The 144,179-nt window shown below is 39.1% G+C and overlaps 1 protein-coding gene across 1 annotated transcript; it reads left to right on the top strand.

Moving 5' to 3' along the window:
• The first annotated feature begins 53,367 nt into the window (after nucleotides 1–53,367).
• Nucleotides 53,368–139,794, top strand: SCML2 (Scm polycomb group protein like 2). Its single transcript, XM_039247404.1, has 13 exons — nucleotides 53,368–53,428; nucleotides 60,191–60,261; nucleotides 61,173–61,407; nucleotides 65,721–65,809; nucleotides 72,703–72,946; nucleotides 112,545–112,753; nucleotides 124,139–124,259; nucleotides 126,490–126,693; nucleotides 127,415–127,597; nucleotides 133,803–133,913; nucleotides 134,768–135,019; nucleotides 138,417–138,568; nucleotides 139,647–139,794. The coding sequence occupies exons 1-13, from the start codon at nucleotides 53,395–53,397 to the stop codon at nucleotides 139,773–139,775; spliced, it is 2,034 nt and encodes a 677-aa protein (XP_039103335.1). The 5' UTR covers nucleotides 53,368–53,394; the 3' UTR covers nucleotides 139,776–139,794.
• The last annotated feature ends 4,385 nt before the right edge of the window (nucleotides 139,795–144,179 follow it).

Genomic DNA, 144,179 nt, shown 5'->3' with positions numbered 1-144,179 from the left:
CCCCGCGTCGAGCTCTGTGCTGACTGCCAGCTCAGAGCCTGGAGCCTATTTCAGAGTCTGTATCTCCCTCTCTCCCTGACCCTCCCCTGCTCACACTGTCTCTCTCTCTCTCTCTCCTAGAAAAAAAAAAGAATCACTTAAAAAGCAAAGTCTAGTCTTAAATTTCCAACTTTGAATTTTAAAAAAATTCCTGCTCTGAATAATAGTATTTGTTTTAACTTGAAAAAAAAAACACCTTAGTTTATTTTTTTTACTCATACTCTAAAAATATATACAAAAATTACACTGGCATGCTTCATACATTTTTGGATGATCCATGTCCTTTTGTAACATCTACATGAAAAAGTTTACTAAACTACAAAAAGAGAAAAAGAAGTACCAAAATATGACCTTGATTATTAGCCATTTCTTGAACTGGAGCAGGCAAATGCATGAATGTTCCAAAATTATTCATTTCTTGATTTGGAACTTGGCATATATTGTTCCACATAATTGGTATTCCCAGAAATTCTTCCCTTATTCTTCTTTTCTTCTTCAACTATGTGTTCTTCTTGGATAATCTCAGCCCCTCCTCTGGTATCACTTTCCAGGTGCCAGTTTAGAATTGCCAACATTTTAACTCTAGCTGTGATCAAAGCTCTTCCCTAAAAATTCTCCAGGCTACTTGGTACCTTTCTCTTGATGTCTCAGTAAAACTGAACATGGACTCATTATTTCCTCCAGTACTGACATTCTATCTCCTCCCTCCTATGCCCTCCACAAACCCTGTAGGACCTTCTTCTCTATTCCTGGACCATTATCTTGTCCAGATCTTCATCTCTGGCCTAGTTTGTCTCATAGCATCTTATCTGATCTTTTGGTCACCTGTCTTTCCTCCTTTTAAAAAAAATTTTAAAATATTTATTTACTTATTTTGAGAGAGAGAGAGAGAGAGAGAGCACAAGTGGGGAAGGGACAGAGGGGGGAGAGAGAGAGAGAGAGAGAGAGAGAGAGAGAGAATCACAAGCAGGCTCCACGCTGCCAGTGCAGAGCCTAATCCCATGAACCATGAGGTTACGGCTGAAATCAAGAGTAGAACATTTAACTGACTGAGCCACCCAGGTGCCCCTTCTTCTTCTTCTTTTTTTTTAATACTTATTTATTTGTTTTGAGAGAAATAGTGAGAGTGAGAGAGGGGCAAAGAGAGGAGAGAGAGAATCCCCAGCAGGTTCCACATTGTCAGCACAGAGAGGGTTTTTGTCCCACAAACTGTGAGATAATGACCTAAGCCGAAATCAAGAGTCAGATGCTTAACCGAGTCACCCAGGTGTCCCATGTCTTTCCCTTCTGTAGCCCATTCTTCACACTGATGTTGGTGTTTCCCCACTCCAAACCAAATCTAGCAGTCCAATTTCCTTGATTAAAAAACTTCCCTAGAAAAAAGACAAATTTCCCATGCAGAAGAATTCCAAATAATTTGTGTAGATACTCCACCCTTAGGGAGGTGAAGCTTAATACACACACACACACACACACACACACACACACACACACACTTCTTGAAGGTGGGCTGCACTGACTTCTTTCCAAAGAGAAGAGTATGGAAATTGTGGGAATCAGGGGTGAGGGGAGTAACTTTACAGTGGAGAAACCTGGCAAACAGTATTTCAGCCAGGTGATCAAGTTTAACATCACCAGTGATAAGTCATGTTGATAGCATGTTCCATTAATATAATGTGGTAATAATGGTATTTTACCTCTGTGGTCTTCTTCACAGAAATGCGTAACATCTATCTATTCATGAGAAAAACATAAGACAATGGAGCACCTGGGTGGCTCAGCCAGTTAAGTGTCCAACTTTGGCTCAGATCATGATCTCATGGTTCATGGGTTCGAGCCCCACATGGCGCTCTGTGCTGACAGCTTGGATCCTGAAGCCTGATTCAGGTTCTGTGTCTGCCTCTCTCTCTGACCCTCCCCTGCTTGCATTTTATCTCTCTCTGTCTCTCTCAAAAATAAATAAAAATTAAAAATTTTTTAATTAAAAAATTAGTAAAAAAAGAAAAACACAAGGCAAATTCCAATGGGGGGGACACTCTACAAAGTACCTGACCAGTCTTCCTCAAAACTGTCAGGGTTCTCAAAAACATGGAAAGACTGAAAAACTGTTCCAGACAATTGGGCCTGAAGGAGATATGATGATTAAATGTAATATGGTATTCTGGATGGGTTCTTGGGACAAGAAAAAGACATTGGGTAAAAACTAAGGTAATCCCAACAAACTAAGGTATTGCTCTTGGTTTCTTAGTTGTGATAAATGTACTAAACCAATGTGAGATGTTAGCAGTAGGGAAAATTAGGTATGGGGTATATGAGAACTCTACTATCTTCACAATTTTTTTTAAGTAGACTCCATGCTCAACGTGGGGCTCAAACCCACAACCTCAAGATCAAGAGTCACATGCTGTATTGACTGAGCCCGGTGTCCCTATCTTCACAACTTTTATGTAGATCTGAAGCTATTCTAAAATAAAAATTTTATTTTAAAATTTTTAAAAAGAAGAAAGCACAACCTCTTCTGACTACATCTTACTTTTAGGATAAATCCAAATCCAATATTATTGGCACTGGAAAACCCTTTGCAATCTGGCCCCATCTACTACTTCATACTAATTGTCTGCTACTTCCTACATGTCTAATGCTCCACTCTCAATGAACTTTTCACTGTTCTACAAATGTACCAGGTTTCAGCATATTTTGTTGGGTCAAGAATGAGATGTGCCCACAAAGTCCTATTTAACCCTAATACATGTTATGTGTTAGTCATACTTATTCTCAAAGATATTAGGTATTCTAAGCCTCTTGAAAGAGCAAAGTAAACTGCCTTCTCCAAAACTTTGCCAATCACCCAGACAACCTCCGATGCAGTGTCTTCTGGCTCTACCTCTACGGAACATTGGCCTCTCAAAGAATTCCAGTAAGATCAGGGTAAAATATTAATAAGGAAGAAAAGAACCAATTTTGATCTCAGTTTTATAAGTTTCATTGTATAATCTCAATTTTGTAAAAACACACAAAACAGAAGGGGTGTTTATGTCCAGGAAAAGAGAAAAAGAACAGGAAGGAAATCTCTTAAAATGCAAAACTATGTATATTCCCAAGTGGTGGATTATACACAAGATTTCTCTCTTTTTTGAACTTTCCTGTATTTACCCTAATAAAATGATTAAATATAACCTACATAAAAATGTATCTCATACATATGTGCTTTCTATTTTAAAGCCAAAAAAAGACAAACACATACAGTATGACTATCATCCACATCAATAAAATAGAACCCCATGGAAGTTTTTCACATGCAGCCTCTTTGACCACAACCGTCAATCTGCTCCCCAGAAGTAACTCCTAATTCCTGATAATCAAGTCTTTGTTTGTCACGTTTCTTTGTTTTTGTTTTACCCCTAGGTATGCATCCTGGATTTGAGTATTGGCTGAATGGAATCATTCTGCTTGGGTTCTCTCTTTCTCTCTCTCTCTCTCACACATACACTCTTGCTCTTTCTTGTCTGGTATTTAACATTGTTTTTGAGATTTCATCTATGTCACAGTGTGTAGCTGTGTATTTTGTTGCTATAGCATATTCAGTCCATTGAATAAATATTCCACAATACGTATTTCCATTTTACCATAGATGCACTTGGGGTTTTCACTTGGGGGCTATTACAAATCATGTTGCCATGAGCATTCTTAAACATTTATCTTGTTTACAATGCTTGTGTGCCAGTTTTTGCAGACTGTATACCCAGAAGAACTGCCGGCCTCAGGCTGTGTTTGTCTTCAACTGTATGAGAGAATGCCAAACTGTTTTCTAAAGCATTGCTACCAATTTATACTTTCACCAGCGGGGTGTGAGGCTTCCTACGCTCCACATTATTATCAAAACCTGATATTGTCACTTTTTTTGATGTGTAATTGGCTTTCTTTGAAAAGACTGCACATTAAAATTTTTGCCAGTTTGGAGGGTTTGTAGTGGTATCCCACTGTGACTTTAATTTGTATTTGCCTGGTTGCTAATGAGGTTAATGACTGTTTAGTATGTTTATATTTAAAAACAAAAACAGAAAGTGAAATTTAAGTAAATATACCATTTTACAACACCAACAAAAATATATCATACTTTCCCCTCTTCCTGGAAGTTTACAGCACTTAGAATACTTTAATTCTACTTACCTACTTCTCGATTTATATTCAAGGTGCTTAAATACTCTGGTTTGCCCAGCAAAGCCCTCCTTTATGCCTGTTGTCCCTGTGTAATTATTAATATCTCCATCTTTCACTGTTAACCTGCCCTGGGTTGTATATAGAATAATATGGTCATCCTACTTGTATTTCTTTGCTTTGCATATTTTTATTTTCCTGTTTCTGTCTCTCTGCCTTTGTCGTTTTAAAAAAGTTTATCTATCTATCTATCTATCTATCTATCTATCTATCTATTTATTTTTGATAGAGAGAGAGGCGGGGGGGGGGCCAAAAAGAGAGGGAATCCTAAACAGGCTTCATACTGTCAGCCCACAGCCCGACATGGGGCTTGAACTCACAAACTGTGAGATCATGACCTGAGCCAAAACCAAGAGTCAGACCCTTAACCGTTGGAGCCACCCAGACGCCCCTGTCTCTCTTTTTATATATATATATGTGTGTGTGTGTGTGTGTGTATACACACATACCAGATATTTTGTGTCCTCACCAAATTCACATATAAAAGACTTAACCAGCCAGTATAATGGTATTAGAAGATGGCACCTTTGGGAAGTAACTAGGTTTAAATGAAGTCATAAGGATGGAGCCCCCATGATGCGATTATTACCCTTTTAAGAAGAAGAGACCCCAGAGCTTCTTTTTTTTTTTTTAACAAATAGTTTATTGTCAAGTTGGTTTCCATATAACACCCAGTGCTCATCCCCACAAGTGCCCTCCTCCATGCCCATCTCCCCCCTTCCCTCCTACACCCATCAGTGCACAGTTTGTTCTCANTTTGTTCTCAACATTCAAGACTCTCTCATGGTTTGACTCCCTCCCTCTCCCCCCGTTTCCCACCTTCTTCTCCCCCATGGTCCTCCATTAAGTTCCTCGTAATTCTCCTATATGTGCAATCATAAGGTAGCTGTCCTTCTCTGCCTGACTTATTTCACTCAGCATAACATCCTCAAGGTCCATCCATGTTGCTACACATGGCCAGATTTCATTCTTTCTCATTGCCATGTAGTATTCCATTGTATAGATAAACCACATCTTCTTGATCCATTCATCAACTGATGGACACTTAGGCTCTTTCCGTGTTTTGGCTATTGTGGAGAGTGCTGCTATGAACATTGGGTTCCATGTACCCCTATGCATCAGCACTCCTGTATCCCTTGGGTAAATTCCTAGCAGTGCTATTGCTGGGTCATAGGGGAGTTCTATTGTTAATTTTTTGAGAAACCTCCACACTGTTTTCCAGAGGGGCTGCACCAGCTTACATTCCCACCATCAGTGTAGGAGGGTGCCTCTTTCCCACATCTTCGACAGCTCACTTTTGATTTGCTAGAGTTTTCTGATTTGCTCATTTTTGCCACATTGACCACCGTGAGATGGTATATCAGTGTGGTTTTGATTTGTATTTCCCTGATGAGGAGGGATGCTGAGCATTGTTCCATGTGTCTGTTGGCCATCTGGATGTCCTCTTTGGAGAAGTGTCTGCTCATATCTTCTGCCCATTTCTATATTAGTTTGCTTGTTTTTCGTGTGTGGAGTTTGGCGACTTCCTTATAGATTTTGGATACTAGCCCTTTATCTGATATGTCATTTACAAATGTCTTTTCCCATTCTGTCGGTTGCCTAGTAGTTTTATGGATTGTTTCCTTTGCCGTACAGAAGCTTTTATTCTTGATGAGGTCCCAATAGTTCATTAATGCTCTTGATTTTCTTGTTTTTGGAGATGTGTTAAGTAAGAAGTTGCTGCGGTGGAGGTCAAGGAGGTTGTTTCCTGCTTTCTTCTCTAGGCTTTTGATGCTTTCCTGTCTCACGTTCAGGTCCTTTATCCATTTTGAGTTTATTTTTGTGTATGGTGTGAGAAAATGATCTGGTTTCATTCTTCTGCATGTTGCTGTCCAGTTCTCCCAGCACCGTCTGTTAAAGAGGCTGTCTTTTTTCCATTGGATGTTCTTTCCTGCTTTGTCAAAGATTAGTTGACTGTATACTTTTGGGTCCAATTCTGAGTTCTTAATTCTATTCCATTGAGACCCCAGAGCTTCTTCTCTGCCATGTGAGCACATAGCAAGGAGGCCATCCTCAGCCAGGAAAAGGGCCCGGACTTCACCAGAACCCAACTATGCTGGCATCCTGATCTCAGACTTCCAGCCTCCAAAACTGTGAGAAATAAATTTTTGCAGTTTAAGTCCCCCTACCCCCAGTCACTGATATTTTATTATGCAGCCCAAGCTAAGTAGCATAGATATATATGTCCCATAACACATTATAATACTGTTACATGCAGCCAATATTCATTTAGATTTACCCATGTATTTACCCTTTTATTAGCCTTCAATCTTTTTTGTATCTCTGGTCTTCCTTCTGGAATCTTTTTTTTTTTTTTTTTTTTTAAGTATTCTCTCTGCCCAATGTGGGGCTTGACTCATGACTCCGAGATCAAGAGTGGCATGCTCTACCAACTGAGCCAGCCAGGTGTCCCTGGGGTCATTTTTCTTCTGTCTGGAGAACTCACTTTAGTATTTCTTTTAGTGCAGGTCTTCCAGAAACTCTTTGTCTCAGTTTTTGTTTGTCTTCAATCTTGAAGAATATTTTTAATGGGCATAGAATTTTAGGTTGACTGTTATTTTATTTCAGCACACCAAAAAGATCTGCCTTCCAGGTTTTCATTAGTTTGTTTGTTGAAAATTCACCTATCCACCCAGCAATTACTCCAAAGGTCTATCTCCTTTTCTTTGCTGCTTTTCAGATGTCCTTTGTCTTAGGTTTTCTGGAGTTTTGCTATGATGTGACTCCTTTGAATTTCTTTTATCTCACTTAGGATTCACTGAGATTTTAGAACCTGTGGGTTGCTATCTTTCAACAAGTCTGAAAGATTTTAAGCCAATCTCTCTCTCTGTGTGTGCAAGTGAGGGAGAAGCAGAGAGACAGAGGAGGAGAGAGAGAGAAGGAGAGAGAGCAAGAAGTGGGGTTCACCGGAAGCAGAGCTAGTGTTTTGCCGGAGCTGGGCACGAACTCACCTGATGCGGACTCAATTTCATGAACTATGAGATCATGATCTGAGCTGAAATCAGACGCTTAACTGCCTGAGCCACCCAAGTGCCCCAGCTAACATCTCTTTAAATAATAACTTCACCCCATTCCTTTTTCTCTCCCTCTAGAGCTAAATTAAATGTATGTTGGATCTTCTTACTCTGTCCTACACCTCTGTTAAACTTTCTTCCGTATTTTCCATCTTTTTGTCTCTCTGTGCTAAATTCTGGATAAATTCTTCTGATATTTACTCTAGCCCAGGAGCTGGCAAACTTTTTCTGTTAAGGGTCAAAGAGTAAATATTTTAACCTTAATAGGCCATGCAGGGTCAGTCACGACTTCTCAAGTCTGTCATCTTTGCACAAACGCAGCCATAGACTACAAGTAAAGGAATGGGTATAGCTCTGTTACAATAAAACTTTATTTATAAAAATAAGCAAGCCAGATTTTGTCCACAGACCATAGTTTGCCAACTCCTGTTCTATCCAATAAGTCTTTCTTTTACTATGTCCAATTACTGTCCAATTTGAGCTTTTAATTTCATTTAGTATATTTTCCATTTCCAGAGGCCCTTTTTATTATATGCAATTCATTTTTCAATGATTTCCTTTTTTTCTGGAGATAATTTAAAATTTATCTGTTATTTCTTTAAAGAAAGTAGGGACTTTTTAAAAAATATGCCATATGACCAAAACATCTGAAGTTGGTTTCTGCTGTTTCTTGTTCATAATGCCTTATTTCCTTGCGCGCTTGATTATTTTTGACTGGGCATTGGTTGGTGCTCCTGAACATTTACTTGTAGGGATTCCCTGATGGTCTAAGAGGACAGAAACTCCCTCCAGTGAGAATTTGCTTTTCTTTTGCCTGGGGCTTGAGGGCACTAGGAGTCTGGTATCTGATGGCTGTAAACTATATTCATGACTTGAGGTTTTTGTGGACAGCCCAATGATGAGAATTTGGGCCGAAATTCCCTGCATGGGTCAACCTGTGGATGAAATTTCTTCTTCTTCTTTTTTTTTTTTTTTTTAATGTTTTTATTTATTTCTAGGAGAGAGAGAGAGACAGCATGAGCAGGGGAGGGTCAGAGAGAGAGGGAGTCACAGACTGAAACAGGCTCCAGGCTCTGAGCGGGCAGTCAGCACAGAGCCCGACGCGGGGCCCAAACCCACGAACCGCGAGATCATGACCTAAGCGAAAGTCGGACGCTTAACCGACTAAGCCACCCAGGCGCCCCAAAAACGCGACTGAAATTTCTTTATCAAGTTTTCTACTTTTTTTTTTTTACTCCTTTTAATTTTTTAAAAATGCTTATATATTTTTAAGAGACAGAGAGAGACAGAGCACAAACAGGGGAGGAGCAGAGAGAGTGGGAGACACAGAATCTGAAGCAGGCTCCAGGCTCTGAGCTGTCAGCCCAGTGCAAGCAGGGGAGGGGCAAAGAGAGAGTGAGAGAGAAAGAATCCCAAGCAGGCTCCGGACTGTCAGTGATGAACCCGATGGGAGGCTAGATGCCAGACTAGATGCAGGGTTTGAACTCACAAACCATGAGATCACGACCCGAGCTGAAACCAAAAGTCAGAAGCTCAATGGACTGAGCCACACAGGCACCCTTGTCTTTTTCCTTCTATTCCTTCTGACTCAAGGCAAGCATTCCTGCAGGGTCCTGGAGGTAAAAGCAGTGACAGGTTGACCTCTGGTTCACTTTTGTCCCAGATTAATGTGGTCAGGGTCTCCTACTGGACTCGCCTTTGGCTTTCAAAACCAAAGCCTGATTCTACAACTTAGTGTTTTGAAGAATGCTTTTTTGCTTAAGGCAAAAGCAGCAAAAAGTGCCCTGTTTACCTCCCTGGCTACTTGATTTCTGTTAACTTTTCACCTGATTCTTTTTTTTTAACTTTTTTTTTTTTACATTTATTTATTTTTGAGAGAGAGAGAGACAGAGCACAAGTGGGGGAGGGACAGAGAGAGAAGGAGACACAGAATCCGAAGCAGACTCCAGGCTCCAAGCTGTCAGCACAGAACCCAACATGGGGCTCGAACTCACAAACTGGGAGATCATGACCTGAGCCGAAGTTGGACACTCGAAGGACTGAGCCACCCAGGCGCCCCAATTTTCACCTGATTCTTAAAATCCTGTCAGCTTTTTGATGTTTTTATGAATTTTGTTTGTTAGTTTTCATTAAGTTGTAAAAATAATATTTTATTTAAGATTCGTTGTTGTTTTCATAAGGAGAACTATTCTAAATACTATGGCTCACCACTGCAGTAATGAGAAGTCCTCTTTTCTTTATTTTCCAAATTTACTCAGGGAAGGGAAAAAATTATCTTCTAAATTTAGAAACAAATGTTGTTTTTTAAAATTATTTTACTTCAAGTCCAGTATAGTTAATGTACAGGATTATATTGGTTTCAGTTTCAAGTGTACTTTTCATTTTTTAAAATTTATTTTGATTTAATTCCAGGATAGTTAACATGCAGTATTGAAACAAATGTTATTTAAGAATTTTTAAAAGATATAATATACATAAAGTGCACAAATCTTAAGTGTACAGCTTGATTAATTTTTACTTATGTCTACACTTGTGTTACCACTACCCAGATCAATACATAGGATGTTTCCAGAACCTGAGAAGTCCCTCTTGTGTTCTCAGTCAGTATCCCATCTCCCAAAGTTAACTACTATTCTGACTGCTGGAACTATAGATTAGTTTTGCCAAAAAAAAAAAAAATTAGAAAGAAAAAACCCCAGATATCTCTGATAACCTCCTACTCACCTAAATATGGTGGAGTTTTCTAGGACTTTGATTGGTGGATGCCTCCTACTTGCAACTTTGAGTTTATCTTGCTTCTTGTCCAGCTTCTCTTTTTCCCATCCTCTAAGTTTAGATGAATACCAATGTCCTGGTTATTTTTTTAATGTTTATTAATTTTATTTTGAGAGAGAGAGAACACACGAGCAAAGGAGGGGCATAGAGAGAAGTAGAGAGAGAGAATCCCAAGCCGCCTTCAACGCTGCTAGCACAGAGCCCAACGCTCGGCTGGAATGCACCAACGGTGAGATCATGACCTGAGCTGAAATCAAGAGTCAGATGCTTAACTGACTGGGCCACCCAGGCGCTCCACCAATGTTCCAGTTATTAATTTATTGACTCCGGGCTTCAAACCCACCCTTCTTTTCCCCACTTTGTAAAATTGGAGCGGGTCTCTACAAACCACATTTTCTCTTTTGGCAGCGGGCTTGAGGCTAGGCTCTGCCAATAGGGGGCGCTGGAGGACTTTTCTGCTTCCTGTTTGCTTATCTGTTTCAGCTTCCCATTGCTGTGATTAGCTTGAGTGGCTCACTGTGCAACTGGTCCCTTCGGGGTTCTTTGTGGGGTCGGCTACTCTGCGGAGCTGCCTCCAGCGGGTTTCCTTCTCAGTCTTGCAGTGGATGATGTGTTCCCGCAGCAGTGGCGCCATCTATCCAGAGGTCTGAATCTCCGATTTGCCTGTGCGGGAGTTGGGAGACTTCTCGAATTTTCCAAGGTACTTCTTTTTCCCTTAGCCCTGCAAGTGGCAGCCCCTTTCCCCAGTAGTTATTTCTGTTACATCTTTGAGGTCTCTACATTTCGGTAGTTAACCACTCTTTGCTTGGTTAACAATTCTTTGTATTCAGTTTTCACTGTTAGGATCACTGGTGTGGTTCTTGTTTCCTGCCTGGACCCAGATTCTGCTTTTGATCTAAACCCCTTTTTCTCTATACCTCTCCCTTATAAATCTTCTCCCAAATCCATGGCTTTGAAATTTATATCTCCATTTGTACCTTTCTCTAAGATTCCAGCTTAGCATGATCAGTTCTAAGCTGGCTCTGATTTTCCTCCACTACCTCCTCCAGCTGTAATATTGTGATTTATAATAAGAAATATATATTTGGTCTTCCACCGGTTCCTAGCACAGAGCTCCTAAAGCCCTTGGAATTTCCTGTGATAAGAGCCATAAAGGTGTCTTTAGTTATGTTAATGAGTGGCTTTTGGAAAGCCCTTAGGTAACTGAAAAGGGGGTTGGTTGCTAGGGGAACCAACCTGTGATTAGAGAGTTGGAACTTGTAATATCCACCCCCTACAAACCTCTGGGGAGGGGAGAGGCGCTGGAAGTTGCCTCCACGGCCAATGGCCAAAGACTTAACCAATCATGCCTATATAATGAATCCTCCATAAAAACCCAAAGGGACTGGATTCAGAGAGCTTCCAGTTTGGCGAGGCAGTGTGGGAATAGTGGCCCCCTGGAGAGGGCATAGAAGCCCTGTGTCCTTTCCCTGGGCCTTGTCTTGTGCATCTATGCCATCGGGCTGTTCCCGAGTTACATCCTGTTGTAATACACCGGCAACCTAGAAGTAAAATGTTTCCTGAGTTCAGTGAGCTGCTCTAGCAAATTAATCGAACCAAGGAAGGGGTCCTGGGAACCTTTGATTTATAGCCAGTCGGTCAGAAATACAGGTGACCACCTGGACTTGCATTTAGCATCCCGAATGGGAGGTGGTCTTTGGACCTCCAATTTGTGGCCGGTCAGTCAGAAGCACTGATGATAATCTGGATTTGTGTGTGGCATCTGAAGTGTGGGGAATGGGCAGTCTTGTAGGACTGAACCCTTAAGCTGTGGAATCAATGCTATCTCAGGTCGTCTCAGAATTGAGTTAAACTGTAGGATACCCCGCTGGTGTCAGTACATAGTTTGTTGGTGTGGGGGAGTCTACCCACACACACTGAAATTGGTTACCAGAACCCTAATTACCCAAATTCCTTATTTCTGTCAAACACAGTACCGTCGTCCTGGTCTGCAAGTCTCAAACTCATCTATGAATAGTGAAACCAAAAAAGAGGGAAGTATTGGTTATGACGTCCTATCTTAATTTTGTTTCCTCTACAACTCTTGTAATTGTCCCTCCCTGTCCCTTCCCATTATGACTGCCTTAAGTTGGCTACTCATTACAGGTCTCCAGCATATAAACTCTACACATATTCCAAATACTGGAGAAGAGCGGCTCTGATCATGTCATTCTCGAAAACCCGATAGTGTCTCCCCACCCCATTTTCCAGTGAGTAACATCAGACTCCATTGATTGTCGTTCAAGGTCCTCTAGAAAATGGAATCAGCCTGTTTTACCAACTCATTCTGCTCTCTGCTCTTTGCTCCAGCCAAATGGAATGATTTGCTCTTTCTTATGCATCTCACCAATTTCTTCACTTTTGTGCTTCTGCCTAAAAAAGCCCTTTGCAGCTTCTCCATGAAGTCTTCCCCGGTGCATCCTTTTGTCTAGAAAGAAATTCCTCTCTTCCTTTGCCTAACCCTCTGTGCACTCTTGACCCACACCTGTTCCAGCATCTACCGTCATATCCTAGTATTCAGTGGGGCCAGGGGCAGTTATACCTGGTTGGTCCGGACGTGGGGCCTGGAGCTGACCCCTCGCTAGCTGTGGAACGACAGCTTGGGGAAACTGGAACAACAGGGAGGGTGGACATATAAAGGGGCTTGAGGTCTAAGAACAGTTATGGGTGAGTCTAATGGAAACAGGGAATAAGGGACCGGGGATGACGTAGTCGGCATCCTCAATAAATCACAGTAATTTGGAAGTGCACGTATGTAGCATCAGTGAGCATCATCAGGAGGAACTAACAAGACTCAATCTATTTTAGCCGCAGTTCGGGGGCAATTAGGGGGCAGTTCCCCTGTTCGAGGACCCCAAGCCAAAGAAGAGACATTATACCGTAAAAGTTACTAGAACCAGAAGCGAAGGGCAGGGTCCAAGGGAGAATCCGTTGATAAGACCTGGAGCGGGGCTCCATCTCACGAACCATGAAATCATGACCTGGGCCAAAGTCAAGAGTCAGATGCCTCAGTTTTTAACTTTCAAAAAAGGTATCAAGGGGCGCCTGGGTGGCTCAATCAATTAAGCGTCCGACCTCGGCTCAGGTCATGATCTCATGGTTTGTGGGATCGAGTCCTGCGCTGCTGTCTGTGCTGTCAGCTCAGAGCCTGGAGCCTGCTTCAAGTTCTGTGTCTCCCTCTCTCTCTGCCCCTCCCCCACGCACACTTTGTCTCTCTGTCTCTCAAAAATCTCAAAAACTATAAATCAATCAATAAATAAGTAAATAAAAAGGGTATCAAGTTGTATGGAATATTTGCAGACTTGATCTACTTAGTGTTATATTGCTAAGCTTCGTCCTTGTTGGTATGTGTTGTTGTAGTTATTTATTTTGATGGGGTATAATAATTCATTGTATGAATATACTACACTTGATCAAATCTCTTCTGTCAATGAATATTTAGGTTGTTTTCAGATTTTTGCTATTGTGAACAATGCTGCTATAACTGTATATATACATGTATCCCAAGAAACTTGTATAAGAGTTTCTCTGTGATAGATTTAGGAGTAGAATTACTGGATCATAGGTCATGTGACTGTTCAACTTCATGATATGAGGTCAAACTATTTTCTAAGATGATTATATCCATATACTCACCTACAGCAATATATAAAGGATTCTCTTGATGTATATCCTTTTCCACACTTGGTATTGCCAGACTTTAAAATTTTTGCCAACTAAGAGGTATAAAATAGCGTCTTGTTGTGGTCTTGTGATTTGAATCTCCCCAATCATTAATGGTGTTTAACATTTATTAACATGTCTATTGACCACATGTGTTTTCTGCTAAGTGTCCATTTATGCCTGTCTTAGTCCCTCCAGGCTGCTGTAACAGAATATCGTAGACTGGATGGCTTATAAACAACAGAAATTTATTTCTCATGGTTCTGGGGTCTGAGAAGTCCAAGATTGAGGTGCTGGCAGATTTAGTGATTAAGTGCCTGGTGAGAGCCTGCTTCTTGTTTCCTTTTTTTTTTTTAAATATTTATTTATTTATTTATTGAGAGAGAGAGAGAGGGTGCTCGTATGTGTTAGTGAGCCAGGGAGGGGCAAAGAAAGAGAAGGAGGGAGAGAATCCTAAGCAGACTCCACACTGTCTGTGCAGAGCCTGAATCAAAAATAAGAATTTTGGTGGGGCGCCTGGGTGGCTTAGTCGGTTGAGCGTCCGACTTTCGCTTAGGTCATGATCTTGCGGTTCGTGGGTTTGAGCCCCGCGTCGGGCTGTGTGCTGACTGCCAGCTCAGAGCCTGGAGCCTGTTTCAGTCTGTGACTCCCTCTCTCTCTGACCCTCCCCTGCTCACGCTGTCTCTCTCTCTCTCCTAGAAATAAATAAAAATATTAAAAAAAAAAAAAAAGAATTTTGGGAGGATACATTCAGTCCATAACAATCTTTTATCCATTTTCCTGTTTGGTTGCTTGTGCTTTTATTCATTTGGGTTTTTTTTCTTTTTCAAAATTTTATTTAAATTCTGGTTAGTTAACATGTTCTTATTCATTTGTAGGAGTTCTTTATATATTCTAGTTGTCTCAATTGCAAATATCTTCTTTTTAGTTTGTAATTCAGGAGGACTATATTTGGGCTCACAGGTCTATTCTAGTACCATATCATTGTCCTAATTACTATAACTTCATAATTAGTCCTGAGATCTGGGAGACCAATCTGTTCTACTTCAGAAGTATTCTGGCTATTTTTGGTTCCTTCCTTTTAAAGTTACAAAGCTGTTGTTCTCATCTGGGAGTAATATTATCACCTTCTCCCCCAGGGACAGTGGCGGTGTCTATAGTCATTTTTGATTGTCACAACTTGGGGTGGGGGAATAGGTTTCTACTGGCATATAGCAAGTAGAGGCCAGGGATGCTGTAAGACACTCTCCAATGCAATATAGTACAACTCCCAGGACAAAAAATTATTTGGCCCCAAGTGTCAGCATTAACACACAAGGGTAAGAAACCCTGATACAAAGTTTAGAGTCAGCTTATCTGGAAAGGAATCTTATTGGAATTTTGATTGGAATTGTACCGAATCTACAGATTAATCTGAGGAATGTTGATTGACTATGCGAATCATTTCTAAGTGCGTTTCCTTGTTTTCAAGAACAACTTTCTTTTGCTAGTCTATTCTTCGTTTTTTATTTCATTGCTATTCTCACTTGCTTTTATTTTTTCTTTCCTTCTGCTTTCATTGGATTTATTCTTTCTTTTTAAAACTTTTTAAAAAGTTTGTTTATTTATTTTGAGAGAGAGAGAAAGCCTGAGCGGAGGAGGAGCAGAGAGAGAGAGAGGGAGAATCCTAAGCAGGCTCTCTGCTGCCTAATGCGGATTCAAACCCCATGAACCATGAGATCGTGACCTGAGCTGAAATCAAGAGTTGGATGTTTAACCGACTGAGCTACTCAGGTGCTCCCTTTTTTAAAACGTTTTAGGTTGGATAATTAATTTATTTTATTTTATTTAAAAAATTTTTTTTAATGTTTTATTTATTTCTGACAGAGAGACAGAGAGAGAGAGAGACAGTATGAGCAGGGGAGGGTCAGAGAGAGAAGGAGACACAGAATCCGAAGCAGGCTCCAGACTCCGAGCTAGCTGTCAGCACAGAGTCCAACGCGGGGCTCGAACCCGTGAACCATGAGATCATGACCTGAGTTGAAGTCAGACACTTAACCGACTGAGCCACCCATGTGCCCCTAATTAATTAATTTTAAATCTTTCCTGTTTTCTACCCTAGGCATCTATAAAAGTTAAGTTATAAAGCATAATAAGAAAATTAATATCTGGGAACCAACCACTTATCTTTTGTTTTCTGATTCGGAACAGTTCATTATTAATAGCATAGTTTGCCACTTCTCTTTTTGTTACCCATTCCTTTAGGACTATTATTTCTTCATGGGTAGGTGGTCTTTTGTCTGGGAGTTTCTTATCTGCTGCTATTGCTGTTAAAATACTGTGACTGTGCTTTATCTGGGTCTTATTATTGATTAGAGTCAATAAGTGTGCTTTTAATGGTAGGAGTTATAAAGTTCAAAAAATTAGAAAACCTCATTTTTATCCTCAAGGAGGTAATCATTTTATTCAGAAAGCCACGACTTAAAAAAAGATAAAACATAACAAAATCAGGGGCGCCTGGGTGGCTTAGTCGGTTAGGCGTCCGACTTTCGCTTGGGTCATGATCTCGCGGTTTGTGGGTTCGAGCCCCGCGTCGGGCTCTGTGCTGGCTGCCAGCCCAGAGCCTGGAGCCTGTTTCAGAGTCTGTGACTCCCTCTCTCTCTGGCCCTCCCCTGCTCACGCTGTCTCTCTCTCTCTCTCCTAGAAATAAATAAAACATTAAAAAAAAAAAAAAAAAACAAAATCAGAAAAATACTACATAGAATTCTGTCTGGTTGTGTAAGCTAGAAATTGGCACAATACTCAGCCAAAACCTTATATCAATACTTGTTGTTTTAGCTCAGGGACTACAGAATAAGGAGATCTTTTGCTGAGTTTCTAACATGCATAGACTGTTAGATTTACTTATAATATCATTTCATTTTACCTCTGTTTAAAACTCTAATACTCAGGTTTAAGACCAGAAGCAGTTTTTTTTTTTAATATTTTATTTTATTTTTGAGAGAGAGAGAGAGACAGCACGAGCAGGGGAGGGTCAGAGAGAGAGGGAGACACAGGATCCGAAGCAGCTCCAGGCTCTGAGCCGTCAGCACAGAGCCCGACGCGGGGCTCGAACCCACGAACCATGAGATCATGACCTGAGCCGAAGTCGGATGCTGAGCTGACTGAGCCACCCAGGCGGCCCCAGAAGCAGTTTTGAGATCAAATCATTTATAGCAGTGGTTCTTAACCTCGGCTGCCCATCAGAATCATGGGGAGTTTTAAAAACAGATCAATGTCCAATTCCAGAGTACTAAGAATCACCTAGAAGGCTTGTTTAACACACAGATTCCTATACACCCACTCTTAAGAGTCAAATTTAGTAGGTCAAGGGCAAAGCCCTGGACTCTGAATGGTTAATGAATGCACTAGGTGATTCTTATGATCAAGCCAGTCTGGAAAACAGTGATTTAGACCAGTGCTTCTCAAACTTTAATATGCACACAAGTTGCCTGGACCTCTTGTTAAAATGAAGATTCTGATGAAGTGGGTTTGAGGCAGGGTATGAGGTTCTGTGTTCTTAACAAGCTCTTGGATGCTGCTAAGCTGCTAAAGCTGCTAGCCCACCCTTTGAGTAGTAAGGATTTAGAACAATTTTGTTCAGTATGATTTTTTCGAGATAGAAATGTTCTGCATTGTCCAATATGACAGCCACTAGCCACATGCAGTTGTATAGCGCTTGAAATGAGGCTAGTATAACTAAGGGATTGAATTTTAAATTTTATTTCATTTTAATTAATTGAGATTGAAATTGAAATAGCTACATGGGGCTAGTGGCTACCATCTTGGAAGTCAGATTTAGAACAAACATCCTTCAGGATAACTTGGCTGAAAGAACTCTAGAATCATTTCAGGTTAGTAAGTTCTGCTGGTTACTCAAAACTTTGATTTAAAAATCAGTATTCTCATATAGTAAAAACTGTGGGTGTGTATTATTCCTGGAAGCCTCAATAGCCATGTTGTCTTTATAGTATGCTTTCTAGGAAATGTTTATTTGTCTCAACCTTTGCAATTTGGCTACTAAAGTTTGTTTCACGTTTACAAAGTTTTCCAAAGTCATCAACATGTAAGAAAGGGAATTAGGATAACACACTTATTGAAATATTTGTTGAAAAAAAAAAACTCCCCCTAAAAGAATCCTGAATGTCCAATTCAGAAATAGTAAAATATTTGGGACTGTTGGCAACTCTATTTACCAAGGATTTAAAATACTTAAGGCTGTTCACACCAAAAAACATTTGCAGTCATTTCCTTAGAGAGATCGCCAGAAAACTGGCCCATCCTGTGCTGCCAAAATGTTTTATGAAAATTTAGAGCTTGCCTGTTATTTGTGGAAACTGTGCTAGCAAATGGGTAGACGACAAGGACCTGATTGTTCATGACACTAAACCTTTAATGTGTTGTGTCGTGCTTTGGAAGCTTGCAGACTTAGGTTTGGTATATTTTTTTTTCCTCTTTCCTAGCTGGCACTATATAATAAAAAAACGTTTGCATATTGGGGGTTTACACAAAGCATCCTAACAAAACCACAACTTTCCATCTTCTTTTCTCAGGCACCTGGGTTGAGGTCCCTGGCACTAGATGGGAGAGGAGAGGCCATTGAGAGCACTATGCTATTCAAGACCTGCTGGACCCCAGGCTTTAGACCATGTGGTTGACTGACTTCCTCCCTCTAGATGCCTAGAGGGAAGGTTTGGAAAGACAACTTGCTGAGAATGTATGAAGAGTTTGGTGGAAATTTCCAGAAGCCAGGAGCTAAAGAACTTCTTTAAGAAAAGGAGGAAAATGTTCTCTGAGTGAATTTCATGTTACCTTGTCTACTTTCACTGTGTCCTGTATTCAAAGTTTGCAGGGTTTTGCTTGAAGGGTTATTTTTAGTCATTTATATAAACATGTAAGGGTCCATTTGCTCAACAAATGAATACCTATTGGTGCCTATAATCAATGTGTTAACTTCACTGATGGCCCTTACCCTTGAGATTGCTTTTTTATTTGTCTGCAGACTGTATGTATCTAGCACAGGACCTGGCATATAGTGGGCTTAGTAAATACTTCTTGCCTGAATGAGAAACAAACGTGCAAGGTGTCATGTAGATGCATTACAATGCCAGATGCTGGCTTTAGACAGGTTGTCTGGACCAGCCTGAGAGGGGGTTATGGCTGGCTGGTGGGGGTGTTTTCCACTCACTTTACAGTCCAGTGCACTTTAAATTAGTCACAGTCCCAGAAAGGGGCAGAGCCAAATTTAATCCAGATCCCCCAACTCCCCATGCTTTCTCTATTATTCTCTATTCAGAAACCATGTACATTGGATTTGAATTGTGGTTATATCTTTCTGAATTCAAGCATTTGAATGCCAAAGTGTCCACAGCATTGCCTTTTATTCTTTCCATCAACTTGTTCATTAACTCAACATTACTGTGTTCTCCATTTAAAAAAATCTTGATGAGGGGCGCCTGGGTGGCTTAGTCGGTTAAGCGTCCGACTTTCGCTTAGGTCATGATCTCGCGGTTCGTGGGTTCGAGCCCCGCGTCGGGCTCTGTGCTGACTGCCAGTTCAGAGCCTGGAGCCTGTTTCAGTCTGTGACTCCCTCTCTCTCTGACCCTCCCCTGCTCACGCTCTCTCTCTCTCTCCTAGAAATAAATAAAACTTTAAAAAAAATAAAATAAAAAAAATAAAAAAATCTTGATGAGACTGTGTAGATTCTAAAGCATTTTTTTAAAAAAATTATTTATTTCTAGGAGAGAGAGAGAGCGTGAGCAGGGGAGGGTCAGAGAGAGAGGGAGTCACAGACTGAAACAGGCTCCAGGCTCTGAACTGGCAGTCAGCACAGAGCCCGACGCGGGGCTCGAACCCACGAACCGCGAGATCATGACCTAAGCGAAAGTCGGACGCTTAACCGACTAAGCCACCCAGGCGCCCCGATTCTAAAGCATTCTTAATTGAACCTATTATTTCAAAGAAGTAACTTAAAATATTTTAAGAGAGTAGGCTTTATTTTTGAGTTTCTTTAATGTGTATTTGTTTTGTTTTGTTTTTTAATGGGTTTAGATCAGTGTTTCTCAATCTTTTGTTTCTTTTTTTTTATTATGGTATAAGTGACATATAACATTAGTTTCAGGTGTACAACGTAATGATTCAATATTTGTGTATATTGCAAAATGATCATCATAGTAAGTCTAGTTAACATCCATCACCACACATAGATAAAAATTTTTTTCCTGTGATGTGAACTTTTAAGATCTGCTCTCTTAGCGACTTTCAAATACACAATATAGTATTAGTAACCATAGTCAGTATGCTGTACATTACATCTCCAAGGACTTGTTTATCTTATAACTGGAAGTCTGTGCCTTTTGACCACCTTCACCCATTTCACCCTCCCCCTCCCCACCCCGCAACCACCAATTTGTTCTATTTGTGAATTTGGTTTTTCTTTCCTTTTTTTAAATTTCTGAGAGAGAGAGAGAGAGAGTGAGAGAGCCACTGCGAGTCGGAGAGGGACAGACAGAGAGAGGAAGAGAGAGAATCCCAAGCAGGCTCTGCACTGTCAGCACAGAGCCCAATGTGGGGCTCAAACCATGAACTGTGAGATCATGAACTGAGCCAAAGTTGGATGCTTAACCAACTGAGCCACCCAGGCGCCCCAAGTTTGGTTTTTCTAATGTGTGTTTTTCAATGAAGCAATGTTGATTCCATATTTACACCTTTTGAATTACTCACTTAAAAATATGTTTGCTCTTTTGCTGCCTTTTTTTAAAGTTTATTTATTTATTTGGGGGGGGCAGAGAGGGAGAGAGAGAGAATCCCAAGCAGAGCCCCATGTGGGGCTCGAACCCATGAATGGTGAGATCATTACCTGAGCTAAAACCAAGGGTTGGATGCTTAACTGACTGAGCCACCCAGGCACCCCTAGTTAATGTCAGTCTTAAATATCAGCATTGGGCAACCTCTGAACTAACAGCAAGGCTTCCCAAACTTTAACCTCCATCAGAGCCTCCTAAAGCACTTGTTAAAACTCAGATTGCTAGCCACCACCTCAGTATTTCTGGTTCAGTGAGTCTGGGGTGAGGCCGGAGGCTCTGCATTTCTGACAAGTTTACAAGTAAAGCAGACACTCCTGGTCTGAGGACCACACTTTGAGAACTGCTGATCTAACAGATCTAGGCACTGCCATCAATATCTGCTGACATCATAAAATGAGAGACAACCAGGCATTATGTGCCTCCTGATGGAAGAACACATTATGTACTACCTAGGAAGTAGTCTTACAGAAAAAAAAAATAGAACTTGGTTCTTACCAATTATAGATAATTTGTCCCTTATAGAAAGTATAAGGGACAAAGTAACACATTAGACCACGGGGAAGACATTAGCAAAGTCCAGACCATAGGAAAACAGAATCCTTCAACTAATAAATTTCAAGGAAAAATGAGGAAAGGAGGAAGAATCTATAGAGGGGAATTTATAGAAAGGAATATCTATAAAAGAGACCTCAAAGGCATATCCTCCAATTGCCGTTTGTGGACCTTATTTGCATCCTTTTTACCTAAGTTGTAGAAAGATGTTTGGTATTTTATGGGACAATTGGAAATTTGAATAGTGAGTGTATATTTGATAATATAAGACATTATTTCTATTTATTTATTGAAATCTAATTATTTTTAATTATGTTATTGTGGTAGACAGGATAATTCCTTTCCCCAAAAGGGATCTACATCCTGATCCCTGGAACCTGTGAATATGTGGCAAAACAGACTTCGCAGATGTGATTAAGTTAAGGACCTTGTATGGGGAAATTATTTTGGATTACCAAGGTGTGCCCAGTGTCCTCAGAAGGTCCTTATAAAGGAAAAAAGGGTTAGGAGAGTCAGAGTCAGAGGAGATGTGATGATTGAAGCAAAGGTTAGAGTGAGAAAGAGGGAGATTGGAAGATGTTATGCTGCTGGCTTTGCAGATGAAGGAAGCAGCCACAAGCCAAAGAATGCAGGTGGTGTCCAGAAGCTGGAAAAGTAAGGAAACAAATTCTCTAGAACCTCCAAAAAGAGCATAGGCTTACTTACCCATTTTGGACTTCTGGAACTATAATATGATAAACTTCCATTCTTTTATTCTTTCATAGTTTATTGTTAAGCTGGTTTCCATATAACAAAACTTCTGTTGTTTTAAACTGATAAATTTGTGGTAATTTGTTATAGCAGCAATAGAACAGTAATACAGTTATGTTTTTTTTTAAAGCTTATTTAATTATTTTTGAGAGAGACAGAGACCGTGCAAATGGGGGAGGGGCAGAGAGAGAGAGAGGGAGAGAGAGAGAATGCTGGCAGCCTAGAGCCCGATGTGGGGCTTGAACCCATGAAGCCAAAGCCAGGAGACCATGACCTGAGCCAACACCGAGAGTCAGACGTTTAACCAACTGAGTCACCCAGGAGCCCCAATACAGTTATTTTATAAAGAGCCATCTTTTAGAGACACATAATTAAATATTTACAAAATAAATGATATGATGTCTAGAATCTGTTTCAGTATAATAGGAGTCAGGGCAGATTACAGAGGGGTTTGGATGAGGCAGTATTGGCCATAATTGTGGGTGCTGAGTGATGGGTGCATAGGGTCCATTATAGTATTCTACTTTTATGTATTTTAATTTACTTTGTTTATTTTAAAGTAATCTCTACACCCAAAGTGGGGCTCCAACTCACAACCCCAAGATTAAGAGTTTCATGCACCACTGACTGAGCCAGTCAGGTGCCCCTACTTTTGTGTATTAAAACATTAAACACACATACACACATAAGGAAAAAATAGTTAAGTTTAGGTATTATGACTTAACAGACTCCAAAGACCTGGGTTGGTGAAATCCAAGCTGTATTAGGAGTGGTAACACAGCCAGAGTGAAAGTATTATCAGGGCCAGAAGTGAGCGAGGCGATTCATCAAGGTGGCACTGGGGACTCCAGAAGACCTAAGGACGCCAGCTCAGCAAAGACAGGGCCTGGAGGGGAAATGATGTGTGAGGCCCCAGGGAGGTGGAAGAGGTAAACCAGCAAAGATACCAATATGCACAAAAGAACAGAAAAAGAATTCCAAAGAATTGAACCCATCAAGGAGCAAAGGACATTGCATGCTTCACAGGGCACAAAATGCTATGTGCTATCTCTTTGGCTCCCAGTCACCTTTGCCCTCAAGGGTAGGCGGGTGACCACTTCTATCCACCAGTTTTTCCTAATTCTCTTGAACTCACATTCCCCTGATTACACTCTTCCTTTTGTCAGATACCATTTCCTGCTATTTCCTTTATTACCTATATTAGTTTGCCTTTCTACCTTTCCAATCAACTTCTCTTGGTGGTTTGCTTTTTTCTTTACTTTTTTTTTCACTTTTTTTTTTTTTTTACTTGTTTTTGGCAAGGCAGAGGCAAACAACAAACAAGATCCAAATGCCCAAATCTACGGAATATCTGGAATGCAAAGAGTCTCTAAATTTTGTCTTCCCAACCTCCATGTTGGTTTACAAATCTGTATTTAGATAGTGGGCCCAAAAGAGAAGGGTCAGTAACTTACCCACACAGTACAGGTATGTAAGTGAAACCTGCCCTTGATTTTGAATAAAGCTTTCATTATCAAGATTATAAGATTTAATATAATTGGAGGCCAAACCACTGCCTTAAAGAGAATTCATTCTAAGGGAGGGAAGGAGAGGGACACCTGGCTGGCTCAGTTGGAGGAATGTGCGATTCTTGATATTGGGGTCGTGAGTTCTAGTCCTGAGTTGGATGTAGTGGTTACTTTAAAAAAAAAAAAAACACCTCTTAAAAAAAATAAAAGAATATAAAAAAATAAATAAAAGAAAATAATTGGAAGACAAATTACAGTAGCTTTAATTAAAAAAAAAAAGAACAGCTCATGGGAAAGAAGGGACAGTGAAACCATCTGCAAGACTTGCTAAGCATGAGGATGATGCTTCAACAACAGGAGTATATCTTGGAGACATAATGAATGAGAAGTGAAAGACGCCAGATGGAAAAGAGAACGTACCGAGTAAGTCCATCTATAAGATGTCCAAGAACAGGCAAAAATAATCTGTAATGATAGAAGCCAGACTAATGGTTACTTGGTTGGGCAGGGGTTGTTCTTGGCTGGGAGTAGCCATAAGATTTTCTGGGGTGCTGAAAATTATACCCTGATGTTGGTGTGATTGCGTAGGTGCATGCCTGTGTAAAACTTAATTGGGTTGTACGCTTATGATTCGTGCACTTTATTGCATGTGGGTTAAAGTTCAGCCGGGGAAAAAGAAAAGCCTAGGATGAGACCACATTTGTTGAAGTGGCCTTGTGAGGTTGTCCATACAGTTGGTTCAATGCCTGCTCTGGGCCTCATCTCTCCCCCCACCCCCCCCATCAAGGCATAACTGCTCTTACTGTTCCCAGCGTCTCACCGCGTAGGCCCACACTCTCCAGGTCAGCTGCCTGAGGACCAGTGGCCCACCAGCTCTTGCCCCATCTCAGGCTGCTCTCAGGCTCTGGAGGTCCAGCTTCCAGTGGGAGAGGTGAGCAGAGCCCTGCAAGCTGAAGCAGCAGCTAGAAGATCCCTGCAGCCCTCTACAACTTCCCTTCTTAAAGGCTGCCCATCATTCACTGAATAAGGTTCAGACACCTTAGTCTGGCACTCAAAGTCCTCTTTAAATGGATCTTTTCTTAATTGGTACAATGAACATTTCAGTGTTCAGAGTTTTCATTACCTTGCATCCATGCTGTTCCCTATGAGCTTCCATGTCTATTTGACAAACTTTTCATTCTCCCCTTTCAGTTCAAATGTCACCTTCTACTCTTAAGAAATAGGCACATGGAGGGGCGCCTGGGTGGCTTAGTTGGTTAAGCGTCCGACTTTCCGACTTTCGCTTAGGTCATGATCTCGCGGTTTGTGGGTTCGAGCCCCGCGTCGGGCTCTGTGCTGACTGCCAGCTCGGAGCCTGGAGCCTATTTCAGTCTGTGACTCCATCTCTCTCCGACCCTCCCCTGCTCACGCTGTCTCTCTCTCCTAGAAATAAATAAAAACATTAAAAAAAAAAAAAAGAAATAGACACATGGGGAACTAATTGTGGAGTGTTCGTTATCAACAAATAGATAGCATTTAGGTGCTTTTCACACGTTATCTTCCTTAACCTTCACTCTAAGACAGTATCTCTGGTTGATTTCATCTACTCTTAGTTCACAGTATTATAGTGACTTGTTACACATAATAGGCTGTGAACTCTGTAGATGCTATACACTGCCTCGAATATAAGTTCTCAAAGGGCTTACAGAAATGTTTGAAGACCCTACCCTATCTTCTCAATTAGTTGGCTCGAAATAGGAAAAGAAAACCATTTCACTAATGGTCCCGGCAGGAACAGAAAGTACAGTCACATGTGATTTTGAAGAGAATTGAAGGAATTATTTACAGAGATGTGGGTAGATTTAAAGGAACTAACAAGGGATATTGAGGTTGCCCGGGGATTAGGAAAAACTGGAAGTTGTAAGCTGTACCTGTTCTTCCTACTTCCTGAAGACCCAGCGAAGCTCAGTCCCTGGAAGGAGAGCCCTTTCCTGGAGGTGTCACGGAAACACCACTACTGCCAGACTGAGATCCTAGGCAGGAAGGGAGTGGTGAAGAGGTCTCCTCAGACACGTGACTACAATCACTCCTGAGAGTACCTGCCATTGGCCAAACCAGCTGTTAAGAGTGATGCGCTACTGAAGGTTAAGTCCCCTGGGGCATAGAATAAGGCAAAGAAGGGGGAAAATTCATGGGGTGGGGGATGGCTCAAATGCAGAATAACCAGCACAAAAAGTGTAAACTCACAATTGGGGTGCCTTGGGTGACTCAGTTGGTTAAGCATCCAACTTCGGGTCAGGTCATGATCTCATGGTTTATGAGTTCGAGCCCTGCATCGCGCTTTATGCTGTCAGCACAGGGCCTGTTTCAGATCCTCTTTCTCCGCGCTCCCCCCCACCCCCGCCCCTTGTCTGCTTGAGTTCTCTGTCTCAAAAATAAATGAGTAAACATTTTAAAAAGTGTAAAATCAAAACAAATAAATGTTTTAATTAAATGTGCAAAGGATATTCCATCAGCTGGTCAGCAAGTTATACAATATTTTATGGGCACCTGTAAAAAATTTGATTACGTTGAAGGGTTATGAAAAGAAACCCTACTTCTTTTGAAGATCTTAAAATCTCCATGAGCTCTCTCTTTCTCTCTCTCTCTCTCTCTTTCTCCCTCTCTCCTCTTTGGACTGGGTGTAAGATCCTGGAGTGCTCAATTTGTCTTATGTGTCTTGGCATCCCCACCTCTAGCAGAGCCACATATAACAGCATTCAATAAGTGTTTGGTGTTTGAATGAAGAACTGAGTAAATGTAATAAATGGCCAAGTATAGTGTATAATGTTCATTGAGTTTAGGTCAGTTTTCACAGCATATAAAATGCTTGACTTGGCCCAAGTCTGCTTCAATTTCATACATTTTGTTGGTGAAAGCTAATTTATGTTTTGTTTTAATGTGGGATCCATTAAAGGAAGACCAGGATTTGGTTTTCTGATAGATTTGAGTAGCACTTTCTCATCTGTGAAGTAAGTGTCGCAGATTTTATTACCCTTATTTTTCAAATGAGAAAGCAGAGGCACGGTATGATCCTAAAGAAATCTAGTTAGAAAATGATAGACTCGGGATTCAAGACATAAGTTCAAACCTCCTGATACAGCTGTGTCCTTTGACAGGACAGTCTTCATGTTAGACTAGCATCTCTTTTCATATCACAGACTTCAGCTCTTGATATTTTTCCAAAAAACTTACTATTTTGAAGTTAGGAAAAGGGGTTTATTGCAACCATCAGCAGCAATACTAAACACAATTTATATCTCACTGATACGTGTTCTTGGTTTAATGGGGAAAAACGGGCAATTTGTTAAAGATAAGGATCTGAAGAGGTTTGTAAACTCAGTTACTATGTTAATTAGTAATTTAATACCTACTCTATGGATTTTTTCCACTAAGGTGGAAATATGACTGGTGAGTTTATCAGGGATGCCTTGGATCCCTAGCCTCTACCAGGCTTAATTAGGCTTCTGTGGTTTAGGGAGAAAGGAATGGGAAAATTAGAGGGAGACTTCACCAATTGTCCTAAAATGTTAAGTTTACCTATGCAGGTGTATCATTTCAGGGGCGCCTGGGTGGCTTAGTCGGTTAAGCGTCCGACTTTCGCTTAGGTCATGATCTCGCGGTTCGTGGGTTCGAGCCCCGCGTCGGGCTCTGTGCTAACAGCCAGCTCAGAGCCTGGAGCCTGCTTCGGATTCTGTGTCTCCCTCTCTCTCTGACCCTCCTTTGCTCACGCTGTCTCTCTCTCTCTCTCTCCTAGAAATAAATAAAAATATATTAAAAAAAAAAGAAAAAAAAGAAAAAAGTTTACCTATGCAGGTATATCATTTCAATATAAGCATGTGTGCTGATGGAAACCTAGATTAAATTTTGCTTATCTAGGAAAGAAGACCATCTTTTTATTATGATGGACTAATACAAAAGGAAGTAATCAAACACACTTGCGATATAGGAGTATTTTGCACTGGATTTGGGCAGGGTAAGGATGAGGTATCTTTTTTAAGGTTGTCATAGGTTTTGGACTGAGCCAGAACTATAGGAGCAAATGGATAGAAACAAATCTGAGACTTGAAAAACAATCATGAAAATTTGGATTTTTACCAGCCTTAGTTCTTTCAGTTCAGGTATGCTCCTTATTTTTGTTTTCTAGGCAGAATTAATTGAATTGGTCATAATAGTAGGTATTCATCCATCCATTCATTCAGCAAATATTTACCAAACTTCTACTATGTGCAAGGTACTTCCATATAATGTAAAAGAAAGTGATGTTCTGACCTATGCTAACAGCATTAAAAAGCGGTCGCAAGTTTATTTTGGCCAAAGGGGGAAAGGAAAAGCAGAGTATAAGTACATAAAAGAATTATTATCAAACATTAATATACATAGTCTATGATGAAAGCATATGACTTATGACAGGATAAAAGGGATGGAAAGGTTCAGGTATATTTATGTTCAGAAGCTGATTCTGCCACTTATTTGCTATTTAACATTCAATTTCCTCATCTATAAATTGGGAATAAGGGCACTTACCTCATAAGAACTTTGTGAAAGAATATTATGAAAATTGACAATTACGTGTCCAAAGAGGCTAGCAGATTCGCAGCACATGGTAGCTGTCACCATTATCAATAACTCGTATTTAATGTAACTGTCACAGTTCTATAAATGCTTTGATGAACATAGTTATTGATAAGATGTTCTAATAGAGATAATGCAAGTTACATTTATAGAGGAAAGGCTTCAGTAATTTCATAGTAAAAACAGGAATATGGGAAGCAGATGAGGTGCCTACAACTTGATAAAGGGTCTATAGACGAAAAAGATGCATAAGTGACAACCCAAATCTTTCTGATATCACAGAATGTAGAGATGAATTTCAAATATTTCCATTGCATCAGGATTAGGAAGACAGTGGCCAATAATTAAACATTTAAGCTCCCTCATCCCTCCAAGCTCTGCTGTAGTCCATACTAAGGGCCTGCTTAGATTAAACTTGTTTTTCTTCTCTTAAAGATACCTTTTTGGCCTTTAAAAACATTTTTTAATTGGGGCACCTGGGTGGCTCAGTCGGTTGGGCATCCGACTTAGGCTCAGGTCATGATCTCACAGTTTGTGGGTTCGAGCCCCACGTCGGGCTCTGTGCTGACAGCCAGCTCAGAGCCTGGAGCCTGCTTCGGATTGTGTCTCCCTCTCTCTCTGACCCTCTCTTGCTCACGCTGTCTCTCTGTCTCTCTCTCAGAAATAAGTAAAACATTAAAAAAAAAAAAACATTTTTGAACCTTCATCTTGGACCATTTCAACATTCCTTACTAAGTGATATATATTACACAATTGGTATGACTAAATCTCTCTTTAGTATTTGAATAACAGTGGCTTAGTTTTTCTATTTCGCCTTAAAGTTTTCTTGAATTTTGCATGAACATTTATTTTGGCAGTTTGATTTCGTGCTATTTGCCAATGTTTAGATACAATAAAAAAAACTTCAATTTGACCTTTGTTTAATATTGCAAAAGTTCTGTATGAGAAAAGCTTTATTCTGCATTGTAGAAAATGGATATATTCTGCGGTAGTATGTGTATGGATTTTTTTTTCGTTTTTGTTTGTTTGGTTTTTGGTTTTAGGCTTCAGTTTCCTAATTATGATTTTAAAAATACAATATGCCCTATATACTAAGTTAAGCCGATCACAGACGAAAAACCTACATCCAGCTTTTCAGAGTTGGAGAGAGAAGGCCTGCCAATGGGTTACTTTTCGCTAACACAGCACATTGTATTATTTTTCAAACAAAAGTTTTAAATCTGCTTATACTCAACCTCACAACCAGGGATGGGATGTTTTTCTCGGATTTTTTTGTTTGCCACATTTTGTGCGGAGAGAGTCTTGGGCTAGTTCAGGGCTATTTTTAGGACCTCGCCCTTCTCCTTGGTGCGACCTCCACCTGCACAGTCGCCCGAGGAATACCCACCAGAGGAGACCCCAAAATGCACTCTCAAGGACGCTCCCAAGCAGTCTCAAATTAGTGAGCAAATGGTTTTCCCCTCGTGTTAACCTAGTCCCGTTACCTCAAGCCTGGGCTTAGACGAACAACTAAATTCAGAACGTGGAGCTGGAGGGGAATGCTTGGCAAAAATCCATGGGGGGAAAAAGCTGTTTCAAGGAATATGCTGCAACCCGCCAAGGAGTGGCTTTGCTCAAGCTGCTCTCAAGAGTTGCATTTTCTTTGCTCATCGAACTTGCTTCAGTTCCTAGGAAAGCGCCTGCCTTTTCGGTGCGTGGTCAGTGTGGGTGGTGACAGAGAGTCAAAGGCAATGGCCAGAGGGAGCAAGTTCCCGCGAAGGAACTAGACGCGGATTGAGGGGTTTCAGTCAGGGGCCCGTCACAGTCTTGGGTGCAAGGGCTGTGACTGGCTTTTTTTTTTTTTTTTTTTTTGGCGGGAGGGCAGATAGTGGGGGGGAGGATGAAGGAAAACTACTAAGTGCTTTCCAGAGCTCGCAGCGTCTCTTCGCCCGCCACGGCTCACGCTGCCTTCCGGCAGCGCCCCCAGCTCGGGCCCCGCACGCGGCGGCGGTCATAGGGCGTGCTTGCGGCAACCGCGGGGCACGCGGACCAGCCAGGGCGGGGGCGGGGCGGCGGCGGCGGTTGCGGGGCATGCGCGGCTCCGCGCGCGGCTTCTCAAATATGGCGGCGGCGGTGTGAAGACCGGTACCGGCTCGCGGGACCAGTGTCACAATTTCGCTCCTTTCGCTGACGAGACTCGAGGTGCGTGGCGACTCTGGGCCCCGTGAAGACCAGAGAGGCGGATCTGTGGCATCTGGTCTCTGGTCGTTGTCCGCGGGCGGTCGGGTGGCCGGGAGCCCTGCGCGGCGCGTCCCGCGTGAGTAACGCCCCCTTACCGCCCCGTGGGGTCCGGCCTTAGCTTGGCCCCTTACCCGCGTGGCCCCCCTTCCGCAGCCTCACCCCAGAGGCCAGGGCTCCCCTGCTTCATCTAGCGCCTTCCGCGACGCCTCATAGCGCTTTTGCGCAGCCCCTCACATTCCCCCGGGGCCCCGTCGCCGGTCACGGGCCCATCCCTCGGGCGGCGTTTGGTCGCCGTGTCGCTTTCTAGCTGCCCCCCTGGCCCGAAGCGCGGACAGCACTCTTCGGAGCATCCTCTGGCTGTGGGTGGGGCTGGGCTGAGGGAGCTGGGGCTCCGGCGCAGAGCCGGCGGGCGGTGGGGCTGAGGGGCAGGGATGACTTTGCGTGGTCTGGGCTGAAGCCCGCCCGGTTGCCTTTCGGGGACTTGTGAGAAACTTTTGGAGTTTGGGAGGGAAACGTTAGCCCGGAAGGATGCGCCTGTGGCGGAGCGCGGGCTCGGGTCCCGGCGCCAGGTGCCCGTCGGACTCGCGCCCCGGGACTCCGGGTGGGCTGGGTGGGGGTGGGGGGCGCCGGTGGCTCGCTCTCGGGGGACAAGCGGGGCGGGAGGGGTGCGGCCCTCCTTGCGTGTATGGGGGGTGTTGGTGCGGAGAGCCAGGCTCCAACTCTCCCAAGGAGCGGCGAGGCGGCCGCTGTGCTTTCGCCGCATGACCTGGTCTAGGGACCATTAGTGCCTTCTTTAAGGGATAGCGTTCTTGCTTTTTCCACCTGACTAGTGGTTGTGCTGCATCCTAGTGTAAAAATCGCCAAATCGCCAGAGGGAGAGCTAGCAGGCGAATTTAATAGATTTTGCACCTTGAGGTTCTCTGAATAGCTTAGAGGGCTGTAATTTGCTCCCTCCTCCCGCCCCCAAGTATTTGGCCAGCACCGGCATTTACAATTTCCCATTTAAGATTATTGATTTTTTTAAAGGCTGTAAAACATTTGTCGTTCATTTTAAAGTGAGATTATAATTTGAAATTAGCCTTGATCTTGAAGAACTAGATTAGCATTTATGATTTATCTGTTAGGATGACATCAGGGTATCTCTAGAAAGTGAATGGATCTGTTAGTAGGGGGAAACTAAGGCAGGGGAAGTGGATACTTCCTTATACAAAATTATCAGGGATAGTTTTCTTTACCAAAACAAGTGCAGATGGTGCATTTTTAATGCTCGCACAGCTATTCATATTTCTGTTTTGGGCAAAGAGTATTGTAAGATATATAACATTTATGGAGTACAACTTTCTATGACAAGCAGTTGTATTATAGCAGTAGTTCATAGATTGATTGATTTCTTTTCAGTGGCAGTGGTTGGGAATGTTCTTCAAAAATGACAATTTTGCCTTTTCTTGCCATTCGTTTTCTTAATCATGAAATAACGTATTTACAGGGATGTGTGTTTTTTCAGTCTGTAGTTTTGTATATTTAATGGAAGGATTGTGAAAATAAGCTTTTGGAAATGAGTCCAGTTGGGATTTTGAGAAAGGAGTGAATTTATGAGCACTCACCTGATGCTTTGTATTTGTTTGTTGTAGTTTTATCCATTGTCTTCACAACAGTCTGATTCTTTTTTCAAAGTCTTGAACACATTTAAAGCTGCTTTGAAATTTTTGAATGAATGTCGTATGTATCACACAACCTTATAAGCTTAAGGATGTATATCTGTTTCCTTTAGAGAACCTGGTTTCTTTTGAAATTATTTGGAAGAAAAGATTAATGTAACTGAACTACATTATGTGTGAGGTTGCCTTAAAGCTAATGATGTCATGTTATGTTAAAAAATCATTGGAGTTAGTCTTAAAGAGGTGGCATCAGTTTTTCTCATGAAGCAGTTGGTCAGTCTTTTTATGTTTCAATCAATACTTAATATTAAGTGCCTGTGCTGTCTGTAGTATAGAGTTTGATTCAAGGTGTGTTTACTCCTAGGCTATGCGTGTTGGCTTTTGGGTGTTTAAGACTTCCTATCAGTAGTTTGTTCCTGAAAATTTCAAAGTTATAGCTAAGAAAATCAATATGAATGTAAAACAGGTAGTTCTTTTATTTTAAGGGAAATTTAGGGAGTCAGTCATAATTCTCTAAACAAATTCTGGGTGTAACTGAGTTATTTCTGATATGTGTGATATTAACGTTGTGCTTCTTTATGATTAAATAAAGCCATACATTTTATGAGAGATTATTTTCTAGGTCATACAGATAAACATACTGGTTAGGCTTGAGAAGAAAAATGAATTATTGGTGTAAATTGAAATCTCTGTGTGCTCTGGAGATTCTTTTTTAATGCTAAATAACTTCATTTCTATGACCAACTAAGTAGTTTAAACTGTAACTGACTGATAATTTAGAGCACTTTCTTTTTTCAAAATGTTTCAGAAATCTCTGAGCTCAAGAATAACCAATAAGGGTTATGATGGCCAGCTATAAGCCAGATGTGGCTCTCATTTTCTTTTGGGTTTGTTCCTTTTTAGCTGCCTGCCTGTTCCTCCCAGATGCTTCCTATCTCCCCTCTTCCTGCCGTGGCGCCCCCACCCCCTTGGTGTCTGTTTCCGCATCAGTGAAATGGTCAGAGTAATCCTGCGCTGCCTCATGGAGAATTAATTGATGATAGTAAAGTGCCTTGAAAAGACTGAATAAATACCAAGTCTTTTGAATGAAAATGATGTAGCCCCTTGTTCTATTTAAGAAAAATCCAAATCCCAATTTTAGTTTGAGCTCTTGGAGGGAGGGGGGAGATGGGGAGAGAAGGAGAGAGAAGAAAAATTTCACCTGAATATTTTATTGCCCCTCTCTTTGAGTTAATAGATATGATTCTTGTAACTTTAGTAACTGGAACATTGGAGATGCAAAGGATCCTCTATTCTTTAAGTTTTATTAGTGGCCTCTAGTGTTTTTGTTTTTTGTTTTGGCCAGGTTACCCTGTCTGCCTCCCTTTTCCCCCTTTATGCCAGCTCTAATTCCAGCTGTGAATGGAAATCTGAGGTCAGTTTCTTTTTTATAGTTCACCTCCCTGGGAGTTTCATTGTCTCCTCATTATCATATTCCTGGTCTTTAGGATACGCAAGGTATGAACAAAGTGAACTCTCCCAGCCATCAGTGTTAGAACCATGAGAGTATGGTGTGAATATAGGTCTGGCATTGCAAGGTGATGTTTTGTACTTTGAAGTGAGCAAATCAAGGACCCTTAAGAATTTTAAGAACATTATTAATGTCTGAAAATTACTACATAATATCTCAGGATTTGGAGAGATAGTTAATTTCAGGAACCAAAACCTTGGAAATTTTGAAAATGGCTGATGTTGATGATTTTGAAAGAAAAAGTTCACCCTTTCTTGGCTTGGGGTCTTAATATTTATGATCCTTTTGTCTTAGGGAAATAGATGAAAGAAACCACTGCTGTTTATCTTATGTTAGAATAGGTTGGTATACTTTAGTGGTAAGTTTTCCAGGCTCTAACTAGTTCGGGCTTTGGTTACTCTAAGTATAGAAATGCCTTTACTATAGTGATAATACCTCATTTAAAAAAAAGATAGCAGAGGTGATGGTTCTTAAAGCTGGATAACTTGAAATAATTTTAGGAAAACCAGCTAAGATTTGGAATGTGCATATGTTATTTGGTTTTCATGAGTAAGGCATTTTTGCTTAGTTTGTCTTTATGTTGTCTAATATAAATAAACCTCGGCTTAGAAATACAGTAATTTTTATGCTCAATGATCTCTATTAAGCATATGTCCATTCCTAAACCTTTCTTCTACTTTCATATTTTGGGCATGTGGTGGAAAGGTTTTTATGTAAAAACTGAGACTGTCTTATTGTGTGAAAAGCAAAAGATTTGAGGCTCCTTTAAAGCAGTTTATATGATGGTACTGTTCAGTTTAATTTCTGACTCATCTCACCTAGGCTAGATGAATTCCTTATTTAACCAAAGAGTTAAGAAAAAAAAAAAAGCTTTTTTTATGAGTGAAGAGCTGGGAAACATTTGATAATAGAGAGCATTTAACTACCTACTACTTGTGACCTGTGTTTATGGCTGTGGCTCTGCCCCTTCCTAAGTTTATAGGAGCAAATTGTTGTAAGAGCGGAAAGAGTGCTCACCTTTTGTGGAAATGTGCCATTGTAAACTTCAGAAGGGACAGATACACTGCAATTTAGGGCATACCTTTAGGATGCTTTATTTTCTCACGGAAAAGTTGGTGGGACTCTCTTTGCTTCTTTTCTTTAGAATACATATTTGATTTTCTCAACCTAAGGATTAACTGGTGCTGAATTCCGTACATAAACAGCTTCAATTGTACCTTGTAGCCTTGACAGAGTCTTTTAAATTAGGTATGTGTATTGACAGGGTTCTTATTTTCTTTAACATTTGGTCACTTTTCTTAACATTCATAATTTTAAGCTAGTTTAAGATTTTGATTATACCTTTAGTTTTAAATTAACAAATCACATGTGTTTCTTCTGTTACCTTGCCTCTCTGTACAGTTGTAAACATATGCTTTTCACTGTGAACCAGTTGTCTTTTTTTTTTCTTCCATTTGAAAGATTTAAAGTATTATTTGGATTTTTTCTTAATACACTTTAATGTTATTTGAAAAATAATGATCAGTATTGTCTTTATTTTTTATTAACTTGGTACAGTTTCATAAAACTGTTCAAATGAAACACATCATCTTTGATGATTATTAAAAGAAAATGCAGTACTTGATACTGGTAAGTACCTTTAAATTTTGCTTTGTTTTAGATTAGAAACTCTGATTTGAGATTTTTTGGGTTGAAATTTTGAGAGGTTGTAGAAATACTTAAATGAATAATTTACTGACACCTGCCTCATGTTTTAAATATTATGCGGGATGTTTAGTTTTCTGGTCACTTCAAATTGTGGTTTATTGCATGCTTTTCTGTAGTCTGTTGTCTAGCAGGGATTGTTGTTGTCATCATTTCCATTATTTCTTGTAGGGCTGGTGTTAGAAACCATAAATCTAGACTGCTGTGATAATAGGAACAGGCTGTAACCTGACCCAGTTCTTTTGTCAAAATGTCGCACTGAGAGCTGACTGTAGTAAATTGACATGCCCTGCTATTAACTTCAGTCCTCCACAAATGTTGGTGGGCTGCAGGTCTTTGGGCAATTAGCCTGTGGCTGTGCTTTAAAACCTTAGGAATTTACAACTATAAACTGGGATTTTGGCAACCCTTGACTTGTCTTTCAGTTATCTGTTTTCTGAAATAACATACTTCTTAAGTAAATACACATAATTTAACATAAATAATTTTAAATTTGCAAGTAAATAATTATTTCAACTTGTAGACTATAATTTTGGAGATAACTTAAAAATTCTTAAAAAGTTATTTTCTTCTTGGGTTTGTTATGCAGAGAAAAATATTAATTTGTAATTTGTTGGGGTAGACTTTACTAAAGCCAAATTAAAATTGCTACTCTAGAAACACTTAATTTCCTCCAGAAGGCTAGATTTAATAAATTTTCACTACCAAAAATGTTCATTCTTAATATTGATTATTCACAATTCAGAGATGGAATTTTATAATTACAACATTCAAATTCAGAGGTTTTTTTTCTGACTACTTTTATAGATATAGCAGAAAAGGGGAAATTTGATTATTTACTCGAGTGAATTGAGTAGGTATTTGTGAAATCTTTAAGTAATGAATCCTGTCCAATTCCAATAAGTTATGTATGACTGTACGATGGATATATACACTTTTTCTATTCTGGTATTAGGATAATTATCATTACCAGAAGCAAAAAAAAGTTAAGAGCCAGCTGCTGTTTGTCAAAGGAAGACATGTAGCTTTAATGTATTTCACTTAAATCAATACGAATTTTTGCATTTACGTATAAATATGAAATACTTCTTGAAACCAAAGTAATGAACTGTTTTTAAGTCAAAATGAAAAACTTAAAGGTGCTGTCTTAAACACAGTTAACTCGGGCTTCTCTATCATCCTCTTACATATTGACAGGGCAGTAAAGAAGAGCTTTTTTGTTTGTTATTCAATTTTGAGAACAATGTTGTTATAACAAGATAGACTAAAAAAGAAAGAATAGTTGTGCTATTTCATTAATAGTCTCTGATGAATTATGTGTGCGTATAACTTTATCACTTCTTCCAGCATTTTCTTTAAAACTACTAGCAAGCATATTTGTGAACTTCTCCTAGCCTTGAAACTTCTCAAGGGGATATAATAAAATATTTATGCAACCAAATTATTTCGTGTGTAGCGACTGTGTCTTTTCCTTTTTGTGCACTTGAATATTGATGTAAAGCATGTGTTTTAGTTCCAGTTGTAATGTAACTGGAATTTATAAACTGAATTCTGGTACAGCATATATTCCTAGTCGTTCTCCCTAAAAAACCCCACATCTATAATAGTGACCAGTTTACACTGGTGTCTGTCTTTTTTTTTTTTTTAATTTTTTTTTTTAATGTTTTATTTATTTCTAGGAGAGAGAGAGACAGCGTGAGCAGGGGAGGGTCAGAGAGAGAGGGAGTCACAGACTGAAACAGGCTCCAGGCTCTGAGCTGGCAGTCAGCACAGAGCCCGACGCGGGGCCCGAACCCACGAACCGCGAGATCATGACCTAAGCGAAAGTCGGACGCTTAACCGACTAAGCCACCCAGGCGCCCCTTTTAAATTTTTTTTTTTTTTAATGTTTTATTTGGTGTCTGTCTTTTTGAGACCTCAGACATCCTAGAAATCAAATTCAGAGTGAAAAATAAAAGGTCTGTTAGATGTTGGGAAGGAGGATGATGTGCAGAATGAGGGACTGTCTCATCTCACAAAATTTTCTCTGTGGCCCATTGGCCTAGACTTGTGTAAATTTAGCCATAGCAGATTAGACATTGCAGAAAGGAACAGAGAAGAGCAATAATGACAGCCAAAAGAAAAGCTCTCTCTCCTTCCATTTTTTTTTTTAAGCCACAGTGTCCTGGGACTGTATGGTTTAGGTATAAGTAACCTATAGCACAGCAGATTATATTTACTCATTTAGCAAACATTTAGGGGACCCTACCTATGATAGACCCTGTGGATAGGCACGGGAGGATACAAAGATGATCCAGACATAATACTGCCCCTAAAAGCTTATTTCTGCCAGGGGAGATAAAGCATGTACACAAACACAACAGAAGAATTTAGCAAAATTGTTAATCATTCAAGGACTTAGGTCCAAATCTAACTGGGTGATCTTGTGCAGATCTTTGAGCCTCAATATCCTTTTTTGTAAATTATTTTAAAAAACTTTTTGGGTTGCCTGAGTGGCCCAGTTGGTTAAGCATCTGACTTTGGGTCAGGTCATGATCTCGTGGTTCACGACTTTGAGCCCTGAGTCAGGCTCTGTGCTAATAGCTCAGGGCCTGGAGACTGCTTCAGATTCTATGTCTCCCTTCTCTCTCTGCCCCTCTTCTGCTCTCTTTTTCTCAAAAACAACTAAGAGTATTAAAAATAAAAAGATTAAAAACATTTTTTTAAGTAGCCTTCACACCCAGTGTAGGACTTGAACTCCTGACCCTGAGATCAAGAATTGCACACTCTACTGATTGAGCCAGCCAGGCACCCTGAGCCTCAATATTCTTAACTTTTAAGTGGACATTAATAATAGTAACAACCCTACAAGCTTGTAATAGGCTTTCGATAGGAAAAATGTATATAAAGGCCCTAGTAGGGTATCAGACATTTAACAAGAGTTCAGTAAGTGACACCTCTCAGTATTTATTATTACCATTTTCATCACCACCATCATTAAATCCTAGGGACCATAATCTTTATTTTCTTCTGCCTCATGTATCCATTCTATCCAGGGTACATGGTGTGTCTCCTTACTTTTCCCTTTTAAAGTATGAACAGTGTATTGAAACCCTGTCTTTTTAGTGTCTTACAGACTTAGATTTGAATCATTTTTCTTTCACTACCAGCTTTCTGATCCTCAAGATCAACAGAATTTGATAATTGGTAAGATATTGGACAAAGGAGAAAGAGAATCAAAGATGACTTCTAACTCAGAAAGATTGAGTATTAGTAATGCCTATTAAAAAAAGGAAGCAGAGAAAGAGTCACTTATTTTGGAAGGCAGAAGAGTTTGATTTCTTAAATATGTAATGTTTGAGGTGGTTGTGAGGCATTTAGACTGATGTTCAATTAGCTAGACTAGAAATTTTGGAGAGAGATTGGGAGTAGAGATGCTGAAATGTGAGTCATCCACATAGGGGTGTTGCATCAACCATGGTATAGAATGAGATTCTAGACTCTAAAATTACCAGAATCTAGAGGAAAAGACTAAGTGATTTGAGAAGATCAATGGCTAGGACAGAAGGAGGAAGTAGATGCAGAGGGATAATAGAGGTAGGACAACCTGAGAACCTGAGGCCCAGAGATGAGAGGTGTCTAGAATGAGGGGTGAACTATCACTCCTGAAGTGTCAAGGAGAGTAAGGACTGAAACACTGAAATGGGGTTTGATGTCTGGGAATTAGGGTCTTGGAAAGCAGTTGTAGGAAACGAAGGAAGATTGCAAAAAGTAAGGTATCCCGGAAACTCTTAGTATTTTGGGTGTTATATTTATTACCAAAATCTTAGTCATCAGGAAGAGGTTAGTCTGGTAACTGTATAGTACAGTAGAGAATTTTTTCTACACTGATAAAAATTTGATGTTATCTCAATTTAAGGCCACTTTACTTTCAAAAAATGTGGATATTAATATCTGCCAGATTGGAGGTTTAGTGAGCAAGTCTAATAATAAATGCTCAAGTTTGGACATTACATATTCCCACCTATGGGACTTCTGCTTGGGTAATATGCAGCAAACTTTGCTGTTGGTGTGGGAACAGATTTATCTTTTTCAGCTTAACATCTGTATTTTGTTTTTTTTTAATACCCTCTCAGGTTGAGATTCTATATAATTCCATTCATTTTATAACATCCGACCAATGGCCTAAAGTTGAAAAGGACCCTGGGAGATTTCTTCCTTGTTTAATTCCTGCCCTTGTCAAAATGTTTACCCTCATTCACTCTTCAGATAGTGGTCTCTAATTAGAGACTCAAGGTATATTACCTTATCTTTAAAACAGAACAAAACAAAAATGGAAAAGCAAAACAGAAAAACCGAAGCAAACAGGTAATGGAAAGGCCCGTAATCTTGGAATTATAGTCCCAATAACTTGCTAAATAGTTCTTTAAAAGTCTTTTAGGGGAAAAAAAAAAAGTAGACTTTTCTTCAGAATCAGTTCAGAGCAACGGGAATTGTAAGTTTAATAATTCTACTATTAATCATTGTTTACATTGTTCAATCATATTGAGAAAATGACTGAGGACAGTGCAGGATTTTTCAAAAGCATTGGTTGATTTCTTATTAGCTCCTATTTCTACAAGAAGATACACTCTTCAAAACAAATGGTTTTGTAAAAGATCCCAGACTATTGGTGCTTGTTCAAAGTCTGCTAGCTATAGCAGCTAGGTTTTTAGTGTTAACTGTGGTATTTAGGTAAAAGAAATGTCAATGTCAGACACTTATTATAAAATAGTGCTAACCTAATACCTTTTTTTAAGGCTGGTTTACATTTGAAAAAGGACTTTTAATGCAGTTGAGGTTCCTTATATGCATTCAGTGAAACAACTTCTCTATAAGCTGGCAAAAACAAAGCAAAGCTTTTAATTGTTTTTTTTTGTCCAAATTTTCTCTCATATAACATGGAGAACTACTTTGGGAGTCTTATTCAAGTCTTTCTTAAAAGTGCTGAAGCAGTTCAAAGTATATTGAGAGCAAAATTAAGCTTTTCTGTTGTTTCCTCTATAGATGACGACTGTGTAAGATGCGTCTTTATTTCTAAAAGAATGTTAGGCTCTTAATTTTTTCCAGAAAGACAGCAGCTGTGCTTTCTGCATATCTCGTATGTAAGTCATATTGACATGTTCTTAGCTGCAGTCTATCTTTATTTGAGACAGTGGGGATTCATCTTTGTGGTGTTATCCAGTATTACCAATAGATAATGGTCTATTCTTTAGACTTCTATGATCTCTGCTTTTGTATTGTGACAAAAGACATAGGTGAATTACAGTGTATGTTTTCTCAAATTATACTCAAAGATAGTTTCTATTAAATTAACCAGTGTTCCTTTACATCAGGATTTGTACATATTCCTCCTGGTTACTCAGTCCTAGGAAGATGTTTATCTTTCCCATTGAATTTGTATGTATTTTTATCTTGTAGTGAAACTTTATATAGACCAGAGAGAAATTAATCATTCAGGTTGGATGCTCATTTTTTCCAACTAGTCCATTTTTATTTGCTCTTTTTAAGAATGAATGCCCCACCCTTTTATAAATATGTTTTTATCTTGAAACTGCTAATCCTTTTTAAAAGTAGTGTGGTATAGGATATAACAATTATATAGAAATGGTGAAAAGTTTTCGTGATCAGACATTCTTAAAAAATGTTTGATATGTCATAAACTTCAAAATTAACCCAATGTCCTAGTAAATATATTTTCATCTTCCATGATGTTTATCGCTTTTTAGATTAGAAACTAAGCACTAATTTTTCTCCTGTTTTGAGTGTTAATCTTGAGAATAGTGGAATTTTTTCTTAAGGCATGAACTTTTAAAAGACATTTATTGTCCAGTTTTTATTTTAGCTAAAAATGTTGACTTTATAAATTATAGTATGGGTAGAATTTTGAGGATTATTGACATAGAATTTGGAAAGTGTATATTTAAAAGTGGTTCAAATGTGTATTATATATGGATTTACAGATATGATTTTTTTAATTGAAAGGATATATACCAGATGGTTAACAGCAAGTATTGTTTGATGGTGGTATTATACGGGATTGTTTTTCCTTTTACTTATATGTCTTTTAATTTTTTGGGGGGCTGATGCATGTATAAAAAAAACAACAAAGCCCAAAAAATGATTATAGTTTCTAGTCTAGAAGTCCACAAAGGCCCTGTTGGTTCACAAAGGGCCAAAAGCTATTTTCAGCACTCAACGACCCCTAAAGGAAATTCATGAATAATTAGGCTTCAAAGTCTTCCAACACTGGGTGACATCAAGTTTCTTTTGGCTTTAGCTAGAATGTATGTATTCTAATAACGTTGGTGAGTAGATGGCAGCTCCTTTCTTTGGTAATTATATGCCTGGGCATTATAAAAAGTGTATGTATATTTACTTATTACTACCTAACTTAAGACTGCTTTAAACTTAGTGTTTCTCTTTCTTTATAGAACACCTTTATGGTCTGTACTTTGGAAGAGAATAATTAAGTAATGCTCAGGAATCAAAGTAGGAATGTAGTGTCATTTTATAACATAATTAATGTTGAGTGTTAATGCTGAAACTCACTCCTCTTGGGGAGTTTTAATTAGGACAGATGGGGTGGGATAGAAATCAGCCTTTGAGCTTCCATTTGTTTCAGATACTATGCTTGGTGCTCCACCTACACTATCTCATTTTAATTTTTATGACTATACTAGGAAGTGTAAGTGGTATTCACCTTAATTTACACTTGGGAAAACCAAGACTGAGGGAGGTGAAATAACTTGTAATGGCTTTGACTCCTTGAAATGATATTTCTATGTAATTGATATGGCTACCACTAACCATTGCAGCATAAATTAAGAATATATAATTTGTTAAGCATATGCCATAGGCCAGCATTGCATAAACAGAGCTTAATATAACAGCATTAAGGGCTTATTAAAAAAAAACTATAAGGGTATATTCCCCCCATCTACATTAAAAATGACTTATTATTTTGTACATACCATTGTAGAGCATTCAAATAATACATAAAAACATAATGAAGAAAATTAAGGTCACCTAAAATCTTACCACTGTGTAATGTAAAAAAAGATCACCAAAATGGTTTCGTATTACTTTATGCAGACTTACATACAATTTTATACAAATAGGGTTATATCACACAGGATATATTTATAAAATATACTCCCCTTCCCCTCAGCACACACTATAATCTTTGCCCTCCTGGGTAAGCCTTATTAATAAGCTAGTAAGTGTCCTGTTTCTCTCCTTGCTTAAGTAACTTTTACTCATATAATCCTATACAAATCTATTTATACATTTATAGCATAATTTTAGCCACTACCAGTAAATGTTTAAGAATTTTTTTAAGTGCAGGGTTTTGTGCTAGCTGTGGGGGAGGTACAAGGAAGAGTAACTGTGGCCTGTATTCTCAACCACTTAATATGTAAGAAGAGATGAGCAGGTAAACAACTTGTATTATACAAAATTTGCTTTGATATCTGTTAAATGGTGAAAACACAGCCTGAGAGCCCTGCAGGGCAGTGTCTGGAGGGCAGAGGCCTTGCTTTATTTATTCTTTTGGGCATAAACTGACACATGGGGTTATGCCCACTTGTCAGCAAATAAAGTCGTGTGTTCAAGTGATTAAAAAAAGACTATTCTTTTGATTGGTTTAATGAATCGTAGTTTGAGAGCCATTAAAGAAGCAGTTTGTGTATTTGCTTTGTTTCTTTGTTATGGAATTATCCATTCTCCCATTAGGGAATTTAATTTTTTTCTCTTTAAGGTTTGGGCATTTTTGTAACAAGGAGGAGGCTGTAATATTTTACTATATAGTGCATGGAAGTTTGAAGTTTAAGATAGTTTTTTTTTAATGTTATTTATTTCTGAGAGAGAGAGAGAGACAGCGTGAGCAGGGAGGGTCAGAGAGAGAGGGAGACAGAATCTGAAGCAGGCTCTAGGCTCTGAGCTAGCTGTCAGCACAGAGCCCGACGCGGGGCTCGAACCCACAAACCGTGAGATCATGACCTGAGCCAAAGTCAGACGCTTAACTCACTGAGCCACCCAGGCGCCCCAAGATAGTTTAAATAGTAATAATTTTTTTTAATTTGAAGTTTATTTATTTTTGAGAGTGAGCATGCACCTGAGTGAGGGAGAGGCAGAGAGAGAATCCCAAGGAGGCTCTGCACTTTCAGTGCAGAACCTGACACAGGGGCTGGAACGCACGAATCATGAGATCATGACCTGAGCCGAAATCAAGAGTCAGACCCTTAACCAATTGAGCCACCCAGGTGCTCCAGTAATACTTTTTTTTTTCTTAATTTTTAAGTTTATTTTGAGAGAGAGAGAGAGTCCAGGTAAAGGATGGAAAGGGAGGAAGGGAGAGAATCCCAAGCAGGCTCCGTGCTGTTAGTGCAGAGTCCAACAACAGGGCTCAAACCCAGGAACCATGAGATCATGACCTGAGCCGAAACCAAGAGTCAGATGCTTAACTGACTGAGCCATTCAGGTACCCCTCTACTAATACTTTGTAACACAGAAGTTTTTATTTGCTCAAAAGTAAGCTTAAGTGTTCACTTGATTTCATATCTAGTGCCTAGATTAAATGAGAATTTATGCATTTGCATATGCCAAATATAAACCTTGTATTGTAGGCTTATTGGGGAGAGTCAGGAGGGAATACAAGTCTCTAACAAAATGTATGAATCAGAATATTTGAAAAGAAATATTAAAGATTGGTAAATATTCACTCAAGTATTCAGTTTGAATCTACCTTGTGCTTAGCACTCTTCTAGGTGCTGTGGAATATATATAAAGGAAATAAAGACAGAACCAAGGTCATATTCTCTTAAAGGGAAAATTATTTCATTTAACAATGAAATTATTGATATAGTGAAATATGGAAGCTATATGGCTTAAGAGGGAAAACAGTAAAGGCTGTCTATAGTGAAAGAAGAATGTTTAGGGCAAATGATTTTGATTTTATTGTGACCCTGAAAGAATCCTTAAATTACCACAGTGTACTCAAGCTCACATTTTATTTTATTTTAATTCCAGTATAGTTAACATAAAGTGCTATATTAGCTTTAGTTGTACAGCATTGTGATTCAGTAATTCCATACATCACCCAGTGCTCATCAGGACAAGTGTATTCCTTAATCCCCATCACCTATTTTACTCATGACCCCCACCCACCTCCCCTCTAGTAATCATCAGTTTATTCTCTATAGTTAAGAGTCTGGAGGGTGTCTTCAAACAACTCACTGCATTTTAGCACCATGATTACTGAAAGGGAAAGCTTAATGAGTCACTGACTCATTTCCTAAACAGTTTGAATTCTTTTTGTGTACTGAAGGCTTTGGACTTCACAAGAGAATATGTCTGCTCACTGCTGCTAAGTGATTATGATAATTGAAAAGGAAGTGTTCCCAAACTCTGAAAGAGTTGATCTTATCTAATATGGCTAATCTCAAACTAAAGAGATCTGGAATTCTTCTGTCTTTATTTGGGGATAAGTCAAGTGTTTATTTTATTCCTTGGTCTGTAGTTCTACCTTTAAAAATGGTTTGGATTCCAAAGCATTGGTTTTGAAGTTAGGAATATTTGCTTTGCATTTAACTCTAAGAAAGTGATGTTTTTATAGAAATACTTATTTTATATTCCTACCAGCAACGTATCAGAGTTCTAGTTGTTCTACATTCTCACCAACATTTGGTATTGTCAACCTTTTTAATTTTAGCCATTTATGTAGTGGTATCTCATTGTGGTTTTAATTTGTGCTTCTCTGAATACTAATAATGTTGCGCATCTTTTCACATGCTTCTTGGCCATTTGTGTATCTGCTTTAGTGAAGTGAGTGTCCAAATCTTTTACCAATTATGTTTTTATTGGGCTGTTTGCCTTTTTAAAATTGAGTTTTAAAAGTTCTTTATGTATTCTGGATGTAGATCTTTTATTGGGTACGTATTTTGCAAGTATTTTCTCCCATCCTGTGGCTTATCCTTTTTCTTAACAGTATCATCTGTAGAGCATTTGTTAGTTTTGATAAAGTCCAGTTTTTCAATTTTTTCTTTAATGTGTTGTACTTTTTTGTAAAAGAAATTATAGCGTAACAGAGTCACAAGGTCTCTGTGTTTTCTTCTAGAAATTTTATAGTTGTAGGCTTTCCGTTTAGATTTATGATCTATTTCAAAGTAATTTTTGTGCATTAAGTTGTGAGGTAAGCGTTTTTCATTTTTTGGTATATGGAAATGTTCCAGTACCATTTGTTAAAAAAAACAAAAACTATCCTTTCTCCATTAAATTACCTTGGTACTTGTGTTGAAAATCTGTTCACTATGTATATGTGCATCTTTTACGGCTTTATTCTGTTCTATAGGTCTGTATGTCAGTCCTTATGCCAATACCACTCCATCTTTTAAAAAAATTTTTTTAATGTTTATTTTATTTTTGAGAGAGAGAGAGAAAGAGAGAGAGACACAGAGTGTGAATGGGAGAGGGGCAGAGAGAGAGAGGGAGACACAGAGTCTGAAGCAGGCTGCAGGCTCCGAGCTGTCAGCACAGAGCCTGATGTGGGGCTCGAACTTACAAACTGCAAGAACCTGACCTGAGCGGAGGTCAGATGCTTAACCAACTGAGCCACCCAGGCTCCCCTAATGCCACTCCGTCCTGATTAAATATTACCTTTAGATAAATTATTAAATCGAATTTGTCAATATTTTCTTTTATATGTATATAAGTGTCTTCCAACTTGTGTACATAGTACATGGATTTATTTATTTAGATCTTCAAAGATTTACATTTAATCATCTTTATACATATATCCTCACCTTCTAGAATTACAAAATTGCATACTCAATTAATGGGAGTAATTGATACCATTTGAGATTAAGAATTCAGTTATGGTTCTTCCAAAGCCAAGAGCACACTGTATACACTGTATGTTATCTAACTTGACAATAAATTATATAAAAAAATAAATAATTAGAAAAACGAATTCATTATGGTTTAGAGATTTGAGAGAAGGACATTGGAACTTGGGTATACCTTCTATGTGTGACTCATCTCTCAGTTTTTCTTTCTCTTAAAAATTTTTTTTTAATGTTTATTTATTTTTGAGAGGGAGAGAGAGTGTATGTGTGTGCAAGCTGGGGAGGGACAGAGAGAGGGAGATAGAGGTTCCAAAGCGGGCTCCATGCTGACAGCAAGAGAGCCCAATATGGGGCTGGAACTCACAAACTGTGAGATCATGACCTAAACCAAAGCCAAATGCTTAACTGACTGAGCCACCCAGGTGCCCCCATCCCTCAGTTTTTCAACTGAGCCCCTTTGTATAGTAGTGGACGGATTTTAATGTAACTCACAACTTTTTGCTCTCTGATTAGAGTTGATAAGTGCTTTTACTCTCTGCCTGGATCACAACTCCTCTCTCTTTACTTTCTGCTTGGATTCAGCGTTCTCTATATATTTCACTTGTTTTTTTTCTTTAGCCACTTGGTTATGGTCTTTAATTGAAAATATCCTCACAGTGGTATTGAATATTCAATTTATTTGATTATTCCAGTTTGGTTTTCAGAGCTGATGTCTCAGAAGGGGAGGTAATGCTTAGTGAGTCATCTGTATGGGTGGCACCTGAAGCCACGAGCCATGGGCCCTGAGAGATTGTAGAGAGAGATGAGAGCCCAGAAGGAACCTGAGCAACTCCAGCATTTCATAATCAAGTAGAGGAGGCAGGAGCCTCTTTACTTTTTTGTTTGTTTATTATTTATTTTGAGAGAAGGAGTGAGAGAGGGAGAGAGAGAGAGAGAATGAGCGAGTTGGGGAGGGGCAGAGAGAGAGAGAGAGAGAGAGAGAGAGAGAATCCCAAGCAGGCTCTGCATTGTCAGTGTAGAACCTGATGTGGGGCTCAAACTCAAGAACTGTGAGATCATGACCTAGCCGAAGTCAGATGCTTAAGCGACTGAGCCACCCAGGTGCCCCAGCCGGAGCCTCTTTAGTGTCCACTCATTTTGTGTCTTTAGCCTAAAATTCCTCTGTCTTCTCTCTGCTCATTGAAATACTCATCTTTAAAGGGCCAGGTCAAGTGCCACTTCCTTTGAATGTGCTACTTCTTTTATGTTCTCAGTTAATTGTGCTTTCTGTCTTCCCACAGAGCACCACTTTTACCTCTCTCTCTCTCTCTCTCTTTTTAATTTTTAAATGTTTATTTTTGAGAGAGAGGGAGAGAGGGAAGGAGGGAGAGACAGTGAGAGAGAGAGAAAGGAGCAGGGAGAGAGGGGTACACAGAATTTGAAGCAGACTCCAGGCTCTGAGCTGTCAGCATAGAGCCTGATGCAGGCCTTGAACCCATGAACCATGATATCATGACCTGAGCTGAGGTCGGATGCTTAACCCAGTTAGCTACCCAGGTGCTCCTTACCTCTGTTAGTAGAGCGTGTATTTTATTCTTTGTTGAATAATTATTTGTTATTAGTCTCTCTCACTAGATTTCCATGCTCTTTTGTAATAGATTGTGTATATTCTGTCCACATTGTGCCAAGCACATAGGAATTTGGTAGATAATTTTTATTTATTTTTTATTTTATTTTATTTTATTTTTTTTTGGTAGATAATTTTTAAATAAATGACTGTATCACATTTGGAAACAGATGGTGGTAATATAGAAAGGAACATTAAAGAGGTGGGATTTATGTTTGGTCTTAAAGGATGGATTTCAAGAAGCAGCAGCAGGAGTTGAAGAAGAAAGTGTATCCCATGCAGATAGAATAGCATGATGAGTTTTGATTTAGGCCATAGGATAGCTATAGGTGATAGATGTCAGATGGCTTTGAAATTGTGAGGGACCTTAAATAGATGTGCAGAAGATTTTTTTGTTCAATTCAGTAGTCCATGAAATTAGTGAAGCAAGAGGGTGATTTGGGCAGAAAACGGCTTAGTCCGTATCTGACATGTATTGGGTAGGTTGGCATAGGGAAAGACCCTTGATGTAAGAGGAGTTAGGTGGCTCTGGTTTTCACTAGGCAGGAGCTACTGAGGGTATAAACCAGTTAGTGCCAGGGGAAAGAGAAATGAGAGAGCGCATGGTGACTACTGACTGAATGTGTGAGTGAAAGAAGAGAACCTCATACATTCGGTCATACAGTTGCACAACCTTGTGAATGCACTAAAAACCACTGAATTGTAAACTTTAAAAAGGTGAATTATAGTACTCACTTTAGCACATATACTAAAAAGGTGAATTTTAGGGGTGTTTGGGTGGCTCAGTCAGTTAAGTGTCTGGCTCTTGATTTTGGCTCAGGTCATGATCTCACAGTTCTGTGTTGACCAGCACAGAGCCTGCTTGGAATTCCCTCTCTCCTTCTTCCTCTGCCCCACCCTGCTTGCTTGCTCTCTCTCTTTCTCTCTCAAAAATAAATAAATAAATAATACCAGAATTTTTTTTATCACCCCAAAAAAGAAATCCCTTACCCACACCCATTAGTAGTCATTCCTCAGTCCTTTCTCCGGCCTCTGCAAGCTACTAATCTACTGAGCTTATTTTTATTCAAAGGAAAGATTAAAATGATTTGACTCTATAACTGATTTCTAATAATCCTACTCTTCAGAAATGTGCTAAAAGGGGCTTTAATTGGTCTTTCTCCTGTTAGGAAAGAATACTGGAAAGGGATATCATGGGTAAACAGTAAATGAAGGTAAGATTTACTTTCTGAAGATGATAGTATTTTTAGTATTCATTTGGAATGAGTATTTTCTAGTAGACAGAACTTTTGAAAAAAAAAAAAGCCCTTTTAGAAATAAAGTCACAAGAGATGTTAGGTGCTTAGAATTGACATTTGAGAACTGAATAGCTATTAAAGATAATTTTGTCTTTCCTTCCTAGTTTTATAAGTGAAAAAATGGACACTCAGGGAGTTTATATCAACAGATACAACAGTCTGTGACAAAGTCAAAATTAGAATCCAAATCCCCTAACTGTAATATAAATGGTTTAAAAATGCTTCATCCTGTGTTGCTTTAGTGAGAAGTCTGCTTACTGTCCCATGAATATACTACACTCGTTTGCATTCTTTTTTTGTTTTTAAACTTAATAGATGGTAGTTATAGATTTTTTCTTTTTTTTTCTTTTATAGTTTATTATCAAGTTGGTTTCTGTATAACACCCAGTCCTCATCCCAACAAGTGCCCTCCTCCATGCCCATCACCTTGCACTCTCTTTTGAGTTGTACAGTTGACCCTTGAACAACACGGGTTTGAATTGCATGGGTCCACTTATGCATGGATTGCAGAGCCTCCTTGAGATTCTCTCTCTCTTCCCCCCTCTTTCTGACCCTTCCCTGCTCTCTCTCTCTCAAAAATAATAGTTAAAAAAAAAAAAAAAAAAGACCCAGTTCAAGTCCTGTGTCTCTTAGGAGTTTTTCTCTGGCTGAATGCTGAATGTTGTTCTCTGTTGTTCCCAATTTTGTCAAGAGTTTACAGTAGTCTCTGTGAGTAGATTCTCAGCTTCTCTAGAGCAGGAACCATATCTTTACAGTTTCACTTTCTTTCCTGTTTGAAAATCTTACTGTAGGATCACCTGGGTGGCTCAGTCAGTTGAGCGTCCGACTCCAGCTCAGGTCATGATCTCATAGTTCGTGGGTTCAAGCCCCACATTGAGCTCTGTGTTGACAACTCAGAGCCTGAAGCCTGCATCAGATTTCTTCCCTCTCTCTGCCCCTCCCCTGCTTGTTCTTTCTCTCTCTCAAAACTAAACGTTAAAAAAAAATTTTTTTTAAAGAAAATCTTACTGTAGAACTCTTTAGTAAATATGTGTATACTTTCTTTGTACTAGTTATAACATTTAAGTAGAAAGTAACTTGGGGCACCTGGGTGGCTTAGTCACTGGTTAAGCATCTGACTCTTGGTTTTGGCTCAGGTCATGATCTTATGGTTTCGTGGGTTCAAGCTCTGTGTCAGGCTCTGTGCTGGCACTGCGAAGCTTACTTGGGATTCTCTCTGCCCCTCCCCGACTCGCCCTGTCTCTCTCAAAATAAATAAATAAACTTAAAAAAATTTTAAATGAAAAAAATAGAAAGCAAGTGGGACGCCTGCGTGGCTCATTGGGTTTGGCGTCCAGCTTTTGATTTTGGCTCAGGTCATGATCTCTTCTGGTTTTGTGGGTTTGAGCTCTGGTCAGGTGCTGTGCTGGCAGCACTGAGCCTGTTTGGGATTCTCTCTCTGCCTTTCCCCCACTCACACTGTCTCTGTCTCAAAATAAATAGATTAAGGAATTTTTCTTTTAATAAAAAAATAGAAAGCACCTGGGGCACCTGCAAGGGTCATTGGGTTGAGTGTCCAACTCTTGATTTCGGCCCAGGTCATGATCTCGCAGTTGTGTGGGTTTGAGCCCTGTGTCAGGCCCTGTGCTGGCAGCACTGAACCTTCATGGGATTCTATCTCTCTGCCCCTCCCTCACTCACACGGTCTCTGTCTCTCTCAAATAAATAAACTTAAAAAACTTTTTAAAAATAAAAACAAATAGAAGCAACTGGGCACCTGTGTGGCTCAGGTCAAGATTTCACAGTGATGGGATTGAACCCTATGTCAGGTTTAGGGCTGAGGATGGAACCTGCCTGGGATTTTCTCACTTCCTTTCCCTGCCCCAACTGGTGTGCGCTTGTGCGCTTTCTCTCTCAAAATAAGTATTAAAAAAATAGCAACTTATGTATCCACCTGAAATGTTCACCTATCTTAAAGAGTCATTGAGTCATAACCAGAAAATAGATCTGTTACCTTGAATTGTATACCTGGTATCATTTATAGATCTTTCTTTGAGAAGTTTGTCATTTGACAATTTGGTCATCAATAAGAGTAAAACAGTCATGAATTGGCAACATATTAAATACGGTTAAATTCATGAGTTCATAATGATACAGCAAAACAAAACTTATTAGTTATCTGTGAAGAATGCTAGGGATCCAACTCATTATTTTGAAAAGTAGAAAATAAAGGAAAAGAACAAAGTATTGCTTGTGACTTTCCTTTCTCATCTGTACCTCAGGATAATTGAATGATTGAAGAGGGTAGGTTTCTTTCTATCCAAGTTTTCTGGCTAATAAAGACAGGATGATAGGGGTGCCTCAGTCAGTTGAGCATCTGACTTTGGCTTAGGGCATGATCTCGCAGTTTATGAGTTCGAGCCCTGCGTTGGGCTCTATGCTGACAGCTCAGAGCCTGGAACCTGCTTCAGATCCTGTGTCTCCCTATCTTTGCCCCTCCCCTTTTGTGCTCTGTCTCCTTATCAAAAATAAATAAACATTAAAAAAAATCTTTAAGACAGGATGAGAAAATTAGAATACCTCCAGGGCACCTGGGTGGCTCAAGTCGGTTAGGTTAAGCGTCTGACTTCATCTTAGGTCATGTTCTCATGGCTCGTGGGTTCAAGCCCCACAACAGGCTCTGTGCTGACACCTCAAAGCCTGGAGCCTGCTTTGGATTCTGTGTCTCCCTCTCTCTCTGCCCCTCCCCACTCTCAAAAATAAATAAACATTAAAAAAGAGAATACCTCCATTTTGCAGCCACTAATGAACTAATGGATCTAGGCAATAGAAATCCATGGCTGCTCCTATCACAAAAAGGGAGAGAACTAGATATTAGGAGCCTCCTGTGAAAAGTTCACAGCACCACCTTTGAAGTCATCTTCTCACCTCAGAAAAGCCAAACCTAGGGGTGCTTGGGTAGCTCAGGTGGTTGAGCCTCTGATTTTGGCTGTGGTCATGATCTTACAGTTCGTGGGTTCAAGCCCCATGTTGGGCTCTGTGCTGACAGCTCAGAGCCTGGAGCCTGTTTCAGATTCTGTGTCTCCCTCGCTCTCTGCCCTTCCCCCATTCACACACTCTCTCTCTCAAAAAAAAAAAAAAAAAAGCCAAACCTAAATCTGATTAAGCTTTTCTGGATCAAAACACTAATACCAATTTAGAGAAAATATAAGGACCAGAAGAACCCAGTACCGTAGGAGCTAGTTAGCATAATCCAGACTGGAAAACTAAACTGGTGTCATCAGCAAAACAAATTTCCAGAGGAAGGAAAAGAAAAAGGAGGAGGAAGGAGCCTATAAGTATCAAAAGACTTAAGACACTTATCATCCCTTGCTATATATGGACTTTATTTGGGTCCTGATTCATAGAGACATGCTTAAAATACGACAGTTGGGGAAATATGAACACTGACTGCTTATTTGATGTCATAAAGGAATTCTGGTTAATTTTTTCAGTGTCATAACAGTATTATTAATTTTAAAAAGAGATAAATATGTGTGGACAAAATAATATCTTGGTAAACTCACAAGATCCAGTGCTATTAGAGCTCCTCAGCTTGGCCCAGAGAAGAATCTCTGCCTAATTACAATGTATTTCAGTTTCCCTCTTATGTTAAAAAATTTTTATTTGAGAGAGAGTGCGAAAGTGAGTGAGTGAGCATGAGCAGGGAGTGGGGTTGGGGGGTTTGGAGTGGGGGGAGAGAGAGAGAGAATATCAATCTTTAGCAGGCTCCACACTCAGCATAGGCGCCTGATGCAGGTCTTGATCCCAAGATCCTGGGATTATGCAAGACCCTGGGATTATGACCTGGGCCTAAATCAAGATTTGGGTACTCAACTGACTGAGCCACCCAGGTTGCTCCTCTCAGGTTTTAAACTCTCAAAAGCATGTACTTTATTTCTAGGGCCTGTTAATTCTAACAAATGCTTAATGGCGTTCTGCTTGCCAGGCTAAGATCTAGGCACTGAGGATACAGCAGTGAACAAAAGAAACAAAATAAAATGAATAGATCCCTGCTTTTTTGGAGCTTATATTTGAGTGGAGTGAGACATTTAACAAACTAAATGAGCAGATTTTGAGATACACAGTATGTTAGACAGTTAAGTCTTGTGCAGAAAATGAGGATATTAATTATAAAATTTAAACTGGCTATTAGAAAATAGTTTCAGTTTATAGGTTTTCTTTTAAGTTTATCAGAGAGAGAGAGAGAGACAGAGACAGAGAGAGCATGAGCAGGGGAGCGGCAGAGAGAGAGAGAGAGAGAAGAATTCCAAGCAGGCTCCATACTGCCATCGCAGAGTGCATTGCGGGGTTCGAATCCACAAACCATGAGATCATGACTTGAACTGAATTCACATGCTTAACCGAATAAGTCACCTACGTGCCCCTCATTTATAGGTGTTCTAAGAGCTCTTTCAGACTTTTGCTATGGCCTTCCATATTGCTCACTATTTTCTTTCTTTTTTTAGATTCAATGGATGACAAGAAGGAGAATCAAAAGAAGATGCCTCAGTCAGGCACATCTTCTGTGCTAAGTGGTAGGTTTTAAAGTATTTCAGTACAATATATTTTTCTTCCTCATTCAGTGTTGATATGAACTCTTAATGCTTTTGGTATAGTATATATGTATGGTAAACTCCTGTGAATATAAAACCTAAGCAAGGGGAAAGGTAGAAAAATGGTATTTTATTTTGAAAATTTAATTTTGGTTTTATTTTAGAGACACTGGTATGGGATTAAAGTAAAAAAATCATGTATTTCGGTGCACATTTTGCCAAATTAAAGGTATGTAGTTAATAATTAACATTTATTACCAATTAAAAGTAATCTGTTTATTAATAAAAATCCTTCTAATATTAGAGTCAGTGTGAAAATCCATTTTTTTAATGGTCAAAAGACAGTTCATTGGATAAAAACTTAGTCATTGGGAGGTCTGACAGATCTGTTCTAGAATCCTGGCCTCATTCTTTACTGGCCTTGTGACCTTGGGCAAATTACTCAATGTTCTTAGTTTCTTTTGTCTTCTCTGTAGCACAGGGATAATACTACTTATTTATGGGACTATGGGAATTAAATAAGGGAATGTAAAGCACTTAAAATAATGCCTAGGCATACAGTAAAATGTTCAGTGAATGTTAATTTATTAACTTTGAGTTATTAATTCATGTTTTAAGTTTCTTATTGTGAACAGAATGTTTATAGTATTGCACCAGAGACTCAGGAGATAGAATCTGACCCATTGTACCTGCTCTTAAGGAAAATAAAAAAAATAGTCATATGCATATAAAAGGCTGAATTTAAAAATATTATGACAAACTGACTGTGTTTATCAGAGATTTCCAGGCAAATATTTTGCCCCTTGTTATTCTGTTGTCCTGTCCTGCCAGCCCCACTCTTGGGGTAGTTCATCTGTGACTTTCTGTTCCTACAGAAAGATTGTCTATAGAGGCAATCCCCATGGAATTGTTTTTTCCTCACTGTAGCTGGGCTCCCAGTGCTTCCTTAGCTTCCTTTTCCATTGGTCTTATTTGTTTTTCAGCAATTCCCTCCAACCTCCAAAACCCTCCAAGGAAAGGAAGGCCATTAGATTACAATGTTCTTCCTTAATCCCTACGATTTCCTCTCCATCTGTTTTATTTCTTCCTTAATCCATACAAACTCCTCTCCATCTATTTTCTTTTTTTAAATATAACACTGTTATTGATATATAATTCACATACCATAGAATTTACCCTTTTAAAGTATGTAATTCATTGGTTCTTGATATATTCACAGACTTGTGCAACCATCACCACAATCAATTTTAGAACATTTGCATCATCCTAAAAAGAAATCCCATACCCAGTTAGCAGCCACTCCCCATTTTTCCCCAGTGCCTTTCCCCTCTCTCAGCTCTAGGCAACCATTTGTGTATTTTCTGTCTGTAGATTTGCTATTCTGGACATTTCCTAAAAATAAATTTAAAAAAATGTATTGTTAAAGATTGAAACTAGTAACTTCAAAATTCTCAAACTGTTGGTTGAAAAAATGAGATTACTTAATGAAATTGACAGATATCTTTAGGTATTTCTCAGGGCTCTGACTCTAACATTTCATCTGAGAAATCTGAATGTTAGAAGGTAAACTCCAGATTGTCCGTTTTATTAATTGCTCTGTCCATTGTACCTAGGACAGTGCCTTGCACATACTGGCAACTTTTTATGGGAAACCAGTGATGAATAAGATAAACATGATTCCCGCCCTCTTTGAGCTTAGGGGGCAAGATTGACATTAAGCAAATACCCAGTTACAGCTGTGATGATTGCCATGAAAGTAATAGGTGCTGATCGTTCAGCCAATAAGCTTCCAGCTCTAGATAGTTTTTTCATCTTCTTTATTTACGTAGCCTCTAAACCTAAGCCTAGCACTGATGGGAGACATCAGGATTCTGATTTACTCCAGAGAAGACCAAGGGGCTCATGTAGATTATGTTCAGTTTGCCAAAAGGTGTTTGGGCTACTATATAGACTAGAGTACAAGTCAAACAAGGACCATGGACATGCATGAATAACAGTCAAACCAAAAGGTTATGTGTGTACACCTCTCTCACAAACAAACCTGTTAGTTGCCAGGCCTCTTTTCTAAGAGAGAATAACATTCCCCTGCCCCAATCTGTCCATGAAGGTAAGATGCAGAGGCTGACTGGGACCTCAGATTTGGGTAAGACTTTCTGACTATTTTGACTCTTGGTCAGGAATTCCAGCTGTGGTATTATTGTGGGTGTTGTCAAATTTAAATTTAAGTAAATCCTGTTGGTCTATGTGTGTTTCCCTTGTGTTATTGGTAGGGTCTCAGCACATGGGTAGCCAAATTGAATGGTTTTAGGAACTGAAAATTTTGCCTTATGAATAAAGGAAAAAAGTTAAGGCTCCAGTGGTTAAGTACTACATAGGGTCATTAGCTAGCACTGTGATAGAAAGAAGAGATAGAAAATGATCATATTACAGTATACTGACATAAAGGATTTGTTAGCTTAAATTATAGCCCATTCAGACACAAATGGTGATATGATAGAATAAAAACTTGTGTTAGATGAATTAAATATTCTCCAGTATCATTGAAAAATTTTACAAGTGTAGCTGGTTTATTGGAGTGTAATTGTGAAATGATTTTAGCTTCCCAGTCATTATTTTCAGCTTCTTTCCCTTTCTACCTGGCATGTTGGCTCTTTAATCCATAGTCAGATTTTTCTCTTCATTCATGTTTTGTTTTTTGTTTTTTTTTTTTAACACTCTCTAAGATCATGTGGTGGTAGAGCTTCATTTAGAACCTTGGGTCTCCTGATTGTCAGGTTAGTGGTTAAGAGGTCACTGAAATGTCCTGGTCAGTTTTATTTTGGAGCTATGGATCTCAGTTTTCACTTTTTAAATATATGTATTTTAACGTTTATTTATTTATTTTGAGAGAGAGAGAGAGAGAGAGAGAGAAAGCATGAGCAGGACAGGGCCAGAGAGAGAGGGAGAGAGAGAATCTCAAGCAGGCTCCACACTGTAAGTGCAGAGCCCGATCGATACAGGGCTCTAAGTCATGAACTGCAAGATTATGACCTGCGCCAAAGTCGGACACTTAATGGACTGAGCCACCCAGGTCCCCCCTAATATATTAAAAAAAATTTTTTATTTTAAGTAGGCTCCACATCCAACATGGGGCTTGAACTCATGACCCTGAGATCAAGACTTCTATACTTTATGGCTGAGCCAGCCAGGCGCCCTTCAGTTTTCAGGTTTGACAAAGCTATCCAGTATTAATAAATTTGGCACAGCTGTGACATTTAGTTTTAGAATAATCATACCTTTTATTGAGTGACTTACATGTAAGTTGTGTCACTTAATTCTCAAAATACCTTGTACCATATGTATTACTTTTCTTCATTTTGTAGATGATAAAGGACTGAGGCTGAGAAAGTAAAATGACTTGCTCAGGTCACAAAGCTTTTAAGAAGCAGGGCCAAACTGGAAGAGGGCAGGTTTGATTACTGAGACCATATTCTTGACATTCTGCCACATGCCATTCAGCACTGTGATAGTGCTAGCTTTATATCATTTAGAATTGGAGTTAAACCCAGTATTTTTTTTAATGGAACAGTCTCTTAAATTTATGGTTAAAAAAGGCAGGGAGTACAGTGTTATGTATGACATGCTTAATACCATATATAATATGTATACGTATACATATAAATGCATACACACACATAAGAGTGGTATGCTGATGCTGGCTCACATCACCTTGGGAGAGAGCCACTTGTGAACATCTCTTCCCAACTTCATTGTTGTTGACTTTACCTTGGCACCTTGCGATCAACCATGATGGTAGTATTTATACCAGAGAAATCTGCAAACACTTGCAGTTATGTTTTTTATTTGCATATTTTGGGAAGCTGGTTGCTGATTTATCAGTACTGTGTGTGTGTGTGTGTGTGTGTGTGTGTGTGTGTGTAAGCATTATACCCTTTGAAGGATATATAAGAGGCTGGTCATGCAGATTCCCCCAAAAGGGAAACTGTCAAACCCAGTATATATTTTTTAATGTGTATTTGTTTATTTTGAGAGCGTGGGGAGTACACACAAGAGCAGGGGAGGGGCAAAGAGAGAGAGAGGGAAAGAATCCCAAGCAGGCTCTGTGCTGTCAGCGCAGAGCCTGACTTGGGGCTCGATCTCCCGAACTGTGAGGTCATGTTCTGAGCTGAAATCAAGAGTCAGAGGCTTAACCAACTGAGCCACCCAGATGCCCCAAACCCAATATTTTTATAGTGAGGACGTTAAACAAGAGTATAGGTGGTTGATGAGAATTAAACTTCGTATGAACTAAAAGTACCTTTAATACTACTGCTAGGTCTTAGTGTCTTGGTACTCTGACTGGGGCAGTGAATTGAAGTGTCAAGTCAGGCAAAGTACGGTGCTTTCTGGTATTTTTTAAATACCATTGTAATATATCGTGAAGACTGAATAGGAGAAGGGCAGCAAGGGTTTGTAGAAAATATAGATCATTAAAATTCATATCAGTGACTGTACCATGACTGGTTTATTGTTTATTTTGCCACCATATTCTTTTTTAAATGTTTGTCTATTTTTGAGAGAGAATGTGAGTGGGGGAGAGACAGAGAGGAGTACAGAGAATCTGAAGCAGGCTCTGTGCTAACAGCAGAGAGCCCAATGTGGGGCTTGAACCCACAAACTGAGATCATGACTTGAGCCAAAGTTGGAGCTTAACTGACTGAGCCACCCAGGTTCCCCTCTGCCCTATATCTTGACACCCTGTATGGAGATCTAATAGTCAATTGAGAAGCAACTCTAATTCTCAGACTTTTTTTCTTTCCATAAAGCATTGCAGGGGTAAGAATCTGTTAGACCACATACCTAAACACCTTTAATTCTCCTTGAGAAAATTAGAAAGTGCCTTCACATTAATGGGATGAAATGGTCTTGAGTAAACACATGCCTTGAGTAAATTTATATTAGAGACAGATGAGTAGAATTTTTTATTACTCTATAAAAAATCCTTTCATTGTTCTTAGAGTCCACATTGTTAGAATCACTGTGCTAATGTCTCATAACCAGTATTATCAGAAAGTTGTCTCTTTTATTTCTATGCTGGTAATCAAATGTAGATCAGTAAATTTGAATATGCTCTGTAGGAAGTCTTTTTAAATTTTTTTTAATTTTAGGGAGGGGGGAGAGAGAGAGACAGAGGGAGAGAGAATGAATGAATCTTAAGCAGGGTCCATGCTCAGTGTAGAGCCCAATGCAGGGTTTGATCCCATGACCCTGGGATCATGACCTGAACCGAAATCAAGATTCTGACACTCAACCGACTGAGCCACCCAGGCGCCTCTAGGAGGTCTTTTTCCCCCTCCCCTTTTCAAAAGTTTAAATATTAGTTAACAAACATATGGTGCAATATTGGTGCAATATTTTGGGGTAGAATTCAACGTACCTACTTACATATAACACCCAGTGTTCATCACAACAAGTGCCCTCCTTAATACCCATCACCCATCTAGCCCATCTCCTACCCACTTTCCCACAAACCCATAGTTTGTTCCTTATCATTAAGAGTCTCTTGGGGCACCTGGATGGCTCAGTTGGTTAAGTGATTGGACTTTGGCTCAGATCATGATGTCACAGTTCATGGGTTCGAGCTCCGTGTCAGGCTCTTTGCTGACAGCTCAGAGCCTAGAGCCTGCTTAGGATTCTGTGTCTCCCTCTCTCTCTCTGCCCCTCCTCTGCTTGTGCTCTGTTTCTGTCTCTCAAAAATAAGTAAATGTAAAAAATTAAAAAAAATTTTTTTTAAATGTTTATTTTTGAGGGAGAATGAGAGAGAGAGAGAGGGAGACACAGAATTTGAAGCAAGCAGGCTCCAGGCTCTGAGCTGTCAGACGGAGCCCAGTGTGGGGCTCAAACCCACAAACTGTGACATCATGACCTGAGCTGAAGTTGGTCACTTAACTGACTGAGCCACCCAGACGCCCCCCAAAAATTTTTTTAAAAGGAGTCTCTTGTTTGTTTTCCTCTCCTCTCTCCCCCTCCCCCATATGTTCATCTGTTTTTTAAAAAAATTTTTTATAGTTTATTTTTGAGACAGAGAGAGAAAGAACATGAGTGGGGGAGGGGCAGAGAGAGAGGGAGACACAGAATCTGAAACAGGCTCCAGGCTCTGAGCTAGCTGTCAGCCCAGAGCCTGACGCGGGGCTCGAACCCACGAACCGTGAGATCATGACCTGAGCCAAAGTCGGACGCTTAACCAACTGAGCCACCCAGGCGCCTCAATAAAATTTCAATCTTTTTGATGGCTGGGTATTGTTACATTGTACATATACATATATATACATACCACATCTTAATGATCCATTCATCAATTGATGGACATTTGGGCTTTCACCCTAGTTTGGCTGATGTTAATAATGCTGCTATAAACTTTGGGATGCATGTACCATTCGAATCTGTTTTTTTTGTATAAGAAGTCTCTTTTAAAAGATATATGGAGGGGCGGGCTCAGTGGGTTTAGTCTCTGACTCTTGGTTTCGGCTCAGGTCATGATCTTGTGTTTCATGGGATCAAGCCTCGTGTTGGGCTCTGTGCTGAGTGCAGAGCTTGCTTGGGATTTTCTCTCCCTCTCTCCCTGCCCCTACCTTGCTCATACTTCTCAAATATATAAGCCTAAAAAAATAAAAGATATATGGAACTAAAGTCCATTTTATTCCTGAAAGTGAGCATGCATATTATATATACTAAAAAACCTATTTCATGCATTTTTTTCTCCAGATGAGTTCCATTGGGAAAATTACTTGAAAGAGACTGGATCTTTGGGTGCTCCTTCAGAGTGTTTCAGACAGGTATGCTCAAATCCTGTAGATGTTGTATATATTAATGTGAACTGTTAATTTGATGAAGGATGTTTGTGTGACTGTTGGGTTCTTGTAGTGCAAGGAGGTAATGGGGATTGTGATAGTGCCACTTAAGGGGCAGATGGTATCTTTGCGTATATTCATTAAGAATTTACTCCACATCAGGTATATTAAACCCTATGACTGTCCATCTGGTGGGAAAGACAGACATGTAAATAATTAATTATGAACAGTATGATAACTGTACTGGGAATGCTCACAGAAGAGATGATATCTGAGATGGTTGGAATGAGGGCAGAGATATTCCAGGTAGAGAGAACATCCAAAGCAAAGGCATATAGATGTAAAAGAACCTGAGTGTTGAGGGATGACATGGGTGGCTGGAGCACAAAGTGGGTAGAGGTGATAGTGTGGAAATAAGGTTAAAGGTGTGGGGGCTTTTAAACTGTACTGAGGACTTGGACTTAAGCAGTGGTGAGCTGCCAGTTTGTTTATTTCAATGGGGAATGGCCTAATCAGATTCTTATTTTAGAAAGCCACTCAGGGTGCATTTTAGAGGGTGTATTTGAGTTGCCTGGAAGTGGGCAGAGGAGTGAGACCAGCAAGGAACGGTGTTTTTATGCTTCATGTTGAGCCAAAGAGAGGATTTGGAGAAGATCTTTTCCTTGACCTTTATAGTTCTTTTGCTTACCATCTACTATGAATGGTACTTAAAACATTTATTGGGTATTTTGGTAACATAGCTGACCATTTGTTTTTCTTACAATCGATACATTTTAACAAAACTTTTTTTCTTTGTGTGTGTGTGTGTGTGTGTGTGTGTGTGCACGCATACACATATATATCCATATATATATCCATATATATATATATATATATATATATCCACACACATGCAGTCTAAGGTTCCACCAGCTAATGAATTCAAAGTTGGCATGAAATTGGAAGCCCATGACCCTCGCAATATGACTTCAATATGTATAGCCACAGTCGTCGGAATTACTGGTGCCAGGCTACGTTTAAGACTGGACGGTAGTGACAACAGAAATGATTTTTGGAGGCTTGTTGATTCTCCAGACATACAGCCTGTTGGGACATGTGAAAAGGAAGGGGATTTACTTCAGCCTCCACTGGGTAAGGATAAACAATTTTTAAACTAGTATATTCTTACTAATGTAATATTCAGTAGAAATAGTTTTTAAGCAGCCTTAATTAATTATTTTTAAAAGGTTTTATTTTATTTTTTAAAGTCTTTAAGTTTGAGAGAGTGTATGTGGACACGAGCTAGGGAGGGCAGAGAGAGGGAGAGAGAGAACCCAAAGCAGGCCCCACACTGTCAGTGTGGACCCCAGTGTGGGGCTCAGTCCCATGAACCATGAGATCATGACCTGAGCCAAAACCAAGAGTAGGATACTCAACTGATTGAGCCCCCTAGGAGCCCCAAGATTTTATTTTTAAGAAATCTCTACACCCATCATAGGGATCAAGCATCCCATGCTCTACAGACTGAGCCAGCCTGGTGCCCCTGAGTGGCCTTTTAGAAATCTCTTCTAGGGGGGCGCCTGGGTGGCTCAGTCCATTAAGTGTCTGACTTCAACTCAGGTCATGATCTCACAGTTTGTGGGTTCAAGCGCCGCGTAGGGCTCTGTGCTGACAGCTTAGAGCCTGGAACTTGTCTTCGGATTCTGTGTCTCCCTCTTTCTCTGACCCTCCCCTGCTCATGCTGTCTCTATCTCTCAAAAATAAATAAAACATTTAAAAAAAAAAGAACAACAAAATACAAATCTCTTGTAGGGATTTTTTGCAGATAGATTGTCAGGTGGTTACTGTGGAGAATGTATGAGAGAGGAACTCAGTACCATATGTTACAGAGTTTACTTAAATACACGTTTGGCATATGTATGTATGCTGAAGGTTTCCCACTCCAGGGCAAGACATATGCTTTCTTCAAACTTGAAATGTCAAAAACAGCTCTACTAGGTTACAGATTCAGAAACCCTTCTAGGGAAGAAGTTTGTAGCATTTGTTACAAGTCACTTCTTCACTTATTATTGTCCATTGAGCCATTCAGCATTTTCACCATGGGGATGTGCACAGGGAAAGAGTATGATTCCACATCCAGACTCCAGTTTCAAACTTGAAAATTTTGTTATATCTACAGTGGGAGGAAATCATAGTGAGGTAAGGATCAGTACTTTGAAAAGGAGGAGATTGATGGAAATTTACAAGCAAAGGTTTTTAAGTACAAAGCTCTCAAGTTTGAGGTTTTTTTTTTTTTTAATTTTTTAATGTTTTATTTATTTCTAGGAGAGAGAGAGAGACAGCGTGAGCAGGGGAGGGTCAGAGAGAGAGGGAGTGACAGACTCTGAAACAGGCTCCAGGCTCTGAACTGGCAGTCAGCACAGAGCCCGACGCGGGGCCCGAACCCACAAACCGCGAGATCATGACCTAAGCGAAAGTCGGACGCTTAACCGACTAAGCCACCCAGGCGCCCCTCAAGTTTGAGTTTTTAAAAGGTAAAAAGTAGGTGACTCCAATTTGGGGCAAGATAGTTCTCTCTTAATATTTAGATGTACTCTGATATTCTGTAGAAAATAAATGATCTCCTTTATTCTGCTATCTGTGAGGGAATGGTGGATATTGGTTTTTGTTTCTTCTTTACAATGCTGAAATGAAAATTCTCTGTTGTAAAGCACAATGAGGAAATGGATTTTTTTGGTCTCCTACTAGTTAAAAATTTCCTGGGAGTCCAGAATTTAAAATATTAATAATAACCACTCTTGGGGTGCCTGACTGGCTTAGTTGGAAGAGCATGCAACTCTTGATTTGGGGATTGTGAGTTTGAACCCCATGTTGGGTATAGAGATTACTTAAAATCTTTAGAAAAAAATAATAACCACTCTTTTAGCAATATATTTTTATACTTTCCTTGCTCTAATTGTTAATCATTCCTAATTTGGTTTAAAATATTTAAAAAAACTAATTAGAGATGTGTTTTTTCAAGAGGGTGGTTTAGGGTGTGTGTGCGTTTTCTACTTTTTGCTTTCTTTTATTTCTTCATATCATTTATGTTATTTTGTTTATTTTTATAATATCTCTGAAATCATACAGAATTCTATAAGAGATGGAAGTGTAAACCTGAGGCTTAGTGCTTCCCTGTTTGGATTTGATTTCTGTTTATAAATGGTAATATGTTTTTGTATTTTATTTAAAGGAAGCACAGCTATTGTGATTGTCAACATTTCAAACACATAGCCAGATTTATGATCATTCCTTTTTCAAATTACTTTTGGAGTTTATTTTATTAATTAAAAATGTGAAGTACATAGTAGTACATGCTGATCAATATATATTTTGATAGTACATATTAAAAATACACAGTTTTTGCCAATCTTCTCATTAGGTGTTTTTGAATAGTTTAGTTTCCATTTTAATATAACACAACTTATTTGGTGTTCTTTTTTAAAAGGTTATTTAAACCTTAAAGGTTATTATTTAAAAGAACTTTTAAAGTTTTAGCATACAAACAGAAAAGTGTATAAATCATAAGTGTACAGCTTATAAATCAACACATCTATATATAACCATCACCCAAATCAAGAAACAGAACATTATCAGCACCCCAGAAACCCTACTCCTGCTGATCCCCAGTTATAAACCTCCCATTCCCAAAGGTACCCCTGTCTAGACTTCGTAACATTATAGATTAGTTTATCTGTGTTTGAATTTTTATTTTATGTTTGTATGTATGTATTTATTTTTAAGTTTATTTTGAGAGAGTGAGCACACACAAGCAGGGGAGGGACAGAGTAAAAGGGAGAGAGAGAGAATCCCAAGCAGGCTCCGCACAGCCAGCTTGGACCCTGATGAGGGCCTCAAACTCATGAACCATGAGTCATGACCTGCGCCAAAACCAAGAGTTGGACACTTAACCGAGTGAGCCACCCAGGAGCCCCTGTGTTTGAATTTTTGTATGCACTTTCATCTATTTTTGACCTTTTAATCTATGTTTGACTTTAGGCAATTAATTAAGAAAAATATCAAATTAAGATGATGGTGATGATAATGATTGCATAATGCAAGAGGATAAGATGGGGGTTAAGAAAAAGGCATAAGGACCAGAGAATGACTGTTATGCAATATTGTAACCACAACGTGGCAGATCCACGTTGTGGATGATTATTTATTAGATATAACTAATAATACTGATTTATTGTAAGGGAGTATATAATAACTCCCCTGTCCCCATTTTTTCCCTAACAACAGTTATTTTCCCTGGTCAATTAAGGAGATTTTGGTACAGGATTATTATAGGGTGACTTTCTGTCTGAACTCTTGTGCATGTTTATACTATTGATGGACCAAGTGCCAGTGATTGCCACTGATTCGTATGCCTCCCTGTCTTAATGCATGTATCCATCAGGGATGCATGCCAAGTTCTCTTTAATTCTGGTATCAGGGCAGGCAAGTGTTGCATGAAACAGATTGCCCCCAGAAAGCAATAAAACTAGCAGACCTCTCTTCTCCCTGTTGCACATGCAGATGCTGTGATATCCACAATTAATTGATGAGCTCTCCAAAAAAGACACCTGTTGAGTCTCTTTTGATTACATCTGATACAAATTCTAAGAGGAAATCATCTTTAATGTGTATAAAGATTGCTAAAGGGAGAGCTGTCTTTTTTTCCTAATGTATGAAAAATTTCAAATATAGAAAAGGTGAAAGAATTTTACAGTGAACACCCACATACCCATTACCTAGATTCTGTCATTGTCATTTTCCATACTTGCTTTATCACTTACCTGTGTATCTGCCCTTCTATTGATTCATCAATCTATCTTACTTATAAATGCATTTTAGAGTAAGTTACTGATGTCAGTACATCTCCCCTAAATACTTTAGCATGCATATCATTAACTAGAGTTCAGTGTTTATTTGCAGTTTTTTAAGATTTTGAGGTAAAATTTATATACAATGAAATGCACCATCCTAAGTGTACATTTGCTGAGTTTCACAGAAAACTGTCTTTTTTTGAAAGGAAAATGAGGCAGGGACCCTGAGGAAAAAGAGAGACTGGAAGTCTTTTGCAGCCTTTGCCATGCTTGTGTGGCTATTAGTAGGGACTGAAAGCTCTTCTGGGTTTTGGCTTGGGTCACCCATAGTATTATGGCCCATTCCTAATGTACTTATGTGTTTGTTGGTGAACTCTAGCTAGTGCCTTCTCTAAAATGAGAGTTTCTACCCCTGCTGTAGCATTGTCGCCAAATAGTACAGTGGGTACGATAGAACTTATTGGAAGGTGTATCTACTCCTCTTGCCCATTTCCTGGGTTTCTTGGTAAGAAGGACATTCTCTGGAGAAGAATTTTAAACAAAACCTTTTTTTTATGCCATCTTGCTATAATATCATAGGAAGTCTTTTTCATGCTGATTTATTTTATAAAATAGGGTACCAAATGAATGCATCATCTTGGCCAATGTTCCTGTTACGAACACTGAATGGATCTGAAATGGCACCTGCAACATTGTTCAAGGAGGTAAGAAAGATGTTATAAAAAACTTCCATCGGGGAACCTGGGTGGCTCAGTCAATTGAGCATTTGACTCTTGATTTTGACTGACGTCATGATCCCAGGGTTGTGGGATCGAGCCCCATGTTGGGCTCTGCACTGAGCATGAAGCTTGTTTAAGATTCTCTCTCCCTCTCTTCCCCCTCTCTCTGATCGTCTCCCCTTTTCCCGTTATCCCTCTACCCCCTCTCTCCTGCTTACCCCTGCATGCGCGCGCTCTCTCTCTCTTGTTCTCTCTCTCTCTCTCTCGTTTTATTGTTTTAATAGGAGCATTTAAATGACCACAGACTAGATAGCTTAACCAATAGAAATTTAATTTTTCACAATTCTTGGAGCTGGAAGTCCAAAATCAAAGGGCCATCAGGGTTGGTTTTTGGTGAGGCTTCTGCTCAGCTTATAGATGGCTACCTTTTTGCTGTGTCCTCACATGGCCTCTTCTCTGTGCACGTGGGGAAGGGGAGGTATGTCTGGTTTCTCTTCCTCTTATAAGGACACCAGTCCTATTGGATTAGGGCCCCACCATTAGGACCTCACTTAATCTTTGTTACCTCCTTAAAGGCCCTGTCTTTAAATAAAGTGACTTTGGGTATTTAGGACAAATTTATGAATTAGGGAAGGTATCATTCAGTTCATTACAGTGGCTTAAACAACAGAAATTTATTTTCTTACAGCTCTGGAGGCTTAAAGTCTGAGATCAAGATGTCAGCAGGCTTTGTTTCTTTTGAGGCCTCTCTCCTTGACTTTTAATAATCTGTGTGTGTTGTACTTTCCTCCCCCTTGGATTAGGCCCCACCCTAATAACCTCATTTTAACTTAATTACCTCTTTAAAGACCCTGTCTCCAAATGAAATCACATTCTAAGGTACAGGGGGTTAGGATTTAAACATGAATTTGGCAGGGGTGGGGGACACAATTCAATCCATAACAGCAAGTCATAAAAAAGTCTCAATTATAGTCAGTAGTCAAAATGAATTTGTACCCCCTTTCCAGACCTTAGATATGAAAAGAATGCTCTACTAGAAGCAAATGTTCATTGCTCTTTTTTATTTACCTTCAGAAGTGAAGCTTTCCCTCACTTTGCTGTATTAGTCATCCTTTGACATTGGAGAAAATGATGATGGTCCAAAAAACCACTTGAAAGTTACTTAGAGAGATTTGGTTTCAGAAGTAAAAGAATGTTAAAAACAGTCATCAAAAAGAGTTTGTTATAAGGAAATACTTGTTATATAACGAAGGCAGGAAAATTCCAAAAATAATTTATGCTCTTGAGAAAATGTTGAAAGAGTACACTATGTTAAGAAACAGTGGAAAAAAGCCAAGTTTTAGTTAAATTATGGGTCAAAATATTTTTTTCTCACCCTCTGTCCTAATTGTTTTCTCAGCCAAATATTATTGCAGTTATTCATATCAAGGGGTGCCTGGGTGGTTCAGTCAGTTGGTTGAGCATCCAGTTCTTGATCTCGGCTGAAGTCTTGATCTCAGGGTCTTGATTTCAAGCCCTGCTTTAGGCTTCCTGCTGGGCATGGAGCCTACTTAAGAAAAACAAAACAAGGTAAACAATTATTCATATCAAGAATGGTAGATATTGCAGTTTTTTTTTGAATGATTCAACAGTTTTATAGATTTTACAGTGCTGATTATCAAGGTAAGTGTACTTTTGTGGGCCTGGGTGCCTCAGTCCTTTAAATATCCAACTCTTGATTTTGGTTTACGATCTCATGGTTTGTGAGTTTAAGGCCCTTGTCTGGCTCTGCACTGATAGCGCAGAGCCTGCTTGGGATTCTCTCTTTCCCTCTCTCTCTGCCCCTCCCCCACTCTCGTGCACATGCGCTCTCTCTCTGTCTTTCAAAAATAAATAAATAAACTTTAAAAAAAAAGAGTTTGGGGCGTCTGGGTGGTTCAGTGGGTTAAGCGTCTGACTTCAGCTCAGGTCATGGTCTTACGGTTGTGAGTTCCAGCTCTCTGCTGTCAGCATAGAGTGGGTTTTGGATCCTCTGTCCCCCTTCTCTCTACATCTCCCCCACTCACATGCCCTCTTAAGTGTGCACTCCCCCTCAAAAATAAACAAACACTAAAAAAGAAAGTTTAAAGATAAGTGTAGTCTTTTTTTTTTTTTTTAAAGTTTATTTATGGGGCTCCTGGGTGGCTCAGTCAGTGAAGAATCTGACTTTGGCTCAGATTATGATCTCACAGTTTGTGAGTTTGAACCCCACTTTCCCTGTTCCAGGCTCTGCACTCTGTCTCCCACTCTCTTTGCACCTCATTGGATTCTTTTCTGTCTCTCTACCCCTCACTCACTCCCATTCTCTCTCAAAAATAAATAAATAAAAAGTTTATTTTTTTTTTGAAAGAAAGAGAGAAAGCCCGAGTAGGGGAGAGGCAAAGAAAGAAGAAGGGAGAGAGAAAGAGAATCCCAAGGAGGCTTCTCACTGTCAGCACAGAGCCAGACGCAGGGCTTGAACTCACAGTGAGATCATGACCTGAGCTGAAGTCCAGAGTCAGATGCTAATCAACTAACTGAGCCACCCAGGTGCCCCAAAATAAATGTACTCTTAATCCCTTTATCTTTTTCACCCATCTCCTCTCTGGCAGCTGCCAGTTCTCTAAGAGTCTGGTGTTTTTTTGTTTTTGGAGTTTTTTTTTTTTGGTCTTTTTTTTCTTTGTTCATTTGTTTTGTTTCTTAAATTCCACATGAGTGAAATCTTATGGATTTCTTATGGACTCATATCCTGCTTTAGGGCTTTGGCCCTAGCTGTTCGGTCTGGAGTTCTCTTCCTGTAGGTAACTGTGGTTAATAATCACCTTTAGGGTTCTGTTCACATGTTCCCCTACATCTGAGGCTTGTTCTGATTACCATATTTAAAGTTTTGCACAACCCTTCCTTACATTTTTCTCTGGATCTCACTCTGCTTTATTTTCTTTTTTTGCATAGCACTTATTTCTTTAAAAAAATTTTTTTAAGTTTATTTATTTATTTTGAGAGAGACAGAGACAGCACGAGTGGAGGAGGGGCAGAGAGAGAGAATTCCAAGCAAGCTCTATGCTGGCACCTCACACCACATGGGGCTTAAACTTGAGACTGTGAGATCATGACCTGAGCTGAAACCAAGAGTTGGATGCTTAACCGACTGAACCGGCCAGACTCCCCACACTTATCATTTCTAACATAGAGTATATTTTGCTTTCATTATTGTTTCTCGTCTTTCTCTTTACTAGCACGTGAGCACCACAAGGATGGGATTTTTGTTTGTTTTGCCATTTATTGTATATCTGGAACCTTCACTAGTGTCTGATATGTAGTAGGCACTTAGTAAATATTTGTGAATGAATAAGTGAAGTTTAAAGGACTAGAATTTTTGATGAGGTCAAAGAAATAGTTCATTAAAAGTAAGGAAATAAAAGTTGAGGATAAGAGTTTGTGATCAGAGGTAGACTCTGGGAATATAGCCATAAATAAGACAGTAAAAAAACCTGTCCCTATGAGGCTTGCCTTCTAGCTGGGCAAATGCATAATAAACCATGCAAAATAAGTAAAGTATATACTATGTTTGATAGTTGTACATGCTAATGGAAAGGGAGGCCTCAGAGTCTGTGGGATATGAAAAGAAATAGCCTTTAAGGAGAAGTGTATTGTAGGTAGATGGGCAAGGAGAGAGATTAAAAGAGCATTCTTTACTGGTCATCTTCTAGGAAAGAATCATTTTTTTTTTCCTCATAGTAAAAAAGAATGAGCCCTTGTTTATTTTAGCTATTGCTTTTGTAAATTATATCTTTTTTTTTTTTTTTTTTAAGTAAGCTCTAGGGCCCAATGTGAGGCTTGAACTCACAAACCTGAGATTGAGTCACATGGTCTACCAACTAAGCCAGCCAGGTGCCCCTACAAATTATATCTTTGTGTTTAGGAAGTCATTCAAGAACTGATGATGACAAACCATATTCTTTAAAAGCATTTAAGGGGTGCCTAGGTGGCTCAGTCAATCAACTGTCTTGACTCTGGATTTTGGCTCAGTTCATGATCTCATGGTTTTTGAATTTGAGCCCCGCATTAGGCTCCATGCTGACAGTGCAGAGCCTGCTTGGGATTCTCTTTCTCCCTCTCTCTCTGTCTGTACCCCACCCCCAAAATAAACTAAAAAACTAAAAAAATATTTAAAAGCAACTTTATATTATTACCTTTTGTGGACAGCAGAGGGTACTATTTTGCCAATTATCTAAATCTGGAGGTAGCTTGTTTTGAGATAAAACCCTCTCATTTATTTATGAAAAAGAGTAGTTCCTTTGATTTTTTAAGAAAATAAATATTTGTTTTCTTCCACCAAAGCTCTGTTATATTTATTTATATGGTAATACAGATATAAGTAACTTTGTTAGAGTATTCATGAAATTTAGAAGAATTAATAAACAGTGTAAAAATCTTCAGAGAATAAATTGCATTTTGTCCATTATCATTGTCTGATTTTTGTTACTTGTCAGCTAATAGTGGCGTTGATGACATACTGTCACATTTGGGATATCTTTTTAGATCATATATTTGAATCTTAAAATTCTGTTTTTCTGCTCATTCCTGTCTTTTGTAGCAGAAAATGTATATTGCCATTTGAATTTAGTTCGTTTTGCTATAGAAAGTCTTACTCATATTTGGTTATATGACAGTGTAAGAGCCTAAGAAACTTAAGTGTGCTTTTAAAGCTTTCTCCATTCTGTGAATGTGTAGGATAAATTTATCAACTGCCAATGTTATCCTTTGTTAAATCTACCTCCCTCTTTTCCTTCCATATATAGTAACAGTTAGTTGACCTTTAGCCCCTTCATGAAGTGGCAGTATGTAACTCTGCTTCTTACGTAACCAGCTACTTATTTATCAAATACCTTTGATCTTTGACTAAGCTAACTTTTGCCCTGCTGACTTTAGGGTGATTTTTAAGAATCAAATTAAGATTATGTAATTAAAAGGACTTTGAAGGCTAATAATTAAGGAACTTTTAAGACTTCAGGGGTATAAGGGATATCACTGGAAAAGTACAGGACGATGAGATGGGTTAAAAGGGACATTTAAAAAAGAAAACCTACCAGATATGTGTTTAAATTATATCTCGGTGAAAGAATTACTTGAATTACTTTAAAGCTTGTTTACTGTTCTTCAGGTGATTACTTGGTTAATTCAATTTTTTGAAAAAATCTTGCTGTTGAGTACTCTACTGGAAATCGCAATATGAATAAGATGTATCTGCTTTTGAGAATCCCTTGGTCTCAGAGGAGTGAACACGTTTCAAGGGTAGTTTTTCAGTTGAAGGCAAGAGCATCTCCTTTGAGGGTGCCTAGAAGTGGGCAGGAATTGGCCAGAGAAGCCTTACGGAGACCAGAAGAGCTGGGCTTTGAAGTCAATCAGTTGGAGTTGTCCAGGCAGGTCATGTGGTAGGATGCTCCAAGGAGTTGTCTGCCTATGTTTAAGATCTAGCTCCAGCTCTCATATTCTTAGGCAATTGTGCATTAATTTTATCATCTATAAAATGGGGATAATAATTGCATTGACTTTATAGGATTGTTGTGAGAATTAAAACATTTACAACAGTGCCTGGCATATACTGAAGAATTGAGGGTTAACATTTAATGTCATTACAGAATTCTGGAGATCTAAGTGATAGAATTGGCAGGTTGTAGTTTTTGAATGTGAGTGTTAAGGGGAAAATGATGCATCTGGCTTGGTAGTTCTCAGCCTTGGATGCACATTAGGATCATCTGGAGAATTAATGTGTGCTGATGCCTGGGCCCCACTCCAGAGAAATTAAATAAAAATCCTGGGTGTGTCGTACCAAGTGATTTTGATGTTCAGTTGGGCTGATAACCCCTGGTCTAGGGCTATTTCCGGGCTTCTGGCTTGAGTGACTGGGTTGATGATGGTGCTGTTTATTTACTATGATAAAAGCCAAATAGAAAGAAAAGGTGTTGCTTTTAACATAGCACTTAGACTTTCTAAGAATCCTGTTAGCATTTGCATGGTTTAAATTTTGGTAACTAAAGGATGCTTTTTAAATATTGATTTCTGGATTGAATATCATAAATGACCCCAAGCTTTATGACTTTCATGTTCTTGTGTCTGCATTTTATACTTGGAGGTGTTTGGGTTATTTTTGTTTGTTTGTTTTATTTTTTGGATGTTATCTGGTGCTGTTCCTTTTTGTTTTTTTTTTATTTATTTATTTTGACAGAGAGAGAGAGAGAGAGAGAGAGAGAAAGCAGGAGAGGGGCAGAGAGAGAGAGGGAGAAAAAATCCCAAGCAGTCTCCACACCATCAGCACAGAGCCCAATGTGGGGCTCGAACTCACGAACCATGAGATCATGACCTAAGACAAAACCAAGAGTTGGGTGTTTAACTGCCTGAGCCACCCATGCGCCCCTTTTCCTTTGGACTTATCAGCTTTCAACATACCCTGTAATTTACACATTTATTGGATTTATTTGATTCACTCTTTTAAAATTTCTTGTTGTCTTCTCTCTCTTTTCCCTCACCCGCACCCCAGTCACTACTACCACAACCACTAGAAGGTAAGCTCCACCAGAACAAGGATCTTTGATATTTTTTGTTCGCCTGTGAATCCTAAATTTCTGGTACCTAGTACATAACACCTATTTCTTAAATGAATAAATGAAGTACTATCAGTCTGGGTTTGTTTCCTTCCAGGTTCTTGATTCTGCTCCAGAGTAAGTGAGATGTTGTAGAGCACAGTTTCAGAGAGATCTCTGACAACTGTTTTCATGGAGTTTAATTTTTGGTTGATAAAGATTGTAAGAATACAATTGAGTAAATTCCTCTTACTGAATCTTAACAAAAACTTTTTTTTTTTTTTAATCTTTTGGTAGGAACCACCAAAGCCACCTCTAAACAATTTCAAAGTAGGGATGAAACTTGAAGCCATTGATAAAAAGAACCCTTATATGATCTGCCCTGCAACTGTTGGAGATGTTAAAGGAGATGAAATTTACATCACATTTGATGGCTGGAGTGGAGCTTTTGATTATTGGTGCAAGTACGATTGTCGAGATATTTTCCCAGTTGGGTGGTGTCGACTGACAGGAGATGTATTACAACCACCTGGAACTCATGGTAAGATAATAAGTAACTATGTGTTTTTCTTTATTTTATTGAAGTTAGATCTGATTGATACTAGCATTGAGGTTAGGACTTCATTTGCAACTGGAGCAGCAGACAGAATAGTGAGGGCACTGTCTAGGCTAGAGAACTGGAGGTAGAAGAAGGTAAATTAGATTTCTTGAGGACCAACTCAGCATCATAATCTGAATTGACAGTCCACATTGGAGAATATGGGCAAACTACAAGTCACACTTGGACCATTGAAGCCTAGCTACTGTAGGCATTTTGGGGTGCTTAGCTATCTTTGTAGTTGATATTCAATTTAAAATTACATATAGTATTCCACTGTTTATATCTCAGAGATGGTGTTCTTTTTTAATTTTTTTTCAAAAAATTATTTTAATGTTTATTTTTGAGAGAGAATAGGGGAGGGGCAGAGAGAGAGAGAGAGAGGGAGACACAGGATCTGAAGCAGGCACCAGGTTCAGAGGCTGACCTAGGGCTCAAACCCATGGACTGCGAGGTCATGACTGGAGCTGAAGTCAGATGCTTAACCGACTGAGCCACCCAGGCACCCCTCCAATAGTTTTTAAAAGGTTAGGCTTAACTCATATATATATATATATTCTGCACACTTTAGGTCAATTTTTTTAAGTCAAATTGATAATTTGATAGTCTTTTATTTTCTTAAATATTTTATTGTCAAATTGATTTCCGTATAACACCCAGTGCTCATCCCAACAAGTGCCCTCCTCCATACTCATCACCCCCTTCCCCTCTCCCCCACCCCCATCAGCCCTCAGTTTGTTCTCAGCATTCAAGAGTCTCTCATGGTTTGCCTCCCTCCCTCTCCCCCACTATTTTTCCCCTTTTCCTCCCTCATGGTCCTCCGTTAAGTTCCTCCTGATCCACCTATACGTGCAAACATGTGGTATCTGTCCTTCTCTGCCTGACTTATTTCACTCAGCATAACACCCTCAAGCTCCATCCATGTTGTTACACATGGCCAGATTTCATTGTTTCTCATTGCCATGTAGTATTCCATTGTATAGATAAACCACATCTTCTTGATCCATTCGTCCATTGATGGACACTTAGGCTCTTTCCATGTTTTGGCTATCGTTGAGAGTGTTTCTATGAACGTTGGGGTCCATGTGCCCCTATGCATCAGCACTCCTGTATCCCTTGGGTAAATTCCCAGCAGTGAGGGGAGTTCTAGTGTGAATTTTTTGAGGAACCTCCACACTGTTTTCCAGAGGGGCTGCACCAGTTTACATTCCCACCCACAGTGTAGGAGGGTGCCCATTTCTGCACATCCTCGCCAGCCTCTAGTCTCCTGATTTGTTCATATTAGCCACTCTGACCGGCGTGAGGTGATATCTCAGTGTGGTTTTGATTTGTATTTCCCTGATGATGAGGGACGCTGAGCATTTGATAGTCTTTTTTTACTTAAAATTTTTAATATTTATCTTTGACAGAGACAGAGTGTGAACAGGGGAGGGGCAGAGAGAGAGGGAGACACAGAATCCAAAGCAGGCTCCAGGCTCTGAGCTGTCAGCACAGATACCAGTGTGGGGCTCAGACCCACAAGCTGTGAGATCATGACCTGAGCTAAAGTTGGAGGCTTAACTGACTGAGTCACCCAGGCACCCCAATACTTTGATGGTCTTAAAAGTAAAATCTCCCCATCAGTTAAAATGTTATGCTATGGAAGCAATCGTAGATTAATATGTTATTATAAACAAGTGTTTATCAGTTTTAATGCTTTGCTTCCTAAATTGAATACTATGATCATCTAGATATTTTCTTTCAGAGAAAAATCATCAAAATATTGAGGCTCCTCAGTGACTCTTCCAAAGGCTTTAAACTTTCCTAAACTAGTCTTCTCTGATAGAATAACTGCTGAGATTTAAGTGGGATCTAAGCACAGAACCTAATAATTGACCTAAGTTAAATACAAAATTTGTATAATCAAATGTAAACATACTTAAAATTTATCCAACTAAAATTTATTTATTTGTACCAGAAAAAAAGAAAGATGAGTGTAGAAAATGAGTAATGTGTGCTGGATGAGAGCAGTGGCTAGATAAAAGCATATAGCCATATTCTTGGAACTGCTGTTAGAATCTTCTATGATTTGGGACTCTTAACACATCCCATTATATTATAATACTACATACCATAACATCCTTTTTATTAGGTACTTATTTTATCAGTTCCCTGCTGCCATAATTCTAGGAAGCAGATGTCAATTGCTGATTTTTGTGAAATGTAGTATGCTACAGATCTATGTGTATATGATACTGAGGCAGTCTCTGCCTTCAGGGAGTTTATCTTCTAGCGGAAGACAGATGAATGGAGGATAGACTTTAAAAAATATATATGATCCAGAATTAACTATGCAAAAGTAGAGTTGTATGCTAGATACAAAAGTGGCCCAAAGACATCCAGTCTGTTTAGGCTGGAGGGAATGGTGGTTGGGTAAAGGAAAGCTTCACAGAAAGATACATGATGTATTAAGAGAGGAAAAGGAGTTTGCCTGGCAGAGTGGAGATAAAGGTAGGGTAGACACATCACAAAGCTATAAAATTGCACAGTATATCCTGAGAACTAGGGAGTTCGGTTTGGAACTTGGTAACTTTGGAATGTGTGGCCAAGAATGCTGTTGTCTTTCACTTTCTGGTCTCCCTTTTTTTCTTAGTAACACAATTCAGGTACCTAACATGAAGACTGTATTTACAGCCTCCCTAGCAGTTATATATGGCCATGAGACTAAGTCCTGGTCAATGAGATAAAAGTACAGGTCATATGTTCTACTTCCAAAAAGTGTATTAGAGAGAGATCAATGTACCTTTCTCAGTTCCATCTTTCTGTTTCTATCATGCTGCTAGGAGTGTGCTTGTTTTGGTGGAGTTCCATCTTGAACCATGAACTGGGACCATATTCTAAGCTTTGTGGATTAGAAAGCAGAAAGGAGCCAGAGTCCCTGAGAATTTTGTGGAGCAGAATTTTCGTACTGGCCTCTTCCAGGCTATTATTTAAAAAAAAATTTTTTTTAATGTTTATATTTGAGAGAGTGAGAGAGTGTGAGCAGGGGACGGGCAGAGAGAGAGAGGGAGATATAGGATCTGAAGCAGGCTCTAGGCTCTGAGCTGTCAGCATGAAGCCCGATGCAGGGCTTGAACCCACGAGCCGTGAGATCATGACCTGAGTTGTAGTCTGACGCTTAACCAACTGAGCCACCCAGGTGCCCCTCCAGACTGTTATTTGAGAGAAATAAACTTCTCTGCTATATAAACCAATATTCTTACAGGTTTTTCTGTTACTGTTAACTGAACTTAATCCTAACTAATTCAGGGTAACTTTAGGATATTGGATAGCAGCACATGCAGGTATGGAGCCTAAAAGAGATAGGGTCTGAATTGGCAAAGCAGATTTGAGAGTCATCAGGCTCATTCAAGTAAATATTCTGTATCACGTGGGATTATAGGTATTGGCAGTGGCTGAGAGTGGGAGGTAGGCAGCTACACATCCAATTAATAGCAGTAAGTGGGGAAGTTGTGTGTGTGTGTGTGTGTGTGTTTAAGTTTATCTATTTTGGGAGAGTGAGAAAGCATGAGTAGGGAAGGGGCAGAGAAAGAGGGAGAAAGAATCCCAAGCAGGCTCCATACTGTCAGCACAGAGCCCAGTGTGGGACTTGAACCCACAAACCGTGAGATTATAACCTTAGCCAAAGTGGAACACTTAACCAGTAGAGCCACCCAGGCATCCCTGGGTGTAGTTTTAATTGTGGATGTGTAACAGGTAGAAGTAGAAGAGGATCAGGGAAAGAACCTTGTGAGTCAATATTTAAAACAATTTTCATACTTGAATCACCTGCTAGGGCGAGCTTATTCAAAGGCTAATAACCTGGAGCTCATACCCAGGGATTCTGAATTAATAGGTCCAGAATGGAGCTCAGGTGTTTCCATTGCACATGGTTTGAGGCCCAAACTGTGAGAAACACAAAAATAAAGGATGAGTAGAAGATAGAAATCAACTTAGGGCACTGAGCAAAAGTATACATAAATGTAGGAGAGTTATTAGATGGGTTTCCCCAACAACAGGAGACTTAAATATTTTAAGGAGTAAGTATTCAGCACTGTCAAGTACAACATGAAAGAGGAGAGCTCATTAGTGGTCTTAAGTAAAAACATGGTTACTCGACTATTTGCAAAGCCGGATTTAGAGAGCTGAGTAAATAGCAGATGCAAAGTGTTTTTTTAAAATGTGGTTTCACTGTTACTTTCTGAGATCCGCCTCCTCTGTCCTTTACCCCACTAGACATTTCACCAGTTAAAGTGAATTTTAGAAACCTTCCCTCAATTTATATCCCTTTACCCTCCCACATTCATAATAGAATTATCTTAAATATTTCCTCTACATTCATTGAAAATGGCATTGGGCAGTGTTAATTTTTGTTAAACCATTAAACATAATTTAAAAACTCAGGAGAAGGAAAGTATTGTATTTACCCACAGTTTCACCATTTCAGTTCTTTCTTCCTGATCTTCAGTTGTTTTTTTTTTTTTTTAATCATTTCCTTTCTGTTTAGAGAACTTCTTTTACTCATTCTTTTAGGTAGGTCAGCTGTCAACAAATTCTTAGCCTTACGCCATCTAAGAATGTCTTTATTTCCTTTTCATACTTGAAGGATAGTTGCTGGATATAGACTTCTAGGTTGACAGCTCTTTCGGTACTTAAAAAATGTAGTGCAACTTCCTTCTGGCTTTCAAGGTTTCTGATGAGAAGTTTGCTGTAATTCGAATGGTTTTCTTCCCCTGTAGGGTCTGTTATGACCAAAAAAAGTCCATTTTTGCTTATAGTTCTTCTAGTGTTTATGTTTTATCTATTTTGTGGCAACATTATCAGGTGTGTACAAATTTTGAACTGTTATAACTTCCTGGTCAGTTGAACCTTCTGTAGTAATCCTCTTTTTTATACCTTAAAATTGCTTTATCTTATATTAATGTAGCTATACCAGCTTTTGTTTGGTTGGTGTTCTTGTTCTCTCTCCAATGTTCAACATTTATCTATTCTTAACTGAACAGATACATTTCTTTCAAATAGGTGGATTTTGATTTTTTGGCCAGTCAGCCAGTCTGTCTTTTAACTGAAGGTTTTAATCTATTTGTATTTATTGTGATTACAGATATATTTGGTTTTCAGTATGCAACCTTATTTTGAGCTTTTTATTTGTCCTGCCTTTTTTATGTTTTATTTCCTTTCTTGTCCTTTTTGGGTATTTTTTCTTATTCCATTTACCCCCTTTTCTGGTTTGAAAGTTATACATTATGTTTTTTGTTCTTTTAATACTCTAGAAATTTTAACATGCTTTCTTACATTAATGGAATTCTGAAATTGATCAGTATCTTTATTCTGTACTAAGATAGTAAAAGGAACTTAGAATACCCATTTGCCCCTTCAAGTCACGTTGTTACTGTTGTATATTTTAATTAGTTACATCTTTTATAGGAATACTATTAGCTATTATTATTGTTCATATAGTCAGTATTTGTTGAGATTCACCAGCATATTGAAAGTGTTCTTTACTGTTCATACCTTCTTAGTATCTCAGACCTTTCATTTGAGAGTAATTTTCTTCTGTCTGAGGTAGATCCTTCAGATTTTTCTTTAGTGAGGAAAGGGTCTGCTGGTGGCATGCCCTCTCATTGTATGTTCATCTGAATATGTCATTCCAACTCCTCCCTTGAAAGATATTTTGTCAGGGTGTAGAATTCTAGGTTGACAGCCATTTTCTTACAGGACATGCAAGATATCATTCTTTTACCTTTTGATTTCTGTTGCTTTTGAGAATTTAACTGTCAATCTAATTATTTTTCCTCTGGGGCGCCTAGGTGGCTCAGTCGAGTAAGCATCCGACTTCCGCTCAGGTCATGACCTCACGGTTCATGGGTTCAAGCCCCGTGTCGGGCTCTGTGCTGACAGCTCCGAGCCAGCATCCTGCTTCAGATTCTGTGTCTCCCTCTCTCTCTGCCCGCCTACCCGCCCCCGGACTTGTGTTCTGGCTCTCTCTGTCTCTCAAAAATAAACAAATGTAATTAAAAAATTTAATTATTTTTCTTCTGATTGTAATCTTTCATTTTTTCTCTAATTTTTTCTTAAATCGCTAATTGTCAGGTTGGTTTCCATATAACACCCAGTACTCATCCCAACAAGTGCCCTCCTCCATGCCTATCACCCCCCTTCCCTTCTCTCCCATCCCCATCAACCCTCAGTTCTCAGCATTCAAGAGTCTCTCGTGGTTTGCCTCCCTCCCTCTCCCCAACTATTTTTCCCCTTCTCCTCCCCCATGGTTCTCCGTTAAGTTCCTCCTAATCCTCCTATACGTGCAAACGTATGGTATCTGTCCTTCTCTACCTGACTTATTTCGCTCAGCATAACACCCTCAAGTTCCATCCACGTTACTACAAATGGCCAGATTTCGTTCTTTCTCATTGCCATGTAGTATTCCATTGTATAGATAAACCACATCTTCTTGATCTCTTCGTCAATTGATGGACACTTAGGCTCTTTCCATGTTTTGGCTATCGTTGAGAGTTTCTATGAACGTTGGGGTCCATGTGCCCCTATGCATCAGCACTCCTGTATCCCTTGGGTAAATTCCCAGCAGTGCTATTGCTGGGTCATAGGGGAGTTCTAGTGTGAATTTTTTGAGGAACCTCCACACTGTTTTCCAGAGGGGCTGCACCAGTTTACATTCCCACCCACAGTGTAGGAGGGTGCCCATTTCTGCACATCCTCACCAGCATCTAGAGTCTCCTGATTTGTTCATATTAGCCACTCTGACTGGCGTGAGGTGGTATCTCAGTGTGGTTTTGATTTGTATTTCCCTGATGAGGAGGTACACTGAGCATCGTTTTATGTGTCTGTTGGCCATCTGGATGTCCTCCTTGGAGAAGTGTCTGTTCCTATCTTCTGCCCATTTCTTCACTGGATTATTTGTTTTTTGGTGTGGAGTTTGGTGAGTTCCTTATAGAGTTTGGATACCAGCTCTTTATCTGATATGTCATTTGCAACTATCTTTTCCCATTCCGTCGGTTGTTAGTTTTATGGATTGTTTCCTTTGCCATGCAGAAGCTTTTCATCTTGATGAGGTCCCAATAGTTCACTTTTGCTCTTGATTCCCTTGCCTTTGGGAATGTGTCAAGTAGAAATTGCTGTGGTTGAGGTCAAGGAGGTTGTTTCCTGCTTTCTCCTCTAGGGTTTTGATGGTTTCCTGTCTCACATTCAGGTCCTTTATCCATTTTGAGCTTACTTTTGTGTATGGTGTGAGAAAGTGATCTAGTTTCATTCTTCTGCATGTTGCTGTCCAGTTCTCCCAGCACCATCTGTTAAAGAGGCTGTCTTTTTTCCATTGGATACTCTTTCCTGCTTTGTCGAAGATTAGTTGGCCATACGTTTGCGGTCCAATTCTGAGTTCTCTATTCTATTCCATTGGTCTATGTGTCTGTTCTGTGCCAATACCATACTTTCTTGATGACTACAGCTTTGTAGTAGAGGCTAAAGTCTGGGATGGTGATACCTCCCGTTTTGGTTTTCTTCTTCAATATGGCTTTGGCTATTCGGGATCTGTTGTGGTTCCATACAAATTTTAGGATAGTTCTAGTTTTGAGAAGAATGCTGGTGCAATTTTGATTGGGATTGCACTGAATGTGTAGATTGCTTTCGGTAGTAAGGACATTTTAACAATATTTATTGTTCCGATCCATGAACATGGAATATTTTTCCATTTCTTTGTGTCTTCTTCAATTTCCTTCTTAAGTTTTTTTTTAGTTTTCATCATACAGATCTCCTGTATCCTTGGTTAGGTTTATTCCTAGGTATTTTATGTTTTTTTGTGCAATTGTGAATGGGATCAGTGTCTTGATTTCTCTTTCTGTTGCTTCATTATTGGTCTGTAAAAATGCAACTGATTTCTGTATGTTGATTTTTGTACCCTGCAATTTTGCTGAATTCATGGATCAGTTCTAGTAGACTTCTGGTGGAGTCTGTCAGGTTTTCTATGTAGAGTATCATGTCATCTGCGAAAAGTAAAAGTTTGACTTCTTCTTTGCCAATTCTGATGCCTTTTATTTCCTTTTGTTGGTGATTGTTCCAGCACTGTGTTTAACAACAGTGGTGAGAGTGGACATCCCTGTCGTGTTCCTAATTTCAGGGGGAAAGCTCTCAGTTTTTCCCCATGTCTCCATGTATATTTCAAGTTTCTTCTTTAATTTCCTGGTTAAGCCATTCATTCTTTAGTAGGATGTTCTTTAACCTCCCTGTATTTAGGTGCGTTCCAGATTTCTTGTGGTTGATTTCAGGTTTTATAGCATTGTGATCTGAAAATATGCATGGTATGATGTCAGTCTTTTTGTACATGTTAAAGACTGTTTTGTGACCCAGTATGTGGTCTGTTTTGGAGAATGTTCCATGTGCACTCGAGAAGAATGTGTATTCCGGTGCTTTAGGATGAATTGTTCTGAATATATGTTAGGACCATCTGGTCCAGTGTGTCATTCAGAGCTGTTGTTTCCTTATTGATTTTCTGCCTAGATGATCTGTCCGTTACTGTAAGTGGAGTATTAAAACCTCCTACAGTTACAGTATTGTTATCAGTAAGTTTGCTTATGTTTGTGTTTCATTGATTTATATATTTAGGTTCTCTCATGTTGGGGGCACAAATATTTACAATTTTTAGCTCTCCTAGTTGGATAGACTCCTTAATTATCATATAATCCCCTTCATGTCTTTTTATAGTGTTTGTTTTAAAATCTGATTTTTCTGGTATAAGTGTGGCTACTCTGGCTTTCTTTTGATGCCCATTAGCATGATAGATGGTTCTCTCTCTAGTAACTTTCAATCTGCAGGTGTCCTCAGGTCTAAAATGAGTTTCTTGTAGGCAACATATAGATGGATCTTGGGTTTTTTTTAATCCATTCTGATACCCTGTGTCTTTTGACTGGGGCATTTAGTCTGTTTACATTCATAGTGAGAAAGATATGGCTTTCAGAGTCCCCCTTAGGATCTCCTGCAGGGCTCATTTAGTGGTCATGAACTCCTTTAGTTTTTTTTTTATCTGGGAAAGTTTTTCTCTCTCCTTCTATTCTGAATGACAGCCTTGCCAGAGAAAGGATTCTTGGCTACATATTTTTCCTATTCAGCACATTGATTATTTCCTGTCACTTCTTTATGGCCTGCCAAATTTCAGTGGACAGGTCTACTACCACCCTTATGTGTCTACCCTTGTAGGTTAAGGCCTCTTTTGTCCCTGTCTCCTTTCAGAATTCTCTCTTTATCTTTGTATTTTGCCAGTTTCACTATGGTATGCCATGGTGTTGACCTTTTTTGTTGATTTTGAAGGCAGTTCTCTTTGCCTCTTGGATTCGGATGCCTGTTTCCTTCCCCAGATTAGTGAAGTTCTCAGCTATAATCTGTTCAAATAAACCATCTGTCCATTTCTCAAGCTCTTCTTCTGACACTCCTATGATTCAGATATTGTTTCATTTCATGGAATCACTTTGCTCTCTCATTATCTTTTTTCGTGATCTAGTAATCTCCATTCCCTCTTTTTTTCCCAGCTTTATTATTTGCCATAATTTTATCTTAATGTTTCACCTATTCTCTGCTTCTTCCATCTTCACAGTCACTGTATCTAGTTTATTTTGCATCTCAGTTATAGCATTTTTTAATTCATCCTGGCTAGTTCTTAGGTCTTTGATATCTGTAGCAAGAGTTTCTCTGGTGTGTCATCTATGCTCTTTTCAATATTAGTTTTATGACAGTTATTCTAAATTTTGTTCAGATATATTGTTTATATCTGTTTTGAGCATTTCTCTATGATTTCTTGAACTTTGTTTTGGGGAGAATTCCTCTGTTTTGTCATTTTGGCTAAGTTTCTATTTTTTGTGTGTTTTAAAAGCTTGTTATGTGTCCTGCACCTGAGAGTATATACTACTATATTAAAAAGGGGTCATACACTTTCCAGGGTTTGACACTCCAGGAAGTGTTTCTGTTGTTTGTTGCATGCACTCTTTCATTGCATTTTGTCAGCTCTACCCCGCTGGTCAGTCCTCTGCAGAGCTCCTCCTCACTTGTAGTGGTAGAATGTTTGGACCTTCAGCTAGGTGTGCTTTGATTTGTTTGTTGAAGTAACCCTGGGGGGGGAAAAGGAAAGGGAGGGGGGAAGCCTGATTCCATAAAAAGAGAAAAACGAAAGGGCAGAAAAGAAATACAAACAGAGAATCCAAAAACTGTAAGGCTAAATCCAGAGAGAGAGGAAAATGAAGAAGAAAGAGAGAAGGTGGAAAAAGAGGAGAATAAAAATGCCTGATTAAAAAAATATGTATATAATATTAATTGACCAAAAACAAGTCAGAAACTATGAGCCTGATTCCAAAAAAGAAAAAAGAGGGAGGAAAGAAATATGAAATGAAATAAAATAGTAAATAAAAAAAAAGAAGCATTGTCTGTTGGTGCCTGGGACTTGTGGCTGTGCTGGTTTGCAGGGGATGCCAGCTGCTTTGGGTTGGTCAGTCTTGCTCCAGTAAATAAGCAGTTGTCAGGCACAGAGGGGTGGGGTTTGGTTTAAGTGGGTCCCGTTTCCACTGGGGGCCCCTGTGCTGCTCTCTGAAGTCCCACCCTATTGATGTTGGGGAGAAAAATGGCAAGACCCCAGTCTCTCCTCCCCTTACTGGATATCTCAACCCATGCTGATAGAATAGCGAGGGCGGTCAGCTCGTCCTACTCCACAGTTCTCCTGTGCCTTCTAGGTGCTCAGCTGGAATTCAGAACTCCAGGTCTGAAAAGACCCAGCCCGGTGCGGCACCTCTCCCGTGTACCAGGGTAGAGCCACTCTGCCCTGATGATTAAAGGCCTTTGGCTTGCGGCTGCAGGGTCTTTTGTCCTTGGGGAGGCAATAAACTCTCTTTCCAAAGTATGCTGGGAAGGGGACTGTTCTCTCCCATTGTGCCCCTGAGATCGCTACACTGTGCTGTGCACTCTGGGCCGGCTCCCTTTTCCCTTATAGTGCGCGCCACCACTTCCAGCTCCATTCTGGAGAAAGTCGCCCTCTTCTAAAACCGAGTTTCAGCTCCTAAGGCTGTTTGCAAAAAAGATCATGGCACTCTCTGTATTTCTCCTTCCCCAGTCCGTGGTCCAGAGAGGTTTTCCACTTGTACTAACTCGATGCCGTACTTTCACAACCCCTCTCTCTTTCTCTCCCTTTTGTCTCTCCACAGAAGGGGTTCCCTCCCCTCCGTGCCTATGCCGTTTTATCTCCCACAGTTCACATACATGCACTTCGATCCTGCCAAGCGGTCTCCCTCCAACCGTGGAGATCCTTCTGCCACTCCGCAGATTGATTTCCTGGGTGTTCCAAGTGATCTGACCTCAATACAGCTGTGTTTGAGGGACGAGGAAAATCCCGGTCCCCCTACTTCTCTGCCATCTTAACTCCCTTCCTGACAAATTTTAAAAAGTCATACCCATTTCCACTCCCCTCAGAGGTGAGTGAAAGTGTTTTTTTCTTTCTCTTGTCAACTTTGGGCATTTTCTTATTATTTTTGCTAATTTAAAAAATGTTTTTAAAATTTTCATTTCTTAGACAGCTAGTGAGGGTGAATCTTTTTCCATATGTCTTGGTCATTAATATTCCTTCATGATTTTCCTGCTAATTAATCTTTTCCTGCTTTTTTCGTATTGTTTCCTTTCTTGTTCGTTTGAGTGCTTCATTTACTGCACATAGCAATAAATGTCATGAAAGTAAAAACTTTTCTTGTCATTCATTTGCTTTTTTAAAAATTCCAGTATATTTAACATACAGTGTTACATTAATTTCAGGTCTGTAATACAGTGATCCAATAAATCTATGCATCACTCATTATTCATCATTATAAGTGTACTCTTTAATCCCCTTCACCTATTCCACCTATCCCCCCGTGCCCCTCCCCTCTGGTAACTATCACTTTGTTCTCTATAGTTAAGAGTCTCTTTCTTGGTTTGTGTATTTTTCCTTTGCTCATTTGTTTTATTTCCTAAATTCTACATATGAGTGAAATAATTTGGTATTTGTCTTTCTCTGACTTATTTCACTTAGCACTATAGTCTCTAGCTTCATTCATGTTGTTGCAAATGGCAAGATGTCATTCTTTTTACTGCTGAATAACAGACATACATATCCACATCTTTATCCATTCATCGACGAGTGGATATTTGGGCTGCTTTCACAATCTGGCTATTGTAAATAATGCTGCAGTAAACATAGGGTTCATGTATCCCTTTGAGTTAGCGTTTTTGTATTTTTGGGGCACATACCCTGTAGTGTAATCACTGGATCATAGGGTAATTTTATGTTTAACTTTTTGAGGAACCTCCATACTGTCTTCCACAGTTGCATTTTCACCAACAGTGCACAGTGTTTCCTTTTTCTCTACATCCTCGCCAATATTTGTCTCTTGTGTTTTTTATTTTAGTCATTCTGACAAGTGTGAGGTGATTTCTCATTGTGGTTTTGATTTGCATTTCCCTGATGGATTAATAACATTGAGCATCTTTTCATGTGTTCGTTGGCCATCTGTGTGTCCTTTTTGGAGAAATGCCTATTCATGTCTTCTGCCTGTTTTTTAATTATATTTTCTTTTTGGAGGATGTTGAGTTATATCAGTTCTTTATATATTTTGGATACTAGTCCTTAATCAGATACATCATTTGCAAATAACCTCTTCCATTTCATAGGTTGTCTTTTAGTTTTGTTGATTGCTTCCTTTGCTCTGTAAAAGCTCTTTATTTTAATGTGTCCCAATAGCTTATTTTTGCTTTTATTTCCCTTGCCTTATAATACATATCTAGAAAGATGTTGCTATGGCTGATGTCAGAGAAATTACTACCTGTGCTCTCTTCTAGGATTTTTAGAGTTTCAGGTCTCACATTTAGGTCTTTAATCCTAATCCATTTTGAGTTTATTTTTGTGTATGGTGTATGGTGGCATAAAAGTAAAAAACTTTTTTCTCATTTGCTTTTTAATGTTATTTATAGTCTTTAAAAATGTATAGAAATATTAATTTTATTGACTTGAATACTAAATAATATAAGAGTCTAAATTAAGAATCTTAGCTAAACAATTTCCAAAGGCACACACATAATGTTACATTAATTGAATTTCGTAAATTTTTCAAAGTCTTTATTTTTGGTTCATTTTGAATATTTCTTTTTTTAAAATTTTTAACATTTTTATTCAATTTTTTAAGAGACATAGAGAGACTGTGAATGAGGGAGGGGCAGAGCGAAAGGGAGACACAGAATCCGAAGCAGGCTCTGAGCTGTCAGCACAGAGCCTAATGCGGGGCTCCAACCCAGAACCGTGATATCATGACCTGAGCCAAATCTGTTGCTTAACTGACTGAGCCACTCAGACACCCTCATTTTGAATATTTCTTAAATACACTGTAAATATTTAGTTTTCAACCTTTAAATAGTTCTCCAACATTTTTAAAGGATATAACACTTAAAACTTTTTCAAGTACTTAATGACTAAAGACAGTTCACTTGCATAGTTTCTTAAAGAAATGTAATGAGGCATCCATGAATGCCACTTGATTTGACTTTACATTTAAAAAACGACATATTTAAGCTTTACTGGTTTTTCTCCAAGAATAGTAATACAAAAAAAAAAAAATAATACAGTTTACTGTACTTTAAAGCTTACGCTAACAAATTTTTTTCTCCCTGCGTTAACACTTCTACAATCAGAAACAGCCAGGTTCTTTTTAGGCTTATCATTGGTCAAAAAATCCCCTGGGAAACTTATTTTGTATAGAAAATTGAGCAAGCTATGTGGTTTTTTTCTCTTTGTTTATTTAGGTTTTTGTTTCTTGGCTTTCATTATGACCCTACAGTCTTTCAGAGTCCTTCACTGCTGGTTGGTGCTGTCACAGCTCATCAGATTTATTCTCGAGACCTATACAGGGTATCTGGGGAGGAAGAGGAAAGATGTGTGCTGCTGTGTCCTTAACAATTTAAAGGCTGAGTCAAGTAAACTAAAACAAGGCCTGTTGTAGATTTTTTCTTCTTGAAGAATTTATTTGGTCTTGCTGTTTTCTGTTTCATTTTGTTCTCCATCTCCTTTGTATTTTGTATCTTCATTCTCTCTGAAAAAATGATAGAAATTTAGGAATGTTATATAAGCTATTGATTTATTCTCATATTACCTTTCTTTTGTCTCTGATACATAGGATACATAGCCAGTCATCCCATTAAAGTTCACGCATTTAATACATGAAAGAGCAGGAGCCGGAATCTAACCACTTAGAATAAGAACTGGAACTACCGTTATTTTAAAGGCCATGTGTGCTTTTTGTATTTAATATTTTAATGTTTCCTGTCTTTATTTGGGAAAGTTTCTAAACAAATAGGTTGGTCTTTTTTATGATTTTATTTATGAGCACAATAAATGTAGGTTTCCACTCTTTGAGAAAATGGATATATTAAGAAGCAGAGGATTCTTAGGAATATTTGCCCTAATATTTTTTTCTCATATTGTGGGATAGTCAAAGTTTTTTTAAATAAATTATTACATTGTAAACCATTCTACCTCACTTTAGAGGTACTTAAAGTTAAATAGTTTTAAAGTTAACTATGTAAGTTAAACTTTCAACTTATGTAATTTCTAAAACATTAATGAATTAGTTTTATTTAACTTAGCTTCAAATTTATGCATCATTGATTATAAATTAATGACGTACGCTGGTGTGAAGTGTCATCTTGTAGCCTAATTCTTTATGTAATTGTGACCACATAGACCAACCAGGAAGGAGGGCAGCAAACTTCCAGATGCTTTGAGTATAAAGTTGCAGGATCCCGAGGGTTTAGAGGAATTCCTCTGGTCCAAAGGGAACTGTGGAGGAGGGGAAAACCTAGAATCAGGAAACATTCCTGTCTAGTGGTATCATAGCATATCAGTGACCATCTTAGCTCCTTTCTTGATAAAATCCTTCAGTTTTATTGGGTTCCCCAGCCCCCACCTCTCATAGAAAAAGCTTTAATTTCTAGGTGGAACTCATTGGTAACATGACATTTCTTTCATAGCTTTATAAAATATTTTTGATGATACTTGATAGAACTGGCATATTAGATTTTCTTTGTGGGTAATTCAGACACAAACTATATGAATAGGAACTTACTTCTTAAGGTTAAAGTAAAATGCTTTGAATATGTTTTTAAATGAGATTGTCTCGGGCACTGTTAGTTACTTTTTGAATGCTGGTTTATTTTGTGATGTGTGTGTGGTGTGTATATGGTTTAGGTGTTTTGTTTTTTTTATTAAAATTTTAAGGGAGTGGGTTTTAAAATCTGAACTTTTGATCTTTTAAAAAAATGTAACTAGTCATTTTATATAGTGGTCTTATTGTGTAAAGCCCTTCCTATGTAGACTTTTTTTGAACCATTTCAAAGTTAGTCTTTTGAGAAACATTTCAGAGCTTCCGTTGAGCAAACAAGTGCTCTATCCCCCACCCCTACCCCCACCTCAGTCTCATTTTTTTTTTTTTCAAGAAACAAAACCAGAAATTATGGCTGCTTTTGTTTTTTGTTCAGGCATGCATAGAGGTATTGTGGATTCTGTAACTTGGACTTCACCATTCTCTAAGTTTTAAAATTAAGATTTTATAGTTTTTTTAGGGCATATCTTTACCACCTTTTCTCCTCTTTTTATATGACTGTGTATGTTTAGTAAAATCCACGTAAAGCAGCATTTTTTCCTTTATGTTATAATGGGTCAGAAGTAACAGATATACGTGTAATTAAGGCTGTAAAAAGTTCAAGGTATGTCAGTCCCACCAAAAAGCTTCTGATGAACACTTAATTATTTGTTAGAATTTTGCCTTTAATGTAGCTTATGATAATATACAGGCTAATATAGTTTATTTAGTACTCTTTGTGTGGCATGAATGAAATAGAAATGCTATCACCCCAAATTATTCACTCAAAAGCCATGAAATTTAAAACAGCTGATATTTTCTTTTTCATACTAACAGCTTGGAACAAATGTTTTGCTTGTGCAAATGAGTGGCTATTGTGATGCAAAGAAGTATCTTGAAAAAAACCAAATGTCCTTTCTCTGTTTTGAATATTTTCAGTTAAATACTACAATAATTGCAAGCAGAGACTGGAGCTTCTTTCTTGTTTCTGTTCTGCCATATATTTTAACAAGTTGTCTTGTGACTTTTAAAATGTCTTGGTTTTAGGACACGTGGTCCGGCGGGGATAACTTTGTCTACAGACGCAATGGGTTAGCAGTTAGATTTTTCAAGTCTTCTCATTTCTTTCCAGATTCTCTGACCCAGGGTAACCTTTGGTTCTTCGCTGAAGGCAGGAGTGAGGGAAGTTTGAGCAGGTGACTGATGATCACTGTCCATACAGCACACAGACATTATGCGAATTACTTTAGCAGTCCTCTTAGTCCCACCTCCCACTCTTCCTCCTCTTAAACCAACAAATGCAAATAGCTTCATTCCCATTTGCTAGAAATCTAGGCTTGCTCTGGCAACTTGGGCTTTGTTGTTGACTTGCTTTCTCCAGAAAGGCAGTTTTATTTCTGGTAAAGGAGAAAGGCTATCAAGTGGAACCTAAGTCACTTTAATGGTAAATATAGCAACAACTTGTTTCTCTGGAATATTTCTAAAGGTAGGAATTACCCCACAAGTTTCTTTATATTGTAATTAAAGTACGGTGAGAGAAATTCATTGTCTGCTTTGTTAGCTTTTGTGTACTAAATATCCACTCATTTCTGTATCTCAAACAGTTCTCTTTTTTGCTCTAAATATTACTTATTGAAATTGTTGGTACTGTTATTTGATTAGTCATTTCTAAATATTATTTTATGGTACAAGGGAAAAGTCAGTCTTTGGTTATTTCTACCATAAAAAATAGAAATGTGGATAACATTTTACTAATTAAATAACATGCCAGTACATTTGTTTTGTGGAAGTCCTAGCAATGACTGTTATGATTTTTTTTAACAACATAATGCAAGTCACTGTATAGGAGTCATTCAGTAAGAAAAAAGATGCTATGATTTAAAAATTGAGTGGCTTTTAAAAGCTGAGAATTGTTAGATGAATTATGAATTGACCTGAAACATCTGAAGTTGCTTCTTTTCATGTGAAGTTTCTTCTGAAAATATTAAAGGTTTTGGAAATTGTCATCTTCTTTAATGTCATTGTGACCAAAATCTTGGTTTCTTTTGAATTAAGCAGAGTAGCGATTGTGAAATATAATGGTCTTCATGGGAAGCATCCCCCATGAAGCTGAAGTGAGTAGTTTACAGATCGGGGCAAGTATTGTTAAAAGAAAGCTCTTAAAGCCCTTCTAAAATGTAATTGTGATTTCTAGCTGCTGCTTGCTTTTTTTTTGGTTTCCTTTCTAGGCTGAATGCTTATATCATTATATAACAAGTTAGGAAAACCATATAAATTCCACTAAATTAGATTTTATTTTAATTTAGCATGTATGCCAAGAAAAAAAGCAGTGTCATTTATGTACAAGATAAATTAACTGGACTTTTGTATTTTGTTTAAAGCTATTCTATAACTGGACTTTTGTATTTTGTTTAAAGCTATTCTATAACCTTTTAATTCTGTTTGGGATATTTTTCCCTGTTGCATTTTTGTAAGTTTTCAATAGTCTTATACAATATTCTGTACAGATTAAGGTATATTTTATAAGGTGTGTAAAGGATTTCTTTTCTCTTTTTGAATCTGTTTGTCTTTGATCTCCAAATCCTATTTTGAAATGGGGGAGACAGGAGTTAAAAGTTACAAAGCCTGTCAGTATATTGGTTTTGGTTTAGTTGTCCAGACATAATTTTTAAAAACTCCTAGAAAATACATAGCAGCATTTCCCAAATGGGGATTCTCTGTTATACCCCCCAAAACAAGCTCTTTTAAATTAGATCTTTACTTTTGTGAGTGAATGGCTTATTTTTCTTTTTATGTGGGAGTTACCTTTTATTGTATGTTTATTTTATATTATTTTTAACAAGCTTTTTAAAAATGTTTGTTTATTTTTGAGAGCGAATCAGAGAGTGGTGGAGGGGCAGAGAGAGAGGGAGACACAGGATCCTAAGTGGACTCTGTGTTGACAGAAGAGAGCCTGATGTGGGGCTCGAACTCATGAACCATTAGATCATGTCCTGAGCTGAACTTAGATGCTTAACCAACTGAGCCACCCAGACGTCTATTTTATTATTATTGTTTTTAGTGTTTATTTTTGAGACAGAATGAGAGAGAGAGAGAGTGGGCTTGTGCAGGCCGGGGAGGAGCAGAGAGAGAGGGTGATGGAGGATCTGAAGCAGACTCTGTGCTGACAGCAGAGAGCCCGACGTGGGGCTCAAACTCATGAACTGTAAGATCATGACCTGAGCTGAGGTTGGACTTTTAAGTGACTGAGCCACCCACGTGCCCCTTATTTTATGTTTAAAGTATTTTTCAATACTGTAAAACTGTGGTTTTTGGTTTTGGGAAGGAAACTCACTTAGGTCGTGAGGAGACTCAGGAAGGACAGTGGAGGAGCCAAGGCAACAGGGCCGGGCTTATTCACACTATTGGATGCCAACAATGCCAACTAAATCATCTCTTCTTGATATATGAGCAGGGAACTGGGCACAACATTCAAGTTAGAATAGGTCCAACAAAGGTTAAAATATGAAAGACAGGTACCATTTCCACAAAAACTGGGGACAGCTACCGCTAAATACTAGAGACCTTGTTTTCCTTTTTAACTTTTTCATTGTTTGCCATCCTTGTAGTGATTAGTCGTAAAACAAATAAACCTTTTAAAATGAAAGAGCAGGGGGCAGGTCTCGAAAAGGACTTTTATACTTGTTTTGGGCACAGTAGGAAAGTGAGAAAAGTGAAAAAGTATCTTAGAGGTCTTTAAGTAACAGTTAAAGGAAGGGTGATAAGCGGATACCTGTGGGAGGTGTCTGACCAAGACCAAGAGTACCCCTGCTACTGTGAATGCAAGTAGAGACTGTGTGTCCCCGCTGGTCAACTGCTTGGCCAGTAATGATGCTTTTACAATTATATTCTGCTGAGTCAGTTTGTGCTACTGAGGGGATCTACTCTTTAATTCTGAAACTGCTGGAGACAGCTACCGATTCTAAAGGTCACTGCCAGTATGCAGTGAGTCTGCATGGGTATCTCTACTGTTATTTTTAGTGGATTCATGTATGTCTCTACAAGTTGTATGGCTTTTTATCAAGATAAAATACTAATGCTTATGTCAAATAATTGTTTTCTTTAGAGACATGACTTATTCTGTTATTAAAGAAAAAGTGGCAGGGCGCCTGGTTGGCTTGGTTGGTTAAGCATCGACTTCGCCTCAGGTCATGATCTCATGGTTTGTGGGTTCGAGCCCCACATCGGGCTCTGTGCTGACGGCTAGCTCAGAGCCTGGAGCCTGCTTCCGATTCTGTATCTCCTTCTCTCTCTGACCCTCTCCTGCTCACGCTGTTTCTCTCTTTCTCTCATAAATAAATAAAACATTAGAAAGAAAAGTGGCTGGGTTTGGGGTACCTGGGTGGCTCAGTCGGTTACGTGTCCCGCGCTTGATTTCGGCTCAGGGTATGATCTCAGGGTCATGAGATTGAGTCTTGCATTGGGCTCTGCACCGTGCGTGAAGCCTGCTTAAGATACTCTCTCTCTTTCTCTCTCTCTCTTCCTCTCTCTCTCTCTTTTTCTCTCTCCTTCGCTTTCTCTACACCCCCCGCGGCCCCTAGCAATGGCTAGGTTTATCTTTGTGAGAGCATTTTATATTTTTTATGACAACATTGGAATTGTAGAACATTTAGAAAACAAAGTGATAGGGTAAAATCTAAAAATTGCTTGTATTCTTGCCAGTATTATTGCCATCCTCTAATATTTTGGTATATAAACCTTGGGATATTTTAGTTAAAAAATCAGAAATGTTAATTAATTGCCAATAGTCATTGAGACCAGCTGAGGTTGTCCTCAGAAGCATATGTTGTATTCTGTTCCGTGTGTACAGAACTGTATTGTTGTGGTCCCATCCTCTTAAGTATTCTTATTCTTACTCTGATAATTAGTAGACATAAAATGTGTTTGGATTATAAATGTTTGATTTTGAGAAAATACATAAGAAAATTTAGAGTAAAGAAGGTTCTCCTCTAATATTTGATGCATTTTTTTCTTAAGGGTTAATTTAGCCAAGAGAATTAAAAAAAAGGAAAGCCCCTAAATACTGGATTATTAAGGGCATGTTGATAATTTGTTTTTACTACTACTTTAGATATTTTTATCCGTGGTTTATACAGAAGCTTCCTCAAATTTGAACCTCAAGAAATGTTTAACCCAACTGTGTAGTTCTGCTTTGGGGTTTGTTAAGATTATAGAAGAAAATGTTTTAATTGTCTTTTCATTGCTTACCTCACTAATTAAAAATAGTACCCAGTTTAAACAAGGAGCATGGGCTTTTGGGTGAGACAGGCCTGAATTTGAATCCCATTTCTGCTACTTTGAGACTAGATGTATGATATTGGATTAGATGTTACTTATTGCACTGAGCCTCTATTTCTTTTTCTTTCATTCATTCTTTCTTTCTTTTTTTTTTTTGAGAGAGCGCGCGCACGTGCATGCATGCACATGAGTCGGGGAGGGGCAGAGAGGGAGACAGAATCCAAAGCAGGCTTCAGGCTTTCAGCTGTCAGCACGGAGCCCTATGCAGGACTCAAACTCACTTTCCTCGAGATTGTGACCTGAGCCAAAGTCAGACACTTAACTGACTGAGCTACCCAGTCGCCCAAGCCTCTATTTCTTTATATGTAAAATGGAGATAATAATATTTGCTTTACAAGGTTATAAAAACAAATTTTAATAATATATGTGAAGTACCGACCCATTCAAAGTATACAAATTTATTTTCCCCCCAGTGTTGTTTTTTTAAATGAGGTGCAATTCATGTAATATAAAATTAACTATTTTAAAATGCACAATTTAGAGTCACTTAGTACATTCATAATGTTGTGCAACTATCACCTTTTTCTAGTTTGAGAATATTTTCATCATGTTAAAAGAAAACCCTGTACCCACTAAGCAGTTGCTTCTCATTCTCTCCTCCCTCTTGCCCCTGTAACCACTAGTCTGTTTCTTTTCTGTTTCTATAGATTTACTTATTCTAGATATTTCATGTATATTGAATCATATAGTATGTGACTTTGTGTCTGGCTTCTTTCACTTAGTATAATGTTTTCAAGGTTCGTTCATGCCATTTCTGGTATCAATATTTTATTCCCTTTTATGGATGAATAATATTCCATTGTATGCATGTGTAACACGTGGGATATCTATTTATCCATTGATGTACATTTGAGCAGTTTCTGCCTTTTGGCTACTGTGAATAGTGCTGCTTTGACTACCCCTGTACGTGTACTTGTTAGAGCCCCTGTTTTCATTTATTTTGGGTATATGCATAGGAATGGAATTGTTGGTTCATATGTTAATTCTATGTTTAACTTTATCTGGTACTGCCAAAGTATATCCCACAGCAGCTGCACCACTTTACATTTCCACCAGCAATGTATGGGGGTTACAATTTCTCTATATCCTTGCCAGCACTTCACTATTTTTCTTCTTAATAACCATCTTATTGAGTGTAAAGTGGTACCAAATTGTGATTTTGATTTGCAGTCCTTCCTTCATTTTTGAATGGAGTGTATTCTACAAGTTGATTTTTAAGTTGTTGATTAGTATTTGAAGGTTTTTTCATACAATGTTATATTAGTTTCAAATGTAGAAAATAGTGATTCAGCTATTCTATGCATTACTCAGTCCTCACCATGATAAGTGAACTCTTAATTCCCTTCACATATTTTACCCATCCACCCACCCATCTCCCCTCTGGTAACCACCAGTTTATTCTCTATAGTTGAGTCTGTTTTTTGGTTTGTCTCTATTTTTTTCTTTTTTTTTTAATGATTTTTTAAAGTTTATTTATTTATTTTGAGAGAGGGAGAGAGAGATGTGGGAGGGGCAGAGAGAAAGATGGAGATAGAGTCCCAAGCAGGCTCTGCACCGTCAGTTCAGAGACCTGTGTGGAGCTCGGACTCACTTCCTGTGAGATCATGACCTGAACTGAAACCTGGAGTCAGATGCTTTTAACTGACTGAGCCTCCTAGGCACCCCTCTCTCTCTTTTTTCTTTGTTCATTTGTTTTGTTTCTTAAATTCCACATGATTGAAATCCTATGGTATTTGTCTTTCTCTGACTCATTTCCCTTAGCATTATACTTTGTAGATGCATCCATGTTGTTGCAGATGGCAAGCTTTCTTTCTTTTTTTATGACTTAGTAACATTCTGTTATGTGTGTGTGTCTGTGTGTGTGTCACACACATGTATATGTATGTATACACACGCAGACACACATACCGCATCATTATCCATTCATCTATCAGTGGACACTTGAGTTGCTTCCATAATTAGGCTATTATAAATAATGCTGTAGTAAACATAGGGGCACATATGTCTTTCTGAATTAGTGTTTTTGTATTTTTTGGGTACACACCCAGTAGTGGAATTACTGGATCCTATCGTAATTGTCTTTTTAATTGTTTGAGGAACCTTCATATTTTCTTCCACAGTGGCTACACCAGTTTGTATTTCCCAGTAACAGTGCAAAAATGGTTCCTTTTCCTTCATATCCTCGCCAACACTTGTTGTCTCTTGTGCTTTTGATTTTAGTCATTCTGACAGGTGTGAGGTGATATCTCATTGTAGTTTTGATCTGTGTTTTTCTGATATATGAGTGATGTTGAGCATCTTTTTATGTGTTTGTTGGCCATCTGTATGTCTTCATTAGAAAAATGCCTGTTCATATCTTCTGCCCGTTTTAAATTATATTATTTGCTTTTTTTGGATGTTGAGTTGTATAAGTTCTTTATATATTTTGGATACTAAACCCTTAACACATATGTCATTTACATATATCTTCCCCCATTCAGTAGGTCTCCTTTTTGTTTTGTTGGTGGTTTGTTTTGCTTTGTAGAAGCTTTTTATTTTGGTGTAGTTGCAATAGTTTATTTTTGCTTTTGTTTCCCTTGCCTCAAGAGACAAATGTAGAAAAATGTTGCTATGGCCAATGTTGGACAAATTACTGCCTGTTCTCCTCTAGGATTTTTATGGTTTCAGATCTCACATTTAAATCTTTAATCCATTTTGAGTTTATTTTTGTGTGTGGTCTAATTTCATTCTTTTACATGTAGCTGTCCAGTCTTCCCAGTGCCATTTGTGGAAGAGATCATCTTTTTCCCATTGCATATTGCCTCCTTTGTTGAAGATTAATTGACCACATAATTGTGGATTTATTTCTGGGCTCTCTCTTTTGTCCCATTGATGTATGTGTTTTTTTGTGCCAGTACCATACTATTTTGATTGCTACAGCTTCATAGCATATCTTGAAATCTGGGATTGTGATACCTTAAATTCTGTTCTTTTTCAAAATTATTTGGCTATTTGGGGTCTTTTGGGGTACCATACAAATTTTAGGGTTCTTCACTTTTGTGAAAAATGCTGTTGGTATTTTGATAGGGATTGCTTTGAATCTTTGGATTGTTTTGGGTAGTATGGACATTTTAACAATATTGGTTCTCCCAGTCCATGAGCATGGAATATCTTTCCATTTGTGACATCTTCCATTTCTTTCATCAGTATTGTATAGCTTCCAGAGTACAGGTCTCTCACCTCCTTGGTTAACTTTATTCCTAAGTATTTTATTAGTTTTGGTGCAATTGTAAATGGGATTGTTTTCTTAATTTCTCTTTTTGCTACTTCATTATTAGTGTATAGAAATGCAGTGGAGGGGCACCTGGGTGGCTCATTTGGTTAAATGTCCGTCTTCGGCTCAGGTCATGATCTCATGGTTTGTGGGTTCAAGCCCCGCATCAGATTCTGTGCAGGCAGCTCAGAGCCCGGCGCCTGTTTCAGATTCTGTGTCTCCCTCTCTCTCTGCTCCTCCCCCACTCATGCTCTGTCTCTTTCTGTTTCGAAAATAAATAAAAACTATAAAAAAATTTATAGAAATGCAGTGGATTTCTATTGGTTTTGTATCCTGCGACTTTACTAAATTCATTTATCAGTTCTTGGGAGATTTTAGGGTTTCTATATATAGTATCTTGTCATCTGGAGATAGTGAAAGTTTTACTTCTTCCTTACCAATTTGGATGCCTTTTATTTCTTTTTGTTGTCTGGCTGCTATGGCTAGGACTTCCAGTACTATGTTGAATAAAAGTGGTGAGAGTGGATGTCCTTGTCTCACTCCTGACCTTAAAAAAACTGAGAGTTTTTCCCCATTGCATATAATGTTAGTGATGGGTTTTTCATTTGAGTTGGGTGGGTTTATTGAATTGAGGTATGTACCCTCTATAACCTTCTTTGTTGAGGTGAAGCATGTTTTTTCCTAAGAAAACTGTAAAATGTTGTTATCAAGCCATGGTGACCTATTTGATGCATAAGCTGCCCAACTTGTTTCTGTGGGAATATAGGACCAGAGACAAAATTTGGATGTTAAACATTTATTCATTTAACAAACATTTCTTGGATACCTGTTATGTGACAGGCCCTCAACCACACATTGGAGGTATAATAATGGTTTGAACTTACATAGTTCCTTCTTCTAAAGGAATTCACAGTGTGGTGGGACAGATAGATATCTAGGAAAAGATAAGATGCTGTAATATCTGTGCTGCTAGAGATAAATGCAGTCTGTGCAGTTTATTAGCATGAAGTCTTATGGTTTGCCTGGGACCCTTAGGCTAGAATTTTGCAGCACTCATCATTGAGCAGAGTTTGAAATGTTTAGTAGGTTAGCCATTGACAAGAGAGGGAAGGCCTTTCTTGGATCAACTTCTGCAAAGGCAGTAAGGGTCAGAATATTTGGGGACCTGAAACAGATGGTTATGACTGAATCTGTAATAATAGTTGGAGAATAGAGGAGATGAGGCTGTGAAGATATGTAAAGGGCCTTGGACACCAGGCCAAGGACTTAAGATTTTAGCATATGTGTAATGTGGAATCACTGAAGATTTTCTTTTTAATGTTTATTTGTTTTTGAGAGTGAGAGAGAGTGCAAGCATGAGGTGATGAGGGCCAGGGAGACACAATTTGAAGCAGGCTCCAGGCTCTGAGCTGTCGCCCAGAGCCCTATGCAGGGCTCGAACCCATGGAACTGTGAGATCATGACCAGAGCTGAAGTCTGAGGCTTAACTGACTGAGCCACACAGGTGCCCCAGCATCACTGAAGATTTTTAAGAGGAAAAGTGACTTAGAGTCTGTATTTTAGAAAGATCATGATTATGTGCTATTTCGTATGAATTGTAAAAGTTAGCCAGGAATGCCAGTTAAGAGGCTAGTGGCATATGTGTATATGTATAGCTTATGTGAGAAGTCATGAGATCCTGAACCAAGTCATTTCATGGGCATAAAGAAGAACACAACTAGGAGGTACTTTAGGTAGGCTTGGTTTCACATGTGGACAGTGGAAGAGTACAAAGATGTCTTCAAGATTTCTGATTTCTGATAAAATTGAGTGTAAAAGGTAATGTTATTCAAGATAAGCATGATGACTTCTGGTTTGGGACATGTTGAGTGAGAGATGCCTATTTATAAGATTATTGAGTTGGCTATTGAAAACATAGCTCTGGAACTTGAGAGAGGTCTATGATGGATAGGGGGTGGCTTACAAATGCTTAAGTGGGGGAGGAGAACATGAAAGCAAGCAATTTGGCAATCATTATATGTAGGCAGTAGCTGAAATCAAGGGAGTGAACTAAAAGCACTCAGAACTGAGGTAGGGAAAGGGAGAAGGTGACTAATCCTGGGGAACACCACAGGAAATGTGACAGAGGTAGGAGAAGGACCAGGAGGGAGTGGCTAGGAGATCCAGTAAAGAATTTAAAAAAGAAGACATCATCGAAAGTGTTTAGTGCTATTAGGAGGTTGTGGGTGACCTTAGCACACAGAGGTTCACTAAAAAGAGGTGTCTAGAAGTGTAATTGCAGAGGGTTGAAAAATAAGAAAATGGCAGTAGTAGTGAACATGGGCCAGTCTTTCAAGAAGTTTGGTAATGAAAGGAAGGAGGGAAGGTATCAGAATGTCAGTAAATAGGAGATCCTTATAATAGATGAAACTTTTTTTCTTGCATTTGTAAGGCATTGTCAACAAGGTTTCCTTGATATCCCATCCACTGATAGAAGAGGGCCAGGAGCATCCTCAGGGCCTGGGGAGAGAAGGTGAGACTCGAGGCAGGGCTGGTGATGATGGTAATGCTGCTGCTGCTCAACATTTATTGAATGTATGTACCATGTGCCACATGAATTTAAATAATTGGCCCAAGACCTCATAGTTATTATGTGGTAAATCTGGATTTGAACCTAATTAATCTAGAACCAGTGTCTCTGCTTAGATAATGAGAAGCAAGGAAGGGAATAGGTTATTATGACCAGTTGGTACCAGAGTCCCATGCCTAGCTGTTCTCTACTCTGCTTCTTCTGAGAAAATTAATAGTCCTCAGCTGGCTTCTGGCTTCCAAATGCCTTCTGTGGTGTCAGGAACATGCTTCCCTGTTTTCCTCTCCACTAGTAACTACCCCCTGTGGTTTTCTTTAAGAGTTTTTCTTAGCTTGAGATGATTGTATGGTTCATTTGGTTAAGCTTCTGACTCTTGATTTCAGCTCAGGTCATGATCTCACGGTTCATGAGTTCCAGCCCTGGATCAGGCTCCACGATGGCAGTGCATAACCTAGTTTGGATTCTCTCTCTCTCTCTCTCTGTCTCTGTCTCTGTCTCTGTCACTATTTCTCAGCCCTTCCCCACTTGTGCTCTCTATCGCAAATTATAAATAAATTTAATATTTTTAAAGTTTATTTTTGAGAGAGAGCGAGCAAGCACACAGGTGCAAGCAGGGGAGAGGGAGAGAGAATCCCAAGCAGGCTCTGTGCTGACAGAGGGGAGCTCGATCCCACAGACCATGAGATCATGACCTGAACCAAAGCCAAGAGTCAGAGGCCCAACCCACTGAGCCACCCAGGTGCCCCTAAATAAATATATTTTAAAGAAATTTAAAAAAATAGTTTTTCTTAGCTTATTTGAAGATTCCTTCTTTTTTAAGTTTATTTATTTATTTTGAGAGAGAGAGAGTGCACACAGAAGGGGCAGAGAGAGAGTGAGAGAGAATCCCAAGCAGGCTGTGTGCTATCAGTGCAGAGCCTGATGTGGGGCTCTAGCTCACGAACTGCAAGATCATAACCTGAGCCGAAAATGGGAGTTGGTCACTTAACTGACTGAGCCACCCAAGCACCCTTTATTTGAGGTTTTCTAAAATGATTTTTTACTGCTGAAAATAAGGAAATATGCATTTAAAAGACTCTTGGAGTGCCTGGGTAGTTCAGTCTGTTAAGCATCCAACTTCAGCTCAGGTCATGATCTCAGTTTGTGGGTTCAAGAACTGCATTGGGCTCTCTGCTGTCATCACAGAGCCCACTTCAGATCCTCTGTCCCCCCTCTCTCTTTGCCCCAGCATGCTTATGGAAAGGGAAAGTTACTCTTATGTGACAAGAACAGTCTTTGGGTATTCAAAAGACTAATTTCAGACTAAAATCAGACTCTGGCTGTTATCAAATGTTAAGTTTCTCAAGCAGGGTTTTGCTTCTGTAATGGCATGGGTGGCTTTCTCTGGTACAGGTTGGGGGAAGAGAGAAGAAATGCCGAGTCTGAAACACCAGTCAAGGGAGCCAGTGCTATGGAGTGGGATGGCAGCAGGAGTGAATGAAGGAAGATCAGGGGGGTTACACTCAACTCTCCTTCCCCTTTGTTCTTCTTGCCACTCGTGACCAGTCAGTTTGTGGCAATGTGAGCTCTGAGTCAGGGAGCAAAATTCCAGATAGAGGCATTGGGTGCCTCAAGTGAGCTTTTGGTGACTATCAGGCCTCAAGGTTGGATATTGATAGTGTAAGTGTAGCTATCTCTATTGCTATGTCCATGTTTTTCAAAGTTGAGGTTTATATTGTTTCTTTGGGTTTATAGTTAGCAGTATGAAAGATTTTTTTTTTTAATGTTTGTTTATTTGAGAGAGAGAGAGACAGCATCACCAGGGGAGGGGCAGAGAGAGAGGGAGATACAGAATCCAAAGCAGGCTCCAGGCTCTGAGCTGTCAGTTCAGATGTGGGGCTTGAACTCATGAACTGTGAGATCATGACCTGAGTCAAAGTCAGACACTTAACTGACCAAGATACCCAGGCATCCCATAGATCTTTTTTTAAATGTTTTATTTATTTTTGAGAGAGAGAGAGTGTGAGTGGAGGAGGGACAGAAGATCCAAAGCAGGCTATGTGCTGACAGCAGCAAGCCCAATGAGGAGCTCAAACTCAAAAACTGCTAGATCATGACCTGAGTCGAAGTTGGATGCTCCACTAACTGAGCCACCTACCCAGGTGCCCCTTGAAAGATTTTAGTATACGTGATAGTTTAGTTGTACATGTAGTTTTAAGAATAAGGAAGATGACTTGCAAAGAATTTCTAAATCTGAAAAAGGTCTCAAAGTCAAATGTTTACAATGGCATATTTTTCTTTTTTACTTACTTTTTTACCTTACTTACTTTACTTCACTTTACTATGATCTGATTTCTCTAGACCGTAGCTTGCTTTTCTGTTTTTGGCTGCTCAGAATTTGACTTTGTTTATTATTTGCCTCAAATTCCAGGAATCTCTTTTTATACTAATTTCTGTTCTTCTTGTCATATGGCTATGTATTTATCATTCAGTTTATTTGAGGAGAAGGAAATCATATATCATCTATCTACTTAAGGAAATAGGAATTTTATGGATATACAAATACACTCATAGGAAACATGAACTATATGACTGGTACCATATTTATTTCTTCTGGATCTCCTAAATTGCCTAGACTGGCGAAAAGTACACACTAAGTATTGAGTAAATAAATGGTGGATGGTAAATCTAGAGGACACTAAGCAACATACCTTTTAAATCTTTTTAGATCAAAAGCAAGATACATATTAATTTATATCTCTAATCCATTTTAGTTTCTGTTCAGGTCAGCCAAGTGTAAGCTAAACTAGCACATGTGGAACAGTTGCTGGAAATAGGGGGTTGCTGTTCATTTCTAAGCGTATTTCTTTTTCTATGGTAATTATGTGTGCAACTGTTTTTTCACAATTCAGAGAAGGCAAGCACTATCCTTCAATACTAAAGTGTATTCATGTGTCAGCAGAAATGTATATTTAATGAGTACTATTGGGAAATAAATATTAAATAAGGTTAAATCCCCAGGCATGAAAAGTTTTACCATTGTGTTTTTGTCTGTACTTACTTGTTACTATTTTCTCCCTTTTTAAAAAAAAAATTTTTTTAACATGTATTTATGTTTGAGAGACAGAGACAGGGGAGGAGCAGAGAGAGAGGGAAACACAGAATCAGAAGCAGGCTCCAGGCTCTGAGCTGTCAGGACAGAGGCCAGCGTGTGGCTGGAACCCAAAAACTGTGAGATCATGACCTTAGCCGAAGTCTGACACGGGCTTGAACTCCCGAACCACGAAATCATGACCTGAGCTGAAGTCAGACACATAACCGACTGAGCCACCCAGGCGCCTCAGTAAATGTTTTTTAGGCTCTCCTATTCTCATAGGTTCTATCTTTTTTTTTAATTTTTTAAACATTTTATTTTCAAGTAATCTCTACACCTAGTTTGGGGCTCGAACTCAGAACCTGGAGGTCTAGAGTTGCATGTTCCACTGACCAAGCCAGGAAGCCCCCCACCCGCATTCTCTTCTTCTTCTTCTTCTTCTTTTTTTCTTACAAATAGTTTATTGTCAAGTTGGTTTCCATATAACACCCAGTGCTCATCCCCACAAGTGCCCCCCAACATGCCTGTCTCCCCCCTCCCCCCACACCCATCAGTCCTCAGTTTGTTCGCAGCATTCAAGAGTCTCTCATGGTTTACCTCTCTCCCTCTTCCCCACCATCTCCCCCCTTTTTCTCCCCCATGGTCCTCCGGTAAGTTCCTCCTAATCCTCCTATACGTGCAAACATGATATTTGTCTTTCTCTGCCTGACTTATTTCACTCAGCATAACACCCTCAAGGTCCATCCATGTTGCTACCCATGGCCAGATTTCATTGTTTCTCATTGCCATGTAGTATTCCGTTGTACAGATAAACCACATCTTCTTGATCCATTCGTCCATGGATGGACACTTAGGCTCTTTCCATGGTTTAGCTATTGTTGAGAGTGCTGCTATGAACATTGGGGTCCGTGTGCTCCTATGCATCCGCATTTCTGTATCCCTTGGGTAAATTCCTAGCAGTGCTATTGCTGGGTCATAGGGGAGTTCTATTGTTAATTTCCTGAGGAACCTCCACACTGTTTTCCAGAGGGGCTGTGCCAGTTTACATTCCCACCAACAGTGTAGGAGGGTGCCCGTTTCTCCACATCCTCACCAGCATCTGGAGTTCTCTGATGTGCTCATTTTAGCCACTCTGACTGGCGTGAGGTGGTATCTCAGTGTGGTTTTGATTTGTATTTCCCTGATGAGGAGGGATGCTGAGCATAGTTTCATGTGTCTGTTGGCCATCTGGATGTCCTCTTCGGAGAAGTGTCTGTTCCTATCTTCTGCCCATTTCTTCACTGGGTTGTTTGTTTTTCGGGTGTGGAGTTTGGTGAGTTCCTTATAGATTTTGGATATTAGCCCTTTGTCTCATATGTCATTTGCAACTATCTTTTCCCATTCCGTCGGTTGTCTATTAGTTTTATGGATTGTCTCCTTTGCCTTGCAGAAGCTTTTAATCTTGATGAGGTCCCAATAATTTATTTTTGCTCTTGATTCTTTTGCTTTTGAGGATGTGTCCAGTAAGAAATTGCTGCGGTGGAGGTCAAGGAGTTTGCTTCCTTCTTTCTCCTCTAGGGTTTTGATGGTTTCCTGTCTCACGTTCAGGTCCTTTATCCATTTTGAGTTTAATTTTGTGTATGGTGTGAGAAAGTGATCTAGTTTCATTCTTCTGCATGTTACTGTCCAGTTCTCCCAGCACCATCTGTTGAAGAGGCTGTCTTTTTTCCATTGGATACTCTTTCCTGCTTTGTCAAAGATTAGTTGGCTGTATACCTTTGGGTTCAGCTCTGAGTTCTCAGTTCTGTTCCATTGGTCTATGTGTCTGTTTTTGTGCCAATACCATACTGTCTTGATGATGACAGCTTTGTAGTAGAGGCTAAAGTCTGCGATGGTGATGCCTCCCGTTTTGGTTTTCTTCTTCTGCATTACTTTGGCTATTCGGGGTCTTTTGTGGTTCCACACAAATTTTGTTCTAGTTTTGAGAAGTATGCTGGTGCAATTTTGATTGGGATTGCATTGAATGTGTAGATTGCTTTGGGTAGTAATGACATTTTAACTATATTTATTCTTCTAATCCATGAGCATGGAATGTTTTTCAATTTCTTTCATAAGTTTTCTATAGTTTTCATCATACAGATCTCTTGTATCCTTGGTTAGGTTTATTCGTAGGTATTTTATGGTTTTTTGTGCAATTGTGAATGGGATCAGTGTCTTGATTTCGCTTTCTGTTGCTTCATTATTGGCGTATAAGAATGCAACCGATTTCTGTACGTTGATTTTGTACCCTGTGACTTTGCTGAATTCTTGGATCAGTTCTCGTAAGCATCTGGTGGAGTCTGTCGGGTTTTCTATGTAGAGTATCATGTCATCTGCAAAAAGTGAAAGTTTGACTTCTTCTTTGCCAATTCTAATGCCTTTTATTTCCTTTTGTTGTCTGATGGCTGATGCTAGGACTTCCAGCACTATGTTAAACAGCAGTGGTGAGAGTGGACATCCCTGTCATGTTCCTGATCTCAGGGGGGAAAGCTCTCAGTTTTTCCCCGTTAAGGATGATGTTAGCTGAGGGCTTCTCATAGATGGCTTTTATGATGTTTCAGTAAGTTCCTTCTAATCCGACATTCTCAAGGGTCTTTATTAAGAAGGGATGCTGTATTTTGTCAAATGCTTTTTCTGCATCTATCGACAGGATCATATGGTTTTTATGTTTTCTTTTGTTGATGTGATGGATCACATTGATTGATTTGCGAATATTGAACCAGCCCTGTAACCCAGGAATGAATCCCACTTGATCTTGGTGGATAATTCTTTTTATGTGCTGTTGGATTCGATTTGCAAGGATCTTGTTGAGAATTTTTGCATCTGTATTCATCAAGGATATTGGCCTGTAGTTCTCTTTTTTTGCTGGATCTCTGTCTGGCTAGGGAATCAGAGTGATGCTGGCTTCATAAAAGGAGTCTGGAAGTGTTCCTTCGATTACTATTTTTTGGAATAGCTTGAGAAGAATGGGTATTAATTCTGTTTTAAATGTCTGGTAGAATTCCCCAGGGAAGCCATCAGGTCCAGGGCTCTTATTTGTTGGGAGATTTTTGAGAACAGATTCGATTTCTTTACTAGTTATGGGTCTGTTCAGATTTTCTCTCTCTTCCCCTGTGAATTTTGGTAGTGAGTGTGTCTTTAGGAATTTGTCCATTTCTTCTAAGTTGTCCAATTTTTTGGCATATAATTTTTCATAGTATTCCCTGATAATTGCTTGTATTTCTGACGGGTTGGTTGTAATAAGTCCCTTTTCATTCATGATTTTGTCTATTTGGGTGCTCTCTCTTTTCTTTTTGAGAAGCCTGGCTAGAGGTTTGTTAATTTTGCTTATTTTTTCAAAAAACGAACTCTTGGTTTCATTGATCTGTTCAATTGTTTCTTTGGTCTCCATGTTGTCTATTTCTGCTCTGATTTTTACTATTTCTCTTCTTCTGCTGGGTTTGGGGTGCTCTTGTTGCTCTGCCTCTAGTTCCTTTAGGCGAGCCGTTAGATCTTGCACTTGCGCTTTTTCTGATTGTTTGAAATAGGCCTGGAGTGCAATGTACTTTCCTCTTAGGGCTGCCTTTGCCACATCCCATAGAGTTTGGATTGTTGTATTTTCGTTTTCATTTGTTTCCATATATTTTTAAAATTTCTTCTCTAATTGCCTGATTGGCCCATTCATTCTGTAGTAGGGTGTTCTTTAACCTCCATGTTTTTGGAGGTTTTCCAGACTTCTTCCTGTGATTGATTTCAAGTTTCATAGCATTGTGATCTGAAGGTGTGCATGGTATGATCTCAGTTCTTTTATATTTATTGAGGGCTGCTTTATGTCCCGCTGTGTGACCTTTCTTGGAGAATGTGCCATGTGCACTTGAGAAGAAAGGGAATTCCCTGGCCTCAGGATGTATGGTTCTAAATATATCTTTCAGATCCATCTGTCCATTATTTCTTTAGTGATTTTCTGTCTGGTTGACCTATCCATTGCTGTAAGCGGAATATTAACATTCCCTGCTATTAGCACACTCTTATCTATAAGCTTGTTTCTGTTTTTAATTAATTGTTTTAAATATTTAGGTGCTTCCATATTCGGTGCATAGACATTTATGGTTGTTAGTTCTTCCTGATGGATAGACCCTGTAATTATTATGTAATGCCCTTCTTCATTTCCTGTTATTGTGTTTAAGTTAAAGTCCAGTTTGTCTGATATAAGTATTGCTACTCTGGCATTCTTTTGATTTCCAGTAGCATGATAGATATTTCTCCATTCCCTTACTTTTAATCTGAAGGTATCTTCCAGTCTAAAATCAATTTCTTGTAGACAGCATATAGATGGATTTTGTTTTTTAATCCATTCTGCCACCCTATGTCTTTTGATTGGAGCATTCAGCCCATTTACCTTCAGTGTTATTATTGAGATATGTGGGTTTAGAATCTTTGTGTCCTTTGTAGGGTTCATGTTTGTGGTGGTGTTTCTGGTATCTTTGTTCCTTGCAACATTTCCTCCAGAGTGTCCCCCTTAGGATTTCTTGTAGGGCTGACTTAGTGATGACAAATTCTTTCAATTTCTGTTTATTTGGAAAGACTTTTATCTCTCCTTGTATTTTGAAGGACAGGCTTGCTGGATAGAGGATTCTTGGCTGCATATTTTTTCCATTCATCACATTGAAGATTTCCTTCCATTCCTTTCTGGCCTGCCAAGTTTTAGTAGATAGGTCTGTCACCACTCTGATAGGTTTTTCTTTGCATGTTATGGCCCTTTTCTCCCTAACTGCTTTTAGAATTCTCTCTTTATCCTTGTATTTTGCCATTTTTACTATGATATACCGTTCTGAAGATCGATTCAAATTACGTCTGAGGGGAGTCCTCTGAGCCTCTTGTATTTCAGCGTTTACTTCTTTCCCCAGGTTCGGGAAGTTCTTTGCTGTAATTTGTTCCAGGACTCCTTCAGCACCTTTTCCTCCCTCTTCCTCTTCTGGGATTCCTATGATATGGATATTGTTGCATTTGACCGTATCGCTGAGCTCTTGAACTCTTCTTTCATGTTCCTGTATCATTTTGTCTCTTTTTTTCTCAGTTTCCTCTTTTTATATAATGGTGTCTTCTAAATCACGTATTCTCCTTTCTGCCTCTTCAATCCGTGCATTGGAGGCCTCTAATTTATTATGTATCTCATTTATCGCCTTTTTTAATTCATCATGCTTATTCTTATTCTCCATGTTGTCTGTAGCCATAGTTCTTTGATGTCCCCTATGCTTTATTCAAGCCCAACTATTAATTTTATTATTATTATTCTAACATCTTGTTCAGTTATGCTGCTTATATCTGTTTTGAGTAGTTCATTAGCTGTCAGTTCTTCTTGGAATTTCTTTCGAAAAGAACTCTTTCGCATCGTCATTTTAATTAGCTTTCTGGCTCTTGTTGGTTTTAAAGACTTGTTATGCTCTTTCCACCTGTGAGCGCTGCTGTATCCAAGAAGGCTCTTTGACTGTCCAGGGCCTATCCTTTCAGAGAGTGTTTTTTTTTGTAATGGTATCTCTGGGTCTCTCTTGTTGAGACCTTGGTTATTTTCCTACTCGTAGTGATATTTGGGACTTTCCACCATGTGTACTTTGGCTTGTTTCTTGAGGTAGCCCTGGATAAGAAAACAGACAGACAAACACACAGGGAGCAGAGGCATACAACCGCACAGACAAATCCAACTAACCTGCAAACTGAGAGGGAAAACGAAAAAGTTAAGAGAAAAGACGGAGGAGGGAAGGCGAATAATAGAAAATAATAAGAACATGCATAAAAAGGTCAAAAAGAAGAAAAGGAAAAAAGAAAACTAATGGACAAAGAATGGTTTAAAGCATATAACCGGATTTCCCAGCTACAATTAAATAGTCGGGTGTATGCAGTATGCTGGTTGAAGAGCATAGAGAAAGAGAGAGAAGACAGGGCGGAGATGAGGCAAAATTGGAAATAGAATGAACAGGCAGAAGGGGTAAGAAGCTTTTTTCAAAGAGCTAAAGGGTGGAATATGGTTGGAGAGGTGAGAGAAGGACGCTGGTGTTATCCAGAGAAACTTTATAGTCTAATTACTCCTGAGAGAAAGAGATGAAAAGGTCGGTAGGTGTAGAATTAACATCTACAGAATGGACTAGATGTGACTGTTTAAGCAAGCTGGTGACCAGAGTTAATCAGGTCAGTGTTCTGGGGAAAAGAAAAAAAAAAAAGCGGGGTGGAGGGCAGCTCTCAAGCAGGGATGGGCATGGTGTGATCCAGTGCATCAGGTGGGAGTTCTGCCTTGGTGGTTGTAGGGAGGATAGTGACGGTGCTCCAGTTCCTTCTTGAACCAAGCGCTGCACCTCACTTTTTTGGGCGTGTAAACTCCCCGGGCCGGGGGCGCAGCCAAAGTGGGTTGTGCTCTTTAACTCAGGCCAGGCGTAGTTTCCAAATCCCAGTCCTTGTGCCCCACTGATATTGCCCTAGACACAACCTTGCAGGCGATCCCCTCAGGGCAATTCCAAGCCTCTTGCCTAGCCCTGGGGGTGGAGCCAGAATCGCTGCTCCCTTCTCCTCCCGGTTGGGTTGGCAAGCATGGGCGGGGGTCTGCGTGCCGGTCGCGCCGGACCCGCTGGAGAGGGAGAAAAACCAGGTCCCTCTGTGTCTCGTCACCCGATACACGAACTCGCGGGCAAATCTCCCAGTTTTTAAGCTCTTCACCTTCCCTCTAGAGTTCCAGCCAGCCAGGAGCGGGGACGCCCAGTACACATCGTGCGGCTCCTCCAGGAGTCCGGCCAGCCAGGAGCACCATGGCGCGGAGGCGCGCAGCTCCTCTACGGGTCTAGCCACCCAGGAGCAAGAAGTGGTCAGTGCGCAGCCCCTCCGGGACGAGTTGGCACGCAGGGATTTGGCGCGCACGGACCTTCTGTGCCCTGAGCGGAGGTTTTTCTGTTTCCCAACGACAGGGACCGTGTCTTGAGCGGTTTCAGACTCTCTCTTTTTCCCCTCCCATCCCTGGAGTCTCCGATCCCGGCCCGATTTTATCTTCCCCAGTTCGCACTCACGTTAGAAGGCTCTCTCAGTGGATTCTGCGTTCTTTTTCTCCCAATCTCTTGGGTTCTGTAAAGTTTCCTATGGCTTCAGATCTTTTCGGTGTGAGATATGGGGGCGAGTGCAATGTATGGAGCTCCCTACTTCTCCGCCATCTTGACCCCTCCCTACCTCTTAGGTTCTGTCTTAAACCAACCTGGCACAAGAATTTAAATTTAGGTCCAAAACCCAATCTGTTTCCTTTTCTTCAGGCCATGTATTTGAAGGTAGAGACCAGAACCGTGGAGATGAATAGATTGGTCAAAACAGTGAGGATTTATTTGGATATAGTAGCTAGGAGAGTGTCATTACTAACCTTGGAAAGAATTTTTGGAGAAGAAAAAGCTTATCACAGGGGGCTGAGGAAACAATAGAATAGCAAATTGAAGTATCAAGTATAGGTGATTCTTCTTGGTGTTTTGATAGTGAAATAGGAGGAGATTCATGGAAGGGCTTGAAAATATACCAGAAACTAGGAGTGCTATCTTCAAAGTAAGGAGGGATTCTTGAGGGTTGTAAGAGAGAGAAAGGAGTTGGGGAACAGGGATTAAATTCTGTGAAGAGGAAGGAGATCATTGAAACCATAATGTCCCAGAGGAACCAAAGAAGATAGTTATTATTAGGACATAGGTAAAAGGGATTGATTGGACTTAGAAGAGTAGAGAGAAAACTTTTCATGTGATGCAAGAGGAAGAGATGAGAATGAATGAAAATAAAAGCGTTTTAAAATGGAGAAATGGGATGGTTATGGTCATTCCCAAAAAATACCCTTCATTCTTCCCATCAAGTAGAAGGTAGGGTCATTTGCTGAATGGAATAGGGTGAGAGGGAGATGGGACGCTTTAACAGGGGAAAACATTCTGCTGTGGAAACATACTTGCAAATTAGTGAGTCACAGCCGTGGCACCACAATTGAGGCTAGTGTGGATTTTCTAGCAATCAATAACATTTTAATGTTGTAAAGCAAGCGTTGGCAAACTACAACCCGAGGGCCAGGCACATCCAACCCATGTAGCCTGAGAGTTAAGAAGGGCTTTTGTATTCATAAAACATTTAAGAAAACCAAGCAAACAAATAAAGAAACAAAGAAGAATGTGTGACAGAATCTGTTTGTGACCTTCAGAGCCTAAAATATTCACTGGCTGTATACAGAAAAAGATTGCTCACCCTTGTTCTGTAGCTCAAGACCAGAGAAAGCAAATGATAGTGTGACTCAGAGGTGGGAGCCAACATGCTGGATGTGATCAAGGGGTGATAAAGTAAGGGATACTAGTCAGAGGGGTATTGTTGGAGGTGGACAGGAGGTTGATAGGGAGAAAAGCCAGAAGAAAGCTAATGGATTGGATGAAAATGGAGAGGGCTTATGGCTAGATCTCCCATGAGAATGAAGCAGGACCAGTTGGTATGAAGCAAAGGTGACAGGTGAGAAAGGCGGAGGTAAAGAAAGGAGCACAGTGGTTATCTTGGAGATAAAAGAGTTCCAAAAATAATGAAGTATAACCATTTTTTAGGAAGGAGCTGAACTCTCCAGTGATGAAGTCACAACGATGAAGCATCAAAATTATGATTTTTTTAAATGTTTATTTCTTTTGAGAGAGAGCATATGTACACATGTGTGTGCACGTGAATGGGGGAGCAGGGAGAGTGGGGGGACAGAAGATCTGAAATAGGCTCCACAGCGGGCTCTGCACTGACAGCAGAGAGCCTGGTGCGAGGCTCAAACTCATGAACCACAAGATCATGGGTCTCAATCTCATAAACCAGGAGGTCATGACCTGAACTGAAGTCGTATGCTCAACAGACTGAGCCATCCAGGTGCCCTAGAATTATGTTTAAATTCCTGAAGCTGATGACAGGGAGAGTGTGTAAGAAGAAATAATGTGAATTAGGTCACTGGAGTTGCCGAAGAAAGTGAAAGTGAGCATGGAGACTGAGGTAGAGATGGTAAAGAGGTAAGAAGACGAGTGTAAGCCAGTGAATTACTGTAGATAAGGGGAGAAAGTGATGGAGGCAGTTAGATGGTCTTCATTTAGCCTTGGCAGCTAGAGAAGGCCGTTCCCTCCTCTTGGCTTGGCAAGTGATAGAAGATAGATAAAAAGGCTGCAGGGAAGATACATTCTCTGTAGAAGGTCAGATTTGTACATGGTCTTGGAGTATGGGAGGAGCAAAGGAGTAGATTCGTTTCAAGTTGTAAAATGAAGCCCTCAGAATAAAAGTAGAGTTTTGCACACATGTATAATTGTTTTTCTTACAAAGCTTTTCCTCTAAAGGTTTTTTTGACATTAGTACTTCTTACTATGTAAAATTCATGTTTTTTGTAATAATAAAATTATTGAGGGATTAATACTAAAAACATCTCTTTTTACCTAACTATGAACATAGAGAAATGTAACCTGGCAGGTAACCTTTATTTGAAATGCTAAAACTGCCTGCATAGGGCTACCAAGTAATTAGTATATACATATCACTTGGGTTTGATAGTGGTCCTTCCATGACAATATTAATGTAGAAGCTACATTGTAGTATACAAAGCTTTATTACTAGACATATATATGGGAACATGTGCTCTGGCCGTTAAAAATCAAGTGCAGGGGATTCCTCTGGCCTCTGAAAGATGAACTAAGAGTTGATAGTTATTTTGCTGTGTTTTTTTATATTGATCATTCTAAGTGATTCCTGTATATGGCATGGTTAGATATTTTAGTATGGTATTTTCTGAAGGGAAACCTCTTTTACATGCTAAGAACTAAAAACAGGAGAAGTAGACAAAAGGCAAATAGCTGTTTTCACTGTGCTAAATAAACACCTCTTATAAACGCCTCTCTATTTTATTTATTTATTTATTTATTTTTTGGGAGAATTCTGACAACTTGCTGATAATCTGAAATCTTAAATACCTAAAACTTCATTTTAAGTGGCACTTTTATTTTAAGTGGTTTTTAATGAATCACCTTTGGAATATTTTTAAAGATTGAGTTACATTTCTTAAATCTGAAGAAGATAATACCTTAATTGTGTCATTTGCTTTAATTTTATTTTTGTGTTGTGGTTTTTTTTTTTTCCTTCAGTGCCTGTTACAAAGAATATAGCAAAAGCACAGTCTTCTCTTCCCAAAGAGGCCCCACGTTCAATGCCGTCTCCACAGAAAACTGCTATAATATTACCAACACAACAGATCAGGAAATCAAGTCGGACTAAACCACCTCTACATTCTTCAGTCCCCAAGAAGGGAAGTTCTGCTAAAAATATCACACCAAGGAAAAAAGCCCCCAAAAAGGTAAGTTGTACCTCCTCCTGATTTGTATTCTGGTTATTTATTTATTATATAGTTTAGGATTTACTAAGAGTATGAGGAGGCCCTTTAGGAATATACTGTACAAAGAATATACATAAGGCTTTTTAAAGCCCACATAGCCATCAAGATTGGTATTTATTTATTTTTAATGTTTATTAATTTATTTTGAGAGAGAGATCAGTGTGTGTGTGTGTGTGTGTGTGCGTGCGTGCGTGTGTGTGCGCGCGTGCGCATGTGGTAATGGCAGAAAGAAAGGGAGGGAGAGAATCCCAAGCAGCATCCATAGTGTCAGCACAGAGCCCAGTGTGGAGCTCGATCCCATGAACCATGAAACTGTGACCTGAACCAAAGTCAAAAGGTGGCCACTCAACCATCTGAGCCACCCAGGTACCCCTGATATTTCTTTTCTTGGGTAAACGTAAAACTTTGAATAATGTTTGACTTTTTCAATGCCACATTGAAAATACTGTGTGGGTATATTTATGTTCAGGACAGTTTATTTAAAACTCAGTATACTTTAAAAGTGAAGTGAATTTGGGGTGCCTGGGTGGCCCAGATGGTTGAGTGTCCGACTTTGGCTCAGGTTATGATTTCGCGGTTTGTGGGTTTCAGCCCCACATTGGGCTCTGTGCTAACAGCTCAGAGCCTGGAACCTGTTTGTCTCCCTCTCTCTCTCTTCCCCTCCCTCACTTGTGCGCTCTTGCTCTCTCTCTCTCTCTCTCTCTCAAAAATAACATTAACATTTTTTAAAATAAAAAGTGAAGTGAATTTTACTGTACATAAATTGTACCTCAGTAAAGCAGGTGGAAGGGGGAAGCAAAGTGATAAATTCAATGATGCTAGATTCACATCCCACCTAACTGACTCCTCCCAAAAAAACAACTTTAAAACCTGGAAATAATAGACAAAAACAGCTACTTGAAGATACTAGACAGTGAATAGAAGCAGAACCCCTGTGTGGTTTAAGGGAGTACACACAGGAGGTAGAAGTGTTTCACAAAATTCTATATGCAGCAGAAATACTCTTCAGGAGTGAAGGTGAACTCAAGATATTTTTAGATAAAAACATACTTAGAGAATTCATCACTAATAGACAAGCACTATAAGAAATGCTGAAGGAAGTTTATCTCTGAGTGAATGCAAATGACTTTGTTTTACTTTTTTCCTCTTAATTTATTTTTTAAATATTTTAGTTACTTTTGAGAGAGAGAGATACAGAGTGCAAGTGGGAGAGGGGCAGAGGGAGAGGGAGACACAGAATCTGAAGCGAGCTCCATGCCCTGAGCTGTCAGCACAGAGCCCGATGTGGGGCTCATACTCATGAACAATGAGATCATGACCTGAGCTGAAGTCAAATTCTTAACCAACTGAGCCACTCAGGCGCCCCCTCCCCCTTAATTTCTTAATAATAATGTAACTAAAGCGATAATTATAATATGGCCTTGTGGGGTAATGTAATACATATAGCATAATGTAATACATCATTACATAACATCAATACATAACATGATGTAATACATGTAACACAGGATAAAGGCTTTGAGTGGGGATATGGATTTATATCATTGCAAGGTTTCAACATTTTACGTTAAGTAGTACAATATTAACTATGTGGATTATACATTATAATCCTCAGGGCATATTGTAAAAACACAAATGCAGAGAAGTATAACTAAAAAGCCAATAGGAGAACTAAAATGGAATTCTAAGGAATATTCAGGTAACTAAAAAAAAAAAGAGGGATAGAGGCAAAAACGTAAAGGAGACAAGTAGAAAAGAAATAATAAAGGGTACACTCAGACACAAACATACTAATAATTACTTTAAAAGTTAGAGGACCTGGGGTACCTGGGTGGCTTGGTTGGCCAAGCATCCTACTCTTGATTTTGGCTCAGGTCATGATGTCTCTGTTCCTGAGTTTGAGCCTCTCTACTGTCACTGCAGAGTCTGCTGGAGATTTTCTCTCTGTGCCCCTCCCCAACACAAGTACGCTTGCTCTTGCTCGCTCTCTCTCAAAATAAACTTAAAAAAAAAGTTAGTGGAGTAAGTTTTCCATTTAAAAGACAGATTATAAAAATGGCGTTTAAAAAGACCCAAATATCTGCTGTACGAGTGATATACTTTTAATATAAAGACATAGAATCTTCTTAAATGGATTAGAACTAAAATAGCAATATTACTTAAACATTCTGAGTTCAGCCATCTGATATCAATATATATATAATATTTATTTTGTTTCAACTAATATTTGCAGTATGGAACAAAATGACAATACCATTTTGATTTAAAAATTTTTAAATTGGGGCACGTGGGTGGCTCAGTCATTTGGGTGTCTGACTCTTGATTTCCACTCAGGTCATGATCTCACGGTTTGTGAGTTCGAGCCCTGCATTGGGCTCATGCTGACAGTGTGGAGCCTGGTTGGGATTCTCTCCCTGTCTCTCTGCCTGCCTCTCTGTTTCTCTCTCTCTCACTCTCAAAATAAATAAATAAAAACTTTAAAATGAAAAACAATGCTTAAATTAATACTGGTATTTTTATTTCAAAGGCATTCAGAATTTTCAAATAACAATTAAGTCAATAAATGTGAGTATATTTCAAATATAAAATTATCAATACTGAAAAAATCAAATAAGCAGGTTATTCTAATGTAAATCATTAGATAAAATTTTTTGAAATTAAAAATAAATTGGATAAAATTATGGAAAGTTGTAATATTTAAAGGGAAATTGTTTTTTTTTTTTAATTAAGTAGGTTCCACGCCCAACATGAGGCTGAAACTCATGACCCTGAGATCAAGAGTCACGTTACCCTCAGCCAGGCACCCCCGGAAATAATATTTTAAGTGCATTTTAAAAATTAAAATGTATCAAGGGTGTCATCGATGCATATTTTTAATGTGTATTTTCCAGCTGCTGAAAAAAATATTTATGATTAGTTGGTATAATGATGTAGATAAAATTATATGAAGTTTCTCTTTATGCCTTTATTTTCAAATAATTTTAGTTGTAATTTGACAGTTTTGAAAAGATATTTTTGAAAATACTGTTTATATTATGGTGGAGTGGGGTGAGGGATAGATTCTATAATGTTTTTGATAATTTCTTTTTTTTTTTTACAAATAGTTTATTGTCAAGTTGGTTTCCATATAACACCCAGTGCTCATCCCCACAAGTGCCCCCCAACATGCCTATCTCCCCCCTCCCCCCACACCCATCAGTCCTCAGTTTGTTCGCAGCATTCAAGAGTCTCTCATGGTTTACCTCTCTCCCTCTTCCCCACCATCTCCCCCCTTTTTCTCCCCCATGGTCCTCCGGTAAGTTCCTCCTAATCCTCCTATACGTGCAAACATGATATTTGTCTTTCTCTGCCTGACTTATTTCACTCAGCATAACACCCTCAAGGTCCATCCATGTTGCTACCCATGGCCAGATTTCATTGTTTCTCATTGCCATGTAGTATTCCGTTGTACAGATAAACCACATCTTCTTGATCCATTCGTCCATGGATGGACACTTAGGCTCTTTCCATGGTTTAGCTATTGTTGAGAGTGCTGCTATGAACATTGGGGTCCGTGTGCTCCTATGCATCCGCATTTCTGTATCCCTTGGGTAAATTCCTAGCAGTGCTATTGCTGGGTCATAGGGGAGTTCTATTGTTAATTTCCTGAGGAACCTCCACACTGTTTTCCAGAGGGGCTGTGCCAGTTTACATTCCCACCAACAGTGTAGGAGGGTGCCCGTTTCTCCACATCCTCACCAGCATCTGGAGTTCTCTGATGTGCTCATTTTAGCCACTCTGACTGGCGTGAGGTGGTATCTCAGTGTGGTTTTGATTTGTATTTCCCTGATGAGGAGGGATGCTGAGCATAGTTTCATGTGTCTGTTGGCCATCTGGATGTCCTCTTCGGAGAAGTGTCTGTTCCTATCTTCTGCCCATTTCTTCACTGGGTTGTTTGTTTTTCGGGTGTGGAGTTTGGTGAGTTCCTTATAGATTTTGGATATTAGCCCTTTGTCTCATATGTCATTTGCAACTATCTTTTCCCATTCCGTCGGTTGTCTATTAGTTTTATGGATTGTCTCCTTTGCCTTGCAGAAGCTTTTAATCTTGATGAGGTCCCAATAATTTATTTTTGCTCTTGATTCTTTTGCTTTTGAGGATGTGTCCAGTAAGAAATTGCTGCGGTGGAGGTCAAGGAGTTTGCTTCCTTCTTTCTCCTCTAGGGTTTTGATGGTTTCCTGTCTCACGTTCAGGTCCTTTATCCATTTTGAGTTTAATTTTGTGTATGGTGTGAGAAAGTGATCTAGTTTCATTCTTCTGCATGTTACTGTCCAGTTCTCCCAGCACCATCTGTTGAAGAGGCTGTCTTTTTTCCATTGGATACTCTTTCCTGCTTTGTCAAAGATTAGTTGGCTGTATACCTTTGGGTTCAGCTCTGAGTTCTCAGTTCTGTTCCATTGGTCTATGTGTCTGTTTTTGTGCCAATACCATACTGTCTTGAGGATGACAGCTTTGTAGTAGAGGCTGAAGTCTGCGATGGTGATGCCTCCCGTTTTGGTTTTCTTCTTCTGCATTACTTTGGCTATTCGGGGTCTTTTGTGGTTCCACACAAATTTTGTTCTAGTTTTGAGAAGTATGCTGGTGCAATTTTGATTGGGATTGCATTGAATGTGTAGATTGCTTTGGGTAGTAATGACATTTTAACTATATTTATTCTTCTAATCCATGAGCATGGAATGTTTTTCAATTTCTTTCATAAGTTTTCTATAGTTTTCATCATACAGATCTCTTGTATCCTTGGTTAGGTTTATTCGTAGGTATTTTATGGTTTTTTGTGCAATTGTGAATGGGATCAGTGTCTTGATTTCGCTTTCTGTTGCTTCATTATTGGCGTATAAGAATGCAACCGATTTCTGTACGTTGATTTTGTACCCTGTGACTTTGCTGAATTCTTGGATCAGTTCTCGTAAGCATCTGGTGGAGTCTGTCGGGTTTTCTATGTAGAGTATCATGTCATCTGCAAAAAGTGAAAGTTTGACTTCTTCTTTGCCAATTCTAATGCCTTTTATTTCCTTTTGTTGTCTGATGGCTGATGCTAGGACTTCCAGCACTATGTTAAACAGCAGTGGTGAGAGTGGACATCCCTGTCATGTTCCTGATCTCAGGGGGGAAAGCTCTCAGTTTTTCCCCGTTAAGGATGATGTTAGCTGAGGGCTTCTCATAGATGGCTTTTATGATGTTTCAGTAAGTTCCTTCTAATCCGACATTCTCAAGGGTCTTTATTAAGAAGGGATGCTGTATTTTGTCAAATGCTTTTTCTGCATCTATCGACAGGATCATATGGTTTTTATGTTTTCTTTTGTTGATGTGATGGATCACATTGATTGATTTGCGAATATTGAACCAGCCCTGTAACCCAGGAATGAATCCCACTTGATCTTGGTGGATAATTCTTTTTATGTGCTGTTGGATTCGATTTGCAAGGATCTTGTTGAGAATTTTTGCATCTGTATTCATCAAGGATATTGGCCTGTAGTTCTCTTTTTTTGCTGGATCTCTGTCTGGCTAGGGAATCAGAGTGATGCTGGCTTCATAAAAGGAGTCTGGAAGTGTTCCTTCGATTACTATTTTTTGGAATAGCTTGAGAAGAATGGGTATTAATTCTGTTTTAAATGTCTGGTAGAATTCCCCAGGGAAGCCATCAGGTCCAGGGCTCTTATTTGTTGGGAGATTTTTGAGAACAGATTCGATTTCTTTACTAGTTATGGGTCTGTTCAGATTTTCTCTCTCTTCCCCTGTGAATTTTGGTAGTGAGTGTGTCTTTAGGAATTTGTCCATTTCTTCTAAGTTGTCCAATTTTTTGGCATATAATTTTTCATAGTATTCCCTGATAATTGCTTGTATTTCTGACGGGTTGGTTGTAATAAGTCCCTTTTCATTCATGATTTTGTCTATTTGGGTGCTCTCTCTTTTCTTTTTGAGAAGCCTGGCTAGAGGTTTGTTAATTTTGCTTATTTTTTCAAAAAACGAACTCTTGGTTTCATTGATCTGTTCAATTGTTTCTTTGGTCTCCATGTTGTCTATTTCTGCTCTGATTTTTACTATTTCTCTTCTTCTGCTGGGTTTGGGGTGCTCTTGTTGCTCTGCCTCTAGTTCCTTTAGGCGAGCCGTTAGATCTTGCACTTGCGCTTTTTCTGATTGCTTGAAATAGGCCTGGAGTGCAATGTACTTTCCTCTTAGGGCTGCCTTTGCCACATCCCATAGAGTTTGGATTGTTGTATTTTCGTTTTCATTTGTTTCCATATATTTTTAAAATTTCTTCTCTAATTGCCTGATTGGCCCATTCATTCTGTAGTAGGGTGTTCTTTAACCTCCATGTTTTTGGAGGTTTTCCAGACTTCTTCCTGTGATTGATTTCAAGTTTCATAGCATTGTGATCTGAAGGTGTGCATGGTATGATCTCAGTTCTTTTATATTTATTGAGGGCTGCTTTATGTCCCGCTGTGTGACCTTTCTTGGAGAATGTGCCATGTGCACTTGAGAAGAAAGGGAATTCCCTGGCCTCTGGATGTAGAGTTCTAAATATATCTTTCAGATCCATCTGGTCCAATGAGTCTTTCAAGTCTATTGTTTTTTTAGTGATTTTCTGTCTGGTTGATCTACACATTGCTGTAAGTGGAGTATTAACGTCCCCTACTATTAGCACATTCTTATCTATAAGATTTGTTCTGTTTGTGATTGTTTTATTTTATTTTATTTTAATTTTTATTTATTTCTGGGAGAGAGAGACAGCGTGAGCAGGGGTGGGTCAGAGAGAGAGGGAGATACAGACTCTGAAATAGGCTCCAGGCTCTGAGCTGGCAGTCAGCACAGAGCCCGACGCGGGGCTCAAACGCACGAACCACGAGATCATGACCTAAGCAAAAGTCGGAAGCTTAACCGACTAAGCCACCCAGGCGCCCCTGTGATTGTTTTAAATATTTAGGTGCTCCCATATTCGGTGTGTAGACATTTATAATTGTTTGTTCTTCCTGATGGATAGTCCCTGTAATTATGATATAATGTCCTTATTCATCCCGTATTATTGTCTTTAATTTAAAGTCCAGTTTGTCTGATGTAAGTATAGCTACTCCAGCTTTCTTTTAACTTCCCGTAGCATGATAGATATTTCTCCACCCTGTTACTTTTAATCTGAAGGTATCTTCCAGTCTAAAATGCGTTTCTGGTAAACAGCAAATAGATGGATTTTGTTTTTTTATCCATTCTTCCACCCTATGTCTTTTGATTGGAGCATTCAGCCCATTTACATTCAGTGTTATTATTGAAATATGTGGGTTTAGAGTCATTGTGTCCTTTGTGGGATTCATGCTTGTGGTGGTGTCTCTGGTATCTTGCGTTTCTTGCCAACACTTCCCTCAGAGAGTCCCCCTCAGGATTTCTTGTAGGGCTGGTTTAGTGGTGACAAATTCATTCCATTTTTGTTTATTTGGAAAGACTTTTATCTCTCCTTCTGTTCTGAATGACAGGCTTGCTGGATAGAGGATTCTTGGCTGCATATTTTTTCTGTCATCACATTGAAGATCTCCTGCCATTCCTTTCTGGCCTGCCAAGTTTCAGTAGATAGGTCTGTACTCACTCTGATAGGTTTCCCTTTGTATGTTAGGGCCCTTTTATCCCTAGCTGCTTTCAAAATTCTCTCTTTGTCCTTCTATTCTGCCAGTTTCACTATGATATGTTGTGCAGATGATCAATTAACATTATGTCTGAGGGGCGTTCTCTGCCTCTTGAATTTCAACTCCTATTTCCCTCTCCAGGTTAGGGAAGTTCTCTGCTATAATTTGTTCCAGGACTCCTTCAGCACCTTTCCCTCTTTCTTCCTCTTCTGGAATTCCTGTGATACGGATATTGTCCCGTTTGATTGTATCGCTGTGCCCTCAAACTCTTCTTTCATGTTCCTGGATCAGTTTATCTCTCTTTTTCTCAATTTCCTCTTTTTCTATAATAATGTCTTCTAAATCACTTATTCTCCTTTCTCTTTCTTCAGTCCGTTAATTGGACACCTCCAGTTTATTATGTATTTCATTTATCCCATGTTTTAATTCACCAAAACTATTTTTAAGCTCCATATTGTTTGTAGCCATAGTTTCTCTGATGTCCTCCATGCTTTTTTCAAGCCCGGCGATTAATTTTATGATTATTGATCTAAATTCTTGTTCACTTATGCTACTCATATCTGTTTTGAGCAGTTCGTTAGCTGTCATTTCTTCTTTTAGTTTCTTTGGAGGAGAGTTCTTCTGTTTCCTCATTTTGGTTAGCTTTCTATCTCTTGTTAATTTTAAAAGCTTGTTGTACACATGGCCCCTGAGAGTTCTGCTGTATTAGAGAGGGCTCTTTTGACTATTCAGGGCCTGTCTGTTCAGGAAGTGTTCTTTGGATTGATGTCTCTTGCTTTCTCTTGTTGAGACTTTGGTCATTTTGTTTCCCTACTGGTAGTGGTATTTGGGACTCTCCACCATGTGTAGTTTGGCTTGTTTCTTGAGGTAGCCCTGGAAAAAGAAAACAGACAACCACAGAGGGAACACAGGTACACAAATGCACAGACAAAGCCAATAAACACGCAAACCCAGGCTCAGGTAAAAACAGCTACAACAGCAACAGAACAGCTATCTGGAGGGAATGGGTATGGTTAGGTGTAGGCAGGTCTTGTCTCCACTGTGTCTACGGGCTTCCCTGAGGCCCCTCCTTGGTGTTTGTGGGGAGAAGAATTGTGTCTCCCCAGTCCCTTCTCAACCAAGCGTTGCATATCACTTCTTCTGTCCAATCTCCCTGTGCTGAGGATGTAGCCAAGGTGGGCTGAGTTCTGTGCCCCACACCCCGCCTGTTTCCAGGTCCCAGGCCGTGGGCTTTGTTATACTGCCCTGAACTGTCCTGCAGGTCACTGCTTCCCTGTTGCCTGGGGGTTGAGTGGGGGGGTGGGGGAAGTGTCGCAGCCTCAGATCTGCCGGGGTCAAGCAGGGATACAACCCCAGTGCGTTCGGGTAATGTAGCAACTTCAGGTCCGTAGAGTCCATGTCGCTGTAGCGCACCGCCGCTGCTTCAGCGGGCCGCTGTTGCACACCGCTGTCGCTTTACCGGGCGCTGGCACCGCCACCGCTGCCGCCGTCGTTTCAGCAGGCCACTTCAGGCGCCGGGACCGCCTCCACAGGCCTTGCTGCCAGTTCACCTGGCCGAGGCTGCCATGATGGTGCTGGGCGTACGGCAGTTCAGGTTTTCCTGGCACCTTCTGGGACCAGGGCACCTAGTTTAAAGTCAGCACCTGAGCCAGAGCTAAAAAACACTGTCTTTCCAAGCCGAGGTTTTTCCTCTTCTCCAGGGATGGTTCTGTGAGCAATCTCAGCTTTTCTTTCCTTTCCCCTGGACTCGTGGCAGCTCACCACCACTTGCTGGTTTATCACTTACCGCAGCTGCATGCAAGCCGGATTCCCTCCCCTCCCTCCCTATCTCTGGGTCCTGTCCTGCTTTTATCTTCCCCAGTTCACATTCACGCACTTAATAGGTTTCCTTCCCAGTGTACTCTCTTTCTCTTCCCAAACTCCTGTGGCTCAGTGTCCTATGACTTCAGGCCTTCTCTGTTTGAGAGATGGGTGCAGGCGCAATGTACGGAGCTCCTTACTTCTCTGCCGTCTTGCCTTCAACCTTTGATAATATATTTTCTGTTTCAAAGGAAGAATTTTATTAAGGAAAACATTTTTAAGTTTATTTATTTATTTTGAGAGAGAGAGAGAGAATGCATTCACTTGGGCAGGGCAAGGAGAGAGAGAGAATCCCAAGCAGGCTCCATTCTGTCAGCACAGAGCCCAACGCAGGACTCAATCTAACAAACCATAAGATCATGACCTGATCCTAAATTAAGAGTGTACACACTTAACTGAATGAGCCACCCAGGCACCCCTCAAAGGAAGAATTTCAATTCACTAATCTTCTCTGGCTTTATTACTTCATCATGAAAAGATGATTCTCATGTGATTACCTGTATCTTTGTTTCAGTACTGTCATGTCATAGTTTAATTATTCAGGAAGTCTTTGAACTAGAGTATGAATTACTGTTTACTTTGGTCACTCTCTACACATACCTCCTCTTTAAGGATACTAGTGGTATAGAAGCACATTTTTCAAATAAACGTACCTTTATTCAGTATAAATTGCTAATGCAAGAGTAGTATCTTGGCATGTCTTAAGTCATAGGATTCAGATTTCAGATTTTTAAAATACTGAAAGAACAAGCATATATCAACACAGTAATTATAATTCAGTACTTAAAAATAACATGATTTACTGTAATACAGAGAACCCCAATGACAGTCACTAATTTAAACAAATAAGGAAAATCCAACAATATTGAATGTTATCCTATTTTATCCTCATTTGTCTCTGCTTTTAAAATATACTCTACTAGGGGCACCTGGGTGGCTTGGTTGGTTAAGCATTCCACTTTGGCTCAGGTCAGATCTCATGGTTCCTGAGTTCGAGCTCCATGTCAGACTCCATGCTGACAGCTGGGAGCCTGGAGCCTGCTTTGGATTTTGTCTCCCTCTCTCTCTACCCGTCCCTTGCTTGTACTCTCTCTCTCAAAAATAAGCAAACATTAAAAAATAAAACATAAATATCCTCTATTATTACCTTTTCTAGGTATGAGAGCCCCTTCTTTTACATTGGAGAGCCATGTTTGAAGGTAGCTCCAAGGAAATCCAACAGTTGATACAAAATAAACAAAATGCAAGTGATATTTAACAGTGTCCAGAAGGCATTTGGTTTTTTACCATTTCTAATTCGCATAATTTTATATGGACTTCAGCAAGCCGCTTGTAATTTTTTCAAAATTTCACATATAATATGCAGAAGTGCAGGCTAGATACAGTAAAAATCAGATAAGTGACTGCTTATTGTAAAGACAGACTCTGTCCTTTGCTTTGTTGAGGTCTCCCACCCCATTTGATATATTGCTGGATTGGATTTACAGACTTTTCTTTAACAACGTGAAAAAAAAAATGTTGTACAGGGAACCTCAGAAAATAAAACAAGTTTTATAGAGTGAACTAGCTAAGGTGTGACCAGTGGAGGAGGGGTTAACCCTGGGAATCACAGCCTGTTGGTCTTTTCCTCTTCTACCTGAACAGTTCATGGGCCCTTCTGAGAGCACAGTTTGGAAAGTACTGTAGCTTGTGACATACACAGGGGTTTCCAACCCCAAGGACTTTTGGCAGCTGATCATTTGTGAACCAGTGATGGTGATAATTTTTTGACCTCCTTATTTAAGAATTTTTAAAAATGTGTAATGTATACTTATGCTCTTTTTTTTTTTTACAGGAAAAATTTATTCCTGTTTTGTGTTCTACATCTTCAGCTTCTATAAATTCCCTACTGAGAGATCGTCGTGCTTATGATAGGGATGCCACTGCTGGAGCATCTAAAATAGTGATGTCTACAGGTAAATTAGTATTTTTTAAAGGGTATAAAATTACTAATTCTTTTACTCTGTGTTATTTTAATGTCTTTGAAGTTTAAGGAATAAAATAAGAGGAAAACAAGGTGCTGATAATATACTTTTTTAGCATTTTTCACATTAAAGTTTTTAAATTCCAGTTATTCGTTTTGATGTTAAGGAAAAACTTTAAATACACAAATCATTTGAAAATTCAGTACTCTTAAAGTATTTTATCCTAAGATTTACAAAGTTACATCATTGTCAAATCTGTTTTTGTTTTCCTTTATTTCACAATGTTTTTTTGTCTTATATGTAATTTTAAAACTACCTCAAATCTTTTTAAAATGCCTTTTAAAATCTCGACAGATCCTTGCCTGTCAAGGGGCATGATGACTTTAAATTATTCTCTGTTATGTGAAGAGTATGAAAGGGCACAGACCTTGATTGAACAATTCCCCTTTTATTTGTCATCTCATGTATGTTTTCTTGTTCTCTTCCTATTTTTCAAAGCCTATACTATTACTTTTTCTCCTAGATCTTTATCTCCCTTATAGTTTTCTGTTCTATTGACTTTTCTCCCAATTATACTTTCCTCACTAAACAGAGATTATGTTTTTGAAATAGAATAGGTCATCTTAAAAAGATTATTATAACATACTCAGTTTATTATGTCTGATTTTTAGTTCCTTAGCAGGAAAGACTAAATGAGTATAATGCAAAGGAGACAAAACATTGAAATGTTTTTTTAACTTCGCTTGTGTGCAGTAGGATTTTGTCCTTGCCATCAACACCATGGCTTAAGATTTTTTTATACTGTTTGTTTATTTTTGAGAGAGAGGCATGCACGTTCATGGAGGAGGGACAGAGTGGAGGGAGACACAAAATCCAAAGCAGGCTCCAGGCTCCAACTGTCAGCAGAGCCTAGTGTAGGGCTTGATCTCACCAACTGAGATCATGACCTGAGCTGAAGTCAGGACGCTTAACTGACTGAGCCACCGAGGTGCCCCACCATGGTTTAAGTTTTTAATGGCTGTTTCACTTCTGCGATAAGAGTCCATCCTTCCTCTGGCTGTTGCCACAAAGTTGAATTATCATATATTTCAAAATAGTGAAAGTGAAATTAGTGGGGTTTTATATTGTACTGAATATAGACTATATAAAATTGGGCAGTATAAATTAAGTGATGAATGAAAATAATGTGCTTCTTGATTTAGGGGGACAGTATATTTTATGTTTGGTAATAATAGACCTTCATATTGTTATATTGTATGTTGATTTATATTGATGGATTCTCAGTGAAGAACTGTTATGGAAACATGACATTTGAGTGATTAGAGATGATTTGCTTCTCATTCATATGCTTGGGGCACCTGAGTGGCTCAGTAGGTTAAGCCTCCGACTCTTGATTTCAGCTCAGGTCATGATCTCACAATCTGTTAGATCAAGCCCCATGTTGGGCTTTGTGCTGACAGGACGGAGCCTACTTGGGATTCTCTCTCTCCCTCTCTCTGCCCCACTCCCACTCCCACTCTCTTTCTCTCTCAAAATAAGTAAATATTTTAAAAATATAAACCATATGCTTTTATTATGTTATACTATAGTATAATGTACTGTACTATTTTCCTTATTTTACTAAGGAAAGCAGTCATTTTTGGATTTTCTTCAGTGAACCTTGGCATGTATATAAAGACCATTTTCATTTTCCTTAAGTTAATGAAAAAAATTACTCTAGGTTATTAGAACTTACTGGGTGGCATGTATCTTAAATTATTTGGTTACTTTAGAAAGCATAATGAAGGTACAGTGTTGGTGATTTAAAATAACTTCAGTCTAAGAAGGAGTTTTGACCAATTTTGAAAGAAAATTCTTATACTGTGTGTACAGTTAAAAGGTGAAAATATTTATCTTCATACCATCTTATGTGATGTGGGAATGTGTGAAGAATTGTTTTATGATGCAACTAAAACTTGGATAGTTTTTATTATAATAAGTTTAGGCAAAATTCTAGAAAATTGAATAAGCATTTGGATTATTTCTTTCTAGATTTAATATCTTTATACAAATTGTGAAAGGATATTTACATATGTATTTTTAGGTCGCAGAAATGATCATTGATATTACCTATATTTGGGTTCTCTTTGAAGTGTGGTTAGTGGGATATAGTAATTAATTATGTGGTGTTTATGTTGCTTTTAACCAATCTGTTATTTTTGTATACGCCTCTTTCCTCAAGTCTGTGTCTATGTAAACAAACATGGAGACTCTGGTCCTCACCTGGATCAGAAGAAAATCCAGCAGCTGCCTGACCACTTTGGTCCAGGCCCAGTGAATGTGGTCCTCCGGAGGACTGTGCAGGCCTGTGTGGATTGTGCCTTTCAAAGTAAGACTGTTTTTGGATTTCTTAAGCCAGATCATCGTGGAGGAGAAGTGATAACTGGTATGCTCATCTAATCGTTTATTCAGCTTTTCTTCCAAATTTGATTTTAGGTTTTGAGAAGGCAAGGATTTTATAATATATAAATTCTTTTATAATACTTATAGTCTATGAGGTATTTATAATATTGGCATATTTATATTGATATAGTAGACTATTTATAATAATTTCATGTTTACAGACTTTTATCTCTGGTTTGAAAAGTTTATATTCAAAATAGATAAATCATGTCAGAGTCATACTCTAAATTGAAGTAAAAGATTTTTTTGTACATGCTTTATTAAGTTCACTATAGACAAATTACTTTGGTTGATAATATATTTTAATGTTTTTAGAGAACAGATTGATCTATAAGAAGCTCTAAATGAAAATGTGATTCAAGAAGTGCTTAGGAGATAAGATACAGCTGGCTTTCTTGATTGTCTGATCAGATACTATATTTATACCCACAGAATGCTTGAAATACCAGGAAGTGTTACAGATCATTGGGTTGCTTCTGCTGTTATTGTTGTTTGCCTTATGAATACTTTTAAATGAGAATGCTTTTGCCAATACTGGCTCTTATGTTTGAATGAGAGGAACTTTAAGGTTATTCTTTTATAAATTGCAAAAACTACAAATTACATTTATAATACATTCCCTATATTTCTGGCTTTTTTTTTTTTTTGATGTTGTAGTTTCCATCTTTCTATGATGTAACTGATACCTCTTTTCATCCCAATAGCCTCCTTTGATGGGGAAACTCATTCTGTCCAGCTGCCCCCAGTGAACAGTGCATCATTTGCTCTTCGCTTTCTTGAGACCTTGTGCCACAGCTTGCAGTGTGATAACCTTTTGAGTAGCCAGCCTTTTAGCTCTTACAGAGGTAATACTCAGAGTCCTACAGAGCTTGATAAAAGTGTACCAGGTGAGAGAAAATATAAAATTTTATACTGTGCTTCTGGGTTTATATTACATTTTATAATTAGCTTGAGAATCTTGTGTAATTCAGTTTTTCCTTGTGTCCTCCTCAGAGTAGCCACAATGAACTAGTTAGACATATATAATATATAGTTTTTCTTCATTCAAAACAAGAAAATCAATTCTTATATTTATAATGAACTTGAGCATCAAAACCTGAAAAGTATTCCATGGTTTGATTTGCATTTCCCTAATGGCTGAGGTTATTTATTAGCATGTTTTCATGTACTTACTGGCAATTTGTGATCTTTGGAGAAATGTCTATTTAAATCCTTTGTCTATTTTTAATTGGGTTCTTTGTTTTTTAATTATGTAGAAATATATTGTTCTTGGTATATATTATATTGTATTTGTTATATATAAAGAGTCTTTATATATTCTGCATACAAGTTCCATATCAGAAACATTGCTTATATTTGTCCTTTCACTTTCTTTTTTGTTTTTTTTTTTTTAATTTTTTAAAATGAAAGTTTAAGGTATTGGCTTTTTTTCTTTTAATTTTTACATGTTTTTTATTTATTTCTGAGAGAGAGAGAGACACACACAGTGTAAGCAGGGGAGGGTCAGAGAGAGGGGGAGACGCAGGATCCGAAGCAGGCTCCAGGCTCTGAGCTAGCTGTCAGCACAGAGCCCAATGCGGGGCTCGAACCCACGAACCATGAGATCATGACCTGAGCTGAAGTCGGGCGCTTAACCGACTGAACCACCCAGGCACCCCTCAAAAAATTTTTTTTAATGTTTTATTTATTTCTGAGCGAGAGAGAGAGAGCATGAGCAGGGGAGGGTCAGAGAGTGAGGGAGACACGGAGTCTGAAACAGGCTTCAGGCTCTGAGCTAGCTGTCACAACAGAGCCTGACGTGGAGCTCGAAGAGATGTGAGATCATGACCTGAGCCGAAGTCCGACGCTTAACCGACTGAGCCACCCAGGCGCCCCTGTCCTTTCACTTTCTTGATGGTGTCCTTTGAAGCACAAAACGTTTTAATTTCAGTGAAGTCCATTTTATCAATTTTTTTCTTTCGTTTCTTTTACTTTTGGTGTTGTACCTAAGAAAATACTCCTTAGTAAAAGTTCACAAAGATTTACCCCTATATCTTCTCCTAATAATTTTATAGATGTAGCTTTTATATTTAGGTTATTGCTTTATTTTGAATTGATTTTTCTACATACAATGAGGTAGGGGTCCGATTTCATTCTTCACATGGGGATATCTAGTTGTCCCAGCACATGATTTGTTAAAAGAGTACTCTTTCCCTATTGACTTGTCTTTGCACCCTTGTCAAAATGTATGGATTTATTTCTGGACTTTGTATTTCATTGATCTGTATGTGAATCCTTATGGCAGTACCACACTGTCTTGGTTACCATAGCTTTTTTGTAGTAAGTTTTGAGATTGGGAAGTATGAGTTTTCCAATTTTGTTCTCCTTTTTCAAGATCATTTAGCCAAGTCTGGGTTTCCTCATGAATTTTAAAATCAGCTTGTCCATTTCGGCCAAGAAACCACCTGGGATTTTAATACAGACTGTGTTGAATCTGTAATCATTTTAGGGATTATTGCCCTCTAATAAAATTGAGTCTTCTAGTTCATGACATGGGATGTCTATTTAGGTCTTACCTAATTTCAACAATATTTTGTAGTTTTCAGAAGGGACATCTAGCACTTCTTTTGATAAATTCATCCTGAAACATTTAATTCTTCTTAACACTATTGTAAATGGAATTCTTTTCCTAATTTTTCGATTGTTCATTGGAAGTGTATGTAATTGGAACATTTTTTTAAACTTTTTTTTAATGTTTTATTTATTTTTGAGAGAGAGATAGAGACAGCATGAGCAAGGGAGGGTCATAGAGAGAGGGAGACACAGAATCCGAAGCAGGCTCCAGGCTCTGAAGTAGCTGTCAGCACAGAGCCTGATGCGGGGCTCGAACCCACGAACCGTGAGCTCATGACCTGAGCCAAAGTTGGATGCTTAACTGACTGAGCCACCCAGGCGCCCCAATTGGAACATTTTTTAAATCCATTCTACTAATCTGAATTTTTTTATTGGAGTATTTATCTCCTGCATAGTTAATATAATTACTGATAAGGTAGGATTTATTTATTTTTTATTCATTCATTCATAAGATAGGATTTGCATCTACAATTTTGTTGTTTTCTGTATGTCTTAGGTTTCTTTTTGTCTTTTCTTCAATTACTTTCTTTTTTTGTTGTTTGAAATAGATGGTTTCTTATATGCCATCTTAATTCTCTTTCCCTTTTAGTAAATTTATTGAGTTCTTTTCTTTCTTTCTTTCTTTCTTTCTTTCTTTCTTTCTTTCTCTCTCTCTCTCTCTCTCTCTCTTTCTCTCTCTCTCTGTCTCTCTCTTTCTCTCTCTCTCTTTCTCTCTCTCCCTCTCTCTCTCTCTCTCTCTCTCTCTCTGTTTCTTTCTTCCTTCCTAACTTCCTTCCTTCCTTCCTTCCTTCCTTCCTTCCTTCCTTCCTTCCTTCCTTCCATCTGTCCGTCCGTCCGTCCAGGGGTTATTTTCTTGGTAGTTGCCTTAGGGATTACAATTAACATCTTAATTTAAAACAATCTAGTTTGGATTAATACCAACTTAATTTTAATATTATGCAAAAACTTTGCTCCACTACAGCTGTGTTTTCTGTCCTTTCTTTGTTCTTTTATTGCCAAATTATGTTTTATACATTATAAGCCCCCAAGTACAATTTTCTAATTATTGTTTTTTATTACCATATTTTTAAAGTAAGCTTTCTGCCCATCATGGATCTTGAACTCATGACCCTGAGGTCAAGAGCTGCATGCTCTACTTACTGAGCTATCCAGGTGCCCCTAGTTGTTCTTTAAAAGGAAGGAGAAGAAAAGATTTATAAACACTAATCTATTTACTGGTACTCTTTGTTTTTTTAATGTGGATTTGAGTTGCTGTCGAATGTCATTTCATTTCTTGTAGGGTAAGCTATTTAAGTGAGGAATTTTCTCACTTTTGTTTAAGGAATTTCTCATTTCTCCTTCATTTTTTAAAGGTTAGTTTTGCTGTATGTCTTATTCTTAGTTGACGTTTTTTGTCAATTTGAATGTCATCCCACTTCCTGCTAGCCTCTGTAATTCCTGATGAAGTCCCTGAAGGCAGTTGTTAATCTTACTGAGGATCCCTTGTATGTGATGACTTGCTTTTTTCTTGCTGATTTTGAGATTCTCTTTGTTTTTTGCTTTTGATAGTTTGACTGTGTTTTTTCTAGTATGTGGATATCTTTGAATTTTTCCTAGTTGGGGATTGTTGAGGTTTTTGGATATTAGGATCAATGTTTTTCATCAAATTTGGGAAACATTTAGCCATTATTTTTTCACATGTTCTTTTTGTCCTTTACTCTCTGTCGCCTCTCCTTCTGAAACTCTTTCATTATGTGTGTTTGGTGTCCTTGATGATATCCCACAGGTTTCTGGGGTCTGTTCATTTTTCCTCATTCTTTTTTCTTTCTGTTCCTTAGACTGTATAATCTCATTTGACCTTTCTTTAAATTTCCTGATTCTTTCTTGTGCTAGTTCAAATCTGCTGTTGAGTTCCTCTAGTGAATTTTTTGTTTCATCCATACTACTTTTTAAGTCCTAAATTTCAATTTCATTCTTTTTTGTAATTTTTATATTGATGGTCTCTATTCAGTGAGACATTGTTCTCATAATGTCCTTTGGTTTTTTAGACATTATTATTATTATTATTATTATTTTAGTTCTTTGAACATAAATAAAATCACTGATTTAATGTCCTTGTATACTAAGTCCAGTATCTGGGCTTCCTCAGAGGCAGTTTCTACTGACATATTTTCCCTTGTATTACAGGGCCATACTTGTCTGTTTCTCTGCATGTCTCCTAATTTTTACTTGAAAACTGGGCATTTAAAAATAGGGTAAAGTCGTAACTCTGAAAATCAGCTTTTTTCTCCTTCCCTACGGTTTGTTGTTGCTGGTGCTGTTTGTATAGTGACTTTCCTGGACTAACTTCATGACTTCCTGGGCTCATTTGTTATATGTGGTCACTGAAGTCTGCTCATTTAGCTTTTAGCATTCAGCAAATGATTGGACAGGGCTTTCCGTAAATGCCTGCAACTGGTCTTTTTCCCATTCTTTGCCATGTAGTTCTGTGTATATGCTGAAATTTACCTTGAATGTTCCAGGAGGCAGTTTATAAGTCTGCTTTGTGCAGAGTCTCAAGGTTAGCAAGAAATGAAAGATTAAGACCTTCTTAGGTCTTTCCTGGGCATATGTACAGCCTTGCACATGCATGTGGCCTTCTAGATTCCCAGGAATATCTCCATGCTTTTCAAAGTCTCTTAATGGACATTTTATTCTCCAGGGTTTTGTTGGTTTGTTTTGTTTTGTTTTAAAGCATTTCAGTCAGCTTCTTGTGAGCCCTAACTGGTAATGCTGGCTCTGGCAGCTGCATTGTTAAATAATTGCTACTGTGGGGTGTTTTGCTTTGATTTGTTTTTTGAGCAATGTCTTTGAGATAGGGCTGTTCACACAGAGCATGCTCTGATTTAGGTTATTCAAATAAAACAAGCCCTGAGATCAGAGCTTTTCACTGAGCTTCAAGATTGGTCAAATAGTGACAGTTCTCTGGGGACAGTGCCTTTTGAGAGCTCCAAACCCATTGTGCTGCCTCCGGTGACTACTAGGCTGCTGGTTTTCATAGCTCCAGTAGCTGTGAAGCTGTTGGCTTACAGAGCTGCTGCAAAACGGAGTGAAGGGCATGATGTTAGGGAAGCTAAAATGGCACAGAATTTACTGTTCTTTCTGACATTTGGCCATTTTTTTCTTGATTAAATGCTTTTTTCAGTTGTTGTAAGCCTTTACTTGATGTCCAGAGTTTTGGGAAAAGGTAATTTTGCCAGTGTCTTTATTATTTTTATGAAGAAATGGATTTTTGGAGGTCCTTAATCAGTCATCCTGGAAGTACCTTTCTTTGATGACTTTTAAATCACTTTGTAAATTACTGGCTTTTTCTAGTTATCTCTGCAGGAACAATTTCACGCCTGAGGTTATTTCTGTGATACCTAGAAGCAGAAATTAAGACTCATTTTTATGTTTTATCAGCCCCAGATAGTAGGCCATATACGAACGAACTTCATAAACTTTTCATTAAGCATTAGAATATTACAAGTAAAAGATAAGTAAAGACCTTCTGATCTTGGTAAGAATATGACGTAAACAAATATCTATAGAAAACTATATGTTAGTATTTGAATTTTCTGTATCTATTTAATAATGGATATGAAAAGAGTCCATTATTTATAAGAATTTAAATGTCCTGTTTGTGGAAATATTTGTCATTCACTGAAATATGTTTTGTGTAATTTTGTAGTCCATGATTAAAAATAAAATCAAGTGATAAGAGCTCTCTTAGACTCTGCAGTAATCAATCAGTAACCAGATGGCTAAAGGTTGCTTATCAGGTGATCTTAAGAAGCATGCCCTGGCCCCCAGCCCTTTTAAACCAGATAAAGTTTGACTTTGGTACTTTCTTATTATAATATTTCTTCTCACTCAGGTTCTATTATCAGACTTTTTAGATTTCTATTATACTTAATTTTTCCTTTTAGTTGGGGGTTAAATCAAGATATTGATTGATATTTAGAGTATAATTGATAATTTGAGATGTCATTACTTTCAGGATCATGCCTTAAGGAGGAGTCCTTTAGATAGAAATGCATTTGGTTTAATAATAAGCTGTAGAGTATATTAAGGGTAGCTCAAGGCATGATTTTTGCATGTAAAATGGGATGTTCATTGTACCCTGTCTTCTCCTTTTCTGAATTCTTAACTTTTTTTTGTTGATGAGAACAATTTTTCCAGGCCTTTCGACACAGTATAATTGATTTCCTCACTGCTTCCTGAGGTATTTAGAGAGATGTGATGACCTTAGGATAAATAATGCCTAGACATAATGCTTTTAGGTCTTGAATATGATGTCAATGAAATATATAATGAGATGAAATGAACACACATTATTCATAAACAATCAAGTAATTGATAAATTATTGATGAAGTTACAATAGGCAGATGATTAGGAAACAAAAGTGTTATATGCTGATGATCTGAAAATGCTTGAGGAATGTTAATTAGTTATAACAGACACCTTTTTTTTAAAAACAGTAAAAGAAGACATAACAGAAAAGAAAAGCCCCAAACGGCCTTCTCAGGAACCTTTACCTTATGTTCCTGTGTCACCTAAGTTCCCCAAAACAAAGGTGCATGCTTCTACAGGTAAATAGTATTTATACATCCCAGGAGTGGGAAGGAAAGTCACTCTACTGCCACTTACTATATGCTCTTGGGTGGGGGTATGTATTTACTCGAATCAGTTTAGCAATCAGGCTACTGCTTTGGCAGCTTTGTTGAGTGTTTCATTCCCTTCAGAAGTACACAGTTGTCATTTCTCCTTAGACAAAAAAAAGTTACAGTAACATTTTCCATTCACCTTTGTTGCTGAAAGCTCATAAAAGGAGATTAGAAAAGCCTATTACCTTTCTCCAGTGAAAGTTGCTTTTTAATATATATATTTTTTATTTTTGAGAGAGAGAGAGAGAGAGAGGGTATGGGGCAGGGAGAGAGAATCCCAGGCAGGCTCCACGCTGTCAGCACAGAACTTCATGTGGAGCTCGAACTCTCGAACCAGGAGATCATGACCTGAGCCGAAATCAAGAGTCAGAGGCTTAACCTAGCCACACAGGTGCCCCTCCAGTAACGTTTTAAGTGCCCAAGTAATATACAAGTGTTAGAAGCCAACTGTGGTTATATTATAACAAATAGTTGTGAAGAACTGCATTCCTAAAAATGAATGCTTTAGTGAGGTGTTCACAGCCTTGGTGGCAAGACTGGCAGGGGACAATTGCCATGAGAAACCTAGTGATGTCATGGAATCAATTTGGATTTTAAGACAGAGTCCATTACTATGAATGCCAAGAAGGGGATGACCATGTACTTTGTGTTAGAGGTTTGTAGTTCAGTATAGCATGGCTTAAGTGAACTGTTGAAGATGACAAGATCTTTTGACCTATGAATAGTATTTAAGCTGTAAATCTACTGAAGATAATTGCCTTTGTCTTTTTTTCTTTTAGAAGAATCATTGTCTTCTGAAGGAAATGGCATGCTCAAGGAAGAGAAGCTTCCTGAAGATTCCAAAAGCCCACCACTAAATCCAGCAAGTTCTTTAAATCCTGACAGCAGAAATCCTATAAGCATTCATACTGCAGTCTCCGGGGATTTTTCTCAAAGTGTGCCAGGCACCTCAAGTTCAGCACTGGTGGGAACTAAATCTACCAAGAGTGGTCAATATGAAGTTAAAGTCCAAACGCAGAAGAAAAGTGAAGGTATATTTAAAAACAGTGATTCTCAACCAATGTGTTTTTTTTTCTCCTTAAGTTTTCCATGCCCAAAAATATCCCCCGAGAGTATATCACGTTGGAGAGAAAGTGCCAAAATTGAGGAGTTCGAGTGAGTCCTTCTTGTTTATGTCACTGTCAGGATCAGGCCACTACAAATCACTCTGATCCTCATGGCAGCGTAGAACTGTCTTTGGGAATCTGGATCACCAACCATGTCTCTCATGGAGACTGCTTAGATTCATGGTTCTTATTAATGGTTCCATTGTAATTTATCATTTCATTGGGTACTGTCTGGACTCACAAACAAACCTCCTGTGACTCTGAGGCCTGGAATGATGCACTCCCTCTCCTTTTTGATGTACTCTCTTCATTGTCAAAGGAAGGTCAAAAGAGACCTTTCCTGGCCCTAGCCTGTGTGTGACTCCCATATCTGGGCTCTGGTAATCTGTTGCTGCAGCCGTTTCCCCATTCTCCACACTGTCAGTTACTCCCTCAGACCCACCAAGAGTACTTAACATGTGTAAACACGGCAGCATCCTCTTGCCATTTGGAAAGAGCCAGAATAGTTTTCCATGTGCAAAGATAGCTACCCTTTACCATTTTAAGCACTCAGTAGGTGGGGGTAGGGGTGGGGTGAGGTGGGGTAAGGGTGAGAATTAAGTGTCTTATCCTGTTAGGCATCTCTAGGCAAGGTGAGTAGTGAAGTCATTAGGAACTATCTAACTCAATTGCTTTTCATCATGGATATTATCTATAGGCAACTGCACTGCATATATGCTGTGACATATTACATGGCGTCCTCTTCCATCTCCCGCCCCATGTAGATGGCCTCTGCTTTCAGAGTGACGTTTGCAAGGAGTCTGACAATAGATGTTTTTTCAATAAAGGGGTAATACTTAGGTATTTTCATAAAATACTAGCTTTTGAAGACAGGCTTTCTCCTTAAAAGGCTACAAAAGGTTACTTCTCATGCCGAATATCTCACTTTCAAATGTATGCCTAGCACTACCATACCAAAGTAGTCTGTATTTGGGCTTGAGAAGGCTAGTTTATGGTCTTCCAGGAGTGAAAAGACTAATAGTGATAACATTACTTACTAGTAATTTTCTATCATTAATAATAGAAATCAGCATCATCTTCATCACTATCTGACATGTACCAGGCACATAATATTTTACATAGCCTTATACAGTACATCTTTACAACAATTCCTTGAGATGTATGTGCCTGTTAAAACATTTTCCTGTGAGAAATCTGAGAAGTCAGATTTCTTGACTAAGGCCCCCAGCTAGAAAGGGGCTGGGTCAGTCCTTGAATCCAGGCACTCTAGCTCCAGGCTGTACGCTTAACTTCTGGGCTGCTTCCATCTCCAGTGAATAGGTAAGCATTTCACTTGAAAATTGTCTAGAGGTGTCATTACTATTATTTTCTTTAAGGTATCGGAGCTGTTACTTACCCTGGCTGCTGGTGATGCTCTCACAGCCCTCTGCCCTGCCCCATTATTTGAATGAAATAAATTGTTTATTTTTATTTTAGGAAAGAAATCCAACAACATTGTTGTGGACAGAATCATATCACTTTCATTTTCTTTATTTCAGAAACATTTAGTGTAAGACAAGGCCATTCAGGAAAAAAAGCATGACTGGACTTTGACTATTTTTCACATAATTAGTTTATTTCATGTAATTATTGAGAATAACACTAATGTTTGCAACTTATCTGATTGTTTTGAAGTACAGGCCCAATTAAATCATTTTTCCATAATGGATTAAAAATAGATGATCTTACAGTTGTTTTAACATAAAATTATAGCTTTATACCATAAATTATATTTTTGCCTATGGTTTTTCTGTAGTAATCTCTAAAACTAGTTACATCTTATTTGAGACCTAACTATACCAGTTTCTGATGACATAAACCAGAAAACCCATGAAAAAGTTAATTTTAGAGGTATGATAAGCTTGATTAGCTTTGCCAGTAACTTTTTAATCTCAAATTGAGTCTTTCTTGAGCTAAAGGAGAAGACTTTTCTGTCTAAATTGTTAAAACGCCTTAGGCATGGCATGGTCTATACACCATCATCATTTTCATTTGGGTTGAAACAGCCCAACAGCATTTCTTGGTAGGTATGACCAACATTTTTATCTCTGACAAGTGGAAGGAAGGATATATTTTAGTAGAGTTTTTGTTTCACATCGAAGTTAAAATAGTAAAAGAGAAAACAAATATACTTTTGAGCTACCCATAAAAAAACTTAACCATTGTGAGTTCTTTTGTCTTCCATATTGCTTTGCCCTTTACCTGGGTAAATATCAAAATGCCCCTAAAATGGCTGGACCCCAGATAGGAGAGAAAAGGTATGTCTTTGGTTAATTCATACCAAAACAAAACAAAACAAAACAAAACAAATTTGTGTCGACGGTCCTTGTTTAAAGAAACAGATCTTCCTAGCAAATGACAAAACTCACTTCTGTCACACACTAAACTTTAGAGAGTCAAGTGATCTGGTTAAGTAAATGAATACCTGCTGGTCACAAAGAAATTGCAGCACAACCTGGTGAACAGCACACCTAAAACTTTGTGAGATATGAGTGCTTAATTTATTCTGTGTCTCAATTATTTCTTTTTTTTGACCTATAAACATTCAACCAGAGTATCTATTAATATGCAGTTAAACTTGAGAGAGGTATTCAATATAATGTTAAAGTTACATCTGACATAGCCAAGCAGAAAATAATCCTCATTTCTTCTAAATTCAGATAAGCATTTAAGCCTTAAGAGATGCGAATTTAAAGAGTAAAGTGATGCTAAAAATGTCCATATTGAATACATGGGAGAGATTCAGTAAAAACTAATTCAGTTCTCAAAGATAGTGGGGTTACTGAAATTCATTGATTAAAGTGAATAAATTTAAGCAATTATCAAACCACATCTGGAGACTTGCCATTGTATTTAGCTGGTAAGAGAAACCTAATCCAGATATACTAAGAGGAGAGAGATTGAGAGAAATTCATTGAAATACTTAGAGTAATAGGTTAACTTAGATTAACCTAATTTAACCCAAGCAATGGATCCTTTGCTATCTTTGCCTGTGGCCAACAAGGCCTCAGATTGCTCAGTCTGTTTTATCGTTTTTGAAACTTTAGGGTAAATTCTGAAGCTGCTTTTGTTTTTCGGGAGGTCAGATGGGGTACTCTTGGGTAGCCATCCTCAGGTCATCTCCAGGCTTTCACTGGATTCTACCGTTGGAGTCCTGGGTCCTTGCTGGGGTACTTAGTGGAAGGTTCCAGGAATGAGAGACCATTTCTCCCTACCTAACATCTCTTCTTTCAGGATAATGATCAGGTCAAGTATGATTTGTCTTTTTTCCCCCCCATTGAAGCTCCAAGTTATATAGCTGTACCTGACCCCAGTGTCCTGAAACAAGGCTTCTCTAAGGACCCTTCAACCTGGTCTGTGGATGAAGTGATACAGTTTATGAAACATAAAGATCCTCAAATATCAGGCCCCCTCGCCGACCTCTTCAGGCAACATGTAATGTATCTTTTGATCCGGTTTTCCTGCCGTAATGCCTTTCAATGACCTCTGTGCAGGCCCTTCACTTGGATGGATGCTGATTAGTGTGGATGGTGGGGGAACCCTATCAACTGATTTTTTTTCCATATGTCAGATTACTTGGCCCAAAGTTAGAGTCTTAAATGGTAGACACTGGATCTGTGCTTTAAACGGGTACTCAGGTACCTAAAGTACTACAAGTCTTCAAGTTCTCAAGAGAAGATGATTCAGCATGGCCACTCTCAGATGTCTTCTCCCACAAGGATCCTCCTCCCCTCTCCTCCCTGCTTTACCCCAGGACCGTGAGTAGGAGGGGGTAACCACAAGCTGTGACAGGGTATCCTCCTTGTTAATGATGCCCAATGAGTCCAGCACCCGTAAGATTAAAATGCAGTTTTATTTTAAATAGGAGCTCATTAATCCCAAATAATACGCTTCTGTGACATAAATTGGTTAACTAAGGAAATAAAGAAATTTTAGGAGGATGCCTTGTGTCTATTAAGTAATGTTTATTATCGTCTTTTCTGAGAAATCAGTGACCAAATAGCTTATGTCCTTTGCAGTATTCTAAGAAAATCGGTAGTTTTAGCATTTAATTAGCTTCAGACAACTAATTAGCTTTCAACATAAAGACAACACTATATATAGCACATTTATAGTTTGCATTGATGCTGACATACTCCTCTTCTCAGCCTTTTTAAGAAAGTTAATGACCGTCTGAAATTTGTTTCTACAATTCGTAGTTTTCTACTCTTTATCATAGATATGTAGTATTTTATTAAACACACAGTATTTAAAATCAGATAGTTTGATGCCTAGGCCATTTTTGAAAGATACTGGATTAAATTTTATTTTTCTTAAAATTTGAAGTGAACTTAAAAATTGTCAAATGATGTCTTGCTGTAGAAACTGTATTTTTAATAGTTCTCAGGAAATAAATGCATATTCAGAGAATATATATAGAGAATGTACAACTGCTCTATTTTACATGTTCTTATATATAAATAACTTGACAAAATATGAATGCATTATTAATTATAATTTCCTTTCTCTGTAGGAAATTGATGGGAAGGCTCTGCTACTACTCAAAAGTGATATGATGATGAAGTACATGGGGCTGAAGCTGGGCCCAGCATTAAAGTTGTGTTACTACATTGAAAAACTTAAAGAAGGAAAATACAATTAAAAAGATGTTTATGTTTAGATTGGACAAAATTCTCAGTTGTCCTGATAACTTTTAATTTAAAAATACTTTTATTCTCCTAGCAGCTTTTGTTTGGTAGACAGTCCTCTAAAAGTATGTTATATCCAGAATTGCAAAACAACAGTATAGTCCAGTCTACTTCCTTAAAAACTGTTTAACGTGTTAGCATTAGCATATTCAAATTGGGAGTTCTTTATGTCTTTTTCTTATTTTACAGTTTAAAATGTATCATTTTATTGCACAGTTTACAAATTTATTTCATGCTGGAAACAGAGAAACACCTTTGATTTCAATTAATGTTTATATGTAGAACCAAAACAGCTGAATCCCAAAGGGGAAAGTATCAGGGACTGACAAGTTCTCTTATAAAGTCCGTGAGAAGTTTTCCTTAGAAGAGAATTTAAAGATGCAACTCTAGATATTATCTCTTTCTCCAGATATTTTATGTCTGTTACTGCAATCTTCTGTTCGTGTTCTGCCAGTTTCCAGAAAGGGAAAGCCATATAAATTATTTTCTTTTTGTTATTATTTCTCTCTATGTTGTATTTGTTCATATTTAAAGAAAAAAAGCAAACTTATAAACTTTCATAAAGTGTTCTTAATCAGTTTTTGATAAATTTTGAACAATTATAGGATATATAGAATGGTTGTTTTATGCAGGAGATATTATACTACAAGGTGGTTTGGATGGAGTCAGATTAATGTTTTTTCAATAATATACCTATTGTTTTAAAACATTACATATTTTCGCTAAGCGTAGACATTTAACTGGGCATTCATTTCTCACATCTCTATATGAAGACGCCTGTGCCCAAATTTTTATAAGATATATATTTTATTGTCTGTGTTTATTCCTCATATGGATACTATACCATATTTATATATTATCCTATACCTGTAGGTATACGAACAAATAAATCTCTTCTTTTTGAATTTAATATGGCACTTTGTACTGCCAGAGAGGTGATGGTGAACTATTTATATAGTTAGAGGTTTTTATTCTATAAAAAAGATGTGCATCATTTGCTATCACTATTACCTCTCAGCTTTGTCTTCAGGGGATGAGAAACAATCCGTCGTTGGTTTTCACACAGGGAAGCTCTCTGTCCTATGCAATGTTTCTAGTGAGTTTGCTTAGCTCTGAGCCATTCATTCTGCTACGTTTTGGAAGATGCATTCATTCTGACTTCTCATTTTGGGCTTTATTTTTAAAGTTACAATTTTAAAGGGGAAATGGTGCTATATGTTTATTGTAATTACTTTGTATAACTTTGGTGTAATGTTTATAAGCTATGAGAATCTGTGCTAAACGTCTTAGCCATTTGTTGTAAATGCCAATAAAATATACACCAGGGGCATGAATGTACATTTTCTTTTCCAGGAAACCAAATGTACTTTATATAAGAATGCAACTATTTAAAGGGTGATTTTATCTGTGTTATTCCTTTTGTGTTATAAGACAGAATTCTAATTTAAACCTGGTTTTTCTTCAAATTGTGTGAAGATGCTGGTGCCCAGTTGAACAGTCCTCAGGTGTTTGAATACAATGTTTTACAGTTTTCAGATTTAAAAATATAATAAAGTTTAAAAACCACAGTAATTAATGTCACAGCCTCGGATTTGATTCGATTCGTTTTCACCGCAAGACGTTAACGTTCGCACTTACTAGTTGCTGAAGCAGCACTCTGGTAAGTTCGTGGCTCTCTGTGTCCACATACTTGAGTTTCGACACTTGCCCTCGTTCTACAGAGACGCGGATTCCTAGCAGCAAAGGGCTGCTCTCTCTCGTAGGGCCTGAGACCACACCCCCGGGGAGCAGTCCTCAAAGCCTGCTGCTCGCAGCGGTATTGAAGAGGAAGTCGGAAGCTCCGCACGCCGAGCTCTGCAGCCCTCTGGACACACCGAGCACTTGCCTTCCTCTTTGCGTGATTTCTCGTCGTCCTCGCAACATCTCACGATGGCATTCCAGAGTAGGACTTCCCAGGCTTGAACCCAGGCGCCCCCCGCCCCCCCCCCCCCCCCCCCCCCCCCCCCCCCCCCGCTAGCGTGAAAAGGCCATGCCCTTCTGTAACGCTGCTGGAGATTAAGAACTAAACATCTTGACGAAGGTCCTGCTATTCCAGCGACGTAAGGGATTGTATTCACAGTGGGCTGAGTCCCCGAAGTCCGGGGGAAGTTCCGGGGCTGTTGGCACAGTGAGGTGCCGCGACTGCCTTCTGTTTCCAAGTCCTCTGAGGCTGATCCAGGGAAGGAGGGAGGGTTGTAGGGTATGGTGGACGTGCCGCCCAGGGCTCGCGTTCAGAAAGCGTGGCAGACGGTGTTCCTCCGTTTACCTCCCAGTGGCCTCACCTTTGGTGTCACTGTTGCACGTGCCTTAGGCTGGCCTTCGCTGTTCAAGGGCATTGAGGTCGCGTGGGGTGTACATCCTCCACGAGGACAAAAGTCAATCCGTTGGGAGGGGGCGAACATATTACATGTTCCTTTCATTATGTTTTATTTACACTTTTAAAGATTTCTTAAAAAATAATCTCTACACGCAATGTGGAGCTCGAACCCACAGCCTGGAGATTAAGTGTCACATACCGCACCAACTGAGCCAGTCAGGTACCCCTACATGTCCCTTTTATATGGAGAGAAGACGAGAGAGATGGAGTTCACCTATGTTGACGTACGGACTGACGAACCTAGAGAGTTCCAAAGTGCTGGCTGGTGTCGATACCACCACCCAGCCTTCCTTTCCTTGTTTTTGAAACTTGTATTTATATATTATGAGGAAGAGAGAGAGAAAGCGTGCATACAAGCAAGAGAGAGGGGCGGGGGAGGAAAAGAGAGAGAGAGAGAGAGAGAGAGAGTCCTAAGCAGACTCCAGGCTCAGCACAAAGCCCGATATGGGGATCGACCCCATGACCCTTACATCCCGACCTGAGCCGAAATCGAGAGTCAGACGCTTAACCGCCTGAGCCACTCAGGCTCGGCCCACCCAGCCTTTCTAAGGTCTCCCCTGTGCAGCCTGGAAGCCGCATTTCCCAGGCCCCCTTACCAGTAAGGGGGGTAGATTCTCCCACAAGTGAGGAGGAAGAAGGGAAGGAGAAGCAGTTTTCCGGTGGTGGCTGCCTGGGACAGCCTTTGGCATCAGCAGAAGGCAGACAGGCGTTTGCCCAGTGGCCTCTGGATGTCGTCCTGGGATTTACCCACTTCAGTCATGCAGGAGGCTGAAAGCACTGAGCGAGCTTCCCTGCAACCCTTGTGCTCCCGGATCTCCAGAAACTGCTTCCCTCATCTTGGCCCCCTGCCTTCCAGAAGCTTCTGGTTCTGTATTAAACCACTTCCATTCGAAAGACTTAGAATGTCATGTGTCGCCTCTCAGTCGGCCTCCCTCCCTATGGAAGCTCCCCACTGTCGGGAGGGAGGAGTAGAAGTTGCACACGGAGGGCCCTTTCTGTTCTCTCGTTTCAATAAGCGAGTGCCTTTCATCAGACCTAAGTCTCCTGTGGCCGTGAGATGCGCCATTGTTTTAGGGACCAAACAGGAGAGAAGAATGGTGCCTGGGACATCACACACCGTGATCATATATGCAGGTAATCCCTTGCTTTTTCATTCAGTTATGTCAATTCCCAAACACCCAGCAAACCTTAGGAAAGGAGGCGGAGGGAGTGAGCCTCTTTTGGGAGGTGAGTGAAAGACCCCACAGGCGCGGCATTGCAGGCGGAAGCCAAGAGCAGAACGTCCCTGGTAGCGGCACACACCGGCAATGGTATTTGAAAGTGTATTTTAAAAAGCGGAGATGAGAGAAAGCACCCCCGGAAAGGTGCTAAATGATTGGCAGGCTGCTCGGCATGGAGGACTAAACGAAAGAGTTTCCTCTTTCACACCGCAGGCACCTTGCTGTCCACGTGGGAAAGGAGCATCAAAACTCCAGGGGAGTCTGGGTGGCTCAGCCGCTTGAGCGTCGACTCTTGATTTCGGCTCAGGTCTTGATGCAGGGTGGTGGGATTGAGCCCCACGTCGGGCTCCACGCTGAGCATGGAGCCTGCGTAAGACCCTCTCTCTCTCCCTCTGCCCCCTCCCCCGCTCACTCGCACGTGCCCTCTCTCTCAAAACAAACACAAACCCTCCAAATACCTGGGTAACTTGCAAATGTCCAAGACGTGGCAAAGGTGAAGTAGGCATGAGGTATACCAGATGACCCTTGCCGGGTGGGGAGGAGGAGCCGCCTGCCTGAGGAAGTGTCGCTGGAGCCCCGACCAGAAGGATGAGACCAGAAGGATGATGAGCAGGGGGGCGGAGGGACGTGTGCTTTCAAGGCCAGGGCCACTGAGCAGGGGTGCGGGGAGCTGTGAGAAACGCGCCCATGTCTCTTCTAGTAGATTTGTGGTTCTTTGTTGT

Source organism: Hyaena hyaena, unplaced genomic scaffold (assembly GCF_003009895.1).
Source record: "Hyaena hyaena isolate Hyena2069 unplaced genomic scaffold, ASM300989v1 scaffold_295, whole genome shotgun sequence".
NCBI classification, from domain to species: Eukaryota; Metazoa; Chordata; class Mammalia; order Carnivora; family Hyaenidae; genus Hyaena; species Hyaena hyaena.
The sequence above is the reverse complement of the archived record's forward strand: the minus strand, read 5'-3'. Positions and strand labels throughout refer to the sequence as shown.

What these genes read in the sequence shown, in the direction of transcription:
- SCML2 (XM_039247404.1), top strand. Translation starts at nt 53,395, where the DNA reads ATGCCTCAGTCAGGCACATCTTCTGTGCTAAGTG. An exon ending in GGAAAAAAGCCCCCAAAAAG is followed by an intron (nt 112,754 to 124,138) that starts GTAAGTTGTACC and finishes TTTTTTTTACAG; the next exon opens with GAAAAATTTATTCCTGTTTT. An exon ending in AAAGGTGCATGCTTCTACAG is followed by an intron (nt 133,914 to 134,767) that starts GTAAATAGTATT and finishes TTTTTCTTTTAG; the next exon opens with AAGAATCATTGTCTTCTGAA.